The sequence below is a fragment of the Salvelinus sp. IW2-2015 genome, linkage group LG12, assembly GCF_002910315.2.
Source record: "Salvelinus sp. IW2-2015 linkage group LG12, ASM291031v2, whole genome shotgun sequence".
NCBI lineage: Eukaryota > Metazoa > Chordata > Actinopteri > Salmoniformes > Salmonidae > Salvelinus > Salvelinus sp. IW2-2015.
In genome coordinates, this window is record NC_036852.1 from 6,822,379 (window position 1) to 6,927,063 (window position 104,685).

The 104,685-nt window shown below is 42.4% G+C and overlaps 4 protein-coding genes across 13 annotated transcripts; 1 reads left to right on the forward strand and 3 right to left on the reverse strand.

Moving 5' to 3' along the window:
- Positions 1-7,233: 7,233 nt before the first annotated feature.
- LOC111970952 (ankyrin repeat domain-containing protein SOWAHC-like) lies at positions 7,234-13,253 on the reverse strand. Its single transcript, XM_023997726.2, has one exon. The coding sequence runs from the start codon at positions 11,649-11,651 to the stop codon at positions 9,954-9,956; it is 1,698 nt and encodes a 565-aa protein (XP_023853494.1). The 5' UTR covers positions 11,652-13,253; the 3' UTR covers positions 7,234-9,953.
- A 185-nt stretch (positions 13,254-13,438) lies between these two features.
- LOC111970955 (septin-10) lies at positions 13,439-20,445 on the forward strand. Its single transcript, XM_023997735.2, has 10 exons — positions 13,439-13,578; positions 14,315-14,429; positions 14,684-14,879; positions 15,144-15,330; positions 16,079-16,240; positions 18,685-18,781; positions 18,897-19,065; positions 19,222-19,354; positions 19,635-19,819; positions 20,361-20,445. Exons 1-10 carry the CDS (start codon positions 13,552-13,554, stop codon positions 20,374-20,376), a joined length of 1,287 nt encoding a protein of 428 aa, XP_023853503.1. The 5' UTR covers positions 13,439-13,551; the 3' UTR covers positions 20,377-20,445.
- A 1,183-nt stretch (positions 20,446-21,628) lies between these two features.
- On the reverse strand, positions 21,629-29,464 carry LOC111970953 (centrosomal protein of 70 kDa-like). 6 transcript variants are annotated; one of them, XM_023997733.2, is made up of 16 exons: positions 29,361-29,463; positions 29,130-29,149; positions 28,582-28,681; positions 27,969-28,092; positions 25,148-25,328; positions 24,716-24,891; positions 24,520-24,579; positions 24,291-24,393; positions 23,979-24,145; positions 23,744-23,834; positions 23,449-23,619; positions 23,058-23,207; positions 22,676-22,844; positions 22,060-22,174; positions 21,879-21,958; positions 21,629-21,788 (listed from the first exon to the last, which is right to left on the reverse strand). In XM_023997733.2, the coding sequence occupies exons 2-16, from the start codon at positions 29,136-29,138 to the stop codon at positions 21,727-21,729; spliced, it is 1,758 nt and encodes a 585-aa protein (XP_023853501.1). In that variant the 5' UTR covers positions 29,139-29,149; positions 29,361-29,463; the 3' UTR covers positions 21,629-21,726. The 6 variants fall into 6 exon arrangements, with proteins under 6 accessions (XP_023853501.1, XP_023853500.1, XP_023853496.1 ...); XM_023997732.2 differs by having other exon boundaries at positions 28,582-28,684; XM_023997728.2 differs by lacking the exon at positions 29,130-29,149 and having other exon boundaries at positions 29,361-29,464.
- A 9,049-nt stretch (positions 29,465-38,513) lies between these two features.
- On the reverse strand, positions 38,514-101,384 carry LOC111970956 (double-stranded RNA-specific editase 1-like). Of its 5 annotated transcripts, XM_023997738.2 has the most exons (13): positions 101,203-101,384; positions 90,447-90,533; positions 69,190-69,239; positions 56,097-56,123; positions 49,000-49,074; positions 46,024-46,997; positions 44,782-44,896; positions 44,292-44,460; positions 43,969-44,123; positions 43,694-43,862; positions 42,621-42,802; positions 40,924-41,102; positions 38,514-40,723 (listed from the first exon to the last, which is right to left on the reverse strand). In XM_023997738.2, the coding sequence occupies exons 4-13, from the start codon at positions 56,104-56,106 to the stop codon at positions 40,547-40,549; spliced, it is 2,205 nt and encodes a 734-aa protein (XP_023853506.1). In that variant the 5' UTR covers positions 56,107-56,123; positions 69,190-69,239; positions 90,447-90,533; positions 101,203-101,384; the 3' UTR covers positions 38,514-40,546. The 5 variants fall into 5 exon arrangements, with proteins under 5 accessions (XP_023853506.1, XP_023853507.1, XP_023853509.1 ...); XM_023997739.2 differs by lacking the exon at positions 69,190-69,239; XM_023997741.2 differs by lacking the exon at positions 56,097-56,123.
- Positions 101,385-104,685: the final 3,301 nt, after the last annotated feature.

Here is a 104,685-nt window from a genome sequence, read left to right on the forward strand (position 1 = left end):
TCATGATGTTTTCATCTGATTGTCAAACAAATCACATCAAAAAGTAGGTTAGGTTCGCACATTCATCCCAAATAATTCCAGCATCCAAAYTGTGCACCCGCCAAATTTCTGTCAATTTGCAAGYGGCTGAAACTATCTCACCRGAGAAAGCATCCGAGCAAACAAAACAGCTCCCCTCTGTCTTTGGCATKATGGGCTATTGTGTGTAGACTGATGAGGTGAAAAAATAATGTCATATATTTTAGAATAAGGCTGTAACTTAACAAAATGTGGGAAAAGTCAAGAGGCCTGAATACTCTGCACTGTATATATATATATTTTTTTTTTAGTTTGTTCGTTTTTTGCTCAGAAGACTTGGGGCGTCAAATCAAATCACCCGCGGGCCAAATTCAGCCCATGGGCCACCAGCAGGGTTCTGCCCTAGAGTCTAATGGCCTTGAGGCTGGGTTTCTACTAAGCTAGCCTCGTCAAGCCTCGCAAGGCGTCACTGATTTACACCGGGTCTACACCCTTATTTAGCTATTTTTCTGCCATGAACGTCTCCAGGCTTTCCTGTATTAGGGAAGCCTGGAGACGTTCATGGCAGAAAAATAGCTAAATAAGGGTGTAGACCCGGTGTAAATCAGTGACGCCTTGCTACACGCCAAACCAATCAAATGCCTTGCTTGTCCGCCGCTCCAATAGTGCTCACTAGATTAGTGCCGTAGGTGCAACAGTGCGTGGCGATTCATTTTACAGTCTATGGTGAGGACGGCCGGTGTCATGACGTTGCCCTCTTTGGGTACAGCGAGCACTACCCCCCCTCCCTCTGCACCAGCCCTTTTCTATGCACACTCCCCCTATCTTTCTGTCTCCTACAACCAGGCTGCTGTGGTCAGAGAGGTCGTAAATTCCTGGAGGAGATTATCTCCTCATGGCCACAGTATAGAGAAAGAGTGAGTTTTCATAGAGAGAACAAAGGAATTTCTTCCACCTCACAGAACTTGAGGTCCGAACAACATTTATGTTCTGGAGAAGGTATAAAAGATCGGTGAAGAATCCAGCTACGAACTGGTCCGTTTGGTCCAATTTTGTGAAACTCATGGGAGACAATACGGCGACATTACCATAACGCTGTTTATATAATAGCCTCAGTTATGAGGCTTACATCTAATTGTTGTATAAGATGAATGAGTGAGGATGATACTGTTTGTGAAATTGTGTAATGTGATTTTGGACTGTTTAATGAAGGAAACTCCAATTCCCTAAAAAGTTTCACTAAGTCATTGGCACGCCCCCAGGGGCACAGACAGGACCTGGCTTCATGAGACAGCCCTTTTCAATGTTCTGAATAAAACCCCCACCCGGGTTTTCTATCACCGGACCAGCTTACCTCGATAACGAGAGGGCCAAGGTTTGAGAGGAGACCGAGCTTACCTCAATTACGAGATGGCTAAAGGTTGCAGACCAGCTTACCACGAGAGGGCCAAGGTTTGAGTAGAGACCATAAACCTAAGGTTAGAGTAGATGGCTGAATCTTTTAACCATACCACGTGGTTAAACTCTTAGACTATCGATACCGACAGAATAAGAACAAGTCTTTGATATTAATTACTAGTCTGCAGCTAGGAATTCGGTATCATTGAACGCGAAAACCGACAACCGCCGAAACAGCTACTCTATAACGACATGAATGAATGTCACTCTGAACTATCCATTCTAACCACGACAGAGAGAGAGAGGGCGGACAGACTCTCCAACAGAAACTAACTTTTCAACAGAGATCCCGACGACACACTGAGCGTAAATATATATATTGATTGCAATTGTTCCCGAATGAGTGAGCGTTCATGTGCAAAGGATTAGCATTTCAATTGTTATAATTATCAACTTTGTAGTGTCTCATCTCAGTTGACCCCCACTTCCCTTTTTGTCTAACAAGCCGCCATATCGGTTTAGCCCACTAGGGCACATCCCCTATCATTTCTTTGTAACCATATCTTGTTTGTTTGTTATGCATTTCTGTGAGTACTTAGTAAATAAATGATTTTAAGACAATTGATGTATGGATGACTCATAGTGAAGACTGGGTTCATGTAGATAACCAACAATTTACGACGTTTGGAATGAGACTAACGTGAGGTAAAAAATAATTAATTAATTTTGAAGACTAATTGAGTTATTGGAAAAATTTGGAAAATTATAACTTTGTAATCTGAATATTTTCCTTGGTGCCCCGACTTCCTAGTTAATTACAGTTACATGATTAATCAGTTTAATCGCGTAATAATATTTACAGAGTTATTTGATAAATAAGTCTTCAGTTTTAATGATGCGACACCGGGAAATCGCTGATTAAAATCCCATCAAAATATGTTAATGTAGTATGTCGAATGTGGGTATAGAGCACACGTCTGACGAAACACAATCAGTTTTTCCTTCAGATTTTCTTCCATTTTCTGCAATGTTGCACACTAGCATATGGACCAACTCTCTGCAAAATGTGTCCTTTCCAGTCTTACAACAATGACGAACATATCACGAAGCACCAACGGGCGTGTGGGGGGAGGGTTCTTTAAATGTAACATCCAATCATAATCTTACTGTTGGGAGCCTGTGTACCATTCAAACCTCCAAGGGAGTCGTGAGAGCGACGTGATTTTGGAGGTATGGCAATGTGAGACTCCTACTAAAGTAATATGGAATTGCTTTAAGATGGTCATACCAAGGATAAATTAGCTATTTGATTTTGAATTTTAGGACCCCTGTAGATATAAAAAAATATATATATATAAAATAAGTATTGGATGAGACATTGAATTTGGCCTTACTTCTATTAGCCCATAGAAACGCATTTAGTAACAGATTCATACATGGAAAAACAGATAGTCAAACATGTAATCAAAAGGAAGTAGGTTTTGAAGTATCTGTCCTATATCTGAGAGATATAAGAACGCTCAGAAAAAAATGTACAATCATTTTTATCCTGGAATTACCTGTATACCTTTGACGTGGAAATGCCCTTTCACATCCATTCATTTTTCGTCCCAGTTCCAGGTTGACACTTGTGGGTGTTGGAGAGAAAAACGGAGAACGCCATCGTTTTCGTGAGAAGACCGATTTTCGAGATATCTCCTGGTTTGACAACAGTGGAGGCTGCTGAGGGGTGAATGGATCATAATAATGGCTGGAACGGAGCAAATGGGATGGCATCAAACACCTGGAAACCATGTGCTTGATGTCTTTGATTCCATTCCACTGATTCTGCTCTAGTCATTACCACGAGCCCGTTCTCCCCAATTAAAGTGCCACCAACCTCCTGTGTCTGACAATCACCGCTGTAGCTCTACCACCTTCCGCCGCAGATGCAGAAGGCCGACATAGGCGGCAAAAATATCTCTATCATAAACAGAACATATTTTGATGGGGATTATTTTATTATGTCTCGAGTGGAGCATGGGGGAGCCTCAAGCGGAGAAATTATTTTATTTTATGTCCAGCTCATGAGGCCCCTTGATGATATGTAGCCTGAGGCAATTGCCTCGTCTGCCAAATGGTAAGCCTGCCAGTGTGAATGGGACACATTGGTAGAAGGCATCAAATGAAATTGTATTTTTACTTTAGATCAGAGAGACTTGGATCAGATTAAATAGAATAAGGACATACGATATAGCTCAGTTAGTCTCCATTGTCTAGTCAGGGTCATAGTGAACATCCCAGATGGCACCCTATTCCCTATAGTGACCAGAGCCCTCAAAAGTAGTGCAGTATATACGGAATAGGGTGCCATTTGGGATGCACAGTCATCTAGTCAGAGCGGTTGATTCATGTAGCCCACATCCCATTTCAGTCCCCAGCAGTGTCAGATTAAGTGTCCTCATTAACACAGCTAGCGACTGTCCGTGACAATGTGAAGGCTAAGCCACACAGGATTTATTATACCTCTGGCTGAATTTATGATACACTCCCATCTCATCTATGATATTAACCAGCGAGAAAGAGTGGAGAGAGACAGACAGACAGACAGAAAGAGGAAGAGAGAGTGAGTGAGAGAGAGGGGGAAGAGAGAGAGGAAAGAAGGGGTGGGGAGAAAGAGACCGAGAGTGAGAGGGGATAGAGCAAGAGATGCAGAGAGAGCGAGAGAGAGAGAGAATGGCTTTGCCATTCAGTGCCATCTTGTGGACTTGCTAGAGCAGTTCAGTGTCTTACTCAGAAAGCACCAACTCAAGGTCAGATTTATATCTCACTGTAAATGTCAACTATACCAGTTTCATTTGTAAAATAGGTCATAAAAACCTCTGAGCATAGTACCCTTGGATTGTGCAAAACAAAGGCCATGAGGTCTTATGAACCACTTTATGTGGTAAAGAGTGTTTCAGGGGTATGGAAAACTAGATGGAAGTCTGTATTTGGAGGTAACCAAAACACATGGTTTGAGTCATGCAGGTGGAGTAGACTATTAAGGTAACGCCCAAACAATATATTTAACGCATTGGACTGGTAATTCAAAGGAGATGTGCAGGCTGAGGCTTGAACAGACATAAAATGACGTTCAACATATCAAGGATCTACTGGATCCTGTCAGACCGTATCAGTCTGACAGGATCCAGTGGAAGATGTTAGACATGGCTTAAAACCTGAATCATAAACAGATACGTGGCGAGAGACTGTCACACTGACCTTGTTGGTTGGCCTGTGTGAGATAATGATTCTTGAGCTAGGTGAACATCCTTTGACAGACAGATATAGATAGTGAGAGAGAAAGAGAGAGAGAGGAATACAGATAGCAAGGGAGCAGTGCCTCTGGTGACTCATTCAGATTCCACGTCAGCCGTTTCAATTTCAAACTCCCACTGTGCGCAATTCCACAAAGCCCTGTGTTCTCTGATGTCCTCCAACTCTACCGTCTGGGCTCTATCCCCTGGGATACTTCCCAAATGCCACATGACTCCCTACATAGTGCACTACTTTTGACCAGGGCCCATAGTGCTCTGGTTAGAAGTAGTGCACTATGTAAGGAATAGGGTCCCATTTGGGATGCAGGGCTAAGTTCTACTTCCTGTCTTTTAAGGGATGAGCAGTACCTATTGGTTAGGAGCTTTAGGTTGTCGGGCTGCCCGACACTGTAAGCCCCAAAGTACAAGGCTGAGAGCCCTGGCGGGTGGTGCCAGGAAAATAACCTCTCCTTCAAAGTCAACAAAGGAGCTGATGGTGAACTACAGGAGACAGCAGAGAGAGCACGTCCCCATCCACATCGACGGGGCCTCAGTGGAGAGCGTCATAAGCTTCAACTACCGCGACGTGCACATCACTGACGACCTGAAATGGTTTTATATATAGAGTGCCTTCAGACCCCTTGACTTTTTCAACATTTTGTTCATTACAGCCTTATTCTAAAATGGATTAAATAGTTTTTTCCCCTCATCAATCTACACACAATACCCCATAATGACAAAGCAAAAACAGGTTTTTAGAAATGTTTGCAAATGTATTACAAATTAAAAACTGAAATAGCACATTTATAGAAGAATTCAGACCCTTTACTCAGTACTTTGTTGAAGCACCTTTGGCAGTGATTGCAACCTCAAGTCTTCTGGGTATGACGCTACAAGCTTGGCACACCTGTATTTGGGGAGTTTCTCCCATTCTTCTCTACAAATCCTCTCCAAGCCCTGTCAGGTTGGATGGGGAGTGTCGCTGCACAGCTATTTTCAGATCTCTCCAGAAAAGAATGGAGTTCAAGTCAGGGTTCTGGCTGGGCCACTCAAGGACATTCAGCGACTTTTCCCGAAGCCACTCCTGCGTTGTCTTTGCTGTGTACTTAGGGTCGTTGTCCTGTTCGAAGGTGAACCTTCGCCCCCAGTCTAAGGTCCTGAGCGCTCTCGAGCAGGTTTTCAACAAGGATCTCTCTGTACTTTGCTCCGTTCATCTTTCCCTCGATTCTGACTAGTCTCCCAGTCCATGCCGCTGAAAAGCATCCCCACAGCATGATGCTACCACCACCATGCTTCACCGTAGGGATGGAATTGGCCAGGTGATGAGCGGTGCCTGGTTTCCTCCAGATATGACGCTTGGCATTCAAGCCAAAATGTTTAATCTTGGTTTCATCAGACCAGAGAATCTTGTTTCTCATGGTCTGAGAGTCCTTTAGGTGGCTTTTGGCAAACTCCAAGCGGGCTGTCATGTGCCTTTCACTGAGGAGTGGCTTCCGTCTGGCCACAGAGTGCTGCAGAGATGGTTGACCTTCTGGAAGGTTCTCCCATCTCGACAGAGGAACTCTGGAGTTCTGAGTGACCATCGGGTTCTTGGCCAGCTCTAGGAAGAGTCTTGGTGGTTCCAGACTTCTTCCATTTAAGAATGATGGAGGCCAATGAGTTCTTGGGGACCTTCAATGCTGCAAAAATATTTTGATACCCTTCCCCAGATCTGTGCCTCGACACAATCCTGTCTGGGAGCTCTACGGACAATACCTTGGTTTATGCTCTGTCAACTGTGGGACCATATATAGACAGATGTGTGCCTTTCCAAATGATGTTCAATCAATTGAATTTACCACAGGTGGACTCCAATCAAGATGTAGAAACACCGCAAAGATAATCAATGGAAACAGGATACACCTATGCTTAATTTCGAGTCTCATAGCAACAGGTCTGAATACTTATGTTAGTAAAAAAAAAAAAATCCATTTTAGAATACGGTTGTAACGTAACAAAATGTGGAAAAAGTCAAGGGCCCTGAAAACTTTCCGAATGCACTGTACAGTATATATATATTATATAGTTATTTAATTTCAATCAATCTGTCCCAGACTGTAATGTATTGCCCCGGTCAAGGACAAACACATCTCTCTGTAGAGTGGAGCTAAGGTGGTCCATATGTACTCTTTCATTTCACTGAATAATCGATGCTATTCCACTCCATTACTCAATGGAGGAATAAAATAAAATACCTGCTGAGATTTGACTGAGATTAGTCATACAGCAATTACCATTGAAAACGTGCCATACTCATTTCCCATAATGAACCCACAGTGTAATTTTACATCCTATTTTGGGGCACAGAAATTCATAGGCAATAAAAACAAATGTTTGTTTGAGAGCCTTTAAGAGAACATAAAAGCCATCTGGCACACAGTATAAGTAAATAAATAAATGTGTGCACTACTGGTTAAGCAGAAATGTTCCTTACTGTGGAAACAGTGTATTAGTTACTACTGACAGACAGACTGCTGCATTAAACAGAACAAGACAGATCTCAATAGTGACAGTATGACAGTTTATTTATCAGGTTGTGTAAAGGCAGAGAGTCATATTTCTGTTAAGCAACACAAAGATGTAGGTATACGTTTCCAAATGATAAAAATGCAAACTCCACAATCTAGCTTTGAAAACATTATTGAAGACAGAGTATTGAACATAGATCTTAAATGATTGTCGACAGTAAGGTGTCCGATTTTTTTATGTTAACATTCTTTTGTTTGATAATCGAAAAGAGGACTACAAAATAATATCATTTAATGTACAGACASACAAGAGAAATATGGTTCCAGCCCTTTGAATATCATAATTAGCAGCAGGTGGTTGATAAAAGAAAAATAATAATTGCATAATAAAAAGAGCTAATGTTGCAAGAATACAAAACTGCACAATAAAATCAAGTAGCAAAATCAGATGTAAACTATGTAGCATTACTGTAGGCTATTCAGCAATACAAAACATTGACTGAGAAACCATTAAATTCCCCAAAAACAGTTAATGCCATAAGTAGTAGGCCTTAAATCTAATCTAGACAAACAATTAAACTAGTACACGTGAGACAATGATTTGCAATTATTATTATTTTTTTAAGTTATATTAACAAATAACAAAAGTGCAGAGGAAAAATAAGTGTTAGAATTCAGTGCAACATTGCACAAAAACTAAAAGGCTATAGCAGGCTATATCAGTTCACTAATACAGAACTATTAAAGGCCCAGTGCACCACTTTTGTGAAAACAATTGTATTTTCCAAAACATTATTTATGATTTTTTTTTTTATTATTATGATTTTTCAGGGGGTGCTGCAGCACCCTTACTACCCACGGCTATGAGGGCACCTACTGGTAGATGGGTAAAAATAAAAAAGCAGACATTGAATATTCCTTTGAGCATGGTGAAGTTATTAATTACACTTTGGATGGTGTATCAATACACCCAGTCGCTACAAAGATAAAGGCGTCCTTCTTAACTCAGTTGCCGGAGAGGAAGGAAACCGCTCAGGGATTTCACCATCAGGCCAATGGTGACTTTAAAACAGTTACAGAGTTTGATGGCTGTGATAGGAGAAAACTGAGGATGGATCAACAACATTGTAGTTACTCCACAATACTAACCTAATTGACAGAGTGAAAAGGAAGCCTGTACAGAATAAAAATATTCCAAAACATGCATCCTGTTTGTAACAAGGCACTAAAGTAATACTGCAAAAAAAATTGCAAAGCAATTAACTTTTTGTCCTGAATACAAAGTGTTATTGGATTTGCCCCTTTGTAGAAGCCAAAGGTGCTTCTACAAAGTATTGACTCAGGGGTGTGAATACTTTTGTCATTGAGATATTTATGTATGTAATTTTCAATACACTTGCAAACATTTCTAAAAACATGTTTTCACATTGTCATTATGGGGTATTGTGTGTAGATTGGTGAGAAAAACATATATATTTAATCAATTTTGAATTCAGGCTGTAACGCAACAAAATGTGGAATAAGTCAAGGAGTATGAATACTTTCTGAAGGCACTATATGTACACTACAGTCTCTCTTGCTCGCTCTCAGCTGAGCTAGGCTCTCCTGGGGCAGCAAGCCTGAGCTTGTTGATATAAAACAGAACAGAGGGTAACCTACAACTCGATACCAGACAACTGCAACCTTAGACAACTCAAAATAAGGAGCTATGATCAGGTCAAAAATGTACCCGTTTAAACGTGAATAGTTATGAGACCTGATCTTTCATCATAGCACTATACACAGTAGGCCTACCATGCACTCAACAACGGCGTACCTTGTGACACAGAAAGCTCCTCTACTGATCCTGATTACAGACTTAAACGACCAGAGGCCTTTTCATTGGCCTCCAATCGTCCACTTGAACACAAAGAGGAAGTAAATTCCCATCTCAAAGTCTTTCAGGTGGACTGAATGGCATCCACCGCAGGAAAGCTGGATCAATAACAGTTTAAAATCAAAGTGCTTAAAGCAATGTAAATATACAAGGGAGAATAAATGAATAACAGTCTGACAGTAATAAGATTGTTCCCAAGCATTGTGAAATCAATGACATTGTTTCTACCATGTGGTCAAATAACTTGAAGTTTAAACACTTCCCACTAGRCAAAAACAGGTCGAGTCAACATGGTTTCCATGTCATTTCAACCAAAAAAAGTCAATATGAAGACGTCAAATCAACGTGGAAAACTGATTGGCTTCGGAAAAAAGGTACTCCATGTAAGATAATTGTATCTTTTTAAATCACCCAACTTTTAACCTAAATCCAATGACATGGTGTCATTTTTGGTTGATTTCACATTGAATTCAAATTAGTTAAAGTCAATAAAATGTCAATCAAAACTAGACGTTAAAATGACATCTTTGCCCAGTGGGTTACAAGCAGCTTTACATGTACGTTAAGGGTTCAAGCAGACGAACAATAAGACCTACTTGGCTACTTCAGAATGAGAAGAGGATTAACACAGAAATATTTAGCCTAACCAGGGGTGGCAATCTGGCCAGTTACTCAATAGATCATGTAATACCATATTCTGTTAGTTCAGTATATTCATATAATGCCTGGGGGAAAACCCTTAAGTATGTGTAACACCAGACTATGCCACAAAAAAACATCAAACACTTGTAACATCAAACTATACCCCATTGTGTCAGTCATCCTGCACTGTAGTAGTTTATTTGCTCTTTGTCAAGTGTACATAGGGGCTATTCTTCAGCCAAACAGATTTGACATGGGTCTGGATTTAAATGAGCTTTTCCTGCACCAGTTAAGCTCCTCTGTCTCACAATGTGCTGTGAACGATGTGCCGTGAACTATCTGTGAAGATCTGAAGCGGATCTTCTGAAGTTTGGGCCTCATCTTGCTAAAGGACGATTTCCTCAGCAAGGGTTGCTGTCTGGCCTGCCCTGCTCCATCACCTGTGTCCTCCTCACTGTGACCGTGCAGTTTGAGGGGCATCAGATTAGACTGGAGAACTTTAGACAGCCTCCAACGCCCCCCATCCCCATAGTCTGTGCTCTCTGAGTCCGAGTCGCCGCCACCACCCGCCCCGATGATGTCACGGATATCAACGGCCACACTGGTTGTAAGATACTGACACGCCTTTTTCCCATTGTAATCTCTGGCCTCTACGTCTGCGTCATAGGCTCCTACCAGTAACTTCACCACCTCAACTTGGTTGTGCATTGCTGCTAGGTGTAGTGGCGTGTAGCCAGCACTTGACTGGGCGTTGATGTTGATGGGCACTGTGTGTTGTTTGGCAAAGTTTACGATAAGCGCCAGCAGTTCTTGTTTGCCCTGCTTGGCGGCCCAGTGCAGGCAGGTGAACCCAGTCACAAAATCCTTCTTCATGACAAGGTTCGGTTCACAGGAAAGGAGACGGTGGAGACTCTCCCATTGGCCGTCGGATGCGCACATCATCCATTCGTGTTCCAACGGGTCCAGAGTGACTGAAGCACCGTCTTCGTCTGTAGTAGAGGAAACCACAGAGGCGGAGTCTGAGTTCCGCAACACCATGCTGCGTCGCACCTGGAGGGAGCTGTTCATCATRAGCTCAATAAAGTTATTACGGCTACCTTTAGTTGTGTTGCTGTCACTCCCAGATATGCTCTGTTGAAAATCATAATACTGGCCTTCGTCTGCCCCGTCCTCTGATGAAGGGTGACGGGACAGCAGGCTGTCCTGTGCATTAGTTGGAAATGGACGTCTGGGTAAGTGGAACATAGAGCCATCCGCGGATGTAGGCAAAGGTGACGCCTCAATCACTGCAATTTGCGGTATGTCGTGCGGTTGCAATGTCTGCTCTCCATTGCCACCAAGGCCTAACGCATTTCCCATATTGTCTGATAACCTATTATTCTGAACTACAGACCTTGTTGAWGCAGCTCTTTCTACAATTTTACCTTCCAAAATAATTCCAGAAATGTCATGCGGTCTCGCTCTCSTGGCATTGTCAGTTCCGTAACCTGAGCCAGGTGAAATGTCTTGTGCCTCTTCGTTTGCAGCGGTTTCCCAAGAGCGCACATCCGCAGCAGATGATACTGACAGATGCAGTTGTGGTGCACAATCTTCTATCAAGTTCTTATATGATTTTGATATAGCAGAACCGCTGTCCTCTTGTTCCAATAAGGTGCCTGTCCCGTTACCATTGCATTCGCTGTCTTTTTCCACGGTACACTTCAATGAAACTCGATACTTCTTTTTTAAACATACAAATTTCACTCCATTCTCCAACTTTACAAATGCGACATTGTCCACGTATCCCTTGAATTTCTCCCGAACAATTGCTTTCTGGTCAGGGTCKTCTGGGAAAACAGCTTTGAAATAGTCAATGAATATCTGGTTTTTCACTCTCCCTCCTCGCTCGGTTAGAAATTGAACAACCACTTCTTGGGTGCACTCGGTCGCCATTACTGATTAAAAAATAAATAAATTAAAAGGCTACGGCAAACCACTTACAGATCTAAAAAATAATCTTCCTTTTTATGTTTATAAATTAGCTAGAGTTGAATCAGCCCGTACAATTACGGTTTTCACCTKCTCTGGTTGGTGTTGTCCCATCACATCATCCTCAGACCTTGTTGTGCTTCTTTGATMCAGAATAGAAATTAATAGAACTGTCACCCCAACCAGAGTTGAGTAAGGAAGGACCCACTTTTGCTAGCAGACCTGTCTATCCGTTTTATTTCTATGGTCCTAGCGATCCACTACAGAGACATTAGAGAAAGGAGGAGATGGGAATTCCGTTGGGTAATGAATGAACGTATAACCAAAGATTTTTTATAACTAACCCAAGACAGACCAGAGCCTGTCGTTTCCAATGGGAGGAAATTAATCATAGTGGGCAGAACAGGCAAGGAGATGGGAAGAGCCATGCACGAGCYAGTGAGATCTTATTGGCGCGTTCTAGCATTTATTTGCATATTTTCGTTAGGGAACGCATACTATGAGGTGCGCGTGTGCAATAAGGCAATTCACACTCCTAAACAACGTTTATTTTTTACTTTGGCAAAGGGTAAAGTCTGCAAAACGCAGTCCACTCTGTTTGTTATAGATTATAGTTTTGGAAACATAAAACTGTATGGGGATCAAATGTTTCATCGATTAGAAAATTAGCAGAATGTAGGCCAAAATCCATCTCACTCCATCTTCTCACCACCGGCCACTGGGCTTCCTCGCATCACCATATTTGGTAGTGAGTGGAAACGCCAACCGGATACTTCACATTTATACATCCGGTTTAATATCTGGCTCAATGTCTATCTGTGGTATAATGCAGCGTTCAAAACACCCGGGAACTCGGAAAAATACTAGGTCAAATAATGAATCTGTATTTTAAGGTCGGAAAGTCAGCTCTAGGAAGAGTAGGAATTCCGAGTTGGATGGCTGTTCAAATCAATTTTCCCAGYCGGAGCTCGTTCTTTCCCAGTTATYTTGAACGTGGCATAACGCCCCAAACAGCAGAATGTCAAACGATCGCGTTCACTTGTAATGCTGCTTCACGTGGTTGCAAAACTAATCTTCTCACAATCCCTTCTGAAAATCAGGGTATGAGTCGAGAAACCTGYCTATTTCCCTTGAAAGTCCGTAATTTCACGATTTCAGAGAACAAGTTAATTATCTCACATCTCGGAAAATACTTATAATTTTGTACTTATTGTTCACTAAATGCATGCTAATGTTGTGTTTTTGAGTTAACGCCCAGTCGACTCCCATTCACTCCTTCGTCCCAGAAATGCACCGCGTGGGCCGGCGTGGCTCTTAGACGACGCATGGGCAACGTACACAATGAGCGTTAATACGATTCCAATGGCGTTCCCCATCTCCTCAAAAGTATCTCTGTCCACGCCTCCTAGCAACCACCATTGGGAAACTGTGACCCTTGAAACGCCATTTTGAAATCTATATTAGTGGTCGGTCAGTCAAAGTCGCGCAAAGAACCAAAATGTCTACTTAGTTTCACACCATGTATGTCCAACGAATTTCCGGAAAAGTGGTTTATACCATTCGTTCTATGGGGGTCGCTATATAGTAACTAACAATCCTGCAGTTCAAAATAACTACTCTGTACTCAGAATTTGATRAATACATACCACAAAATCAGAAGATGTAGTACTTAATATATATATATAGTTTATTTTGTTAAACACAAACATAACTGTCACTCGTGTCTCCCCAGCCATGAAAACAAGTGTGCAAGCCTACATTCCTTTCATGGCTACGTAGGTAGTCGATTTTTCAACGTTTTTAGTTGAGCCTATTTTCTTTACAGCCTGTTAGTATTTGTAGTTATTAGCTGCTTTATTCCGAGATGACTACGTCGGATGTTGCTCAGGGGGTAATTGTTGTGTTTAATTCAATCGCTAAATAATGTATATCTACAGTTGTAAAACTTACGGCACGTTTAGCTTGCTAGTTAGCATGGTTACGTTCCAGGTCGTCTTTATTGCTGTCGCGCTGCGTAATCCTGGAAGGTAAACACTTATCTGGACGTTGTGAGATCTGACCGTCTGCACAGCAGGATTGCAATAAGAGGACCTGGAACTGATTAAGTAACTTTTTCACTATCCAGCTAGCTATGTGTCTAACAGCGTAGCTCCAACCAGAGTTTCTAAAAAGCAGGGTTTTACTGCTGGAACTTGTTTACGCCCTTTGAGCAAGAATTAATATATGAAATGCACATAGAACAAAATTAGCCGCGAYCTGTCTAGATAGTTTGCCAACGCATGGGTTAGTTTGCCGATGTGGCAGCCAGTGAAAGTTAACTTTGTGTGCTAGCTACAACATCTAGCCAAATGTATGCTGCTGAAACTGATCTGCCATCTCCAGGTCTATCCACAATCAGTGTCAGTAAAGTAAGGGACAGGTCAGGTAGGGTGTCATCCATAGACATAGATACATATTTGCGTGTACTGTAGACAAATGAACATGTAGCCTTGTATGGGTAAGTAGTGTACACACAATGAAAACATAGGAATATAAGATTATTTACCTAGGTTAACCAGTCCAAGCTGTTGTCAGATATTGTCATATACTGAGATGGCCTAATGTTAKGCTATGTCTCCCWATAACAGGACAAAAATGCCCGGCCCCTGTCCTTGTCTGGCCATGTTGGCTTCGACAGCCTACCTCACCAGCTGGTCAACAAATCAACATGTCAAGGTTTCTGCTTCAATATCCTCTGTATTGGTGAGTAACGTTGTGATGTTACATTAAAAGTTCAGCCAGCAGACCAGTATCCCTTTTTTAGATGGGAAAAAAATGTTGGCCCATTTCCTCTAAATTCATTTCTAAAATTTATTCTGGACCTCTGCCCAGATTCCTCAATGTCGTTCTTTGGAACTCTCTAAAATGTTTTTTTCATTTTCCTCAAGTTTGACCCAAATTTTACCAAGCAATGTTATCACTAAGATTAGCAAATAGTATTTCCCCTCACTATCCAGGCGAAACGGGTATTGGCAAATCCACCCTAATGGACACACTGTTCAACACTAACTTTGAGAACTTTGAGTCGTCTCACTTCGAGCCCAAGGTGAAGCTGCGAGCGCAGACCTATGACCTGCAGGAGAGCAACGTGCAACTCAAGCTGACCATCGTCAACACAGTGGGCTTTGGGGACCAGATGAACAAGCAGGAGAGGTGAGAGAAGTGCAGTCGTGATGGGTCGTATTCATTAGGCACCAAACCTAACAGAACTTGTCCGATAACTTAAACCCTTTGTTTTAGTGTTTCGTAAACGTTTTGCTACCGTAGCCTATGCTTTACCGAATATGACCCTGATGCTGAATGACAAAACAAAGCACATTATTTTGTCTTTTTATCCACCACAAAATCACTTGTTTTACTACATATGCTACGCAACTTCTTTTGGAATATCTGCTCTCTGAATGTTTCCTTCGGCAGCTACCAGCATGTTGTGGACTACATTGACACCCAGTTCGAGTCGTATCTACAGGAAGAGTTGAAGATCAAGCGGTCCCTCCACAACTACCACGAYTCCCGTATCCATGCCTGTCTCTACTTCATCGCCCCTTCAGGACACTCTCTCAAGTCCCTGGACCTGGTCACCATGAAGAAACTGGACAGCAAGGTGAGGTCCTAAAACTAAAAGAAGCTGTCACTATTGCATTTTTTTTTTCTCTCTTTTGGATTTTTTGTTCTGGCACAGTTCTACAGCATTAGTCTATAAATATGAACTTTTTTTCATAATTGTTGTTGTGTTTAAATGTAGAATTAATTAAGGGGGTGTTTTTCATTTTATTTAGTGTTATAGAGTATTTGGGCAGTTCAGGAAGTGTCATGGCGGTTGGTAAAAACTGGGAGTTGCATGATGAGTAATTACTACTGTGTTACTGTGACAGGACTGAACAAGTCTGACAAAGCGGAATGTTGACTTAGTTCAGCCACTGGGCAATCACAGAAGTCTGTCCTGACTGTGCTTTAGTTGTATATTTTTTTWAAAACCTTTTATTTAACTAAACGAGTCAGATAAGAACAAATTCTTATTTACAATGACGGCCTACCTCGGCCAAACACTAACGACGCCGGGCCAATTGTGCGCCGCCCTATGGGACTCCCAATCACGGCCGGTTGTGATACAGCCTGGAATCGAACCAGGGTCTGTGGTGACGCCTCTAGCACTGAGATGCAGTGCCTTAGACCGCTGCGCCACTCGGGAGCCCCATAGTTGTATGTTTTACAGTACTGTTCTTTCACAAAAGGGAATTTGTTTCTACTTGTAAAATGAACGATATGTCCTGTTTGATTCTTGAGGGAATAATGTCAATTCGGAAAGAAAATGTATTATTTATTAGACAAACTGTGTATTTTTTTTGTAGGTCAACATCATTCCTGTCATCGCCAAAGCAGACACCATCTCCAAGAGCGAGCTCCACAAGTTTAAGATCAAGATCATGAGTGAGTTGGTCAGTAACGGTGTCCAGATCTACCAGTTCCCTACTGATGACGAGACCGTCTCCAAGATCAACACGGCCATGAATGTGAGTTGTAGAACATTCCCTTTGCGTCTTTCAGGCTCTCTGCCCAATTCCATTCCTTACAGTGGTGAATTTGACTGTGCTAGACAGTGCACCTCAGTGAGTATGGATACATGCACACGGTAACACGATTATTGTGGATAGTTTGATGAAAACATTTACATGCTTTGGAAGAAGAACGATTCCCCTAATAATCCCGTTTACACGGACACATCAGAAATCAGGCTACCTGATGGGACTTTGATCAATACAGAAAATATGCAATAAAAATAAATGTTCGACGACAGCGACATGTTCTTTTTTAGAAAAAGTTCGGACTTCTAAAGTTTGTATGAGAACAACTTCAAATATTCCTACTTACATTTTTCCCGATCTCACTTCACTCACGCTAAAGAGGGAGGCTCGCTCGGCTGGTGCTAGCACATGCGCAGATAACATATTCATACCTCACCTATTCCTCTCTGATTTAGAAGATACTGTTGCACAAACAACATGCTGATTTATGTCCTTCATGGAGTTATCAGAATTGTACGGGAAGGTCTGCTCAATCCAAGAGTGCAACCAATTGATTACAGCATTACCCCAAAAATGGAGGAGGTAGGGAACTGGTCTGTCTGCCCAATATAAGGATCAAAACTGGCGGAGGAATAAAAATAGCATAAATAGGAAAGTATACCAGTTTAATTTGAGTACCAGGATGTTGACAACTGTGCCATACAGATTGCGAATTAGTTGGGAAGAGATTTTTGATGTACCGATTCCATGGTACAGGGTGTATGAGTTGATATATAAAACGCAAGATTCAAGACTTCGGTGCTTTTCAGCCAAAATTATTATATAGAATTCTCGCCACCAACAAAATGTTGAATATTTGGGGCATAAAATCATCGAAGCTCTGCAGATTTTGTTGTGAGGATACAGAATCAATAGACCATTTATTTTGGTATTGCCCTCAGGTAGCCTGTTTCTGGTCTCAGGTTCAGGAATGGCTGAAAATGCATAGATCTAAAATTGACCCTAGAAATAGTACTGTTAGGAGATCTGGAGAGACTGGGTCAGTCAATTACTAATACTCTTAGTAAAAGTATTTGTCTTCAACTCGCAATCTGGATTCTATTCGATTAGATAGATTGAAATTGTACGTTAAACATCACAGCATAGTTGAAAGATATGTGTTGCGTAGAAACCCGAAGAGGGTGGCCAGCAGAGATAGATGGGATGGGCTGAGGGAAACTGAGGGTTGGGATGTGGAATTGGAGGTAAGTGGGACTGGAGTTGTTGCGCGGGAGATACGTTTTTTTTTTTTAAGTCTAAATAAAAAATAATAAAAAGTATGTTTGAATGACACTGAGGGGCAGTGTTTTTACAGCTAATGCCGGTTTGCCTGAGGCTGGTGCCATGCAGGTGTTTGTACACATGCATATACACACACTCATTCAAATAAACGCATACAAGAACACACACATACATGTAATAGTGCCAGACATGCACACAAACATATACAGTTGGCATTGCTGTTATGATTTTAGTTGTTGTTTTTGTGTTTTAAAATGTTTGCTGTTTTCTGTCTTTTTTGTCTTTAGTTCATTCTCTTGGTTGTTGGTGCATTGGGGGGTTCTTGGGGGTGGAGAATGGAATTGATTGTATTTTACATTTTTCTTCTTGGGGGACTGTAGGAGGGGTCTTGAATGGTTGAGGGACAGCTATTGGGGAACTGTGGAGGGATCTAGGAGGGTTCGGGTTCACGTTTTTTGGCCTGGTGGGAGATCTGTCAACGTGCCCTTGAGCAGGGCATTGACCCTGGATGCTTCTGTGTGTCGCTCTGAATGGGAGTCTGTTGGATGACCGGTATGATGTAATTGAGCAGCTTCACTGCATGTTTCAGATATTAAATAAATACAAAACATGCTGATTTAGGCCTACAACAGCACTGGTATCAGGGTGTATTAGCTAGCTATGTTTGCTCTGACTCAGTACATTTATTAGCTAGCCAGCGGCTAACAATAAAAATAAAAGTAAGTAAAGGTAAACTCTCTGTTTGCAGAGAGTAATATACACAAACTAATAGTGTCATTATAGAACGCTTGTGGATGTGACAAATACACATATATTTGATTTATATTAAGAAGCAAAGTGGAAAAATGCATCGTTATCGACATATTGGTGAGGGAGGGAGAGAGACGAGAACCATTTCACATTTAACAAACCAAACATTGAAATAACGTTATAGAAGAAGAGAAACAGTTCATGTATCAATACCGGTATACCGTCCAACCCTAGCGTATGCTTTCTTTGATTTTTGACCATACTCCGATTTTAAGATCAGCAGAGTAAGGTGTTTACATGACTAATGCCATACTTAACCTACTGCCAAAATCACTTTAATATGGACTTAGTGTGCATGTAAATGTACTCTGTGTCTTCTATGATCTATCTGCTAATGTCAGGGTATCCTGCCTTTTGCTGTTGTGGGGAGCTCAGAGGAGGTGAAGATTGGAAATAAAATGGTCAAAGCTCGGCAGTATCCCTGGGGTGTGGTGCAAGGTAGGTAAACCTGTTTTACCGTGTAGGCTTCAGGCTTACAGCTTGCTTTCTTTGAAGTGTCTATGGCTCTGCAGTACAAATGCCAGGAGGTAAAGGTCTGTCTGTCTTGTTTCAGTGGAGAATGAGAACCACTGTGACTTTGTGAAGCTGCGGGAGATGCTGATCTGTGTGAACATGGAGGACCTGAGGGAGCAGACCCACACGCGCCACTACGAGCTCTACCGCCGCTGCAAACTGGAGGAGATGGGATTCACAGACACGAACCCAGAGAGCAAGCCAGTCAGGTACGGCGAGAGCAGTGTGTGCGCRCACGGTTCTCATAATTCTGGGCCTGTGATAACCAGATGAGATGCATAGATTAAAAGGTCTGTGGAAAAACATTTAACATTACACAGCGAGAGGAGGCTGTACACTTAGTGTTAAACCGTGTGGGTCTACAGCCTGCAGGAGACCTATGAAGCCAAGCGTCACGAGTTTCTGGGAGATTTGCAGCGGAGAGAGGAGGAGATGAGGCAGATGTTTGTCCAGAGAGTCAAGGAGAAGGAGACTGAGCTGAAGGAAGCTGAGAGAGAGGTACTGGACACACACACACACACCGTGTCCTACTGTGACAGTATGCTATACAGGTCAGCAAGAGACTTATAGGTGTAGACGTGGCTTTCAAAGACTCATGATTTGTAACTAATCATTAGCAGGGGAAATCATCACAGAAAACCCATCTTCAATRATCTTTCATATTCCATGAATGTATTTTTGGTTGAAGAGATCCACGTGAGAAGCGTCTTTGGGTTTTTAGAAAAGCACTAGAAATTCGAGCTATTAAAAACACCTGACTTTGATGTTTTCCCCTCAGTTGCAAGGTAAGTTTGAGCAGCTGAAGAGACTGCACTCTGAGGAGAAGAGCAAGCTGGATGAGAAGAGAAGGTCCCTGGAGGACGAGATCAACACCTTCAGCAAGAAGAAAACAGCTGCCGAGCTGCTCCAAGGCCAGCCCTTCAACACTAACGCCAACCTCAAGAAGGACAAAGACCGTAAAAAGTAAGATGCTATTGTAAAATAAGTTTCAGGACGGCCGCTTAATTCCCTTCCAAGATGTTTATTGCTGAAATGTTTTGGACAGCTCAAAGCTCTATTACACATTAATATATCCTAATTCAATCATAACTTATTTCCCCTCTCAATTTCACGATGCATGTGCAGAGACTAACAAAAATKAATGTACACCAGAATTGTATATTGTCTGTGTGTGGACTGCAGGCATTATACAGTCATTTTAGTTCATCAGTGTGATTGTATTTCTGATTGACAGGAGCCTAGAGATGGAAGCTAAGGATGTTAAGTTAACTTGTGACGAGGCTACTAACCAAAACCACAACAGTTGCTTCAGAAACCTGTGAAGTCAGTGAGATGATAGGGAGGGAAGCAGGGTATAAAGAAAAACATCAGTTTGTGTTTTTAGATAAGAGGAAACTATTGATTTGACAGTTGATAGGAAAGCTTAGTTAATGAGTATAGATGTGTGTTATGATGTAGTGACACAGATCTCTAAATTACTTCCTCTTTTTCGTTGGGTCTTTAGCTCTGGGTTCATGTGAAGAAATAAATGGACAAAGACCCCCTCCCATCAGACAGAAGACGAATAAATACAAAATGGAATACATTCACCGATAGTCGTCATTGTTTGCCTTAGTCAACTCACAAATGTTGTTTGTCAAATACCAGCCAGAGTATTGATAATTCTCTTTTTAATACTGGTAACCCTTTGTATTACTTTACTTTTCACTTCTACCGCTAGAGGGCGCCAAATGATCAAGGTCTGGTTAGGGTTATCATTGAAAATACTGTACTTCACACCAAACAGAAATACAATTTGTTTGATGGTCAACAGTACATTGACATTCAAGATGTATTTAATTGTCCAATCTCGGAATTAGTTGTGTTACCGGGTTGTCTTGAGTATTCACTTTACTGGGATATCAGATAATGTGGAGACTTGAACTTGTTCCAACTTTACTTCTGCAGATAGAATATATATTTGCATGTCTTTTTAAAATATGCTGTTCACCACTAGTGTGTATTATATGGCTTGATATTTATTCTATGCATTATTATTGTAGACTCATGTGTTTCTGGATGGATTCCATGTATAGTAATACCTAGCACTGGTCCAGGAYGTTCCTCACCTCATGTTACATTAGTGGAGGAACGCGCACCAAAGACCAGAGCTACGTTATATCCACGCATGCGTTACATTCCAATCACTGAGGTATTACTTTTTAAACACTTATTGTATGCCTTTTATGTGCCTTACTGCCACAGATACCTTCCTTGTATTTTATTCAGATGCTAAAGAATGAAGCAGCTGCTGACATGGGAATTAATTTCTGAAGAGTGAAACCATGTTTTTTTTTGTTGCTCAATGACCTTTCTGAATAGAACACTACATCAAATGGTTTCGACATAAGGCACCTCGGGATATATTGCCAATATACCACGGCTAAGCGTACATATGAACATTCCTTAGCCGTGGTATATTGGCCATATACCACACCTCTTTGGGCCTTATGGCTTAAAAATAGTATGTCGTGTGTGTGGAATGATTGTGATAATTGCCAGACGTATTTTCCCCCTCAAAGGATAACTTGGCTGTGTAATTTAAGCATTTTTCTGCAATATTTTTTGTACACAGCTTTTTTCTTAACTCATATGAACTGAGGTTTGTTCTTAGGTGTGGAGAAGGGTTTATATCACCAAAAAATAAAACGTTTGTCATACATACCGGTAACATGTCGTTATTTCACTGTACTAATAAATTGAAGAGATATTGTTGTTGGAAGAGGTATTAAATAATCTGGTTTATTTACATATCAAAGTAGAACTCCATAAAATCACTCCAGCAAATACACAAAACAAAGGCATTGTTACATAATTACAAAGCACTAGTGTTACTCTGCTCTTGACTTTAGTGACCTCAGAACGGGCATGATGTCATCCAGACAGTCAACATCTGAAAGATCAACCAAAATAGACTTACTTAACCACATGATCAGTAAGCGATTTCAAACAAATGCATTATTGGATGGCAAAGTCTCCTTACCCAGAGTCTGGAGCAGCTCCTGAACCAAAAAGTAGAATGCAGGGAAGAACTCCTCATGTTCCTTTACCTTCAAAATAATACTGACAAGAGCACATATTCAACCCCAGGCATTAGGCTAATTTTATAACATTAAGACAACGTTACACAGAATAAAACACATTCTGGTGATTGCTGCTGGTACCTGTCAATATCACTGGTTCCCAGGAGGATGTGGAGCTCTTGGCCAACCGTGGCCTCTGGGGAGTTGACTAGACTGGCTACCTGGTTTACCACTTCGCTAGGGGGCGCTCTGTCATCTGAAATTACATTTTGAAGTGGGAAAGGAATAACATCCCTCAACCAAGTACACTGAACAAAAATATAAACGCAACATGTCAAGTGTTGGTATCATGAGCTGAAATAAGAACCCAGACATGTTCCATACACACAAAAAGCTTCTCTCACATTTGTTTACATCCCTGTTAGTGAGCATTTATCCTTTGCCAAGATAATCCATCCAGGTGTGGCATATCAAGAAGCTGATCAAACAGCATGATCATTACACAGGTGCACCTTGTGCTGGGGACAATAAAAGGCCACTGTACAATGCGCAGTTAAGGTATCTGTGACCAACAGATGCATATCTATATTCCCAGTCATGTGAAATTCATAGATTAGGGCCTAATGAATTTTTTTCAATTGAACGATTTCCTTGTATGAACTAACTCAGGCATTCAGTTGTACAACTGACTAGGTATCCCCCTTTCCCTAATTGTGCTGTAGAATAGCTAAAATGAGTTGTAGACAGACAGTCCTACCCAGGGCCAGGATGTCCCTCAGGTTCCTCATAGCGTTGGTCATCTCCCCAAGCCTGGTGTAGACCTCGTTCATACGTGGATACACCCCGCTGAGGGAGGTTATATCAAACAGCTTCTGGAAGTGGGACACCATGGACTGGAGAGTGTTCTTAGTGGGGCTCCTCAGCACCTGKTTAGAGTTAGTTTCACATAAAGAGTTCAGCTTTCACCAATACACATAACGTAACTTTTTATTTTATTAAGAAAAATAATTGGAGAATTCTGAGAATATCGCTGTATCACAAACATTGTACATGAGAAATGATCCGAGGTATAATGTTTTGCCTCATCTAAAGTTGAGATGTAATTTCCATGGTTACTGCTGTAAACCAGGACTACCAACCTTATCCTCCCCAGAGTTGGTCTCCTCTAGCAGAGTGTCCACCAATAGCATTAGGTCCTCCACTCGAACACTTTCCATAAGACTATTAGCGCCTGCTGGCTGCCATGGTAACAGTCTCAGCATCAACTTACTCAGGGCACAGTGCAGGTCCTAAGCACACAGAGAGAGAGAGACAAGTAAAGACATGGGTCTCTGGACTAGAGACAATGGTAAACAGACGTGGTTAAAGTAGCCTATTCTAGCCATACATATCACAGAAAACTGAGATGTTGAAGATATGAAGAGCTCCTAAACTCTCTGGCTTTCAGTGACAGGGCAAGTTGACACTGGACCATTGGACCTGGCTGCATACATGTTAGATGCGCTTTATAGACAGTCAGTCAGCTCTCACCTTCAGTGACGCCAGTTGTTCAGCCCACATCTCCAGAGTGGAGAGGAGTTCGTCAAACTCGACCATCTCCGAGGCCCTGTTGGACAGCGGATGGCTGGTTGATGGCCTCGCTCTATGGAGCCTCAGTGGAGCCCCGGAAGTAGTCAAAACCGCTCTGATGTCATTCAGAACCTGAAAGTCAGGCAAGGCAAATAGTCCAGCAAAGTCTGAATCAAAAACAAAGTCTGAATCAAAAACAAAGTAAAGTGAGTTGATACTCGCTCCCGCTTTAGACAAGGGGAGATAAACGGAGTACCTTCTCGTGTCTGGCAGCCAAGGCCCTTGCATTCGCCACCTCCTGGTTACTCAGAGCAGCACTCTCCTCTTCTTTAAACTCCCGAGCAGACCTGTGGTGGAGTTAAAAGAGATGATATGACTGCCAATAGGACAGGCAGCGCACTAGGTTAAGGTAAGGAAGGGGTTAACTGTGAGGTTAAGCTGTGGTGCTCATTGTATCCAAGAAGAATGACAGTTGCGTAATGTTTTCCCACCTCATGTTATTCTGTTGAATAAGTTTGTCCATGCGTCTCAGTTGTTCTTTGTAGGACTTCAGCTCTTTCACTGTGGGCCTAGAGTCCAAGTCTTGCTTCAACTGCTGAATTTCATTCCTAAGCTCCACCCTCTGCGCTTTGCTGTCCTTTAACTGTTCCTGATAGGACTATTGGGGAGAAGTAAGATTCGGAACTAAAATCATGATCAYGGACTGTGGGGAAGAGGGACAGTCGTTACACTGTTCAAGACAAGTCATCCAGAACCATGAAGAGTTCTGGTGTTCATCGTGTTAGAAAAGTACAGGAAGTCACCTTCAGGAGAGCTTTGTGATTGGGGGAGACCCCGGTGGTGCTTCTCATGCTGCTCTGCGATTGGTCAGATGTTTGTGATCCCCCAGACTCTCCTTTGAGGGACCTGAGGGAAGAAGTAAAGGTTGGTTAGTGACATCCGTCTACTTTTCTTTAGTCTTACAGTGAGAAAGGGCGTTGTCATAAAAATGAAGCAAGACATTGAAAATAAGATTGTCTATACAATATTTACTTGATATCATCGCGGAGCTGTTCCATTTGGGCCTCATAGATGTCAATTACATCCAACACCCTGATAGAAAAGAAAGGCATTTGAAATCCTATAACCTCCTAGCCATAAATCTGTAATAATTTAGTTAAAGCAAGGGTAAAATGCTGTATTATGAATCCTAATCTATGGTCTTAACGACAGCAGCGGTTTATCTTACTGTTGGTCCACTGGTGAGTTGGGCCGAGCTGATCTCTTGTGGATCTGCTGAAACACCTGGTTCTGCCTAGCAACCCGCTTCTCTTCCTCTGTCACGGTGAAGTAGAGCTTCCGCTGCAGCTGGGAAGCCACATCTTTCTCCTCAGACAGCTTCTGCTCCAGGCCCTGGCAGCGTTTCTACTAGCGGCAGAGCAGGCAAACAAAACAACAAGAAAAGACAAACAAGAAAGTTACAGTATAATCAGGGGATACCATGTGCTGTTGGGAAAAAAGGTAATCGTGGCCAGTTCCCCAGACACAGATTAAGCCTCGACCTGGACTAAAAAGCATGGTGAATAGAGAATCTTCATTGAAAGCGCTTTTTAGTCCAGGACTAAACTTAATCTGTGTCTGCCGGTAAACCAGCCCTTGCTATTTCCAGGGCACCACCTACCTGTGCATCTCTCTTGTCGTGCTGAAGTTGGTGCACTTTGCTGTGCTGCTGCGCGGCCTTGCCAATGTAACTGTCTTCCAGGTCCTGCAGCTTGCTCTTCACCCCGTCCAGAACTCCCTCCAACTCGGACACCCTCTGGGACTGACGGGCAGCGCGGCTAACGTGCTGCTGAGCCTCCTCTCTGGAACAAACATCGGTAACACTTTACTTAAAAGCCGGCAGGTCTAATGGATTATGATACAATACAAATAATTGTAAAGCAACACAAAGACAGAAATGTCACACTGAAGCATTGCTACTATTCCTTTGGGACACACAATTAACCCTTACTAAATGCTAGATAATAGTCCATTTGAATATACAATAAGATCATTCAATTCTATGTAATCCTACATTTACATTAGTCATTTAGCAGACGCTCTTATCCAGAGCGACTTACAGGACCAATTAGGATGAAGTGCCTTGCTCAAGGGCACAGACAGATTTTTCACCTAGTTAGCTCCGGATTTGAACCAGCGACTTTTCGGTTACTGGCCCAACGCGCTTAACCGCTAACTACCTGCCGCGCTCCTGTTTAATTGGATAATACAAATTGAAGAGGGTCATATTGAACTAATTGGGTTAAGTACATATCAAACAGAAGATCTTTCGCAGGAAATTATGGTTAAGAGGATATACATAATTATTCAAGTGATCACCTGGGCAATATGAAATATAAAATCCAACTTTCAATCATATATTGATTCGTCAGATATATCAATAACCTGTCCTAGAAAAACAGTCAAAAACCATCAATTATCTTTCCAGGAGAGAAGCTAAAGTGAGGTAGCCTGGAATCCGAACTGATGTTTTGGGAAAAAATACCATTTCAGATTAAATCCAGGCTAAATAGAGGGTCTCTGACATACAGGCTTAACATGGTGATAGATTGATGTTCAGGCTAGGTGATCTCCCTCTGTCACGCCCCAATGGTTAACACTTGCTGGCTGAGCAGCTGGTGGAAGCCGGCCCCATGTCTACCTCTTACCCCTCTCTGTCTCACTGTATTAGGCTTACTACTCATGTCCACCAAGACTAGTGTGTGACAACAGCTGGCTGAAAAATTATCATGGATCTACATTATTAGGTAGATGGATGAACCACAGACCTGCCAAAAACATTTCTGACATGGAGATTATTCTAATAATCATATAAGGTGATGGAGGAATGTTTAAAGAGGTGAGAAACAGGATCAAAGAATTGGGGGTTCAAAAATATTAGGCTTCAAGAAGTAAGATTTCCTACATACTGGAAAAGCAATGTTCTGCATGTCCATGAGTGTCTCAAATGATCAAAAATATAATTATTTAATATGAATTCTATAACTACGGTTGAAGTCGGAAGTTTACATACACTTAGGATGGTGTCATTAAAACTAGTTTTTCAACCACTCCACAAATTTCTTGTTAACAACCTATAGTTTTGGCAAGTTGGTTAGGACATCTACTTTGTGCATGACACAAGTAATTTTTCCAACAATTGTTTACAGACAGATAATTTCACTTATAATTCACTGTATCACAATTCCAGTGGGTCAGAAGTTTGGGAAAATCAAAAGAAATCAGCCAAGACCTCAGAAAAAMAATTGTAGACCTCCACAAGCCTGGTTCATCCTTGGGAGCAATTTCCAAACGTCTGAAGGTACCACGTTCATCTGTACAAACAATAGTACGCACGTATAAACACCATGGGACCACGCAGACATCATACCGCTCAGGAAGGAGACGTGTTCTGTCTCCTAGAGATGAACGTACTTTGGTGTGAAAAGTGCAAATCAATCCCAGAACAGCAGCAAAGGACCTTGTGAAGATGCTGGAGGAAACAGGTACGAAAGTATCTATATCCACAGTAAAACGAGTCCTATATCGACATAACCTGAAAGGCTGCTCAGCAAGGAAGAAGTCACTGCTCCAAAACCGCCATAAAAAAGCCAGACTACAGGTTGCAACTGCACATGGGGACAAAGATCKTACTTTTTGGAGAAATGTCCTCTGCTCTGATGAAACAAAAATAGAACTGTTTGGCCATAATGACCATCGTTATGTTTGGAGGAAAAAGGGGGATGCTTGCAAGCCGAAGAACACCATCCCAACCGTGAAGCACAGGGGTGGCAGCATCATGTTGCGGGGGTGCTTTGCTACAGGAGGGACTGGCGCACTTCACAAAATAGATGGCATCATGAGGTAGGAAAATTATGTGGATATATTGAAGCAACATCTCAAGACATCAGTCAGGAAGTTAAAGCTTGGTCGCAAATCGGTCTTCCAAATGGACAATGACCCCAAGCATATTTCCAAAGTTGTGGCAAAATGGCTTAAGGACAACACAAAGCCCTGACCTCAATCCTATAGAAAATTTGTGGGCAGAACTGAAAAAGCGTGTGCGAGCAAGGAGGCCTACAAACCTGACTCAGTTACACCAGCTCTGTCAGGAGGAATGGGCAAAAATTCACCCAACTTATTGTGGAAAGCTTGTGGAAGGCTACCCGAAACGTTTGATCCAAGTTACTAATTCAAAGGCAATGCTACCAAATACTAATTGAGTGTATGTAAACTTCTGACCCATTGGGAATGTGAGGAAAGAAATAAAAGCTGGAATAAATTATTCTCTCTACTATTATTCTAACATTTCACATTCTTAAAATAAAGTGGTGATCCTAACTGACCTAAGACAGGGAATTTTTACTAGGATTAAATGTCAGGAATTGTGAAAAAACTGAGTTTAAATGTATTTGGCTAAGGTGTATGTAAACTTCCGACTTCAACTGTATATAACTATTTACTTAAGTTGGTTGTTGGACTGGATGAGCTCCTGAATCAAGGTCTGTCTCCTCTCCGAGTCTGTAAGCATCGTCCGCAGCATAGTCCTGATGTCACAGGCCGACTTCTTCTCCAGAAGAACCAAGTCTATGAGCAAGATGACACACATTAAGGTAGAATAACTTATTGTCCATTTTTCTTCTAGTTCTTTTAACTTATAGGCCTATATTGTTTGGGTACCATGACCAGTGCCTCACTAAATAACATTGAGAAAAGTAGCCAGAAACATTCAGACCCTGGCTGGCAGCCTACTGGAAATAGAAGAGCCAATAAGCAGAACATGAGCAATGCGTGCACCGAATGGTTTCCCTTTGGGAAAAGGCTCATCACAGAGGGGTGAGTTTGAGTATTAACTTAGACGAGACAATGCACACCCAGAGCCAATAATTATTAAATAATTTGCACACACAGAAACACAAGACAGACAGTAGCATGTTGAGCGGTCTAAAGCATTAACACTCCTCCTTATATACTTGTTCAACATGATCCAAGAAGTGAGTTAAGACATTTAGCTAAGATATGACAGTTCAGAATGTTACAACAAGAAGATAATACAAAAACATACTAAACCATTACCTGCAAGGTTCTTATTCTCGACGGGATCAGCAAAGTGAACCGGCTTGAACCCATGGTGCTGGAGGAGTCTGTTCACAGCATCCCACTCTGTCTGCTCCTGCTGCTAGGTCCAAACACACAGCAAAACCACCACATCACACGGTCCATTACAAAACAACACACAAAGGATGTAGGATTTTTTTTATGCATACAACGCATAATATATGAGCTCTGCTCTACCTGAAACTGGCTGTAGGTCCACAGAAACACATATGTCTTGTCTCTTGAATGAAACACAGCTTTTGTGTTCTTCCTATCCATCTCCTCTCTGGCTAACGCTGACTCTCCTCAGTATGTTATACACTTTAGGCTATACACACCACCATGTTCCTGATGAGATAAATACATTCTAAGCGTTCCTCTTGTTCCATCTTCTATTTGACAGGAGGCTGTCGGTGTGTGACAGTGTGTACCCTCCCCCAGTCAACACCTAACGTTATATGGGGTTATCAAATTACTTGGTCCCCCTTTGAGACCACCATGACAACACACAAACATAGTTGTAATACCTGTTCCATCTCTTCTCCACCTGCAGGGGTGAAAATAGGTTAGTTTACTAGCTAGCTGAGATAGCGGGGACGTTGAACACATAACTTAGGTTAGCTATCTACTGTTAGCTAGCAATCTACGTTGCTAGCTAGTTAGCCAAGTATTGCATGTTTCACAAAACAAAATATATAATTCATAAAACATTCTGAATACTCCTTTCCTACAATAACGTTTGGACTTAACATATTCACCATGTATGTGATGATTGGTTTCTCCAGAAATGTCAGTTTACAAATTTCAAACAAACAGCGCGGAAGTAAAATAGGAACGATTGTGGTCCGTTTCAACCAATAAGACAAAGCAAAATGTAGGGGATAGTTCATGTAGGATTTTGATTGGTGAATCTAGATTTTTCTCAGACATGGGCGAGTTTGGTTTCTGCGTTCCACTAACGTAACAAAGCAACCTTAAAAATATGTTCCATATCGTTTAATTGCAGTCACGCTGCGCAGGTAATTACTGATGTCGAATATAACATAATAAACTCAGCAAAAAAATAAACGTCCTCTCACTGTCAACTGCGTTTATTTTCAGCAAACTTAACATGTGTAAATATTTATATGAACATAACAAGATTCAACAACTGAGAAATAAACTGAACAAGTTCCACAGACCTGTGACTAACAGAAATGGAATAATGTGTCCCTGAACAAGGGGGGGATCAAAATCAAAAGTAACATCAGTATCTGGTGTGGCCACCAGCTGCATTAAGTACTGCAGTGCATCTCCTCATGGACTGCACCAGATTTGCCAGTTCTTGCTGTGAGATGTTACCCCACTCTTCCACCAAGGCACCTGCAAGTTCCCGGACATTTCTGGGGGGAATGGCCCTAGCCCTCACCCTCCGATCCAACAGGTCCCAGACATGCTCAATGGGATTGAGATTTGGGCTCTTCGCTGGCAATGGCAGAACACTGACATTCCTGTCTTGCACAAAATCACGCACAGAATGAGCAGTATGGTGGCATTGTCATGCTGGAGGGTCATGTCAGGATGAGCCTGTAAGATGGGTACCACATGAGGGAGGAGGATGTCTTCCCTGTAACGCACAGCATTGAGATTGCCTGCAATGACAACAAGCTCAGTCCGATGATACTGTGACACACCGCCCCAGACCATGACGGACCCTCCCCCTCCAAATTGATCCCGCTCCAGAGTACAGGCCTCGGTGTAACGCTCATTCCTTCAACAATAAACGCAAATCTGACCATCACCCCTGGTGAGACAAAACCGCGACTCGTCAGTGAAGAGCACTTTTTGTCAATCCTGTCTGGTCCAGAGACGGTGGGTTTGTGCTCATAGGCGACGTTGTTGCCTGTGRTGTCTGGTGAGGACCTGCCTTACAACAGGCCTACAGGCCCTCAGTCCAGCCTCTCTCAGCCTATTGCGGACAGTCTGAGCACTGATGGAGGGATTGTGCCTTCCTGGTGTAACTTTGGCAGTTGTTGTTGCCATCCTGTACCTGTCTCGCAGGTGTGATGTTCAGATGTACCGATCCTGTGCAGGTGTTATTACACGTGGTCTGCCACTGCGACGGACGATCAGCTGTCTGCCCTGTCTCCCTGTCTTAGGCATCTCACAGTGCGGACATTGCAATTTATTGCCCTGTCCACATCTACAGTCATCATGCCTCCTTGCAGCATGCCTAAGGCACGTTCACGCAGATGAGCAGGGACCCTGGGCATCTTTCTTTTGGTGTTATTCAGAGTCAGTAGAAAGGCCTCTTTAGTATCCCAAGTTTTCATAACTGTGACCTTAATTGCCTACCGTCTATAAGCTGTTAGTGTCTTGACGACTGTTCCACAAGTGCATGTTCATTCATTGTTTATGGTTCATTGAACAAGCATGGGAAACAGTATTTAAACCCTTTACAATGAAGATCTATTTGGATTTTTACGAATTATCTTTGAAAGACTGGGTCCTGAAAGAGGGACGTTTCTTTTTTTGCTGAGTTTACTTTGGGAATTATGTTTCATAATATGTCAAACTTGCTTCAGTTGAATATAGCTATCTGCTATAAATCTCAAAATAACCTCATCTCAAAATGACACCAGTGTATCATGAACGTCTGCACAGGAGGTTGGTGGCACCTTAATTGTGCAGGAAGTGTTTGTGGTAATGGCTGGAGCGGTATTATTGGAATGGTATCAAATGGAAATCAGTAAATTGAAATAAATTCATTAGGCCCTAATCTATGGATTTCACATGAGTGGTAATACAGATATGCATCTGTTGATCACAGATACCTTTAAAAAAGGTAGGGGTGTGGATAAGAAAACCAGTCAGTATCTGGTGTGACCACTATTTTCCTCGGCAGCATGACACATCTCCTTCGCATAAAGTTGATCAGGCTGTTGACTGTGGCCTATGGAATGTTGTCCCACTCCTCTTCAATGGCTGTGCGAATTGGTGGATAGTTGCGGGAACTGGAACACACTGTCGTACACGTCGATCCAGAGCATCCCAAACATGCTCAATCGATGACATATCTGGTGAGTATGCAGGTCGTGAAAGAACTGTGACATTTTCAGCTTTCAGGAATTGTGTACAGATCCTTGAGAAATGAGGCAGTGTATTATCATGCTGAAACATCAGGTGATGGCGACGGGTGAACGGCAAGACAATGGGCCTCAGGATCTTGTCATGCTATCTCTGCCTTCAAATTGCCATCAATAAAATGCAATTGTGTTCGTTGTCCGTAGTTTATGCCTGCTCATACCATAACCCCACCACAGCCATGGGGCACTCTGTTCACAACATTGACATCAGCAAACCACTCACTCACACAACGCCATACACGTGGTCTGTGGTTGTGAGGTCGGTTGGACGTACTGCCAAATTCTCTAAAACRACGTTGGAGGCTTATGGTAGAGAATTTAACATTCAATTACAGTGCATTAGGAAAGTATTCAGACTCCTTCCCCTTTTCCACATTTTGTTACGTTACAGCCTTATTCTAAAATGGATTAAATACATTTCTTCCCTCATGAATCTACACACCATAATGACAAAGCAAAAACCGGTTTTTAGAAATGTTAGCAAATTTATACTTTTTAAAAACTGAAATACCTTATTTACATAAGTATTCAGACCCTTTGCTATGAGACTCGAAATTGAGCTCAGGTGCATCCTGTTTCCATTGATCATCCTTGAGATGTTTCTACAACTTGATTGGAGTCCACCTGTGGTCAATTTAATTGATTGGACATGATTTGGAAAGGCACACAACTGCCTATATATGGTCCCACAGTTGACAGTGCATGTCAGAGCAAAAACCAAGCAATGAGGTCGAAGGAATTGTCCGTAGAGCTCCGAGATAGGATTGTGTCAAGGCAAAGTTCTGGGGAAGGGTACCAAAAAATGTCTGCAGCATTGAAGGTTCCCAAGAACACAGTGGCCTCAATCATTCTTGAATGGAAGAAGTTTGGAACCATCAAGACTCTTCCTAGAGCTGGCAGCCCGGCCAAACTGAGCAATCGGGAGAGAAGGGCCTTGGTCAGGGAGGTGACCAAGAACCTGATGGTCACTCTGACAGAGCTCCAGAGTTCCTCTGTGGAGATAGAGGAACCTTCCAGACGGACAATGATCTCTGCAACACTCCACCAATCAAGCCTTTTTGGTAGCATGGCCAGATGGAAGCCACTCCTCAGTAAAAGCCACATGACAGCAGGCACCTAAAGACTCTCAGACCATGAGAAACAAGAAACAAGAAACGGATCAAAGTATAGAGAGATCCTTGATGAAAACCTGCTCCCGAGTACCTCAGATTGTGGCGAAGGTTCACCTTCCAACAGGACAACGACCCAAAGCACACAGCCAAGACAATGCAGGAGTGGCTTCGGGACAAGTCTCTGAATGTCCTTGAGTGGCCCAGCCAGAGCCTGGACTTGAACCCGATCTAACATCTCTGGAGAGACATGAAAATAGCTGTGCACCGATGCTCCCCATCCAACCTGACAGTGTTTGAGAGGATCTTCAGAGAAAAATGGGAGAAACTCCCCAAATGCAGGTGTGCCAAGCTTGTAGCGTCATACCCAAAAAGACTTGAGGCTGTAATCGCTGCCAAAGGTGCTCCAACAAAGTACTGAGTAAAGGGTCTGAATATTTTGCTGAAATTTGCTACATTTAAAAAATAAAAAAAACGTTTTAGATTTTGTCATTATGGCTTACTGTGTGTAGATTGATGAGGGGGGAAAACTATTTAATCCATTTTAGAATAAGGCTGTAACCTAACAAAATGTGGAACAAGTCAAATACTTTGCGAATGTACTGTATCTGGCAACAGCTCTAGTGGACATTCCTGCAGTCAGCATGCCAATTGCACACTTCCTCAAAACTTGAGACATTTGTGGCATGGTGATGTGTGACAAAACCGCACATTTTAAAGTGGCCTTTTATTGTCCCCGGCACAAGGTGCACTTGTGTAATGATCATGCTGTTTAATCAGCTTCTTGATATGTCACACCTGTCAGTTGAATGGATTATCTTGGCAAAGGAGAAATGCTCACTAACAGGGATGCAAACGAATTTGTGCACACGATTTGAGAGAAATAAGCTTTTGTGCGTATGGAACATTTCTGGGATCTTTTATTTCAGCTCATGAAATATGGTACCAACACTTACATGTTGCATTTATATTTTTGTTCAAACACATGGTTTGATGCCATTCCATTCGCTCCTTTCCAGCCATTATTATGAGTCGTCCTCCCCTCAGCAGCCTCCACTGACTTCTAGGTATGAATTTTACCCTTCATTTCATAGACTAAAACACAGTATGGACATTTGAAAATCACTCTGCCCTAAGATAATATTGTCAGTAAGAAAGAGACTAAAAGGATATCTGTCAACCTCTTACACACGAGCTGGTGCAAGCTGGTGGCATTTGATGTCTTTCTCCTGTCACTGGACAGCCACACTGGAGAAAGGGCAAACCTGTAATTGTCTCAAGAAGGTCAAAATGCAAATCTTAGCCGCCTCACTATCACCCATACAGTATACTCGTGAATAAATAGAGGGTCTGTTTTTTAATTACTCTGTCTGCTTCTTTTCAGGCTTTTGACCAGGCAGAAAAGTGTGAATATTGTACATTACCTGATGTCTCCCTTATTGGCCAATGTGGTGATGAAAAAAACAGTGGTCAGATACAGTAAACAACCACTTGAGACTATTGGATATAGCTGAACCATCTAAGAAATCCCATATGTTATCCCTAGAGTACGTGTGAAAGCTGTCAGGCTTTCACATTCAGCTAGAACATTTCTGTAGGCCTTATTCATTCTAGGCATCACCTGCCTCCCTGTGGAAAAAAGACTGGAGTTCATACCTGTTCAGCCTAGTGGTTAGAGCATTGGACTAGTAACCGAAAGGTTGCAAGATCAAATCCCCAAGCTGACAAGGTAAAAATTTAAATTCCAAATCTGTTGTTCTGCCCCTGAACAAGGCAGTTAACCCACTGTATCTAGGCTGTCATTGAAAATAAGAATTTGTTCTTAACTGACTTGCCTAGTTAAATAAAGGTACAAATAAAAAAAAATAAGGAAAGGTCATTCCTTCCCTATACCATGTTGGAATAGAACTGTCTGAAGAGGTGGCTACTCACTGTCTCCACATACTGTACATCAAGTCCACCAAGCAGAACATTTGAATGGAAATTTAAGCCTTGAACTAGTGTGACTCCTGTTGACATAAGGCTGTGTTTACACAGGCAGCCCAATTATGATATTGCTGGAATAGAACCGAGCTGATCTGATTGATCAACAGACAAATTAGTCAAAACGAATCTGAATTAGATCCGAATTGGGCTGCCTGTGTAAACGCATCCTTAGATGAATGATTCATGGTAGATGGGTGGTCCCTATAGAATGATCCCTGTGAGCGAAGTGGATACTGGATATTGGATAGCCACCATTACCAACAGCCATATAAGAAGACATTGGCCCATATAAATAAATGTCTTCCAATTTCGAGGAAAACAATGTCTCATTAAATATTTACTTTGACACTTCTAAAAGTGTAAGATATCTGGCAAAGAACTAGTTAATTAACCTCATGTTGTTATCTGAAATTTGGTTAAATGCCACGTAATGTCTCCAAACAATTGCCACCTGATTGCAAATGCCAAGAGCTGACATTCACATCACCTCATGCCAAGGTCAGCTCTGCAACGTAGAATTTGGCATCCTTCTTTGTAAAAAAAACAAAAAAAAACGTACTTGGGGATTGTATAATCTTTTAAAAAATGTTGCAGGTTTTTTATTGTAGTTTATTGTTTCTAACGCAAGTCGCCTATCTTCAGTTTGTGTAAATTAATTAATGTAAAGAGGTTTTAATGCTGTCCTTGTATTTTAAATGAAACAGTTTTGTAGCATCTGTTTCATGTGGCCTGATGGCAGAAATGTGTTTCCTTCTGCAGCCTCAGCAGAAAGCCTGGCATTAGCTTCTGTTCTGCGGTTCTTCAAGTCTCCGGAGACTTATTCTATGAAATAAACAACTAAGCAACGTGTAATGTGCCGTCTGATATCTATTCTAAGGCTATTTGCATGGCACACTGGTTCATTCTGTTGTAGCTTTCTCTTTTGCTGACCAATTGGACCAATGTACTGTATAGAAGTCAGCATTATATCGCCACTATTTGGGGTTGAGAATGAGATGCTCCCAAAATGAACATTAGGCCAACACAGCAGCATGGTTATAGGGTGGGTGGTATACAGCTGGTGAGGATGTCCTTCTGCTTTTAGGAATGTTACTATAGGAACTGAATGTTGTTAGGAACTCAAGTTTAGTCTTAATTTGCAGTGCATGGGGCTGGGGCTAGGAGGGGAGGATAAACACTGCTGATGTAGAGTTCTGTCTGTATCCTTACCATCTGTTAAGGACTAGTACTGGATGTACGTTGGGTCCACCGCTCCATTAGGTGGGTAATGGAGGTTGATTGTCATTGTCAGGGCAAATGAGCTGTGACAAATGAAAATATGTCCAAAAGGATGGACCACTACTGTATCCAAGTCAGGAGGTGGGAAATAAAAAGGGGGGGAGGATGTTACAAAAGTGTACACAAGGTATAACAAAAATATRTTGAAGCTATATGAACGTAAGTCTATATCCATGTTGTATTATAAATGTCATGCAATTTAATAGACACAATATTATTGGAAAGCCAAGAAAGTCATTTCCATTTTGACTGTATTCTACTACCAAATAATACTGTATATTTACATTTGTTAACTTAAGAGCATTGTCTTTTACAATAATATAACTTGATGTATCGTTTTGGACTTTGGAGAATTGTCTCTACAATACTATGAACTGAAATAGACAGGAGAGGGCTACAACAAATCTCCCAGCAGCCACATCTGTCAAGGTCATGGAGGGAGAACCGTTTTATTTTCACCTTTTAGAGACTTAACTTCCTGAAACATAATTTGCAGGTAAAAGATGAAAGTGGGGAAAGCATGAGGAGCTCTCTCCACTAATCCCACTTCCCCTTGACACACAGCCACTTTCCAGCATCATTCTTTCATTTGTCAATTTTCATGAATTTATTACCTGTAATGGGCAAAAAAAACATATTTGCCATTAAACATTTTTTTTGTTGGTATTTGGTCCAAAAATTTTGAAAGGTGTCAACAATTGGAATTGGCATGGAAACAGCCTGATTATTGAGAAGGTCTCTCTCGCTCTATTTTCTGTTTGTTTTGCTCCCTGTGGAGGCAGAAAGGACAGGTAATCCATGCAGAGATGATCTGACTCTCATGTAGCACAGGTGCAAGAGGCTGATATGACACAAAGTAACATCCCTGCACCACCTCATGTGGAGATAGTGTTAGGGATTGTCCAGATAACATTTAAAGTCTCTGTCCTGCGTTCCAGATTTATATGAAATATTTACCTAAAATTAAAGGTAGACTCAGTGAAATGACGTTGCCACGAGCAGCACTGGAGATATTGAGATGAGCGAGATGCAACACTTCGCTCTCACACAGTATCTGTGCTTGTACACTGTACAGCGTGGTAGCCACAGGACCAAAACAGCAGAGAAATTGAGCCTCGCGCTTCAATGCTCTTAGTTGTTGCAGAAATTGACCCACTATGCTCTTTACTTTCTGCATCTATGTCATATCGCTGAGTCTACCTTTAATTAAAATATGAATGAAATAGATGTCATTCCAAAAAATGATAATTAAGGATGTTAAAAAGCTGATTTTCTATGTGTCCCTGCTTGGCCTGAGTGGAAACAACAGAGGGGTTTGGGGGGGGAAGCATACACTTGGATATAAAAATTAGCTACCAACTCCACATGGGGCAGGGCTGCACACAGCCTAGCAAATAGCTAGTATGGATGTTCAAGATTTGGAAACATGATGGAACTCCTAGGGAATTTTACTATAACAGCAATTAATGCAGACTGATTATTTTACAAGTGTGTGTTGTCCATTGTCTGTCCATTGCTTTGTCACTATTCCTGTATTTTTGTTTGTGGTTTCTAGGCGCTACTGCAAGTTAGCTAGCTAACTGCTGCTACATATATCAGTCAATCACAGCAAACTAGGTTTCCTCTTGACATCCAACTTTTAGTTACAAACCACAGGATTTAAAATAGAAGGGAACGGTGAGATGGTTGTTGTGTGGAGGATCTACTTTTGCTTGCTTTCTTGTTGGCTAGCCAGCTAGCTAAGTTAATCTCGATAGCTAATGTTAGCATGCTAGCTTACTGCTTCTAAACAGCCAGCAGGCCAACTCTTACAAACTACAACATTTGAAATAGAAGTGACTGGCTTGATAGTTGTTATATAGGTGTTTGTTCTGTTTGTTAACACCAGCTGCTTGTGCGCCCTCATGAGCCTGTCTCCCTTAGACTCCTTCTCCCCACCAGAGAATTTGGGGGGGAAAAGGAAAAAGCTGCTGGACCAATCACAGAAAGACCTGTCCTGGCCAAGGAGGAGGATGTCATTCTACAAGCAAATATCAAGCATTTTTTGAGATGGGGTTTAACTGAGTGGGTTTTCTCKAATGTATTATTTGTCCACAACTACAAGAAAAGGACGAGTCAACAACATTATTTGGGTATGAGTAAACAGAATATAAGCTTTTAAAATTTTGATTTTCACTGGACAGTTACATTAATGCAAACAGAGCAGCTGCCTAGCATTGTGTTAACATCATTGCTATTACGCTATTTTCTATAAAATCATCATAGTGACACTTTTTACTTTTCATACATTTCTGTCACATTTTTCTTAAAATATTGTATTGTCAATATAATTGCTTTGTGTATAAAATTAGACATTACTTAATGCAGTGAACTCGGCAGCAAATAGTGTATGAAATGAAGAAAGACAACTATATACAACATCTACCTATGTTACCATTTATTATATTTCTCATTTATAGGTATTTTCTCATTTTCGACATGTATGATTTTTGTTTATCTGGTTTGTTTTATTCAATTTTTTCCTCATGCTTTATAGCGAGAGCTCATGCATTAGGGCCCTTATTCTAGAGACTACAGTGGACTGGGCACATCAATCAAACGGTGCATGGACCATTACAGGACGGCAAAAGACCCGGTCAAAGTTCACAGTCAACGCTCACAACTTGGTCAGAGAAAGCAAACATAGGTAGAGCAGACCCCTCAGAACACCCAAAGGTTGGGACGGAGTGATCAAAAGTTATTCACAACGGTTAACCAGCCATTCACTACTGATGCAGTTCAAAAAATGTGTTTTTTTAAACATCACAAGTTGTGCTAGGTCCCCTTTCAAAAACTGCAATTGCCTTGATTCTTGTGGATTCTTACAACTCTTTTTAAAATAAACAAATAAGAAAACATGCCAAGTGCGGATGAGAAGTGTGACAACACAGAAGGGGGAAAATGACAAAATGGGCTTATTCACGAGAGAAGTCCGATTCCAATGAGTATACTAGGATAAAGTACTGTACATGAACATTTCCGAGCCTGTTAGAAATACAGTTTGGGTATATTATCTTTTTTTGGTAAGATGTTAATGGTTAAAAATGACACAGAACAGGTCAAAAATKATCTACAGTTTCATACTTTTAAATTGCTACATTAACACAGAGATCCATTTCAATTCATTTAAAAATAAATAGTCCAAAGAGATGACATTGAGCAGTATAAAACACAGTAATCAAAATGAAGTGACCAGAACCTTTGTACAAACAAATATTACACATTAAAGAAACAAAAAGCAAATAGAAATCATCTTTGGTGAGGTAAGAAGGCTTATGATGACAGACAAGGAAAATTAGCTCAAGTCACCTCAACACTCATGGCTAAATATAAGCTAAAATTATTTCTGTCGTTTTTTTTTGTCAAGCTCCCAACAAATGGTACATGATGATAGCAAAATGTTGTCTGTGTGTTCAAATAGAAAGCAGTACATAAAGTCCACTGCATCTGTCTGGCAACCACAAGAGTGTGAGCCATCCTGCAAGAATATCTTTCCAAAGAAATGTACGTTTCAAAGGCCATATGTACTTTAGTATAATTTATGTCATTCACTGTAAAGGGAAAAATTAATCAAATCTTTTTCATAAGTTAATTAGGCCTACTTCAGATAGACTTAGATAAAACATGTCATTATCAGCATAGAAAGCATTCTCAATCAAATTTTCGGAATCAAAAAGCACACGTATCTATGACTATTCAAGAACAAACAAACATATCGTCCTCAGACAGTGCAATGCTTTATATCTCACAGCAGAAACAAAGAAAAGACTGCACATGAAAAGTGCAAGAGAGGACATCAGCCTTCAAGACAAGAGGCACGGGCACACCACTAATACTTAGGAAGAAGACAGCAAAATAGTTATTGTTATGACCACTACTGGGAGGTGAGCTTGAACGCTTTCTATATATTTGGCATAATCATACAGTGAGTGTAGACAAGGTTTGTCTGTAGATAGCCAACTGATTTCAGTCGATTTTTGCATGTACTGATTTATAAAATGTATCAACAAAATCCGTTTAAAAAATCCCAGGTTTCCAGTTGTACAGCTGTCGTATGTCACGTGTTAGGTTACTAGTGTAAGTGGAATAAACATCATTAAACTAACAAAACGTCAACAACAATCATTCGGTTGACGCGGACAATAACGGAGAACAAGCCTTTACAGCGATTCGTTGAGGAGAAACAATCGGACCAAATTCAACCAAATTCAATGTCTTACGGTCAAAAGTGGAGTGATCAGGAGAGGGAACAAGGGTTGGCTGAGCATCATCCAAAACACAGAACAAATCAAGTCTAAACAGCTGGTAGGGGTAGTATCTTCATCTGAGCCTCCTCTTCCTCCCGTGACAACAACCATACACATTTTAGAACAACATAGTCATTCTCTTTCGATGAAAACAATCCACTCAGGACTGGAGTGAGAACTGGTCCTGTTCGATAGGCTTCTTGACCCAGGCGCCCAGTCCTGCCTTGTGGAATTCCTTGGTCAGAGTCTGCTTGGCAGCATGGTACTCCATCGCTGCCTGTTTGGCGTCATGGTACAAGCTGGGTTTGGCACCTTTGATTCTCAGAGTCTGTGAAAGCTAAAGGCCGGAAGAGCGAGGTTTTAATTGGACAAGAATAAAACACGGTAAGAAATGATTCAACAATCAAGTGAACAAACACGATGTCAAACCTTTTAAATTGAGTTCTTGGAACATAATAAGTCTCAACTACCCAGCCACGCATAGCAACAGCCACCTGAGAGTATATAAGGTGTTGTGCGGGTTAATAAGTATCCTACCTTGCAGTATAGGCGCACCCAGCGGCTGTAAAGGGCGTGCTTGCAGAGCCTCGAGGGCCGTCCCAAGTCGTCCTTGCCTGTCATCGCGTTGATAACCTCTAACCCCTGGTCTCCCACAGCCCAGTTCACACTGAAGTTAGGAGCTTTACCCGGTTGCCGTGCTTCTGTGTTGCTTATTCCTGCAGGGAAGAGAAAGTGACATAAAAWGATTCCTTTGTGAGATATACAGTACCATTCAAAAGTTTGGAAACACCTACTCATTCAAGGGTTTTTCTWAATTTTTTACTATTTTCTACATTGTAGAATAATAGTGAAGACATCAAAACTATGAAATAACACACATGGAATAATGTAGTCATTTTATATTTGAGATTCTTCAAAGTAGCCACCCTTTGCCTTGATGACAGCTTTGCACACTCTTGACATTCTCTCAACCAGCTTCTTAAAGTAGTCACCTGGAATGCATTTCAATTAACAGGTGTGCCTTGTTAAAAGTTAATTTGTAGAATTTCTTTCCTTCTTAATGTGTTTGAGCCAATCAGTTGTGTTGTGACAAGGTAGGGGTGGTATACAGAAGATAACCCTATTTGGTAAAAGACCAAGTCCATATTATGGAAAGAACAGGTTAAATAAGCAAAGAGAAACAACAGTCCATCAATAATTTAAGACATGAAGGTCAGTCAATGCGGAACATTTCAAGAACTTTGAAAGTTTCTTCAAGTGCAGTTGCAAAAACCATCAAGCGCTATGATGAAACTGGCTCTCATGAGGACCGCCACAGGAAAGGAAGACCCAGAGTTACCTCTGCTGCAGAGGATAAGTTCATTAGAGTTACCAGCCTCAGAAATTGCAGCCCACATAAATGCTTCACAGAGTTCAAGTAACAGACACATCTCAACATCAACTGTTCAGAGGAGACTGTGTGAATCAAGGCCTTCATGTTCAAATTGCTGCAAAGAAACCACTACTAAAGGAGAAGAGACTTGCTTGGGCCAAAAACACAAGCAATGGACAGTAGACAGGCGGAAATCTGTCCTTTAGTCTGATGAGTCCAAATTTGAGATTTTTGTTTCCTACTGCCATGTCTTTGTGAGACACAGAGTAGGTGAACGGATGATCTTCGCATGTGTGGTTCCCACCATGAACCATGGAGGAGATATGATTGTGTGGGGGTGCTTTGCTGGTGACACAGTCAGCGATTTATTTAGAATTCAAGGCAGACTTAACCAGCATGGCTACCACAGCATTCTGCAGCAATATGCCATCCCATCTGGTTTGCGCTTAGAGCGACTATCATTTGTTTTTCAACAGGACAATGACCAGGGCTATATGATCCCATGTGTGTTATTTCATAGTTTTGATGTCTTCACTATTATTCTACAATGTAGAAAATAGTACAAATAAAGAAAAACCCTTGAATGAGTAGGTGTGTCCAAAACTTTTGACTGGTACTNACACCTCCAGGCAGTGTAAGGGCTATATGATTCCATATGTGTTCTTTCATAGGTTTGATGTCTTCACTATTATTCTACAATGTAGAAAATAGAACAAATAAAGAAAAACCCTTGAACTAGTAGGTGCGTCCAATCTTTTGATTGGTACTGTGTGGTTTTCAGGACAATCCAGGGGCTGTTGTCTGACATAAACTAAGTGGGAGCAGGATGTGGGATGAGTAGGACGACAGCCAGACCCCTTACCGCTCAGAAGTGGCCGGTTGAGGTTGAACGTCTGAGGCAGGTCCTCAATGTCAGCGATCCTCTGGTACATGGCTCTGGAGAGGTGGTCTGCGTGGTACAAGCTGCCCAGGATGATGCTGGAGAAGTAGATGGGCTCTGTGAAGTAACACATCAGAGAGCCCTGGATCCCTACTACGTTCCACCTGAGAGAAGGGCGGTAGTGAGAGGTGGTGTTCAAAGGGAGCCACTGCTTTTGAGTCACATGACCTTTTGAGTCTCACCACCTCAAAGCACAGACATTTCTGAGTGCACGATACGGATAAGACCCAAGTCTAAGTTAAAAAATATTCTTGACATTTTGGATTTTACCCTGAACATTTCGATCATTCTGAACGCAGAGGTTGAATTTGAAAAAGTCTTCTTGTGCCCTGTTTTTCTCCACCTAATAATGCAACTTGGGTTGAAGAAAATAATATGTAATAGCCTCTCAGTTGGACGTTTCCTATTTTGCGAACACTAAGCTCCACTTTTAGTGATGAAGGGTGTTTATTGCCTGGTGTCAGATGCTATTCAAATGATTCTGATTAGTGCATTCCTCAGGCTAGCTACCCTCTCTCAAGTCCCAATCACTCTGCCAACAGAGCAGTGCTACAGGTGTGATTATGCTAGAGCCGTGATTAGCCCTTTGATTAATCTCCACGGAAATGGCATCCCTGCTGGGAGTGCCCTAGGAACTGTAACAGCTGCTCAAACTGCAGGTGTGTAATCATGAACAATATTGTTGATTTACAACACTTTAGATCTCAGTAAAGTTTGTTAGATTGTTTCTTCAAGGCTTGTTCTCTGGGCTTTTTCTGTCCGTGCGACTTGCTCAAGCAAAAGCCTTTGCGGCTATCTCTGACTTGTGAAAAGTCGGGACGAAGTTCACAGTAATGGCAGAAACGCTAGATTTACATTGTTGGTGTTTTTTTTAATATGACATTTAAATCTTCATTCCATGAAAATGACTGGACACCTTCTGTATGGTTATAGTTTGACTGGTTGCTAAAATGAAAACATAGTAACAAGGAGTGGTGTCAAAGACAGATACAGACCTGGCGATCTTATCACTGCAGGACATGGTGAGCAGCCTCTCTCCCTGCAGCACCCCGTCCCAGGTCTGGGTGGTGTTACTGACTTTCACAGGGATGGTCCCCTCCCCAGACTCTATCTTGGTCCTCAGCTGACCACGAGCCTTCCTGTTAGGGTGCCTGTCTCCCTGATCTGTGGATGACATGGAAAGGAAATAAGCCTTAAAAATGGCGAAGAAGAAGCATTTTAAAATGAAGAAGAAGAAGAAGAAGAAGAGCCACCTAGGGAGAAGTCTCACCCTCAAAGGCAGCCTCGTGGGGGGAGAAGATGCGTGCGTCTCCGCAGGGCGACGTGCTGATGTACAGGTGGAACTGCACGTTGTCCTTCAGACGGAAGCCCTGCTTGTTCTCACACCTCGTGAACATCGACTTCTGCTGCTCCTCTCTGTTGTTACTATGGCAGACAGACAGCCAGCCAAATGGACAGACAGATGTGTGGTGAGAAAAGGGTAACCGTTTCTCTACATTGGCCTTTGTTTCTTCTGGTAAAAAGTCATTTTCTTGGAGCGTTGTTGATCAGTCAGTTTCTACTAACCCAGTCTCCGTGGTTACAGTGACTTACCTGAGGAAGTGCTCCAGCTGTGCGTACAGGTACCTAAGGAGGGAACGACGAGCAATGATCTCAGCATGGCAGTCGTTCAAAGCCAGGCCGCGGTCGCTCATGTACTCGCCGTTTATACACTTGGTCCCCGTGGTAACACAGATCACTTGTGCCTCCTTGACATCGGTGCCTGGGTGGGATGTGTGGATTGTGAGACAAGAACGGTTTAAAATGGTACATGAACGACATAGTCTACTGAATAGAGTATATCATATTTTTCTCTTGTGTCATGATGAAGTGATAACATCAACTAGGAAATGTGAAGTGATACCTATTCCACAATGTAAAATACACAAACATATTTTGTGATTAGTCTCTAATGAAACCCCCAGTTGTGATCCACGCAGCACCAGTGGGGGGCTCTCGATTCGACAGAGAATCAGAGATTAACAATCAAGTTAAAGTAAAAGTTCCTTTGGGGGGGGGGGAAATAAAGTTATTCTAACAGTACCTGTTGTCATGACAATGCCTGCCAGGACTTTCCGTCGTGCGTGAGGGGATGTGAAGTTATCCGTCAGCTCACTGAACTTGTCAATTACCAGACCGGACACAGCATCAGCTAGAACCTGAAATAACCACCACGCAGAGCATGAGATACCGGGYTTCTGCATCATGACATCAGAAGAAAAACCCAGGCCTTAAAACCAGAGACTAAACCCAGACAGAATAGAAGGCAATACACAGAGACGGGGAGGGAGGAGAGGGGAAAGTTCCAGGAGAAGTTTAAACGTTATGATGATCACCTTTCTGGCTTATCATATTAGCTCTGATCTATGATCAACTGGAACTCTATCCAAAACCTCCACATGAACGTGTACATTAGAAATCACAGAGGCAATGACAACCCAGGGTACCCCTAAGAGACACTGCTTTCTCAAACCGAAGCTCAGGTAGCAGAACAGAAGACAGGCTAGTGCAGTATAATAGATTAGTGGTGCCTACTTCTTCAGGGATCAGACATACCAACTGCAGATAAAAGGGTTTAGATAGGGATGAGTGACAGACAAGACACCAGGGAGCTTAAACGCCGCGACGCAAATCATCCATCCGCTTCATTGACGGATCTGTTCTAAAACAGGCCAACGGAGCAGGCAGCTTGTCTAATCAATAGGTATGTTTGAATAGCATTCAGGAGCTGATGTTAATTACGATTGCAGTTTCATTGACCTTGCCTCGTCAGTCGTTATCTCAGGCAGGAGGGATTAGGGGTACGGGATTAAGTGATGTGTAAATAGATTTGAGTGTACACAATGCAACGTGGAACGTTCAAGGCTGTAATGCGCCACTGTCTCTCAAAGCCTCGTCTCCTTTTCAATCAAGCCCTGTCAGAGGCTTATAATGAGCTGGTTAAACCATTAAGTCAATTAAACTGAGAATAGTTCATAGGACGTGAACACTGAATACTGCCTGCAATGCAGGATGAACCAAACGGACATATCTGACCATTGCGCTCTTATTTCATGGGGTTAAACCACCCAGATAGAGTTAAGACGAGTCTCTGYATACTACTACAATTGTTCTACTGCTCCACAAGATTTCCGATGGGGAGAGGGAGTTTGTCCTGCGTTATGAGTTTACTATGTGCTATTCTGTGCCTTATATTCAAAGTAAAGCTTTTCAAATAACCAAATGAAACAATCATGTCATTCAACAGTCTCTGAGTGAACGTGTTGTCGGCAGTAGTAGTTCTTACCTGTGGCAGGTGCAGTTGCAAGCCCTCTCTGGGTATGGGCTGTCTGGACGGTGTCTGGTCCAGTTGCATGTTAAAGAGGGCAGAGAGAGCAGCCTGCGCCGCCCGGGCCTTGGCCAGCTTCTTATTGCGGCCTGAGCCTTGGAACGTCTGTGTGTCCACCACCACGGACATGGCAAAGTTCTTGGCGTGGCTCTCTCCACTCTCTGACACAAAGTCGTACTTTAGCCCKGGTCGTAGTTCGTTGAGGATCATGACAGGGTTCTTGGCAATAGCGGGGGAGACRAAGGCTGGGAYGGAGGRGGTGGGTGGTAGGCCTAACGAGGACTGACTCAGGCCGGTAGTACCTGAGTTCGCTAGCAGGGGGTACTCTACTAGTCCCAGGGWGCTGAAGGAGCCATTGGTACCGTTAGAGCCCAGGTAGAARGACTCCTCCGKAGGGGCMGGGGTYTCAAACCCATTAAACAACATGTCCGGGAAGTCRGCCTGGTCGGAGGTAAAGTCTGTGTTGACYGTTAGCGTCCGACCCATTGCCATGTGCGCCTCGGAGGCGTTGGGGAACTGAACGAACGACCGCAGAGCCTTCTCAGCCGAGTTGAGCTTAGCCTTCTTCTTGGTGGGGCCGGAGCCCTCGAACAGCTGCCCATTGACCTCGACAGTCATGACRAACACGGGCGCGTGGACCGGACCGGTCTGWGACARCAGCTTGTACTGCAGYCCAGGCTTGATCTCATTCAGCTGCATCAGGGCATTTTTGGGCAGAATGGGCCCGGGCATTTTCTTACGCTTCTTGGGCCTGTACTTGTTATTGTGATGCCCGTTATTACCCTCTTCTAAGGGACGCTTTCTGCCCCCTCCACACCCTGCACTGCCCCCATTAGGGAGGTGAGCTGCCCCCTCACCCCCCAACCCCTCCTTGGAGGAGGAGCCCACGTTGTCCAGGTTGCGGTTTTCCTTAACGTCGGTGCTGCTGGAACCTGCGGTGCCCAGAAAGAGTAACTTACAACGCCTTCGTTGCAGGATCTTGTAAATGTAAAATTTAGAGATTCCTTTATCTCTCTTTGTAACTGGACAAGTGATGTGTGTTCCTTTGTATGTTAGATTTTCAAAGAGTTATAAGTAGTCCTTATAGAAAACACTATGTTAAATACACAGTAATATTAGTATCACCACTAACCTTCAATACAATCAAAGGGGGGGCTGAATAAAACTTGATGAAAGGACTGATTTCTGAGGAAAATCTTTAGATTTTATTTATTCATGTATTTTTCGGAATAAGCACTACCAAAGACCTAGGCAGTGTAAATACAAAAGTAACTCCACAAAAATGTCTAAACATTTCAGTGTTGTCATCCGGCTCCTGATTATCTATTCATCTGTGTTATTGAAGAACTGGCTCTCAAAACTTCTAGAAACGTCCTGTGAAGGACTGCATGACCAATTTAACTGTAAGGCTTGTATTTATCATGGTATCAATAAATTAGGTGTAGCTGTGGTTGAGGGAACACATATCGCCACGTCCTGATTATAAAGCTGATGGAACTTGGTGTAAATTTTCATTTATAACATCCTCCAGCAAAAGCTCGATAGGTTACTCCTTTCGGCGCTCAGGGATAAAATACATCCTTGTACAAAATGCAGGAGGAGAGAAGAAGGAAGCGACAACGGGGCTTGGAAAGAAGAGGGACAAAATAAGGATATCGTCACCTCCCAAAATGGAGACAAACAAACAAGTGTTTTCTGGGATTTTCATGCACCACCGCAGTCAAAAACATATTCAAATAATCATTTTATTTTCGTTCTAATTTAGCTCTGGACCAAGCTGTATATCATCATTTTATCAAACAAAGTGTACAGAGTATATAGCGGTAAAGGAAATAACAAGCATGCAAGAGAAAATATAAACAGTGTAAAAAACACAATGCTGCTAGCGCCCAGCGCAACAGGAGTGGAGTTGTGATTACAACCCTGTTGGGAAAGAGAGATTATTGAACAACAGAGCGTTGTGATTGACCACGCCATGACAACACTGTCCGTCGCCAACCATGCTCAGTTCTGACCCAGACACACATACACACAAACACATCCACCAGAAAGCCCTTGAGTAACCTTGGCAACGTCTGCCCGCCAACAACCCCTCCCTGCAGTGAGGACGTCCCTGACCAACACAGTAATCCAAGTGAGCTCCCGTCTGGGTTGGGCTTGGTGTAACAGGGAAGCGGGAGGATTAGGGCTGTCCTAACACATAACATGTCCTAACATCATAACTGTCAAGTGTGTAATGGGATCTATGTGATGGTCCTGGGGCAACGCACTGCCAGCCAAAGCACTGAATTCAACATCTGCTCCATACTGTGGGCATAGATACATACAGCCCCTCTCTCTCTCTGTACCTTACCAACATGAGGCAGCCTCATTGGGCTTGGAATTGTGTTGTTGTTGTTGTTGGCAAACCCTGTATTTTGACTATAGAAAGAGAATCCTTTCCTCAATAACCCTCCCAGGCTTGTTGCAGGCAGTTTAAGGCTGAACTATAACTGCTCCCAGAACCTAGAGGAGGTACTCTGTGGGGTTTTAGAAGCTTTGAGAAGGGGAGCAGGGGGTCAAGCTTACAATCCGTCTCTTAAAATGGTCTGAAATAACGCAGGAGATATCCCCTCATCTCCCCCTGAATGGGAGATTAAACTCTGATCCTACCCTCCTGAGCCAGGAAACACAGTCTGATGACACTTTCTCAAGGTCAATCCGACACAAACAAATCAGGGAGAGGAGATTTAATACATTGTAGGCCTACAATTCTGGATTCCTTCCAATAAGGTTGTGTTATTGCTAACAGTATTCAATTTGAAAACATATAACCAAGTAAATAGTTTTGCACTACTAGGGATATTATATTATTAGTGTGTGTAAGCACTTCACAAGCATAACAGCAAGTGGAGGGACCGGAGTGGTGAAATGGTGGTGGGGGGGGCGACTCACTCATGCTCTCTTCTTCATCTCCCTCCATGGTGAAGAACCTCGGCTGGTTACGGGGCTGCTTCACACCAGCTCGACCTGTAGGACAGACAGACAGACAGACAGACAGACAGACAGACAGACAGACAGACAGACAGACAGACAGACAGACAGACATCAGAAAGGAATCTTGAGGTATCCTGCTTTACAGCGCATTCGGAAAGTATTCAGACCAATTTACTTTTTGTTCCACATTTTGTTACGTTMCAGACTTATTCTAAAATGGATTGAATTCGTTTTTTTTCTCTCATCAACCTACACACAATACCCCATAATGACATAGCAAAAACAGGTTTTTCGAATTTTTTGCAAATGTATTGAAAATTAAAACTGAAATATCACATTAACATAAGTATTCAGACCCTTTACTCAGTACTTTGTTGAAGCAGCTTTGGCAGCGATTACAGCCTCGAGTCTTCTTGGGTATGATGCTACAAGCTTGGCACACCTGTATTTGGGAGTTTCTCCCATTCTTCACATCAGATCCACTCAAGCTATGTCAGCTCAACCCAACTGAGATGGTTTGGGATGAGTTGGACCGCAGAGTGAAGGAAAAGCAGCCAACAAGTGCTCAGCATACTCATTCAAGACTGTTGGAAAAGCATTCCTCATGAAGCTGGTTGGGAGAATGCCAAGAGTGTGCAAAGCTGTCATCAAGGCAAAGGGTGGCTACTTTGAAGAATCTCAAATATATTTGGATTTGTTTAAAATATATATATTTTTATTTCACCTTTATTTAACCAGGTAGGCCAGTTGAGAACAAGTTCTCATTTACAACTGCGACCTGGCCAAGATGAAGCAAAGCAAAGTGTTTAACACTTTTTTGGTTACTACACAATTCCATACATGTTATTTCATAGTTTTGATGTCTTTACAATTATTCTACAATGTAGAAAATAGTAAAAATAAAGAAAAACCCTGGAATGAGTTGGTGTGTCCAAACTTTTGACTGGTACTGTATATATTCAGCATCTGGACTAATCCTGTCCATGCCGACAGACCATATAGGTCTGGGCGGTCTTTTGTGACTTTAATATCTGTCCCATTATCCCTCGGTTTCAACTAGCTCAGCGTTTCCCATACTGAAATCAATTAAATCACGCTTGGTGTGGTTGTAGACGTGGTTGTAATAAACAGAGCAATTTTCTGTTTTCTTCCTACAAATGTGGCTCTACTTTTAAATCATTTAAGCTTGAAAATATTATGACCCCCATCACTGAAAGATAAGACTCTCAGAACAAATATGTGTCTTCTGTTTCCCTCTACAAGCCGTACAGGACTCCGAATGGACAAGACCAGACACTAAATCAGGCAGGGGGAGAAAGAATGGTGCATTATTTTCTACACAGAAGACCATACAAAAGCATGGCATGATGATCTTCTGAACTTTTCAATACCCTTCTGATGCATTTCAGTCCCTTGAAACTATACTTCCTTCAGATTGAAATACTGTCAAAAGTACTGTCGGACTGATTTGTAATAAAGTGTCATAGCCCAAATTTTAAAAAGTCAACATTAGTCGTTGATTACATAACTCGGTGGGGTCGCAAAAACATTTTGATATGAAAATGGGGTCGTGGGTCAAAAAMGTTTGGGAACCCCTGAACTAGCACTTCTGGGAAATGCTGCAGTTCACACACTCTACAGTACAGTAGCCTCTGAGGTTCATTTGAGAATACACAGGAAGTCTACAGAAATATAATACCTAAATTATATTTCCCCAGACAGTCATGAAAAAAAACGTCCATGTTAAACATACAGTATCAATGCTACAGCATATAAGATTGCAACACACTGATGGAATGGACTATCGGATGTCTGAAAATAGCCTACCGAGCGTAAAGTTAAGTGTAACCAGCACAAATGAGCATGACAGTGATAGCAACTGTAGGAAGCAATGGGCCGAGCRATATACCCTTGCCATCGGGAGGAAACTACCGTTCATGGTGTTAATCTCAGATACTATATCAACCCACAAACAGACAGAGCGAAAAGTCAGGGAGAGAGGGAGCAGAAAGGAGAAAGAGTAAATCAATATAATAATTGTAAAACAGAAAAACAGCCTCAAGCTAATCTAACTCTACTGTTCCATTTTACACGGGACATTTCTCCAGCCAATCAACCCCACAGTCACAGAGCACTAAGGAAGCTGTTGCATATGTTCATTTGCTGCGGGAAATCATATAATTAAATAGTGATTGAATCTACAGTTTATACATCAGTCAATACAAGCTGTATTGTWTCGGGCATACTGTCATTTTCCCAATACTCATCTCCACAATCTATCTTGACCAAAGCCAAGAAATGTGGAAAGATAGTAGTCTGTTCTCTCTATTTCTCCCTGTGGGATTAAATAGGGTGTTAGATTTGTATTCCGCCTCCCCCCCCCCAATGGTCTGTGGTGTGGCGATAACAGCATAGCACTTCTGTAGAGGGAAGAGTAGTCATCAGAATGAGATGCAGTATAGGGATGCATAGGGACACTGAGGGGATAAACCAATTGCATTGGCGGGTTACAGAAACTCTCAGTGTTGTCCACACAGTTATTTTTCAGAAGAGAGGGGAGAGACCCTTGAAGGACTATGGTAAATAGGCAGAAAAGAAGCAGAGATTTCGAATGCACATTTTCAGAGTTTCAGAGAGTGGATATATCCAACTAGGACCAGAGCAGCACCTATTGCTCAAACATACCATTTGAAAACACTATTGGAGTAATCTAGACACACATGATTTATTTTTTTGGGGGGGAAATAAATGACTGAGGGTTTCAAATAGAAACAATAATATTTTGATATAAATACTTCACATAGACCGGGACAGTATAATTGGTGTCCTCTCTCTCAAAAGCAACCAAATGCAAAGTCCGCCTGCAGATGAGAGAAAATGGAGGGAATTGAATGGAGGTGATCTGTGATTGCCGCAGAAGCATTTCTTTGGTGCCGTTGCTTTGAAGCGGATGCATTTGATAAGCATTYCCACAGAAAAGCAGCCTGCTGAATCTATCCAATCAGGCCAGCCACTACAGACGGAGTGATTGAGGAATACAGACTCCGTATCACTTCCGTAATGACACTTTCAAGAAGGAGAGGGTGCTGACACCACTAGATATAGAATACATAAAATGTCAMACTGAAAAGTTTTTGCTTTTTTACAACTTTTCTCATTCAATGACAATGAGAAAAGATCATAATATTTGGGAGCAAATGGCAAGTTTGTTGTTGTCGTCTGAAAGCAGAGTAGATAATAGAAACCATTCATTTAGACAGCGCTTCTGCAACTGCCACCTTATTGAGTCTAAGCTATTAAATGACATCGCTCACATTTCTTCCTATACCCCTTTTGCCTCCCCTTCCTGACTGCCTGTCAGAGAGCATCACCTCCCTTGCACCCCCCCCCCCCCCCTCCTTAAACTGTAGCTCTCACCGTGAGACAGCAGCGCTCGCCTTCCAGGACGATAGGGACGCGGCGCTGCTGTTATTCACGTTAGGTTAATCCCCAAACTGTCACTCTACATGTCATCCACCAGGCAGGAAATTAAAATAATTAAATAATTACCAGATCATTATCATCGCTGCTTTCTGGGCTGAAACGAACGTTGACGGGCTGGTTTTTACTGTAACACTCTTAGCTAGGGATTAGGGACCTTGCTTTCCTGGCTGTGGGTGGCGGTGACTGAACGGTCACTTCCTGGAGAGTGGCCTTGTGGATAATCGCTGGCATTTCCATGACAGGGGTCAGAGGTCAAGGGACAGGAAGCGTCATATTTGCATCACTGAAGATTAATGGAGGTCTGGGTTAAGTTACAGTCTTACTCATTACTTGGTCTAAATGTCATCTTTGTTTGGTTTGCTCTCACTTCAAGTGGACAAATACTAAATGAAGTACCAGGTCTATGATGGTTATATTGCCTTGGCCCTGCATGAACAGATCAGTTTAGTGAGTGATGAAGCATGTGTCGGCGCCAAAATGAGCTCTCACTGAACCAAGGTGTCTGTAGCTAGTGATTTCCAACCTTGCTATAATGGCATCATCCATCCAGACCCCTTACAGCCACCCAGCTGCACCACGTCCTATTCCACTAACATGGTGCTGGAGGCAACTGCGTGGCTGTTGGCTCAACATGTGTCAGAGTCATAATGGCCAGGCGCAGGGAGCCAGATGGGTATTAAAGAAAGGGTAGGGGCCGTAGCTGCCATAGCCTCCAGAACAGGTTTCATTAGGAATATAAACTCAGTAAAAAAAGAAACGTCCTCTCACTGTCATAACAAATATCTGTAAATATTTATATGGACATACAAGATTCAACAACTGAGACATAAACTGAACAAGTGCATCTCCTCCTCATGGACTGCACCAGATTTGCCAGTTCTTGCTGTGAGATGTTACCCCACTCTTCCACCAAGGCACCTGCAAGTTCCCGGACATTTCTGGGGGGAATGGCCCTAGCCCTCACCCTCCGATCCAACAGGTCCCAGACATGCTCAATGGGATTGAGATCTTGGCTCTTTGCTGGCATGGCAGAACACTGACATTCCTGTCTTGCACGAAATCACACACAGAATGAGCAGTATGGCTGGTGGCATTGTCATGCTGGAGGTCATGTCAGAATGAGCCTACAGGAAGGGTACCACATGAGGGAGGAGGATGTCTTCCCTGTAACGCACAGCATTGAGATTGCCTGCAATGACAACAAGCTCAGTCCGATGATGCTGACACACCGTCCCAGACGGACCCTCCCCTCCAAATCGATCCCGCTCCAGAGTACAGGACTTGGTGTAACGCTCATTCCTTCGACGATAAACGCGAATCCGACCATCGCCTCTGGTGACACAAAACCGTGACTCGTCAGTGAAGAGCGTTTTGCCAGTCCTGTCTGGTCCAGCAACGGTGGGTTTGTGCCCATAGGCTACGTTGTTGCCGGTGATGTTCTGGTGAGGACCTGCCTTACAACAGGCCTACAAGCCCTCAGTCCAGCCTCTCTCAGCCTATTGCGGACAGTCTGAGCACTGATGGAGGATTGTGCGTTCATGGTGTAACTTTGGCAGTTGTTGTTGCCACCCTGTACCTGTTCCGCAGGTGTGATGTTCGGATGTACCGATCCTGTGCAGGTATTGTTACACGTGGTCTGTCACTGCGAGGATGATAGGCTGTCCGTCTTGTCTCCCTGTAGCGCTGTCTTAGGCGTCTCACAGTACGGACATTGCAATTTATTGCCCTGGCCACATCTGCAGTCATCATGCCTCCTTGCAGCATGCCTAAGGCACGTTCACGGCAGATGAGCAGGGACCCTGGGCATCTTTCTTTTGGTGTTTTTTAGAGTCAGTAGAAAGGCCTCTTTAGTGTCCTAAGTTTTCATAACTGTGACCTTAATTGCCTACCGTCTGTAAGCTGTTAGTGTCTTAACGACCGTTCCACAGGTGCATGTTCATTAATTGTTTATGGTTCATTGAAGCATGGGAAACAGTGTTTAAACCCATTTACAATGAAGATCTGTGAAGTTATTTGGATTTTTTACAAATAATCTTTGAAAGACAGGGTCCTAAAAAAGGGACGCTTCTTTTTTTGTTGAGTAGCTCTTTGTCAGCACCATGGACAGCACTAGTGCTGCACAGCTCTCAGCACAGCAGGCCACTGAWTTGGCCAGAACCATAGCAATAAGCATATGGTGTGGTAATGTGGCTATTGCTATATTTCCCCCTAGGCCACATACATAGCTGTAGACTGCTAGGGGCCATAGCTGAGCTAATATTCCATGTAGAGGAACAACAACAACCAGAATCAGCAGGGTGGTCAATGCACATTCCAGGAARGGAAATCAGCAGGATATGAATACTGCTCTTAGTGCTAGGAGCTGGTGGACAGGGCTGAGAAGAGGGTCTTTACCTTCCTTTCTTTGACACATATGGTATTGCACAGTGCTACATACATACAGTGCTACATACATACTTGTGTTAACCATATGCCTACTTTATTCTTTATGGCAGTCAGCTTTCCCAGGGGTTTTTCTAAGAGCTTGGTTTTAGACAGTCTTAGGAGGAGGACACACAAKAATTATACACACAACAGTGAATGGTGCACATCATAGTAAGTAAATCACATAAGTGAACCAAGTASAACCAAGAAAGCCTTGTTGTTAAGCTGCTTTGGTTGTACGAAGATCAGAGCTGGCTTTTGTGTTAACCAAACCAGCCTCTCTCAGCCTGAACAGTGTAATCTCGTCTCTCCGCGTGACAAGAAGTGGCCTTGTACCCCCGCCGCCACTCAACTCCTTCCTCCCGAACATTAGCACTGACAATGTTATCAGGCTGCCGAGCCCTGGCGCCTTCGCTGGGAATGCTGGCTGCTTGCTTTGTATGTGCTGGATTGACKGAGACCGAGGCTTAGGTTGCCATTCGCTCACCAGATAATGGGCGACAGAAATTAGCTGGGGCGGAATGAGAAAATGTCAACAAAAGCAGTTATCTGTGAGTGAGTTTGTGTACACACGTTTGAAGAAAAGGGAAGTAGGGAGACAGACTTCAAGGATTTGGAGTGGCATTCTGTTCACTGTCAACGCTCACAGATATCAACATCGGATTGTATCCACAGCCCGTATAGCCTCTGTTAGCCATGCATGTTAAAAGGTTTCACATTAAAAACATGATTGAACTTTTCTGTATCTATAGCAGCGTATGCTGTCTGCGTGGTGTAAACATGCGTTTAATARGAAACCCAGGAGAGTCTGGAGCTGTATGTCTGATACATGAGAAGCCTGTCATTCACGTCSTATGGAGAAACAGASAGTATCTCACAYAGCCTGGACCACAGAGACCAACACCTAGTTACAATGTCTCCCGATGTTTTTCACCTTCAAATAATACACTCCTGTCTCAGACATACATAGACATTCATGCACCACCGCACACAGATGGAAAATATCTTACAAATCTTGTTATGTACTTATACTGTACAGTACACACAAGCAGGCTTGCAYGTGAGCACACACATGCTGTGAAATGGCAGGACTGTAATAAAGTTCATTAAAGTAGCATAAAACTAGACAACATGAGCACCCTACATACCTTGTGTCATTGCTTTGTTGATGACACCTATGAAAATAAGAGAAAATAAGAATATTATTATTATGGAAATATAAAAATGATATTCCATAAAATCTGAGGTATTGTCCCCTGATAAGATAGGATAAACCCATTTCACACTTTCTGGTGATGAAAAAGAAGAATTCGAATTTTTTGGGGAGAGAAAATGTGGAGATATGAAATGTAATGTTATGATGTGCCTTTACTGTGAAGTTCACCACAATATGTATTTAACCACCTGGTACCCTGGTCTCAATCAGCAGTCAACCCTCATCAACCCTTGTCAAGAGCTGGTAATACCCTCAATAAACCACCGACTCAAATCCCATCAGAGAGGAAAACAATGCTGAACWCATGATGACGACGGGAGACGCTGTGAGGGAGACACCAGCCAGAGGTGTCAGAGCTAACCAGACAACCCATGTGGAGACATTGATCAATGGAAGTTGGGGAAAGTTCTGGTTCTAGAAGTGGAATAGTACTATAGCTGGAGGGGAATTCTGAAACCAACTGTCAGAGCCACCCCTCAGTGGTCTAACGCAGATGGATCGATCCACTGGGTTTAGGCGGACTTGGGAGAAATAAGGTGTTGGTGCCTTCCAGCACAAAAAGCTTCCTTGAACATTGGCGGCAGCAGCGGCGGCGTATATTTCTCTCTCGCACCCTCCATTTTCTCGCCGTGAAATATCATTTTTAGACACGCTGGACAGGACCCTCGACCAGGCCCCGTCATGCCACAGGCGTGACTTATCGATGTGCCGTGGAGAGCTGATGAGATGAGATGGTGGAAGGGAGACAGAGGCAAGTGAGAGCTGAAAGGAACRGACAGAGGGAGCAGACTCTGTTTTTTATTTAACTAGGCAAGTCAGTTAGAAACAAATTCTTATTTACAATGACGGCCTACCCCGGCCAAACCCTAACCCGGACGAAGCTGGGCCAGCTGTGCGCCGCCCTAAGGTTCTCCCAGTCACAGCCGGTTGTATTACAGCCTGGAATCGAACCAGGGTCTGTAGTGACGCCTCTAGCACTGAGATGCAGTGCCTTAGACCGCTGCGCCACTCGGGAGCTGTCTGTACCTCACTACTTTTTATTTGCCTTCCTATAACAGGTTGTAAGAGACAATCCAAACATAAGATGTATCAAACTAGAAGACCAAACCTCCAACCAAATCATCAGAGTTCCTACTGTACGTAGTACCTCATTGGTTATAAAATGAATCACAATAAACTAACAGAACGAGAAGGAACTGAGCAGTAGGCTAGTTCATAGCTTTCCCTTTTATTTTCTTCATCAGCAATAGTGTACAAACTGAGGGAGCTAAATGAAGATTTAACAATGACATTAAAATCCCACAATTATTGACCTTAAAATGCAATCGGGTAAGTCATATTGGAACATAATATTGCCTTGAACACCAAGGCCATTTGAAGAAATTTTACCAAGCAAATTCAACCAAACCTTATTSGTTGACCTTTTTCAGTTTGTCAGTTACAAATGGTGTGGCTATTAGCCTGAAAGTTCCAATGGAAAAAATCACTGAACTGTTGCAGTAGTCGATGGAAATGTGACATTTAGGGCGAAATCACATGAAAATCTAAAATGAAGAAAGTATACCTATCACAACCTTGATATGGGCTGAAACTGAATTGCAATAAATCAAAAATCATTATAGTATATATCAATCTGTCTGATATACAGTACCAGTCAAAAGTTAGGACACACCTACTCATTCAAGGGKTTTTCTTTATTTKTACTATTTTCTACATTGTAGAATAATGGTGAAGATGTCAAAACTATGAAATAACACATATGGAATCATGTAGTAACCAAAAGAATGTTCTTCAAGATTCTTCAAAGTAGCCAACCTTTGCCTTCATAACAGCTTTGCACACTCTTGGCATTCTCTCAACCAGCTTCATGAGGTAGTCACCTGGAATGCATTTTAGATTTTTTCCCCAACGAGTCCAGTCCATTTTATTGTAAATGCTAGCCCTGGGTAATATAGGTCAGTGCTGCCATTGCTGCGCAGCTAATAAAATCTCCCCTGGTCTTCAAKGACATTATGTGGCTGCAGTCCCTTTACCATTTTCCCCAAAGGAAYCAATGCAGTCTTTATGATGGCGCAGTGGGCGATAGGGACGCTGTATATATTCCACACGCTAATCAGTGTCACTTAAACGGGCTAGGGTSAGGGGTCAGCCCCCCTGTGGGTCTTCTCCAACGGAAGCGAAGTCTCCAKATCTATGCTGATGACAGCCTGGCATTCATACACAGTATTCGGTCATCTCTCGCTCTCTAACTCACGCACGCAGGCACAAACACACACTATTCTATCACCTCTCAGAGTCCCCTCTACGGGGCTAGGCAGTGCAAAGGGGCCTGTCACTGTCATGCTCAAGGGTAAACCAGGTATAAGGCTTATCTCYCTCAGTCTCTGGTCTGCAGGTATGATGAGGACAAAGGCAGAACACACAATCATTATCACAAGTGTATATTATTTGATCTTTCGGARAATACCACGTCAGACTGGAAGTCARTATTCCTGTTAAATTCTTCTAGCCGCCCCGAGTCCTGAAAACTTGCCGCAACCCACCCAAGCAGCCCCTCTTCCTTCCTATCCAGCTGGCTGACAGCCAGTCGGATCAAATCCATTTAACGCCATCACAGGTTGCCCTTTGGTCCCTGGCCTCCAGTGCTGAAAATTGCTACTGTGCAAATGCCCTTCATGTAACGGTCCAACTGTGTCACATGTAGTCAGCTACCTTCCTAGACTCAGGCAGGTGWTTTTGTACTCTCTCCCACACCGTACATTGAGGAGGCACACCATTTTTYCCCCAGGTGCTCAGCAGGTAGGTATACGACAGATGAGAGATTCCAGGTTCCTAGCTCTGCCTAGCTCTGCCACTCTCTTCCCATCCCCAGCCATTCTCTCCGCACCACTACCCCCGTAGCTCACAACAGATGACTATCGCCCTCTTCCCCCGCTGCCGCTGCCGTCAAGGCCGGGCCAGGTGCTCCTCTATCTCTGGGAGAGAAGGGAGGGAATGGAGAGAGAGGGGAAGGGGAAGATGTTGAATTTCATACCTCACGGCTCCTGGATTAACCCGGTCTGGATGTAATGTTGACAGACAGGCCGACTAGCCAGGAGAGGGGTGAGGAGGGGGATGAGGAGGCAGAGGTAGCCCCTGTTTGAGAGGGTCAGCTGGATGTAACATTATAGTTAGTGGTGTAGTGGAAAAAAATACGCAGGTATTTTTCAGTGGACATTGTGTATATTCACTTCTTAAGCCTCATGATGCGCATCAAAGTAGTGTAGTGGAGGTGTACGCCATATCAATTAATAAAGGCTGACGGAGCAGATCAGAATGTTTWGCTTAAAATGTCGATAAACTATTATTTCTTCACATTTTAAGCGCAGCAATGTGCACACGGCAGTAGGTTCCAAAATGCAATTTGCAGGAAACACATATTCTAAAATGCACACCGCACACGCAAGTGGTTTCATGGACAGAGATGGAAATATCCGWTAGAAATGWWGATAGAAGGTAGATCTAAAGATGCAACAACGATCATGGGTCGGTAATATGTCTAGGACTATGCCTGCTGGACAATGAAAGGAAGTGTAAAGAAAACGAATAGAACAGGAGAACGCAAATGAGGAAGTCTTTATAAAATAATTGCTTCCACATTTCTACGGTGGGATTTTGGCTATAGGCTACTTTCACGCAAGGTAWGATTATAAAATAATACGAAGTAAAACGTCCGGGTTTGAAACAATTAAGGAACAGGAAAAACAGCGATKCTAATGATAGGCCTAACCGTCTTCTGGTAGATGACAATGGTTTCCTAAAAACCTTCTCAATTAAATGTTAACTACAAAGTAGACTATGCCTACCTGGCAGAATGATATCATGATTATTTGCATTAATCCAGTGGGCAAATGTTTTGCAAACTCTATCTCATATGCCACAGTGTTTTTTCGCTAACCAAACAGTGCTAGGTGTCTGCACACTTCAATTAAAGGGTAACTGCGCCCCCAAAATATCGACATTTCATAGACCTCAAAGGTGGTCTCCCAATGTGGTTTAAGCATTGTTGTGGACTTTGAACATCCATTTGTGTTGTTTTTCTATTAAAAAAAGTGTGAAACCTGTGAATTTCTGATTTAACAGCCTCGTTTATCTATTTCAATAGTAGACTTACTATTAGCCTACTTGCACAGTACAGCTTGGGTTGGCCTGACTGTTAGAGACCAATATGGGATTGATCAATTTAGGTCATTTAGTGTATGTCACCATTTCTCACACAATTTGTCACACTTTCCTTCGCTGGGTGGRCCGMTYKATTWTTWTTTKTKTGTGCAAAATTGGGCTATACCCACTTCTCCAGGCACCGCTACACCACTGATTATAGTGGCGKTGGTACCAAASCCAAAATACAASATATGTTCATTAAATCATATACCTAGAACAACCTAGAAMGGAACGCAGCTATTTTAGGKTTCACTGRAGACCAGGATTATCTGGATACAGCAGAGCCACCATCAAGTATCACTATCAACCTATCAGAGAAGAGGATACTGTTATGTCTGACAGAGATTCATGACGTACGGCTCAGGCAGACTAGACAGACACATCCTTTAGCGTCACAGGGCAGCCAGGTACGTCTCACAGAGCAGCCAGGTACGTCTCACAGAGCAGCCGTGTACGCCTCACAGCGCAAATCCATCCGCTTACCTTGTCTGGAATTCACTTTCCTCCCCCAGTAGCTTAAACTCACACTTCACCTCACCTCGCAGCACACCAGTTAGCATGAAGGTACAGCGGAAATTACGGAAAATGATGGTACGTATAACTTCCCAGTGTGCAGGGTGTAAACAGTGGAAAAAACCTTCGCAATACTTTTAAAAACTATTTACGTTGTTTTTACAATGGATTACAGCTAATTTCATGTATTTTATACTTGGGACAGAATGAGACAAGTAATTGCTTGTGTTTCCCGAAGACAGGCATTCAAATATGTGAGGGTTGGACTGAGTAAGCTTCRGAGTTATTTAGCCATTGAAATATTAGCAGCCATTGACAATCATGTCTAAACCCAACGAAGCGAGAATATTACAAAAATRACTTCAGCAGGCAGCACAGCACATTACAGATAATGCTCTGAGAGACAACAATATCTTCAGTCCCAAATATACTTACTAAATGCTCCACTAMAATAGATTTGATTTACTCATTCAGTCACGGGAGGCTGCTTTATGCCAGCATATTAAACGTGTCTAATAATTAAAAGGTTCTGCTGAACTTCCCTTTAATTAATTCATATGATTAATATGCCAAGGTGGCAGCTCATTGTTTACCTCTTGACAGACTATTATAGCAACAATGTAATAATCCCAACTGGCGTCCTTCCTCATAATGCATCAACAGATTACGTAGCTCTGAGGAGTCAGACCAAGCRCTTCAAGAAATCATTGGAAGACTGGGGCAAACTAGATTCATCTTGTTTCTTATAAAGTTAGACATTGTCTATAGCGCTCGCCAGCTTGTAGCCCTGAGCAAGGCAGTTAACCCACTGTTCCCCGGGCGCCGAAGACCTGGATGTCGATTAAGGCAGCCCCCCGCACCTCTCTGATTCAGAAGATGCGGAAGACACATTTCAGTTGAAGGCATTCAGTTGTACAACTGACTAGGTATCCCTCTTTCCCTTTCCCTTTCCTAAAAAACAGAAATGAGTTACCTCTGGTTCGTTCAGCCATTCCTATGGGGAAAATGAATGGAGAAAGAATGGGGTTTTGGGAAAACTGAAGAAACAAGTACACATAGTCCATCCACTTCAGGAATATTATTCGATTTTTTGTTATTTTTATAAATCAACATATCAGATCATTTTTTACTTAACCATCACATTCCTAATCTCCTTTCAGATTCCCCTTTTTCTCTAGTAGAACTTTGGATCTCAAAGACTGTGTATGACGGGGACACGTTACAGTACGCAAAGAGACAAAACTGCCTATCGCCATGCTGTATCCACGCTCCAGAGATTAAAGCCCAGGAGTGGAAGGAGGGTTTATGCTTCCCGCATGGACACCTCTCAGAATTGAAACTCCTATCTGCTCGCCTTGCAATAGACTACCGGTTCCCCCATCGTTGCAGAAAGTTAATTTGAAAGTGAATATATCTGCCTATTGCCATCACCCAAAGCAACGGGCGCGGAACTGAGCCTGTATCCTGTCATAGAAAATGACAGAATACATCATGCGTACTGTATATAGTGTGTGAAGTCTGAGTGGCACTGACAGTAGGCTTCAGAGTTAAATGTATGATATCTATAGGTCTGTTTAAAGGGTGAAAACTCTTGGAAGATTGCATGTGATATAAACACAGTTCTTGATCCTTCGAACACAAATACGACATCACAAATACATGTTTCCGTGGAAAATAAAGTAATACWATTCTACTACAAATACAGGTTTGCCTCAAAAACKTTTAACATGCATTTGAAGCACACAGCAGTGTATATTTCTATGCATGAATTCTCATATTGTTATCACAAACTCAATGACATATTTCCAATATCTGAAAACTGCCTGCATCATTCTCAGAGACAACATACGCAGTGATAACGCTCACAACTCTGTAACCAAATACACAAGCACACCAGAGCAATCCTTGCATTAGTCAATCAACCAATCCATCAATGTGACGTACAGTGACACAAAAACCCCAGACCTACAGATACACACACAAAGCCCACACGAGCACTCCCCTCCACGCACACACAAAGCCTATCCCTCCGAGCTATCCTGGAGCGGAGTACCTTTGCGCTCGGAGCGTTTCTTGCGCCTCCTCTTGAACCTCCTCCGGATCAAGCAGTAATAGGCCCCTGCGGTCCCCATGGCCTGGGAGCCATCCAGAAACAGAGCCATGCCTAACAGGGCTGTTCTGTTGCCCCTAGGCAGTCCTTTTGCCCCTTACGCTGCCCTGTTGCCCCTAGGCTCTCTTTAGCCTGGAGAGTCTAGGAGGCACTGCACTTCCCCTCCCTCTCTCACTCTGCTAAGTACTGTACAGGCGCCAGGCGCAGAACCTCCCTCCTCCTGTCTGTCGTTCACACCCTCAGATGTCATGAGCTTTGCCAGCCGGTACTTTTATATGAATGATATAAAACGAACGAACGTCACTCCAGTGGTAGCCAATCTCGCCCTCTCCTTACGGACCCTCGTGATCTGAGGAGACACATGTCACAGTCACATACACACGCACACACACATGCGTGCACAACACACACACTTTTCTGGCCACATCCAATGACGATCACCTTCAGATGGCCAACAAATGCCATCTAAGAAATAGAAACATATCGATTTATACTGATTCAAAGGATCTATATTGTCCCATTGCTGTCACGGTGTCACAGTTACCCCAGTGTCACATGCAGGTATTCAGGGCAGGTGGAAATTMATTTCCACAAGCTCACTCTATGGACACATAGCTGGCTCTCAGTGTACGTTTCCCTGTGTCAGCAGCCCAAGACTCCATTCCACCAGTCCCCCATCCAGACCTCTCTAATCCTGGGGGTAATTATTGTCCTGACATGCACCAGTGGCTTCCTGGCTGGGGGACTTAGCACTCCRTATTGTAGAAGCGCCACACCACTTAGTGTCCATGCCTACTATCATTCAGGCATCAGCTAAACCTGGCCAGGGTTATTATGAAACTCCTCACCCTCATAAAGAGGGGGAGATTAGCTGTAATTGTATATTAATTATACATACAGTAAGAAAACACATACAAGTAGTACATCGTGGGTCTCGTGAAAACACATACCAGACGGTATAACTTACTGCTGGACCTCTGTCTCCCCCCAGTGAACAGTGAACGCAATCGAGATATTTTGGATCCAAAACGTGATAGTATCACAGAGTTTCTAAACCCAGAGGCACAACATCGCAAGACTTCCTGGAACGCTTGCGAAACAGACCAAATAGACCAGGAGGTTCTCTCATTCAGAAGTCAAAAGATTCTGCCTTAGCTGTTACTTTTCTCGAAATCTAACGGCACAACCTAGATTATAGCCAATGTCTTAAGTAGTTGAACATGTTATTACTCTAACCTCATGAAAGTGGCAAACTGACAAGTTTTAATTTTCGACAAAAATAACTTTATATCGAAGGAGTGCCTTTTATTTGACGGCCTGCACACTCGCAGTTCGGCGTTAGACGCGATGACGTGTTTTGGGATCCCAAGTGCCGCAGCGGTCTAAGGCACTGCACCTCAGTGCTTGAGGCGTCACTACAGACACCCTGGATCGATTCCAGGCTGTATCACAACCGGCCGTGATTGGCAGTCCCATAGGGCGGCGCACAATTGGCCCAGCATCGTACGGGTTTGGCCGGTGTAGGCCGTCATTGTAAATAAGAATTTGTTCTTAACTGACTTGCCTAGTTAAATAAAAGGTTAAATAAAAAATAAATAAATTCTTCGCATCTTCATTCTGATAGTATGCTGTAACAACGCCAGATGAGAAACAGGTTCTCTGGCCTACACTGCCCCCCTGTGGCATGTCTTGGAGTGGTGTATCAACTCAAGTGAACCAAGCCCATCTGCACAACATCAATATAGACCCATTTCCTGGCCGCGTCATGAAAAGTTGCACGCAGTTTCGAATCAGAAAGGGGCTTGTTTACATTGAAGTGACTATGAACACATCCAACTTCAGATGCAGCTCACGTAAGTTAATACACTTGTACCTGTATACGGCTTGGAAATGGCAGATTTGGGCACTAATAAGCACCTAAATTGGAACACAGTGGCTGTAGAGTAACATGCTATAAATGACGTCAGAGCTCAGGCTCTACGCATCACAGCGCTGTATGGGTTTTGACCGACAGACGTTCTGAACTTGAGCACCGCATGCAACAAGAAGTTGCCCCCATCCCTTCTGCTAATTGGGCAACTTTTGCTAATGTTTTGTTGTCTGACTGAGGGAAATGCTGTATATTAACCCTCCTGTTGTGTTCGTTTCATGTTCATTAATGGGGTCGGTCCAAAATGACCGCCCCGTTATAGCTGATTATAAATCCATAATAATACATATATTATCACCTAATGTTGTGTTATATCTTTTTATCAACTTAGGTTCTTGTGAACATTACAAGTTTTGAACTTCTATTTTCTATTTATGGCCTGTAGGCCTCATTGACCTGAGCTCATACAACTCGTTTTTGAGTTAAAAAAAGCATAATGTATGGATTATTTTGACTATAACAAATACTCAGATGAAACATATTGTGCTATTTATCACAGACTACTTTGTGTCAAAGTTTAACAAGGACTCTCTCCTCCTCATCAGTGTCATGATCAAAGATATGATCAAGAGCCTCACATACAGTATATCGTTTGGACATTGTGCTGCCACAGAATGAATTGTGAGCAAGGCCTCAAAAAAGCTTTATATACCAGAGCTGCCAGAAAAGTTCTATATATTATTGAAACAATGTTGCGATTGTTCATGAGAATGCCAACAGGTGTGGTTCCCGTGGGGGGGGGGGGGGATTCTCTTGGGAAAAGGTTCCTGTGGGGGTTGCCATGGAAGCCAAGAAGGGGAGTGAGGTGTGTGTGTGTGTGTGTGTGTGTGTGTGTGTGTGTGTGTGTGCGTGCGTGCGTGCGTGCGTGCGTGCGTGCGTGTTCAAACACACATGCATGTGGGGGTCTGAGAGAGGAAGTGTGTCCATCTGATGAATGGGCATGTCCCTGAACTCAATTTTATACACTAATTGTAGTCTCACCCATTCATTTCTAATGACCGGTCATTTTTGACCGGGAACATCACAGGTGTACAAAAGTTAAAATAAAACGCCCAAAATGTTATGAAAATCATCCAAATGTATTTTGTGTGTTCAGATGCCCGGTGTGGACAAAGTCATGGAACCTTATGACAATCAGATTAAATGAACTACATTTTTCAGAGAGAAAACTTGTAAATCGGTCCAATTGGACCGGAACACAGCAGGAGGGTTAAGAGGATAGGATGTCATTTAAAAGATGAGACGTTGAGGATTATAATAAATACCGCTTTGATGTCATACAAGCGAGCCAAATACCCGTCCAAATGTGCACTTCACATTTCCATATCGTAAAACTCATGTCATATACAGTGTGAACGTTCATGATCAGTATGATTGATATAGTTACCAGATGACATGGTGTCATAGCCTGGGTTGTCCTGAACAGAATGAGCCTGTGTTTGTCTATCGTGAAGAACACACACCTGAACGCACTCATGACTCCTTTCTATGCTCACCAAAATTACGATTTCTCTGACTTGCTTTGTGAAGGCCTAACACCGTAAGATTATATTTTATAACTTAGCTAGTCATGTTGGCAATAGAACAAGCTTTCAAATGATGCCCACCTGACCCAGATTGCGATTTGTAATGGGCCGTTTTTTCGATTGCGTAACCAACAGTAAATGTGTGATGGGGGGGRTGAGGGCTGTGTTCCAAACAAAACAACTACAAGTGTGCTTGCTCTAGTTCCTCAACGGCACAGCTAGGAGAGCTAAAAAAAAGCACCTAAAGACTATTCTTTGAGTCATAAAAGTGCATTGAAATTACACGGGCACACTTTGGAGAAGTGTGTGGCCACCTCTAACTAAAACCCTTAGTCCTCTCACTCAAACCCTTGTCATTTTTCTTGTCTTATGTTGCACCTACCCCACATTTTCCAGGAATATTCTTATCCTGTTACTGAATGTATCCAGAGTATTTTCAGGTTTTGTTATCAACAAATGCGGCAAAAAGTACAGCAAATGTAAAACGCACATCAAATCGACAGGGTAACGTTCAGACTCAGTCTCATGCGTGTCCTCAACTTTGGTCTAATCATTTCCCCATAATCTCCAAACTGTTCCCTTTCTATTGCGTGCATGCTCATGCATATGCATTTCATATTTCTTCTGTAAGAAACATTTCAATGTATTCCTATCCATATAGGCCAATTCCCACAAGACCTAAAGGGTTAACAAACACRTAATAAGATGGCCATCCTCCGCAACATTATTTACATTTTTTATTTAACTAGTCAAGTCAGTTAAGAACAMATTCTTATTTACAATTACGGCCTAGGAACAGTTTTTACCTTGTCAGCTCGGAGATTCGATCTAGCAACCTTTTGGTTACTGGCCCAACGCTCTAACCACTAGGCTCCCTGCCGCCCCACATTGCAGATGTCAACGGATAATTGATTACCTAGCAAGCCAGCGAGGCAAGGTAAAATATCTCAAATAGAGCTAGATAAAGCCAGAAGAAGAATATACTTGTTGAGAATAGCTAATCAGTCTTGTGTGTTCACATGGCAATCATTCACTCACTGCTAAGTTTTGTCAAGGTCCCGACATCAGTGTATAGCTATTCTGCTACAGGGCTTTATGATGCAAGCATGSGCACGTATGTATCACTTAACATGACATTTGATTGTAAACAAAACATTTCTCTATATAGGTTGGCTATACAATGCCAAAGTTGGGACATAAACACTTTTTTTATTATCCATTTTGTATTTATATATATTTTTGAAAGATTGCTATTGTGTTAATCCATAGAGAAAATGACAACAGATACATGGCCTGAGCACGGCCGGTCCTGGGTGATCTGCCACCCTAGCATGACTAAAAAACTGCAGCCCCTACTAGAATAGTCCTAGGAAGCAAAATTACGTTGAAAAGACGTCTAAAATATGTATTTTTCTAGATGTTGAAGTTAGGTTCAATTTAGGTTCTGAATTAAAGGTGAAAATACGTATTTTCCGGGCATTGAAWTCAGGTTAATTTTTGGTTMTGAAYGAAGTGGAAAAGACGTCATTTATAGACATATGTTTGAGCCAATTCAAGGCTGGTCCAGACCGGACAAAATCTGAACCAAAAATAGACGCCTATGATTGGTTCAGATTTGATCCGGACTGGACCAAAAACMAACGTCCTTGGAYGTGCAAATCAAGGCCGGTCTGGACTGCACCAAAAAAAGACATCCGTGTCARTCCGTGCTTACTGAGGTATAGCCTACAGTGTCGCCTGAAATKGAATTTTAGGAATGCCCATCTATGTGGGAGGCCTACCTTTTGTAAAACACCAAAAAAAAGTATGGCCGATCCGGTCAGGACCAAAAAAAGACATCTAAAAGACGGCCTACCATGTTGGCCACAATGGAATTTTATGAATGCCCACCCATTTGGTAGGCCCACTGTTTGTAAAACAGGCCGTTGCCTTTATTAGTCCTGATTCCTTTGACCTAATTAATTAATTCAAAGCTATTAAAGCTCTGAAAATCAGCTACATTAACCTATTTGCAATGTGTTTACACAGCGGGAAATGTAGCCGTATTTTCTTTTTTCGCTATGATCAGCTCGTAAAAAAAGTACGGATATAAACTTGAAACCACKGATCATGACAATTAAGCCCATGGGATCAAACTCCTGAACAGCAGTTGTGAGTAGCCTGATTGTCCATTCCATATTGTCCATTTTACTTTGACCTGTCCTGTTTTTAGGATATACTGTTTGTTAACACGTCAGCGCATTTTTTATTTATTTAGGTTGGGCAATTTGATCTGAGAAACCTACATGATGCAAACGTTTCCGTCTCATTACATTGTCATCCATTTTATCTCCAGCCTGTAGGCTACAGAAAAGGCCACATACTCTTCACTTTATTTGCCACATGATTTATGTAAAAAAAATTGGATGATGGAACGTTGGTGGAGCGCAGCAGCGATGCGTCTCGCCAACAGCACCCTGGAGAGGCGCGCTGGGAATGGACAAGATAAATATTTTGTGTCCCTGACTTTGGCAAAGCGGGCACTGCTTATCACAGGGCGGCATCAGCGCTCACCTAAAAAGCCCAAATGACACTGGTTGAGAGAAATTGTCATTGTTTTGGGGCAGAATTATGTGTTTATGGAGGTGCATCCTGGTCAGTTTAGCTCAGAGAATCCTGCCATAGGCATCCGCCTAATCCTGCCTAAAGAGCGGGCCGGCCCTGAGCCTGAAAATGAAATCAAATGACAAAACGGGTCACCCACCTGGTTTATACCTGCTGAGCGCTCTGGGTGTACTTGGTGGATCCAGYGATCTGAAAAAAACAATTAAAACAGTATGTAAACCTCCTGTATAGTTCAAACTGTCAAGCCTTTGCAGTCCTCTGGCTGTGGTAAAAGTGGACACATCAACAGATCATGTAGTAGCATCAAACAACCACTAGATGGAACTCWTGAACTACTCACATTTTTAGTAAGCAAACACTTTCTATTAGATCCCAACCTCTGACAACACAGCACTGAATAGCCCCACACCACAGTAGGATGATTCAGTAAGTGCTCTATCCTGTTGAGAATGCACTGTAACAAACAGAGTTCACATGAGGGGTGTGATGACGATCAGAAGTGCACACACTAGGAGGGTGAGTGTATGGACTCCACTCACTGCTTGGTTTGTCAGTGTGCCACAGGGTCTGTCTGACCCTTGACAGTGGATCTGCCTCTAACCCCAACCTGAAACTACAGGCCAGAAATGAACTAAGGACTGCACAGAATTATACTCTCCCCTTATCCAATATCAACACAGTTACAGCCTACTCTGGCAGCACACAGAACTCAAAGTCAAAGTGACAATTGTAGGTGCAGGGAGCCAGGGCCGGCCATATTCATCAGAAAACAAGAACAATTGAACATAGCATGGGTATTGTTATGGTGACATGGTACCCTCATTCGTGTCCTGTGAAGAAGTCGAACGTAGTGTGCGCTCTTGTTAAGTAGCTAATCAAGCAAAATAAGTGTGTGTGTGTCTTATTCACAACATCTGAATGTAATTCAAGGGCACAGATGCTGCCTGCTGGACATCACAGAGACACACTTCCTTTGACACATCACAACTTCCTCCACAGACAGCTGTAGGCATTCACGGCTCCAGAATAATGCTAACGAGGTCCTCCATTCCAAAACGGCAGCATAACTTACAGCACAATGGCTTGTGCCATGGTTCAGATGGTTAAGCAGGACGCACTCTCGTGTTCTCTTGGCCTTTTCAACRTCAACATGTATTAATTGCTTCACTTAAACAGCTCTGAATCTCGTTTGCCTCGATTCATCACAGATCATCCCAGGTCATTCCTCAAAACATGTATTCATGACAAAGCCATGGAAGCATTCTCACATGCATTGCACAGATAGCAATCTGCAGATAAGTGGTGATGAAGAAAAGGCACTCTATAGCAAACTGCCTGCTCTTTCCCCTGCTTCACTATCCTATCTGCATGCAGGTCTCATCAATACTTTGACAGCTTAATCAGTTACTGGTGTCACCTGCATMATTTCTCTCCCCCTGCACATCATAATGCTAGGGGCTAGGGACAGGGGACAGGGGAGTAATCAGCCCATTCAACATCCAACCCGCTCCGAGGCTCTGGGGCTRTGTCCCAAATGGCACCCATACTACTCCCTACCTAGTGCACTAGTTTTGGCGTAACACAGTTTTTTTGACCCCCCCTCAAGGTTAGAGTTCGTCCCTCTCCTCCATAAAAAACAAATGTGGAATGCGTCAGCCAGACTTACATCGATGATAGTCTTTCTGTGGTACCAGGGCATGTAGCCTACAGTCTTGCTTTAGGCATTTTACATTTTTGTCATTTAGCAGACGCTCTTATCCAGAGAGACTTACAGCAGTGAGTGCGTACTTTAAGTCATGGATCAATATTTATTGGTAGGCCTATTTGGGGATTATTTTCTCAAGTTAAGCCTAACATTTCACAAAGCTATACACGGTGTCGCAAAGCTGCCAAGATTTAATGAAATGACTTGTTCAGTAATTCAAGTTAGAAATTCAAACATTGCAGATTGTAAAAATAAAAAAAGTCGATACAACAGCATACTAATCAGCAACCAATATGTTTGATTTGCTTGAGCCCTTAAGAACTGTTATCCACTAAAGATGATCTGTTTGCATCGGCCAATTCATTTCCTGTCCAGTATCCAGATTAACTATATAGGAAGCTCTGGGATAGGTCATCTCTTTCCGTAACGTGTTGAGGCCGGAAAATAAGGGGAACGCGAGAGGCTCAATTAAAGATGTTACAGAACTGCCACTCCCTTCTTCCCAGTTTCCCTGATGTTGCTACGGCAATCAAGCTGTTTTTACCATTTTGTCACTTCTGCGGAGAGATCGCTTTCTAAACTAAAACTCTACCTAAGAACAATGCGTTAAACTCTCGGTCTGATATGTGCTTTTGAACCCCCGAGTAAGCTCCACTCATTACACCACCGGCACCRTCGGAGCCTTCACCACAGCATTTGTTCACCCATATCCCCTTACTTTCAATCAATGATTTCTATTTCAAGGCCTGAGGCACTTTGATCAGTCACATTCTTGACGCCCAAGAAACAAATACTTAGCCTCCTAGTGCATATGGAAATGAAAAAGGTTCATGAATGACTTTTTTGAGGATAAAAAAAAAGTGACTATCGATGACAGGCACACGGGCCCCCACGCCGTGCAGGGGCTGCGCCAGTTGCTCTGGTCAAAAGTAGTGCACTACAAAGGGAATAGGGTGCCATTTGGGACACAGCCCAGAGGGCTCCAGGGCAGCTTACTCAGGCAGAACCACATGTGCTGAGGGTAATTTGGTGCACCAGTGATTCCATTTGATGTTTTATGGTGCCTGATGTTTAGGGTAATTTCCCTGTGCATAGAGAGAGACTGTGGTCACAAGTGACAATGGTTTGAAAACTCAGGGTGTTAGACAGAGTATTGGTACAGTTTACAGAGTCTGTAGTGCTTCTATTTCCCAAGGAAATATGACACAAGAATAAAAAATAAAAGCACATTTTGTGGGAGAGACATGCAAATATTCCTGCTCTAGCTCTATTTAAAAAAAGAAAGACTGGATATCGCCACACTGAACCATGTCGAGAAAACAAACATTCCCACAGTCTAATGTTTGAGAGGAGCACACACTGTAACGAGCGTGCTGAGAGTCGGGAAGCAAGTTCAGAGAGTGCGTGTTTTAATAAATAAACACAACATAATACAAAAATAAGAAACACGAACAACGCACAGACATGACGCAGGAGCAGAAACAACGACGCCTGGGGAAGGAACCTAAGGGAGAGACATATATAGGGAAGGCAATCAGGGAAGTGATGGAGCCCAGGTGAGTCTGATGGCGCGCAGGTGCGCGTAACGATGGGGACAGGTGTGCGCCATAACGAGCAGCCTGGTGACCTAGAGGTCGGAGAGGGAGCGCACGTGACACGCAGTCTCTTTCTGAGCGTGGACCTCGTAAAGGGCTGATAGAGCCACCATTGTCCACGGCCAGACCACAGAATGAGAGTGAATGAGAGGAAGACTAACATTTTGGTAGGTAGTAGGTTGCTGTTAACAACGCACTTACATATTGCATTGTGTGTGTATTGTGAGACGAAGAACCTATGGATTTTCCCCCTTCTTCCTGAGGGGAGTTCACTTCCTCGTCTGTTCCGACCCCTTGGCCTGTACGGCTCCCTCCCGCTCCAGGGCACTTGTCCAAACTCTTCCAGTTGTATGCCTCTTGAATGAGCAGGGCAAGCCCATCATCACATCAACACAACTCATGTATGGGAATCAAAACAAATTCCTGTCGTGCAATAGTGAGACGGAGCATGAAGTAAGCAACCGGGGATGTTGACTCACCGTCAGAGTGCATTGCTTTCGAACAGTCTTGATGTTGAAGGGTCTGGGGTGGCTCTTTTAAACATGTGGGATTTAGTGTATAAGGCTATTTCTATTTCGTTACATTGACGTCACATTAACGTTACATTGACATTGTATTGTAATGAGCGATCTTTTCACTGTTAAATTGGTGTGTGAAACTTATACTGTAGCCTATGTAATGTTAGGTTAATTTACAAGCAGAGTTGAAACATTAAAGAAATGCTCCGGTACTTTAGCGACTATGAATTAATTGTTTTAAACCTCCCGCTTTGGGCTGAAAATGTCATACATGCATAATCTATGAGCAGAGTTACTGTCGTACCTAAATTAGCCACAAAATCCCTAGTTTGAAAGCGACCGTTTTCTTGAAGCTGTGCCATGCCATTTTCCCTACATTTCCCCCCATGTTGGCCCGCCCCCTAGCAATTTGAGTTCTATGAGCTTCAGCGCCTCACATTTAAGTGACAGCTGGCAAGAGGTCTGCCCAGCGTTATCCAATGAGGTTGCAGGGCAAGTCCAACAACTCAATGGACACAGCAAAGAGAGAGAGAGAGAGCAATGATGTGGTGAACATATATGATGTAGTACGCAACTTTCGGGGACCACTTTTGGATCGTGAGTGCTACTTTTAGAAATACTGGCTAAAAAGTATACATGAATCTCTTTAAGGGGCAATCTGCAGTTAAGCGGTCACCCCCCACCTCTGATGAGGGATGGGACTGGAAAAATGATACCCCTCTAAAATTCATAGACAGAGCTATGGATGTAGGGACTGCCCATCTGTGATCAAAATGATAGTTTTGATCATTTGATCATCACCGGCCGTGATTGGGAGTCCTATAAGGCGGTGCACAATTGGCCCAGTGTTGTCCGGATTTGGCTGGTGTAGGCCGTCATTGTAAATAAGAATTTGTTCTTAACTGACTTGCTTAGTTAAATAAAGGTAAAATATATATAAATGTTTTTTAAATACAGTGTTTGTTTTCAATTACATTGTTTACAAACAAAGGAATAAAACAAGCTTTTATTTTGGGTTCTGATTGGGTAAGACAATTGAACTAGGCTCATGAGGAATTTATAAGTTATATTCTTCAAAAATCTATTCTTCAAAAATATAGTGAATTTAAAAGTCAATTTTTTTTTGCCGCAATCACAGATTGCACCTTTAACAATCTGGTTTACGATATTGAGCTGATGCACAGGCTCCATTAAATCACTCTACAGAGAATGATTCCATTGTGACCATCAAACCAGTTTTATTGCACTCAGCAGTGAAAAGTATGACTGAATATTATGGATTTATTTCATGCACAAGAGTAAAATCACTATTCATCTATTCACCGCTGGTAACATCCCTTTTAAATGATGATGGCATACTGATGGAGATGCATGGTTATATACAGTTGAAGTCGGAAGTTTACAAACACCTTAGCCAAATTGTCACGGCCGTAAAAAGAAGTGGACCAAAGTGCAGCGTGGTGAGCGTACATTTCTCTTTTTATTTAAAATGTCGCCAACAAAACAACAAACGGAAAACAACCGTGAAGCTTACAGGGCAAAGTGCCACTAACAAAGATAACTACCCACACTGAAAGGAGGGAAAAAGGGCTACCTAAATATGATTCCCAATCAGAGACAACGATAGACAGCTGTCCCTGATTGAGAACCATACCCGGCCAAAACATAGAAATAAAGAAACATAGAAAACAAAACATAGAATGCCCACCCCAAATCACACCCTGACCAAACCAACTAGAGACATAAAAAGGCTCTCTAAGGTCAGGGCGTGACACAAATACATTTAAACTCAGTTTTTCACAATTCCTGACATATAATCCTAGTAAAACTTCCCTGTCTTAGGTCAGTTAGGATCACCACTTTATTTTAAGAATGTGAAATGTCAGAATAATAGCATTTATTTCAGCTTTTATTTATTTCATCACATTCCTTAGTGGGTTAGAAGTTTACATACACTCAATTAGTATTTGGTAGCATTGCCTTTAAATTGTTTAACTTGGGTCAAACGTTTCGGGTAGCCTTCCACAAGCTTCCCACAATAAGTGGTGTAACAGAGCTGGTGTAACTGAGTCAGGTTTGTAGGCCTCTTTGATCGCACATGCTTTTTAAGTTCTGCCCACACATTTTCTATAGGATTGAGGTCAGGGCTTTGTGATGGCCATTACAATACCTTGCCTTTGTTGTCCTTAAGCCATTTTGCCACAACCTTGGAAGTATGCTTGGGGTCATTGTCCATTTGGAAGACCCATTTGCAACCAAGCTTCACCTTCCTGACTGATGTCTTGAGATGTTGCTTCAATATATCCACATAATTTTCCTCCCTCATGAGGCCCTCTATTTTGTGAAGTGCACCAGTCCCTCCTGCAGCAAAGCACACCCACAACATGATGCTGCCACCCCCGTGCTTCACGGTTGGGATGGTGTTCTTCAGCTTGCAAGCCTCCCCCTTTTTCCTCCAAACATAACAATGGTCATTATGGCCAAACAGTTCTATTTTTGTTTCATCAGACCAGAGAACATTTCTCCAAAAAGTACGATCTTTGTCCCCATGTGCAGTTCCAAACCGTAGTCTGGCTTTTTTATGGCTGTTTTGGAGCAGTGGTTTCTTCCTTGCTGAGCGGACTTTCAGGTTATGTCGATATAGGACTCGTTTTATTGTGGATATAGATACTTTTGTACCTGTTTCCTCCAGCATCTTCACAAGGTCCTTTGCTGTTGTTCTGGGATTGATTTGCACTTTTCGCACTAAATCACGTTCATCTCTAGGAGACAGAACGTGTCTCCTTCCTGAGCGGTATGGCTGCGTGGTCCCATGGTGTTTATACTAGCGTACTATTGTTTGTACAGATGAATATGGAACCTTCAGGTGTTTGGAAATTGCTCCCAAGGATGAACCAGACTTGTGAAGGTAAACACATTTTTTCTGAGGTCTTGGCTGATTTCTTTTTGATTTTCCCATGATGTCAAGCAAAGAGGCACTGAGTTTGAAGGTAGGCCTTGAAATACATCCACAGGTACACCTCTAATTGACTCAAATTATGTCAATTAGCCTATCAGAAGCTTCTAAAGCCATGACATCATTTTCTGGAATTTTCCAAGCTGTTTAAAGGCACAGTCAACTTAGTGTATGTAAACTTCTGACCCACTGGAATTGTAATACAGTGAAATCTGTCTGTAAACAATTGTTGGAAAAATGACTTGTGTCATGCACAAAGTAGATGTCCTAACCGACTTGCCAAAACTATAGTTTGTTAACAAGACATTTGTGGAGTGGTTGAAAAACGATTTTTAATGACTCCAACCTAAGTGTATGTAAACTTCCGACTTCAACTGTATATTCTGCATAGCTACATCTGAAATACTGCATTGCTGCAACAGTAAAAAACTAAATATTTCTATGTTTTATTGTCACATACACTGGATAGATCAGGTGAAATGTGTTGTTTTATAGGGTCAGCCAAAGTAGTACAGCGCCTCTGGAGAAAATTAGGGTTAAGTTCCTTGCTAAAGGGCCGTTGTAAGGAGGAGCCCAAGGCGCAGCGTGGTAAGCGTAAATTCTTCTTTATTATAAGAACGAACACTGAACAAACGAACAAAATAACAAAACGAACCGTGAAGCTAATATGAGTAGTGCAGACAGGCAACTAAACATAGAACAAGAACCCACGAACACCAACAGGAAAATGGCTACCTAAATATGATCCCCAATCAGAGACAACGATAAACAGCTGCCTCTGATTGGGAACCATATCAGGCCACCATAGACATACAAATCACCTAGACCTACAAAAAACCCTAGACAATACAAAACTAGCATACCCACCCTAGTCACACCCTGACCTAACCAAAATATAAAGAAAACAGAGATATCTCAGGTCAGGGCGTGACAACAACGACAGATTTTTCACCTTGTTGGCTCGGGTATTCAAACCAGCGATGTTTTGGTTACTAGCCCAACGCTCTAAAGCTTCTATAACACTATAACATTATATTGTCATTGATAATACACTCCCACTATGTCTGGTGGAATGATCATAGGACAGGCCTACATACATATCCGACTGTACATATGATACATGCCTAATCGGCTGTTCATACACTGTAACAGAAATCTGTCATTTATACAGTCCTTTTGAGTATTATCAACAGTAAAAAACTCTGAAATGTTTTACTGCAGCATACTGTAAATTATGGTGCATTGTGGGAAAATGTTGTGGGCGGGGAAAGAATTGCTGTATTTCCAATGGCACTGTAATCAACCTCACAAAATACAGTGCCGTACGGTATCTTTGTAGCGGCAAAAGCCTTTTGACCACTAGTAGGTGCATGGTTTGTTGTTTCTGGCTCATTATTAACATATGTTGAGGTGTGCCTTGTAAGAGGCTATATTTGTTGCACCCATGAGTGAGAATGCTGTACCAATTTAACTCCTATGTAGTTATAGTGCCCCATCAGTTTGTATAGGGGACATAATGGAGTGGCAGCAAGTCTTAAACCTTAAATGGTTGAGCATTTTCCCATGTCCTTTTGTTCTATTTTGCCCTGTAGTTGCTGCAAGTTTCGAAGCCTTCATTAAGGCCTCTAGACGTGCCACCAAATATTCTTGAATATGGTGTAATGTGTAAACACTTTACCTAGCAGCCAACCTGCTTGCACCAATCGCTTGTAATTACAGTAAAATACTGTGAAATACAAACCCTTTCCCTTAATGAATTTCATTCATTCATTCCGATTAAGGTAGAGTTTACTTTTTTACAGTATAATACAGTCAATTTTACAGTATTGTACTGTGTGTCATTACACAGTATTGTACTGTGTGTCATTACACAGTACTTGCTTTGATACCATATTTATATTACAGAAGGTGTACTGTAATATGAAATACATAATTTGAAATGCCACCTAGCTGCCTGTAAGCTACTGTGAAAACCATGGTAACCCCTTTAGTGTAGGGATACATACATAACCGATTCAAGGCAACACAGTAAGGGCGATGCCTGCCCTGCACACTATATCTCCATATTGCACAGATCAGCATGTTCCTATCAGGGTGGGGCCCACAAGGTCAGATGGTGCCTCTCCTGGTTTCTCTGCATTTAATCTGTTTCCCAAAATCATTTCCAAGAGAGGAGATTAAGATTCCGGGGATTACATTACTGTATGAAGGATGAGCACCTGCAGTGGGGGATGGCAAAAAGAAAATAATCCACACAGAAAGAAATAATCTGCCCTAAAGATATGATAGAGGAGATCCAAGAGAGAGGATGCTCGCCCCACTGCAAAAGAATGCCTTAACATCCTGGTTGCTCATATTTAAATGATTCGGTGGAAAACGGTGTGGCTAATAGCCATCACTCCTAATTTGTGATACCAGGAATAATGAATACAGTGGGAACTGAAGCATGGTAAACCTTTTTATTCAACTTCCCAGAGCTATTTTACACAACACCAGAATGTTAATGTCACCTTTCTGTGTTATATCCTTTCTGTATTCTTGTGATCTTTCCTCTCTGAGTTCACCAACCGTCAGGGGAAAAACAAGTCCTGCGGGGGCAGGGAGTACAGTACACATTCTTCTTCACCTCACAGCTGGGGGAGATGTTTTACCTTTAACCTTTCACTGCAGTGGGCTAAATCAGGGTCACACAGAGTGATTCTTGGTAGTCTTAAACAAATCTACTTTGAAACAAAAGTATACACCTCGCACACATGGTTATGGGTTTAAAAGCCTGTACCATGTCAGATATAGAGTTGAAATGTATTACATTTTGAGTTTGCATCCCAATATTATACTTTATATACATCACGGAAGACTGAAATATAACAAAACCGTTTGACTTAGAAACACCAGATTTTCTGCGTTACATTTTTTTGTTTTGTTTATTAATTATGAAAAATATGAATGACATTCCACCTATGAGGCCACTTGAGGGTGATTTGGTCAGGTGACTGCAGGATAGGGCTACTTGGTGACACAAGGTACTGCTATTGACCTGACCTCTTGACAAATGTCTTCTGACAAACATTACGTAGTATGGGAGGTCTGAGTTCTTGGTCTGAATTCACACTGTCTAAGGCTGCGTTTACAAAGSCAGCCCAATTCTGATTCTTATTTTTTTTCAGTAATTGGTCTTTTGACCAATCAGATCAGCTCTGAAAAAGATCTGATGTGAAAAGATCTGATGTGATTGGTCAAAAGTGCGGTTAGTGTAAAAAAAAAAATCGGAATTGGGCTGTCTTTGTAAACGCAGCCTACGAGTATTGCTGATGTAGATCAGGTTTCCCCTGTTCAGATAATCGTATTCATTATGATCTAAAAAGGCACCACTCCTACTCTGAGACACTTTATAAATACCTTCTGACTTGTGCTCCTTCTCAAAACCAAAATCAAAAGGCAAGTGTCCCTTTGGAGTCATTTGACTCACTTCTGTCAATACAAACAACAATGCTTCCACCGAGACAGATGGTTCCTAATGCAGTAAGAGACACAATGCATCGAGCAGTCCCGGTCTCCATGTAACTCTACCGTACTCTGGGGACTCATTCACCGTAGTGGCCGTAAAGAGAAAAGCTCAGAGAAATTAAAGGGAAGTTTCACCCTGTCAGAGAGCCAGGTCATGAAATCTGCTTTGCTACAGATGTAGGGTCTTAATTTGAGCCAGTTTGCTACAGTGGGAAAATAATCCTGCAGCAACAGGAAATGTGAATTATTATGTGGATTATAATTAACGGACATTTTTGTAAGGGGTTGATACATTTTCCTTTAGGGCAAATCAAATCTGAAATTTCAAAGTGGAAATTACAAACTTTAGAATCCTTTTTAAAACTAACACACTACAAATTTGCATTTCCTGCTGTGCGGGAAAATTCTCAGCAACAACAGAGAGATCAAATTAAGTACACAAACAAATAGAGCCTTTAACTTTGAAAAATATTTACCACTTAGCAGATACCTTTTTTAATCCAAAGTGATTTACAATAAAATATGATCCTAGAAAAGGATGTGCAATCATGCAAACATGGCCCTGGACCAAGAACCATAAAACATAAAGACCTTATCCCTTTTTGATTTCTCTTTTCTAGCAGGCGGAATTCAATGTTCTTCTGGACAGACTTAACAGCTGCGAAACACTCTCTCAAGGACACGTGTGTAGAAGCAGGCAGTACATTAGGCTACCAAGCAGGTCAGGAAAAGACCCCAGGGTGACACCACCACATCTCCAAGGGTCACCTGGAGTCCCAAATGTCCTACAGCTGTGCAAATAGCACTTAATAAAAATACACACCATGCAGAAACATAAAGAGTGAGTGTGAAATCATGACGAACAGATACCATGTGTGGTGTGTTATAAATCAGAAAGGGGGTTGAATGGAGCAGCAGAATCCCTGGGGGACAGACAGATGTCTGGACAGCATTCACACCCGACACGAATCAGCTCAGGCTGGAAGAAGGGGCTAACATCTGCTAATGTACTGCTCTGGACACTATTTTCTATTTATGTCATCTGTCTGTCTGCTGCCATTGCCCACATCTGCACTGTATTTCACACACATACACACTGGATGGGCTGGCCGTGCCAACGGAGGCAGCAGACAAACAGGCCTCTGACACACTGACGGAGAGGGAGAGGAGCGAGACGGAGAATGGCTCTCCCATCAGTGAAGTAGATCCACCGTCAATCCCTGAGGGACAGGWGAGTTATGTTTGTGAGGATTCAATCTGTTCTGTCAAAGCAGTCCAGCCCTGTCCAGTCCAGCGTGCTACTGGACAAATGAAAGCCGACAGAGAGCAGTAAATAAAACGCTGGGAAAAAAGTGTTATTTGTCACATGCACAAGTACAGTAAAATGCCTAACTTGCAAACCAGACCCAACAGTGCAGTATTCAATATCCAAAAGGTATAACTTATAAGAAAATTTTTATAAATAAAAAAACACGATAAATACACTATACAGTATATACGAAAGTATGTCGACACACCTTCAAATTAGTGGATTCGGCTATTTCAGCCACACCCGTTGCTGGCAGGTGTATAAAATCGAGCACACACCCATGCAATCTCCATAGGGAAACATTGGCAGTAGAATGGCCTTACTGAAGAGCTCAGTGACTTTCATCGTGGCACAGTCATAGAATTACACCTTTTCCAACAAATCAAATCAAAGTCAGTTCATCACATTTCTGCCTTGCTAGAGCTGCAACGGTCAACTGTAAGTGCTGTTATTGTGAAGTGGAAACGTCTAGGAGCGACAACGACTCAGCCGCGAAGTGGTAAGCCACATAAGCTCACAGAACGGGACAGCCGAGTGATGAAGCGCATAAAAATCGTCTGTCCTCGGTTGCAACACTCACCAAGTTCCAAACTGCTTCTGGAAGCTTCGTCAGCACAAGAACTGTTAGTCGGGAGCTTCATGAAATGGCTTTCCATGGCCGAGCAGCCGCACACAAGCCTAAGATCACCATGCGCAATGCCAAGAGTCGGCTGGTGTGGTGTAAAGCTCGCCTCCACTACAGTACAGTTGAAGTCGGAAGTTTACGTACACCTTAGCCAAATACATTTAAACTCAGTTTTTCACAATTCCTGACATTTAATCCTAGTAAAAATTCCCTGTCTTAGGTCAGTTAGGATGACCACTTTATTTTAAGAATGTGAAATGTCAGAATAATAGGAGAGAGAATGATTTATTTCAGCTTTTATTTAGAAGTATACATACACTGAATTAGTATTTGGTAGCATTGCCTTTAAATTGTTTAACTTGGGTCAAATGTTTTGGGTAGCCTTCCACAAGCTTCCCACAATAAGTTGGGTGAATTTTGTCCCATCCCTCCTGAGAGAGCTTGCTCGCACATGCTTTTTCAGAATCTGCCCACAAATTTTCTATAGGATTGAGGTCAGCGCTTTGTGATGGCCACTCCAATACATTGACTTTGTTGTCCTTAAGCCATTTTGCCACAACTTTGAAAGTATGCTTGGGGTCATTGTCCATTTGGAAGACCCATTTGTGACCAAGCTTTAACTTCCTGACTGATGTCTTGAGATGTTGCTTCTATTCTGCATAGCTACATCTGAAAACTGCATTGCTGCAACAGTAAAAAACTAAATATTTCTATGTTTATTGTCACATACACTGGATAGATCAGGTGAAAGTGTTGTTTTATAGGGTCAGCCAAAGTAGACAGCGCCTCTGGAGAAAATTAGGGTTAAGTTCCTTGCTAAAGGCCGTTGTAAGGAGGAGGCCAAGGCGCAGCGTGGTAAGCGTAAATTCTTCTTTATTATAAGAACGAACACTGAACAAACGAACAAAATAACAAAACGAACCGTGAAGCTAATATGAGTAGTGCAGACAGGCAACTAAACATAGAACAAGAACCCACGAACACCAACAGGAAAATGGCTACCTAAATATGATCCCCAATCAGAGACAACGATAAACAGCTGCCTCTTGATTGGGAACCATATCAGGCCACCATAGACATACAAATCACCTAGACCTACAAAAAACCCTAGACAATACAAAACTAGCTAACCCACCCTAGTCACACCCTGACCTAACCAAAATATAAAGAAAACAGAGATATCTCAGGTCAGGGCGTGACAACAACGACAGATTTTTCACCTTGTTGGCTCGGGTATTCAAACCAGCGATGTTTTGGTTACTAGCCCAACGCTCTAAAGCTTCTATAACACTATAACATTATATTGTCATTGATAATACACTCCCACTATGTCTGGTGAATGATCATAGGACAGGCCTACATACATATCCGACTGTACATATGATACATGCCTAATCGGCTGTTCATACACTGTAACAGAAATCTGTCATTTATACAGTCCTTTTGAGTATTATCAACAGTAAAAAACTCTGAAATGTTTTACTGCAGCATACTGTAAATTATGGTGCATTGGGGAAATGTTGTGGGCGGGGAAAGAATTGCTGTATTTCCAATGGCACTGTAATCAACCTCACAAAATACAGTGCCGTACGGTATCTTTGTAGCGGCAAAAGCCTTTTGACCACTAGTAGGTGCATGGTTGTTGTTTCTGGCTCATTATTAACATATGTTGAGGTGTGCCTTGTAAGAGGCTATATTTGTTGCACCCATGAGTGAGAATGCTGTACCAATTTAACTCCTATGTAGTTATAGTGCCCCATCAGTTTGTATAGGGGACATAATGGAGTGGCAGCAAGTCTTAAACCTTAAATGGTTGAGCATTTTCCCATGTCCTTTTGTTTCTATTTTGCCCTGTAGTTGCTGCAAGTTTCGAAGCCTTCATTAAGGCCTCTAGACGTGCCACCAAATATTCTTGAATATGGTGTAATGTGTAAACACTTTACCTAGCAGCCAACCTGCTTGCACCAATCGCTTGTAATTACAGTAAAATACTGTAAATACAAACCCTTTCCCTTAATGAATTCATTCATTCATTCGATTAAGGTAGAGTTTACTTTTTTACAGTATAATACAGTCAATTTTACAGTATTGTACTGTGTGTCATTACACAGTATTGTACTGTGTGTCATTACACAGTACTTGCTTTGATACCATATTTATATTACAGAAGGTGTACTGTAATATGAAATACATAATTTGAAATGCCACCTAGCTGCCTGTAAGCTACTGTGAAAACCATGGTAACCCTTTAGTGTAGGATACATACATAACCGATTCAAGGCAACACAGTAAGGGCGATGCCTGCCCTGCACACTATATCTCCATATTGCACAGATCAGCATGTTCCTATCAGGGTGGGCCCACAAGGTCAGATGGTGCCTCTCCTGGTTTCTCTGCATTTAATCTGTTTCCCAAAATCATTTCCAAGAGAGGAGATTAAGATTCCGGGGATTACATTACTGTATGAAGGATGAGCACCTGCAGTGGGGGATGGCAAAAAGAAAATAATCCACACAGAAAGAAATAATCTGCCCTAAAGATATGATAGAGGAGATCCAAGAGAGAGGATGCTCGCCCCACTGCAAAAGAATGCCTTAACATCCTGGTGCTCATATTTAAATGATTCGGTGGAAAACGGTGTGGCTAATAGCCATCACTCCTAATTTGTGATACCAGGAATAATGAATACAGTGGGAACTGAAGCATGGTAAACCTTTTTATTCAACTTCCCAGAGCTATTTTACACAACACCAGAATGTTAATGTCACCTTTCTGGGTTATATCCTTTCTGTATTCTTGTGATCTTTCCTCTCTGAGTTCACCAACCGTCAGGGGAAAAACAAGTCCTGCGGGGGCAGGGAGTACAGTACACATTCTTCTTCACCTCACAGCTGGGGGAGATGTTTTACCTTTAACCTTTCACTGCAGTGGGCTAAATCAGGTCACACAGAGTGATTCTTGGTAGTCTTAAACAAATCTACTTTGAAACAAAAGTATACACCTCGCACACATGGTTATGGGTTTAAAAGCCTGTACCATGTCAATATAGAGTTGAAATGTATTACATTTTGAGTTTGCATCCCAATATTACACTTTATATACATCACGGAAGACTGAAATATAACAAAACCGTTTGACTTAGAAACACCAGATTTTCTGCGTTACATTTTTTTGTTTTGTTTATTAATTATGAAAAATATGAATGACATTCCACCTATGAGGCCACTTGAGGGTGATTTGGTCAGGTGACTGCAGGATAGGGCTACTTGGTGACACAAGGTACTGCTATTGACCTGACCTCTTGACAAATGTCTTCTGACAAACATTACGTAGTATGGGAGGTCTGAGTTCTTGGTCTGAATTCACACTGTCTAAGGCTGCGTTTACAAAGCCAGCCCAATTCTGATTCTTATTTTTTTTCAGTAATTGGTCTTTTGACCAATCAGATCAGCTCTGAAAAAGATCTGATGTGAAAAGATCTGATGTGATTGGTCAAAAGTGCGGTTAGTGTAAAAAAAAAATCGGAATTGGGCTGTCTTTGTAAACGCAGCCTACGAGTATTGCTGATGTAGATCAGGTTTCCCTGTTCAGATAATCGTATTCATTATGATCTAAAAAGGCACCACTCCTACTCTGAGACACTTTATAAATACCTTCTGACTTGTGCTCCTTCTCAAAACCAAAATCAAAAGGCAAGTGTCCCTTTGGATCATTTGACTCACTTCTGTCAATACAAACAACAATGCTTCCACCGAGACAGATGGTTCCTAATGCAGTAAGAGAACACAATGCATCGAGCAGTCCCGGTCTCCATGTAACTCTACCGTACTCTGGGACTCAGTTCACAAGCAAAGAGGCACTGAGTTTGAAGGTTGGCCTTGAAATACATCCAAAGGTACACCTCCAATTGACTCAAATTATGTCAATTATCCTATCAGAAGCTTCTAAAACCATGACATCATTTCTGGAATTTTCCAAGCTGTTTAAAGGCACAGTCAACTTAGTGTATGTAAACTTCTGACCCACTGGAATTGTGATACAGTGAATTATAAGTGAAATAATCTGTCTGTAAACAATTGTTGGAAAAATGTCTTGTGTCATGCACAAAGTAGATGTCCTAACCCGACTTGCCAAAACTATAGTTTGTGAACAAGAAATGTGTGGAGTGGTTGAAAAACGAGTTTTAATGACGCCAACCTAAGTGTGTGTAAACTTCCGACTTCAACTGTAGGTATGGATTAGGAGAAAGTGACTGGTAGCAGAATAAATGATAATAATAATAACACTCATTATAATAATAATAATAGTAAACAGTATGACAGCAGCATAAGTGGTGGGTGTGGGTGTGTGCGTGGTGGTTAGTGTCTGTATGTATGGAAGTGTACGTGGTGGGTGTTAGCAAATATTGTTTTATAACTAAACCAAGATAGACCACAGCCTGTCGTTTCAAATGGGAACAAATGAGCCATAGTAGGCAGAACAAGCAAAGAGGTGGGTATCATATTGGCGTGTTCTAGCGTGTATTTCCATATTTCCATTGGGGAATATAGGAAGTGCACGTGTGCAATAACTCAATTTGCCTTTGCAATTTTTTGAAACTTTGACAAAGGGTAACTGAAAACTTTGTTTGTAACAGATTGTAGTTGTGGGAAGAGAAAATTGTATTGAGATCAAATGTTTCATCGAAGAGTAAATGAACAGAATGTCGGCCAAAATCCATCTTGTTCTGTCTTCTCCCACGGCCGGGCACTGGGTTTCCTCTCACTGCCATATATGGTAGTGAGAGGAAACGCCAACCGGATGCTTCACATCTACACTGTACCAGTCAAAAGTTTGGACAGAACTACTCATTCAAGGGTTTTTCTTTATTTTACTATTTTCTACATTGTAGAATAATAGTGAAGATATCAAAACTATAAAATAACACATCATGTAATGACAATAAAAAGTGTTAAACAAATCAAAATATATTTGAGATTTGAGATTATTCAAAGTAGCCACCCTTTGCCTTGATGACAGCTTTGCACACTCTTGGCATTCTCTCAACCAGCTTCACCTGGAATGCTTTTCCAACAGTCTTGAAGGACTTCCTACATACGCTGAGCACTTGTTGGTTGCTTTTCCTTCACTCTGTGGTCCAACTCATCCCAAACCATCTTAATTGGGTTGAGGTTGGGTGATTGTGGAGGCCAGGTCATCTGATGCAGCACTCCATCATTCTCTTTCTTGGTCAAATAGCCCTTACACAGCCTGGAGGTGTGTTTTGGGTCATTGTCATGTTGAAAAACAAATGATAGTCCCACTAAGAGCAAACCAAATGGGCAAACCAGATGGGATGGAGCATCGCTGCAGCATGCTGGTTAAGTGTGCCTTGAATTCTAAATAAATCAGACAGTCACCAGCAAAGCACCCCCACTCCATCACACCTCCTCCTCCATGCTTCACGGTGGGAACCACACATGCGGAGATCATCCGTACACCTACTCTGCGTCTCACAAAGACACAGCGGTCGGAACCAAAAATCTCAAATTTGGACTCATCAGACCAAAGGACAGATTTCCACCGGTCTAATGTCCATTGCTCGAGTTTCTTGGCCCAAGCAAGTCTCTTCTTATTATTGGTGTTCTTTAGTAGTGGTTTCTTTGCAGCAATTCGACCATGAAGGCCTGATTCACGCAGTCGCCTCTGAACAGTTGATGTTGAGATTTGTCTGTTATTTGAACTCTTATCCTCTGCAGCGGAGGTAACTTTGGGTCTTTTTTTCCTGTGGCGGTCCTCATGAAAGCCAGTTTCATCATAGCGCTTGAAGAAACATTCAAAGTTCATGAAATTTTCCGGATTGACTKACCTTCATGTCTTAAAGTAATGATGGACTGTCGTTTCTCTTTGCTTATTTGAGCTGTTCTTGCCATAATATGGACTTGGTCTTTTACCATAAAAGGCTATCTTCTGTATAGCACCATTACCTTGTCACAATACAACTGATTGGCTCAAAGGCATTGAGAAGGAAARAAATTTCACAAAGTAACTTTTAACAAGGCACACCTGTTAATTGAAATGCATTCCAGGTGACTACCTCATGAAGCTGGTTGAGAGAATGCCAAGAGTGTGCAAAGCTATCATCAAGGCAAACGGTGGCTACTTTGAAGAATCTMAAATATAAAATATAACACTTTTTTGGTTACTACATGATTCCATATGTGTTATTTCATAGTGCTGATGTCTTCACTATTATTCTACAACGTAGAAAATAGCAAAAAATAAAGAAAAACCCTGGAATGAGTAGGTGTGTCCAAACTTTTGACTGGTACTGTACATCTGGTGAAATATCTGGCTCATTGTTTAATCTGTGGTGTTAGTGTGTGTGTGTGCAAGAATGTGAGTGTAGACGTGATATGTGGATATACATGTAAACAGGGCTGAAAAGTGACTGGTAGCAGGAATATATAAATACTGATGGTAATATATTAATGGTAATATATACATGTAAACAGGGCTGAAAAGTGACTGGTAGCAGGAATATATAAATACTGATGGTAATATATTAATGGTAATATATACATGTAAACAGTAGTAATAGTGACCAGAAGCAGGATAAATAGATAGATACTAATGGTAATGTCAATCAATAATCAATGAACAGCAGCGTAGCGGTAGGAATAAATGTAATCAATAATCATTTTAGCAGCAGCTTAGGTGTGAGGGGGAGCAGTAGTTGTTAGCCGATAACCAGGAGATAGAAGATGTTTAGAGCCTTGATGCACCGGTACCGCCTGCCGGACAGGAGCATGGAGAACAGTCCATGTCTCTGGTGGCTGGAGTCTTTTGCAATTTCTCAGGCCTTTCTCAGACACCACCTGACATGTACGTCCTGGATGGCTGGGAGCTTACCCCCAGTGATGCGCTGGGCTGTCCGCACCACCCTCTGTAGGGTCTTCCGGTCGAGGGCGGCGCAGTTGCCATACCAGATGGCGATATAACCAGTCAGGATGCTCTCGATGGTGCAGCTGTAAAAGTTCCTAAGGATCTAAGGGAGAAGAGGCACTGCCGTGCCTTCTTCACGACTGTGCTGATGTGAGAGGGCTTGCATTTATTGATCCCTGTTTTGCGTTTGTTTACCTGGAAAAGGGCTTTATTTGTGTATAACTGTAAAAATAAAAAAATTWAAGTTAAAAAAAGGCCCTTCTTTTCAGCCAATCAGAGTGCTTGAATGGACATTTGGACAATGGCTTCGCCCACTCTAGCTCAGTGTTGTTCCAAGAAGAAGACGCACGTTTCGGCTGACGACCAAGTTTACTATTTACTCTAGGAACATTGTGCGTGCATCCAAGAAAAAACACAAGACATTCTGAGTATCACCAGTCGAATCCTAAATAACTAAAGAGTGTGTGTGTGTTAATACTATGTGTGATGGTGACGAAGATAAAACTGTGAAGCATCCGTACTGTTCTCGCCAGACAGCCTGTCTTGAGTCGGAACCTTAACAATCAGCATTAAGTACTAGTGGGTGACGGCGTCCGAAGCCAACCGCTCAGATGAGCTCCAGCTAGCCGTTTTTTCAATAACCAACCTGATTAGAACGTTGAACTAACGATTGTAGACAGTAGAGAGCTTTATTACTAACGACTGTGTAGGCCTATATTACACAGAGAGGGATATTAGTCAGCCAATCAGTGGCTTCGACACGAGGATACCTGAGGCACTTCCTGTTCTTACACCCAATGGCCTTGAGTTATCTGGCAGTAGCCAAATGAAAATGAGACCCCCCCCTTCGGAAGATGAAATACGTTTCATAGGCAGTTAAGCACAGCACTTAAGCTGTCGAGGGTGTTCTACACTCATCACAATTCTCACCAGGAAGGGAGAAAAWCRTRCAGTSAAGSAAMACCTGGTATGGATGGKTGSTGACTTGCTCAGATTTCTAGCCTCATTCAGTAAAAGAAAGCTATCAACACTCTTCGAGGATGATTGTACGGGACACTGAAATGAGCGGTAAGCAAATTGCTACTTTTGTAAACAGTTTGTCTTCGCACTTCGCAACTTCGGTTACGTTACCGTACTATAGAATTCGGTTATTCGTTTTAGCTGGATGCTTTACCCAAAATGACATTCAGAGGACTGATAACTCACAGCCACGTCATGAGGCAAGGTCCCTTTGTTGTACTGCGACGTTTTCAGCTGGAGGTCAGAGCCGGCCAGAGAATGTGACCGGTCAGGTTAGCGTGTTGGTGGAGAATAATGACTCAGGCCACCACCGAGTAACGTCACACAGCGCACACACACACACGAAAACTCCTGTCCTCCATCCCTTTCTCCTTCCCTCCTTCCCACCAGAGGGCTAGGGGTGCGGCGCAATGACTCAGAGCCATCCAAATTGGGGCAGGGAGGTAGAGGACAGGGGGACGGGAGTTTGACTCAGCAAATCTAGCCTTCTCCCACAGGGCAGAGCAGCGCTGCACGCTACCCTGTCATGTGTCCTATTCCCCCTCTCATCTGAGTCCTACTGGTCTGACTAAGGGGACCGGGATATGAGGCTGGTCTGACTAAGGGGACAGGGATACGAGGCTGCTCTGGCCACTGGTCTGACTAAGGGGACCGGGATACGAGGCTGGTCTGGCCACTGGTAGCCCTCAAGGCCCCTGTGTCTAAGTAGAGGAACCCTGGTCACGTGGGGGGCCCCTCGTGGTGCCTTCATCCTGGTACTGAACCACAGTGATACCAGGTAAACGGCTCACCTATAGGAGGGTACAGAGCCACATGAAGGTTTACTAAGAGGTATAAACACTGAGAAACAGGGTATTTAGACTCTTCCATGTTTAAGGGGGCAAAGACAACGACGGATTTGTCTAAATAATCCATCATCAAAGTAACCCATGTGTGACGGCACAGTCTCATCAACCAAAAAAGCAGGGATTTCTTCAGTTCATCACAGGAAAACGATCTCTTCAACAGATCCTCAACAATTATTCAATGAGTGTTGAGTTACAATGGAATTACAGAACTCCCTTCTGAAATGTACGCACTTGCCACAGACATTATGTAACTAGAACTAAGCATCTCCAAGCAAACACCATTCCATCTTACTGCTACAGTCTGAACCAGAGAAAATAACTGTTATGAATTCTATTTTTATGGCCTGAAAAGCCTTCATAAAGCCACAGATGATATCTTAGTTACTCACAGGATCTTGGAGAAGAGAAGCAGGAAGTAGATCAGGGTCAAGGGTCATCAATCAGTTTACGCACTGTTCTGCCAGTTCAGTTCATCCCTGTAAAAGAGCAACACAGCAATGTTAAGTAAACGGCATTAGTAGCCAGCTAAACTAGAGCCAATGACCTATACAAGTGTAGGATCTTAATTTGAGCCAGTTTGCTACAGCAGGAAAATAATCCTGCAGCAACAGGAAGTGTGAATTATTATGTGAATTATAATGAATTGACATTTATTGTAGGGGTTGATCCATTTTTTGTTAGGGCAAGTTTGCATTTCCTGCTGCAGGAAAATACTCAGCAACAAAAGAGGGATCAAATTAAGATCCTACATCTGTACGAGAACTCAAAGAACAATGGGAATCGTGGGTATAACCTCGGTCGTCTGTAATGCCCTGAAGCATGGTGGCCAGGCTCACTCAGCTCAGTTTGTCAAAGAGGGTTTTAATACAGATTGGTAAAGTGGGGCATGGTAATGAGATAATAGTGCCAGGCTAATACTCTGATAACTCTGCTGGCCACTTCACGTCCCCCTCGACAGAGGGACTAGGGAGAGTGCAGGTCTGTAGAGTGGGACTAAAATAACCACTTCGGACAGGATGGACACTCTCATGACCAATGTTCCCTCTAATTTTCCCCGGCACTGAGCATATTTCAGGTCTGCTGAGCGCAAACTTGAACGTTGTGAAAATTCTGTGCAAATTCCAGTGTGTGTTTACTGTGAACACTGAGGCTGTAACCGCTTTAAGTTAGGTTTTGACAGTTGCCAAGTAGGCTACTGTGGCTACCTGATCATAATGTAGGCCTACCAGAGTGGCCTACCATCAAAAACAATGGAGAAAATGCTTCCCATAACTTGGAAATAGCTGTTCTATCATTCAGACTACAGTAGCAGCCAACGTGTGGTGTTCAATGTGGGCCTACATTCCATGTGGCTTTGGGGGAAAAAACATGCAGGGCTTTGACATGAACCTGTTTATCCACTTGTCCTTCAGACAAGGAGGTGACAAGGAGCTGCCTGCCACAGACTCAAAGGCCTTATTAATACCACCCCAACATCATATATAATTCATTGAGGCTGAATGGCTACAAGTGCAGGGGCGCGAGCTGTACAGAACAGGGGGCCATCGCTCTCCCCCTGTCACAGAGGATCTGGCTGGCCTAGCCTATAATACTTCATCTTCTCAGTCAGCGCTGCGGAGAGGTAAAGAGCTGTCTCTTATACACATCTAGATGTGTATAAGAGACAGCCTTCAGACAAGGAGGTGACTGAAAATGTTGTTGTGTCGTTTGATGCAACAAACCACATGACCGTTATTACAGAGAATCAGACAAATGATGCTACCCTCTTAGCTCCTTCTAGCCTGCCTCAAAATACAACACTACCCCCTTTAAGACAAATATGAGCTGTTTTCAATAATGTCTAGCACTGTACACATTTTGTGCTCTTGTAGGAAAGCAATCACTCCTCTATTGCTGACTACAAATGATCCATAACTGGGCTAATCACTCACTAACTAGCATAGGATCAACTTAATGTGCACGTGGCAACATGCAGCTCTCGCTCCGATCTCAAAACAAGCGCATAACATGTACGTGTACATTCCTTTTGCGACGCTCGCGTCGTGTGGTCAGCATGTCACAGGGTAAAAGTTCAATCTCCCGCTGCTGATATTTCTGCTGATATTTCTCTAAACTGCGTGCACGCGCGCACTTTAGAGGGAACATTGCTCATCACCACATAGAAGACCTACTGCAGGTGTATTCACATCGTACCCTGGAGGACCGAAGTACGGCTGGCTTTCTGTTCTACCTGATCATCAATTGCACCCACCTGGTGTCCCAGGTCTAAATGAGTCCCTGATTAGAGGGGAAGAATGAAAAAAAGCAGTGGAACTGACTTCCAGGTCCAGATTAGGATTTGATGGACATACAGCAACCAGAAAGACAGACACACAATCGCCAAGTCCAGTGGGTCTACTACTCTCTTTGCCCACGTGATGCCCAGCACCAGTACAGCGCAGACGGGTCAGACTAGTGACAAACAAAATACCAATGTTCTACCTTGTTGTGCAGCAAGCCCAATCAGACTGGCTGGTGATGGGACCGTGATGAAGCCCTGATGAAGGCAGCTTCGCTGTCCAAACGGTGATTGTTATTTATTACATGTATTGCATTGGAGCCAATGAGAGGGTGTTGCCTAACTGTTCTGGTAGTGCTACTGTGTCAGTCAATCACCTTCCGTGGCTCGATGGTGGAGGTAGGCGGTTTCCTGGCTGATTCCCTCCCAGGAAACGGAACCGCCAGCTGAGCACTCAACCTGACCTGCAGCGGTGACGACACTGCACCAGTCCCACGGTACAGTCCCGGTCACGGTGACCTACATCCCTCCACCGCTCTCTAACTGAGCATGATGGATGTAGCCCTGCGCTAGCACAGCGGCAAGGAAGGAAGAAACCTCGAGCGGAACCAGTCTCAGAGGTTCACTCTTAGAACAAAAGGTGCTATCTGGAACCTAAAAAGGGTTCTTCGGCTGTCCCCAAAGGAGAACCATTTGAATAACCCTTTTGGTTCCAGGTAGAACCCTTTTTGGGTTCCATGTAGGACCCTTTGAACAGAGGCTTCTAGGTGGAACCCAAACGGGTTCTCCCTGGAACCAAAAAGGGTTACCCTATCGGGACAGCCGAAGAACCCTTTTGGAACCCTTTTATCTAAGAGTGTAGATGGTGGTGTCTTATCAGCCATTCATCTCCCTGTAATTGGGATACATCAACCAACATGTCCTCTGATACCATACACTGTCTGTTTGAAACAGGAGGGCCAGACAAGCTGCCTGCCACAGACTCAAAGGCCTTATTAATACCACCCCAACATCATATATAATTCATTGAGGCTGAATGGCTACAAGTGCAGGGGCGCGAGNAGCTGCCTGCCACAGACTCAAAGGCCTTATTAATACCACCCCAACATCATATATAATTCATTGAGGCTGAATGGCTACAAGTGCAGGGGCGCGAGCTGTACAGAACAGGGGGCCATCGCTCTCCCCCTGTCACAGAGGATCTGGCTGGCCTAGCCTATAATACTTCATCTTCTCAGTCAGCGCTGCGGAGAGGTAAAGAGAGACAGAGAGAGAGAGAGAGGGAGGGAGGGAGAGAGAGAGAGAGAGAAAGAGAGAGAAAGGAAGACAGATAGAGAGAGGTAGGGAGAGAGATAGGGAGGGAGAAAAAGACAGGGATGGAGACAGGAGAGAGGGAGAGAGAGCGAGAAAGAGAAAAAGAGAGAGAGAGAGGCCAGACCAGACTGCTGAGACTGAATTGTAGGGAGACCATACTGCGGATCATTTGCTAACAGCTTTACACCACACGTGATATACAGTATACAGATAGCAGGACTTTTCACATGCATGTCTTGCATTGTTTATTCTTATTCACACTCCCATCAGAAACAAACACAATGGCATGCACACAGATACACAAACAGTGTGAGGAACACCTGCTGAGATGCTAGGGAATCACACAGTGTTGATCTGAGAGGTGTGTGTCGGACCTGTTTAATGAGCACCGTGTCTCCTGGCCTGTTCTCTCGCTCGCTCGTTCGCACGCACGAGCACACAGTCTTCCGGCCTGTTCACTATCTCTATTAAAGAGACCGGTTATGAATCATTAAAGGACCACAGCACCATATTACCGACGCGGGCACGACCCCTGTGTTAGAATAATAACACAGGGGACAGACGGGAAGTGAAGAGCACTGGCTCCGTGTTACAGGGGGGGAGGAGGGAAGAGGTGACGCGGGACACTCATTTGGACACTCCTTTGCTTGTCTCATTATGTGAAGGAGATCAGATTATGCATGCATGATATCGAAACTGAACATATTAGTTCCCCCTAGCCAAAAATGACAAAGATGCGAAAGGAATAATGTCTAGCCTATGTTTACCCACTGAACGACTGTAATGACGTACTGATGGCATGATATTTGTTGTCTGTAGCTGGTGCTGGTTTGGTAATAAGAGCGGTGGTCAAATGAGAGATACAGCGAGATCCTGTCTATTGAAACAGCATAAAAGGCATCCTGTGGTTTCTTGGCTCTGGCCATGCATCTCCAGCAGGCAGGGACAACATTTAGGAATCTAGTAATGAACCAGTGTCCTTTGTACCCCAGTTGATTAGAGTGTTGGAGAGAGATGAAGGCGGAATGGAGAGATCGACAGGGAGGGAAGAGTGGGACCACAACCAGCCTTCGGGGAGAGAGGCCTCTCAAACCCAAATGAACTTGTGACTGTCAGCAGTTCTCCAGTCCTCAACCAAGAGGAGAACAGTGGGCAAAACGTACTACACAGTCACTTCTATTATTCACTCACACAACGAACAATAGCCCCTGTGGATCGAGGTGTTTTCCAATCATTTCCAGGGTAATATTTCCAAGGTTACTTGAAATTCAACGTCTTTTTAAAAGACCCACGGGCTGTGTAGCCTGGCAGAGAATTACAGGATCAACTCAGCCGTCAGTCAGTCAGTCAGTCAGTCAGTCAGTCAGTCTGTCAGTCTGTCAGTCATTCGGTAGCTCTGCGCCTACGTCGTTCCTCTGTGTGTTACTACAGAGAACTAATATTAGCCTATGTGATAGCCTCAAATAGAGGAGAGCCCTCTCTCGCTCTCTCCCTTTTAGCAAGTTAATGAAGTCAAGGGGACCGGAATAGCGAAGCAGTTTGTTTAGAATATATAACAGAATCATTTTGCCTTTCAGTAATCTAGATGGTATGGAAAAAAACAAGCATTTCACTACACCAGCAATAACATCTGCTAAATATGTGTATGTGACCAATAACATTTGATTTGAAACGTTTTGCCCATCGAGCACCCGTAGCTAGTTACCCGTAGCTAGTACCCGTAGCTAGTACCCGTAGCTAGTACCCGTAGCTAGTACCCGTAGCTAGTACCAGTAGCTAGTACCAATAGCTAGTACCCGTAGCTAGTACCCGTAGCTAGTACCGTAGCTAGTACCCATAGCTAGGCCTACATGAATATGAAGAAGGACTTGAGTTAAACTAGAAAGGTGAGAGAGGACACTGGACAGAAGCTCAGGGTGGGATAAAAGAGAGAGGCTGTGTTATATTGATGACAAGGCTGAGAGTCCAAGGGCTGGGAAGGGACAAAAGCACCGCTCTTTTCTTTGCTGCAGTGGAGAGAAACTCTCTGGTGAAGGGCAAGAGGTTGGGAGGTCTACACTGCTCGTGTCCTTAGAGGGTTACGTAATCACACTGTCTTAAGTTCTGTCTCGACCACCGTCCACAGCACTGATGATACTTTGTTATACTAGCCAGTTGGTCATCTTAGAAAAACCCTACTAAAATGTCACAGACCAATGGACATCTGTACCTTCCTCTCATAACCTGTTACCATGACAGCCATATACGATCATAGATATTCCACAGATAGCAATAGAACAAAGTGGCTACTATCACTTTGAATAAGTGAAGTGATGGCATTCTCTCTTTGCAGTGGCAGTGATGGTGTTTATCGGAGAAAAAGGAGAGGAGGATAGATAGCGAGAGAGAGAGGAGGACAGATTGAGCGAGAGAGAGAGAGGTAACGATAGATAGAGACAAGCGTAGAGAGAGAGAGAAAAGGGAGATAGATAGACAGAGAGAGGGAGCGAGAGAGGGGATATATAGTTAGTTAGCTAGAGAGAGAGAGAGAGAGAGAGAGAGAGAGAGAGAGCTGAGGAAAGATGGAGAAAGGTAGAGAGAAAAAGCTGAGAAGATGGAGAAAGGTAGAGAGAAAGAGCTGAGGAAAGATGAAGAAAGGTAGAGAGAAAGAGCTGAGGAAAGATGGAGAAAGGTAGAGAGAAAGAGCTGAGGAAAGATGGAGAAAGGTAGAGGGAAGGATAGATWAAAAAAAAAGAGGAAAGAGAGAGAGAGAGGGGAGGATAGATGGAGAAATGTCCCCTGAGAAAGCTGGTCCTGGGGCTCAGTTCACAAACACAAATAGACCCCACAGAGCTCCAGGACAGCAACACAATTAGACCCAACCAAATCATGAGAAAACAAAAATAAAATGACTTGACACATTGGAAAGAATTTACAAAAAAACAGAGCAAACTAGAATGCTATTTGGCCCTAAACAGAGAGTACACAGTGGCAGAATACCTGACCACTGTGACTGACCCAAAATTATGTGCAGACTCAGTGAGCATAGCCTTGCTATTGAGAAAGGCCGCCAAAAGCAGACCTGGCTCTCAAGAGAAGACAGGCTATGTGCATACTGCCCACAAAATGAGGTGGAAACTGAGCTGCACTTCCTAACCTCCTGCCAAATGTATGACCATATTAGAGACACATATTTCCCGCAGATTACACAGACCCACAAAGAATTCGAAAACAAATCAGATTTTGATAAACTCCCATATCTACTGGGTGAAATACCACAGTGTGCCATCACAGCAGCAAGATGTGTGACCTGTTGCCACAAGAAAAGGGAAACCAGTGAAGAACAAACACCATTGTAAACACAACCCATATTTATGTTTATTTATTTTCCCTTTTGTACTTTAACTAATTGTACCTCATTACAACACTGTATATATACATAGTATGACATTTGAAATGTCTTTATTCTTTTGGAACTTTTGTAAGTGAAATGTTTACAGTACATTTTTTTATTGTTTATTATCTATTTCACTTGCTTTGGCAATGTAGACATATGGTTCCCATGCCAATAAAGCCCTTAAATTTAATTGAAGAGATGGTATAATGGAGGCACATTTGAATCGTTATAGAAAGAGGTAGTGAGCCATGCAGTGGAACCGCACAGTACAGCCCTGCGGATAAGCAACTCTATTTGTACATTATTACGGCTGTAAAACAAGGCAGACAGGCTAATATGCTAACAAGCAACACTAATCTCTATGAGGCTTAAATTGATTCCTTAACAACAGTTCTGTTGTTGTCACCAGCACCAACTCACACCCACAAATCCCCAATTACAATTAAATGGAGAGAAAACAAGTCACCTTGATTACAGTACTATTATATATTATATTATTAACAGCGTACAACACTGAAAGTGCGAAAGTTGCCTTATATCCCTATAAAAGACTAGGAGAAATAATTGGAAGAAGCCTATAACACTGTTGCCTGATGCTGAGAAATATGACCACATTGAAATTCATAGTCGTAGCCCTAGGCCTACATCCCCCCCCCCCCCAAAAAAAATCGATCCAAGTTTGACAGAGAATTTTCCTTCGTTAAAAAAACCCCCCGGCTCTTATCAGTAATTACAAAGGATTCACTGTTCTGTTCTCACAAATCATTTCCTGCCATTTAAATGTCACAATGAGTGTGACAGAGTGGAAAACACCACGGCTTTTCTTCTTCGTCACGTTTTACTGCTCGCTGCTGTGTGTGTGTGTGCGTGTGTGTGTGTGTCCATTAATGTGTGTGTGCCATGCCTGGCCTCACCCTCAAATCAGCAAGACTGTTGAAAGGTTACAATGAGCTGACTTGCCTATGATAAAAAGCCCCAAGTCGCCTCACTCTCAACAGCTATAAATACATCCGTGACTTCAGAAAAACGGACCTAAGAACAGCATGAAAAAACTGTTATCACTCCATGTCAATATCCTCACGTAATGCTACAGCCATTTGACCAGTCGTAATGTTTTCCTCAGGCACACAATATCGCCTTTATTCACTTGACATGAGAGCACGTCATGCCAGGGCATAAAGAGAAAATATACATTACGCCCAGACCATTACAAACGCGGTGGTGCATTATAATCAGTTATTCTAACTGTTATGGGTGATCGATACGGTTACATATCGGGATATTCTTTTTGATGATGTATCGTATCGTTGTGACAATATCGCRATATAAGTGTTACGCTAGTTTGCTGTACCTGCACCAAATCTCCAGTATAGCTTGATTCCCCATCTTCTTTTTAAATAGGGAGCCCATTTGTTTTCAGCACTTTTATTTCCATGATTGATCAAAACAAATGTTCTCGTGGGTCTCTCTTGTCCGTCTGTAGCAGACATATGGTGAGCAATATGTTCTGGAACATCGAATTGCAATAAAATTACAACACGTAGAATCGTGAGAATTGCAATACACGGCACATACTGTGAATATTGTGATAATATCGTATCGTGAGGTCCCTGGAAATTCCCAGCACTAATGGGGACTTCATTAATTTACTGTATAAAAGCCATGGTCTTTAAGCTGTAAATAGCTACAGTACATGTGTTCTGCATTATTGGGKCATCAACTAATAACACCATCCAAGACAAATGTATTGTTGTCTCCCTAAAAATCGCACAAATGTCCAGCAACGTGAATAATCATTTCTCCTCCATGTCTGTTCCATGAGAACGTTTTATACAGCACAGTAGCAGGTCCCCATATTAGGGATAGTCTCATTATAATGATGAGGACTAGAAATGGCKCACTMTGGAGGTTAAAGGTCAGAGAGACACATTAACTGATGGAGAGGCTTCACAACAAGTTCCCCTTAAATCCATAGCCTCTAGTTCTGACTACACTCTCCCCTCCCCTAATCCCTACTTGTCCAAAGCCAGACTAGCCATAGCATCCTTCTGCTCACTCATTTGAAGCCACTAGTCTGCTTTAAAGGGGCTTATAGAATCACAGAAAAGGCCTCTCGAATGTAGGTGGAGGGGACTTTTTCGCTGGCCATCTCTGTGCCTATCGATGGAGAGCTTGAGCACTTTTCAAAACACGTTTTCGAACTAAAATAGGTAGTCTATAGTCTCTAATATATATATATATTTTTTTAATCAAACGTTCAAATCTCCAAGGCTCTCAAAAATTTTATGAATTTGTGCCTCTAGTGTAATTCAAAAGGCTAATTGTGGACCTTTTTATTGAAGATTTTTTTAGTTTTCTATGATTTGTGTTTTGCTTTTCGTGCATTGATGTGAATATTGATGTGTAGTGTATATTGATGTGTATAGTGTATATTGATGTGTATATTGCTGTGTATACAGGGCTCATCTGTAAAAGAGACCTTGGTCTCAGCATTACTCCCTATCAACAAAAAAAATGAAATACAATTTCAATCTACAATAAACAAAGATGAATAAATTAAAGAATTTGATCAATTAACATTTTTTTTTTTATCACAAACATCTTTAATGGCATTGTTTCCAGTGATCTGTGATCCCAGTATTATTCATCAAAATATCATATTTATGCTCAAAGTGAATACCTCATCAAAGATCTATTGACGTAAAACAACAAAGATAAATCTCATTACTGAAACGATAAAGAAACGATAAAGAATAAAAGATGCAATTTAATAAAAGCAAGAATAAAAGCAATTGAACTATTCTACACAACAACCAGAGACTCAACCAAGTTTATAAACGCACACAGTTGCATAGAGCACTGACCTTGGTAACACATTGAAACACCCAATAAGTCAATTGAGGATGTTTGGAGCCCTAGGCACCAACCACTAACAGTCAAAAGGCCAATAGGATGACTGACTGAGAGGACATACATTTTTGTCCAATGGTGCTTTGTGAAACTATTTGCCGTATTGTGATGTCTTAATTTCCTACTTTAAACCAATCTAAGCCAATCATGTTTTTGGTTATAGGGAAATGGAGAAAGTGTAATAGATTCATTTCAATGTACTACACATTGAACTTAATAGGGAATGAAACCAAAAAGTGTTTAAATAACAGAGAAAAAAAGTGTTTGAATAAAATAAAATGCTCCTGGACCAAAGAGAATAGGCATTCAGCAGAGTTATACATGCTATAGCCTACATTAGTAATAACACATTTTACCTATGTTTAGTGATAAAACATGTGGTTATGACAAACACATGTGAGAGAGGTTTCTTTCTAAGGGACAGCAATCACTTTTAGACTACAGAGTGGATTGTAGCCTAGCAGTAGAGCGTTGGGCCAGTTTACAGAAAGGTTGCTGATTTGAATCCCCATGCTACCAAGGTGAAAAATCTGTCGCTGTGCCCTTGAGCAAGGCACTTCATCGTAATTTGCTCCAGGGGCGCCATACTACTATGGCTGACCTAAAACAACACATTTTACTGCACCTATCTGGTGTATGTGACAATAAAATAGTTTTYCCCCCCCAATAACTTAGCATCCTAGTCATGGATGTATACAGCACTGTAGCCTATTTAGGGAAATGTGAACTTGTATGCCCTTGTCCACACCTGCTGTGCCATGTATAGAATGCCCTTATGGAAAGTCAAACTACAGATGCAATTGCCATTTAGCCTAATAATTGGGACCTCTTCTGGTATCAGAGAACTGTTGTGTGATGAAGAGCTGTAGCAAGGTTCCTTTCAAATAACATTTTTATCCATCCCATGATCACAGAGATTTGACTGAAAGTTTCTAATAGGCCTAACAGTTGTTTTATTTGGAATATAGGCGTAATGATCCCCATGGTGATGCTAGGGGATGCTATCTCTGTCGTGATGTGAATAGCTACCTTAACACTGCATGCGATGTGAAATCCAAAATACACTCGGAAGGTTTTGGGGGGGGGGGGTTATGCAATTTATTAAAGGGCATTAATATAAACAAAGCGTGTAGCCTAGGCTACTGCAATGAACCAGAATGGCTATTTGAATAGATATGTAGACGGTAAACTATAGCCTACGTAGGATAATAGAATAAAACATGACTGATCTCGTATACAATACATAATATAAGATGCCGGTACTTACAGTATCTGGGGCAACCAAAAAGGAATGGTTCGTCTCACAGCTTGATCAATCTACAGTTCCTCGTCCTCTGTCAAAACCCGCTCACTAGACACTTGACGGGTGATGTGTGTTCAGACGCGCTTACGCTGAATACCACCGAGCACAACAATAGTGATGAACCGCAGCGAAACTTGGCAGGCCAAAAAAAAAAAATCTACGCAGCCAGAATGAAAAATGAAGAGAAGCACTGACTTCATTGGATAAGGAAATGTTGGAGCGATGCTGTTGCTTCCTTATTGGACACTAGTCAGACGATGCCTGTCCCGATTGGATAGGAAAAAAATARGTGGATACGAATAAATTGGACGAGATTGGTGAATTTTGACAAGTGAATTTGCGCACGACGATTGGACGCAATCACCCTCATCATTGACTGTTTTCAAACGTGTAACTTATATTATTCTGATATTAAATGTCTTTATAGAGGATTCATAAAGGCTTTATGCACTATACATAGATGCTTCACCAATAATTTATCARCAAAGTCATCATATATAAAGCATCCATAACAGCATAGACAATTACCTATGTATATTCGGAGGCATTATATGCCTTATCAGAGCAAATTTGCCCAGGGCCTCATAAAAGGTTATAAAGGGTTTATGAATGCTTCATTAATTGGGGCCATTATTCCTGGTGTGAAAAAAAGTGGTAACAGACTGTTACATAGTTAATAGTCAACACCCTGAACTTCTGTTTGAAGTCCTTCAATGTCAAGAACTTACAGAGCACAAATATTTATTCCATTGCCATGGCTGTGTTTATCTTAATTATGGTTCATCATCATTCTTAAGTGACGCGTCCTCTCAATCATGTAGGCACATGCGCAAAATGGCAAAGTTCCCTTCCCTYCTCATAATCTTTCATTTTTTAATTTATTTAATTTGTTTCAGTTTAATTTAAGTGAAACTCCACATTTCATTATAATAAATGACTATCTTTGAAGAGATCAGGCATAAATTATTGCATACTGAACAAAAATATAAAGGCAACATGCAACAATTTGAAAGATTTTACTGAGCTACAGTTCATATAAGGAAATCAGTCAATTAAAAAAAAAGTAATCTTATCTATAGATTTCCCATGACTGGGAATACAGATATACATATGTTGGTCAAAGTTACCTTAAAAAAAAGGTAGGGACATGGATCAGAAAACTAGTCAGTATCTGGTGTGACCGCTATTTTCCTCTTGCAGCACGACACATTTCCTTCGTATAGAGTTGATCAGGCTGTTGATTATGGCCTGTGGAATGTTGATCCACTTCTCTTCATTGGCTTGCGAAGTTGCTGGATTTTGGCGGGAACTGGAACGCGCTGTCGTACATGTCGATCCAGAGCATCCCAAACATGCTCAATGGGTGACATGTCTGGTGAGTATGCAGGCCATGGAAGTACTGGGACATTTTCAGCTTCCAGGAATTGTGTACAGATCCTTTGTGACGTGGTGAGGTTTGACCCAGGTGCAGAGAAAACACCAGATGAGGAATCAGTGGTTAAGGATAAACATAATACTTTACTGAAAAACGGTAACCGAAGGATCACAGTAACACGAGAAAAACAACACACACTAAGTCTCGAAAACCCACTTAGSAGAAAAAACGCACAGGGAAAACAATTCAAGCTTTTGCAAAGGACAACAGAAAACACACCTATTTAAACTGGGAAATCATAATGACTAATAGGACACACCTGAGTGTCATTAATGTCTCTAGGACGGTCTCTGCTGCCCTCTGGTGACAGGTGGAACCATGACAAACTTGCATCATGAGGCCGTGCATTATCATACTGAAACATGAGGTGATGTCGGTGGATGAATGGCACAACAATGGGGCTTCAGGATCTCGTCACGGTATCTCTGTGCATTCAAATTGTGTTTGTTGTCCGTAGCTTATGCCTGCCCATAACATAACCCCACCGCCAACATGGAGCACTCTGTTCACAACGTTGACATCAGCAAACCGCTCGCCCACACAACGTCTGCGGTTTGTGAGGCCGGTTRGGCATACCGTACTGACAAATTCTCTAAAATGGCTTTGGAGGAGGCTTATGGTAGAGAAATTAACATTAAATGATCTGGCAACAGCTCTGGTGGACGTTCCTGCAGTCAGCATGGCAATTGCACAGTCCCTCAAAACTTGAGCCACTGTGGCATTGTGTTGTGTGACAAAACCGCACATTTTAGAGTGGCCTTTTATTGTCCCCAGCACAAGATGCACCTGTTTAATGATCATGCAGTTTAATCAGCTTTTTGATGTCACACCTGTCAAGTGGATGGATTATCTCGGCAAAGGAGAAATGCTCACTAACAGGGATGTAAACACATTTTTCCAGAGAATTTGAGAGAAATAAGCTTTTTGTGCGTTTGGAACATTTCTGTGATCTTTTATTTCAGGTCATGAAACATGGGACCAACACTTTACATGTTGCGTTTATATTTTGGTTCAGTGTAAAATRTAGGCATATTTGAATATTCAATTTGGAGCTGAACAGGATGATACTTAATCAATAACTACAGTATGCTCATTGATCATAGCATTGCACATCAATCAATTATTTTGAATATATGTAAATACGCTGTCATGGCCAAATTTGCAAACAAATAGAACACATAATACCTTAAATGTGCTACTTTTCGAGCTCTGCTATGTCATTCATTATTGACAGGCCTTCAGTGCACTGCTCTGAACGGTGAATGTACTCGGTGAATCCTGTTACGAAAAGCAGTAAGCCGATTAGTATGTTTCAATATTTACATTAAATCACTAAATAAAGGGCAGATAAATGAAGACTACAGAATAAGTGTGTGTGTGCGCCTGTGTGTGTGTGTATATGTGTGTCAAAGATTCACTGACTCACCGCACCTGCCTGGAGGGAGAACGACTTAGCGACTAGTCACGTCTGAAGACGTTCCACAGGAGCCAGCCAGCCAAAACATTGATGAGCAAGGAAAATGTGTTCAAACCACACACACACACACACACACACACACCACCGCTGGCTTCATGTATGAATCACATAATAGCTGCACTCTGGTGGATGGTGAGTCACTCCCCAATGTCCTGAAGGCTGCAGCCGACAACAGAGCATTGTGGCTAACAGTCACTTCTAGTTAGTTAACCATCAGATCCACTAAAGACATGGGGATATGGGAATCTGTAGTTTCTTTAACATTGATGGAGTAATTCTGCATAGTACTGTATTCTATAATGCACAATTTACTCATTAATGAGTAGGTTGCTAGCAGATGACTGTGTTGTACAATACCCTAATGAAAGTCATGGAGGGTGTTGTTATTTTAGCTAAGCCTACCCAAGATGGTACATAAAACTACAGTATGAGTCATGAATGAGGAATATGACAGCTGGGCTTGAGGAACAGAAGCAGACCTTACAGACAGAATACACAACAGACAGACATGAAAACATCCTGGTTCTAGAAAAAC

What these genes read in the sequence shown, in the direction of transcription:
- LOC111970953 (XM_023997730.2), bottom strand. Translation starts at nt 28,881, where the DNA reads ATGGATAGGAAGAACACAAAAGCTGTGTTTCATTCAAGAGACAAGACA. An exon ending in GGACCTACAGCCAGTTTCAG is followed by an intron (nt 28,682 to 28,800) that starts GTAGAGCAGAGC and finishes TGGACCTAGCAG; the next exon opens with CAGGAGCAGACAGAGTGGGA. An exon ending in ATCACAAAGCTCTCCTGAAG is followed by an intron (nt 24,146 to 24,290) that starts GTGACTTCCTGT and finishes TCTCCCCAATAG; the next exon opens with TCCTATCAGGAACAGTTAAA.